This window comes from Ahaetulla prasina, chromosome 2 (assembly GCF_028640845.1).
Source record: "Ahaetulla prasina isolate Xishuangbanna chromosome 2, ASM2864084v1, whole genome shotgun sequence".
Taxonomy (NCBI): domain Eukaryota; kingdom Metazoa; phylum Chordata; class Lepidosauria; order Squamata; family Colubridae; genus Ahaetulla; species Ahaetulla prasina.
In genome coordinates this window covers 11,627,457-11,769,570 of record NC_080540.1, presented here as the reverse complement: position 1 = coordinate 11,769,570, position 142,114 = coordinate 11,627,457, and the positions used below count along the sequence as shown (strand labels likewise).

At 42.1% G+C, this 142,114-nt stretch overlaps 4 protein-coding genes and 2 pseudogenes across 9 annotated transcripts; all 6 read left to right on the top strand.

The window, feature by feature from the left end:
- The first annotated feature begins 21,923 nt into the window (after window positions 1-21,923).
- On the top strand, window positions 21,924-54,853 carry LOC131192518 (zinc finger protein 850-like; annotated as a pseudogene).
- On the top strand, window positions 53,297-80,564 carry LOC131190367 (zinc finger protein 850-like; annotated as a pseudogene).
- Window positions 80,565-82,380: 1,816 nt separating this feature from the next.
- On the top strand, window positions 82,381-96,032 carry LOC131192521 (zinc finger protein 850-like). Its single transcript, XM_058171729.1, has 4 exons — window positions 82,381-82,449; window positions 84,205-86,162; window positions 94,048-94,701; window positions 94,770-96,032. Exons 2-4 carry the CDS (start codon window positions 84,781-84,783, stop codon window positions 95,206-95,208), a joined length of 2,475 nt encoding a protein of 824 aa, XP_058027712.1. The 5' UTR covers window positions 82,381-82,449; window positions 84,205-84,780; the 3' UTR covers window positions 95,209-96,032.
- Window positions 96,033-97,572: 1,540 nt separating this feature from the next.
- LOC131192525 (zinc finger protein 208-like) lies at window positions 97,573-112,502 on the top strand. The gene is given in 3 exon segments (XM_058171731.1): window positions 97,573-98,194; window positions 98,967-101,817; window positions 108,763-112,502. Coding segments are annotated over 2 exon segments (3,336 nt in total). The 5' UTR covers window positions 97,573-98,194; window positions 98,967-99,525; the 3' UTR covers window positions 109,807-112,502.
- On the top strand, window positions 102,930-129,795 carry LOC131192480 (zinc finger protein 271-like). 6 transcript variants are annotated; one of them, XM_058171661.1, is made up of 4 exons: window positions 114,052-114,158; window positions 117,913-118,223; window positions 119,855-124,123; window positions 126,899-129,795. In XM_058171661.1, exon 4 carries the CDS (start codon window positions 127,074-127,076, stop codon window positions 128,877-128,879), a length of 1,806 nt encoding a protein of 601 aa, XP_058027644.1. In that variant the 5' UTR covers window positions 114,052-114,158; window positions 117,913-118,223; window positions 119,855-124,123; window positions 126,899-127,073; the 3' UTR covers window positions 128,880-129,795. The 6 variants fall into 6 exon arrangements, with proteins under 6 accessions (XP_058027648.1, XP_058027644.1, XP_058027643.1 ...); XM_058171660.1 differs by having other exon boundaries at window positions 114,067-114,391; XM_058171665.1 differs by lacking the exons at window positions 114,052-114,158; window positions 119,855-124,123 and adding an exon at window positions 102,930-104,702 and having other exon boundaries at window positions 117,913-119,649; window positions 127,175-129,795.
- A 4,334-nt stretch (window positions 129,796-134,129) lies between these two features.
- Window positions 134,130-141,811, top strand: LOC131190366 (zinc finger protein 850-like). Its single transcript, XM_058167686.1, has 3 exons — window positions 134,130-137,180; window positions 138,194-139,477; window positions 139,800-141,811. Exons 2-3 carry the CDS (start codon window positions 138,367-138,369, stop codon window positions 141,083-141,085), a joined length of 2,397 nt encoding a protein of 798 aa, XP_058023669.1. The 5' UTR covers window positions 134,130-137,180; window positions 138,194-138,366; the 3' UTR covers window positions 141,086-141,811.
- Window positions 141,812-142,114: the final 303 nt, after the last annotated feature.

Here is a 142,114-nt window from a genome sequence, read left to right as displayed (position 1 = left end):
ACACCCAGGGGAAGGGCCTTCTCTGTGGGGGCTCCCACCCTCTGGAACGAACTACCCCCCGGACTTCGTCAGCTTTCGGACCTTCGGACCTTCCGCCGCGGGCTTAAAACATACTTATTTAATTGTGCAGGACTGAGCTAAATTTTAAATTTATGGGTTTTAAATTGGGTTTTATCTTTATATTTTTAATTTTAATTACTGGCTTTAGAATAAGTTTTTAATTGTTTTATATTGTATTTATGTATGCTGTAAACCGCCCTGAGTCCTTCGGGAGATAGGGCGGTATATAAATATGATCAAATAAATAAAAATAAATTGTGGTTGTAAGTTGAAGATGATCTCTAGTAAGAATAGTTGCCTCGCCCCTGCCTGGACTAATATTCTGCAGTAATGTTTCTAAAGATACATTATATAATGAGAGCCATTAATTTTGTCATGATAGGCTGTAATTACCATTCAGCCTGGACTATTTGCTGTAGTTAATTCATGAACTTAGTGACTTGGGACAGTGTGATGGGTGGCATATAAATTTAATAAGTAAATAAATGTGAATATACTTAGGATGCAGACAGACAGATGCACATTAAGTATTATTTTGTGGTTCTTTGGTTGTTTGAAAATATATAATAGTTCATACATTGTACTTTTTTTTTCATTTGCCGCTAAACACTTTTGTCAAAAGAGAGAGAAAGGTAAATTCTACTTGCTCATTACAGACCCGCAGTTCGGAATTGAATCTTCTTAGTTTAAGGCAAATGATGTGCTTCTTGAATCACACCATCCTAGTTCTCAGTTTTGTATAATGAACCTCCTTCAAGTCCTGGAAGTAAAAAAATCTCTATTTGGCTTTTCAAAATGAGAATGGGTTTTCCTGTGAAATATGAAAAAAGATAAAAGAATTCCAGGTGAGTGGTGCGGTAGAGCTCTCACCCAATCAGGAAGCTGTGAGTTTGATCCTAGGTAGAGGCAGATATTTCTCTCTCTGGACACAATGGGACTATATCTGCTGCAAACTCCACATTGGTGACAGGAAGGGCATCCGGCCAGTAAACACTCAGCTTCATTCAGTTGCCCTGACTCCACCCCGCAAGGCATACATTACGGGATCATTAAATGACAGAAAAGAAGATAAAAGAATTCCACATCAATTGACAGATTTTGGAACTCTGATAACTGCAAGCTCAGCATTTTGGGGAACAGAGACTGGACTCTGTCCAATAGCCAGGTTGGTTGGTGTCAGGGAATTATGCAGCTGGTGTCCCAACAGAGACGCTGACAGTAGTTTTATATAAATCTATTTACTATCTATATTTAAAGCAAACAAGGTAGGGACATCATTACATCCTGAGGTAAATCATCAGGTAAATCTCAGATCAGCATACAGAGCACACAGAAGAAAAAGGCGGGAAAAAAGAACGCCCTTACACCCAGCAGCCAATCATAATGTAGACTGCCTCATGCAGGAGCCCACACTCTTCAACCAATCAATGGCCACTGTGTGTTCTGCTCCACTGTGCGCTTTACTGTTCCAGCTTTTAAATTAAATATCCGAACAGCTGGGCTCCAAACAGGCTTGAACTGTTGGCATGAAATGTCGCCTAGAGAGTTTCTGTTTAGAAATCTATCTAGCCAATCTCGCTTCTGGTTATTCCATTTCAACATCTTCCCCTCAAGACCCCAAAACAACTAGACACAAATATATTTCCCCCACCCCGTGCCATCACTCTTACTAAACAGCCAGCTCCCACACTACTGCCTTCTGCCCAAAGACATTTACCCATGTGGTGGGCTGTATTTCTATTATCCTCGTCATCTGATCCTTCACGTTTCCTACTACCTTCTCCTATCTGTATTGATCATGTGATCAATTATTGTATCTTATGATTTATGATTGCCTTATGACTATATGACTATCACTTTGTAGTTATATTTGTATAACTGAAGTGTATGCACCAGAGACCATTTCCTTGTGTGTCCAAAACACACTTGCCCAATAAAGAATTGTATCCTATTCTTTCCAATTTTTGATTATTATTTTTTTCAAATTCCATGTCTGACTACAAGCACCGAATTGCTCAGAGTCTCTTTGCCTTCATTTTTACATCTTTCATTTTCCATAAAAATTTGTCCAATGGCTCGTTGAAATCCAAGTATACCATCTGTACAGTATTTGCTGATCTGGTAATTTAATTGCTTAAATCAAAAAAAGGCAATAAGGTTTGTTTGGCAAAACCTGTTTCTAACAAACCCATGCTGGCTTCTAGTAATCACCTTGCTTGTTTATAGGAGCTCACACATTCTCTGCTTGATTATATTTTTTCCCAGGATTTTACCAGATATTGTCAAATTGATTGGCCTATAATTTAGTTTATTTTCCTCCTTTTTATAGTTTGGAATCACATCAGTTCTTTTCCAGTACTCTAGTATTTCTCCTATGTTACATAAACTTTGAAAAATTAGATTCCATGGTTTCAAATTTGTATTATCTTGAATTCTTGGTAATGCTACAATACAATACAATACAATAATTATACTTATACTAATACTATACTACAGATAGGAAGTTAGTACCTTCTAGTTAGATCTTGTTTAGAAGGAATGTAGGTGGGCACTCCAAGGTTTTGTCTCATTTCATTATTCTATTAATAGGATGAAGCTGGAAATGATTTAAGGCTGTACACATGCCACAGGAAAATCTGGATGGAACAATCTTGGCAGGCCCCAAATGTTGTCCCCAATTCGGGTGTGTGCCAAAGCCAATGATGGACGCCAGACACGAGGTGCAGGTTTTCTGGTTGCTTTTGATCGGAGTACTCCAAGGAAAAGGGCTCCTGGCCAAAATGCTAAGAATGAAGAACAAAGGATTAAGAAAGTTTTATATATTTTCACTAAAAGAGAAGGCAGGACAAGGTGAGATAATTAGAAATATCATCTAATAAAGATTTTAGTAATAATTCTACAATTCGTTCTATTGATCTCTAGCTCTCCTTATTCCTAAGACTTGGCTAATGAATACCTGAGGAGTTATCTAATACAGTGGTCACCAACTGGTGGTCCGTGCGAAAATTTTGGTGGTCCGTTGCGCACCCGGGTGGAGGAGCTGCTCCAGGATGAGCAATGGCCAGTCCTGTGACTAGAGCTCTGGAATATGGGACTGGCCAGGCAGCTCATGGTGGGGCTGTAAATCTCCACCATAGAGGGAGGTTCCTGTAACTTGCAACTTTGTAGCGCAGCCCTCGCTGGCCGGAATGAGGTCATGGTGCAAGGGGGACATGTGGCGGTGCGGTCGGGCCGAAGCAATGGGTGGCGGCAACCCCTACCTGTTTCTTCCCCCTGCTGTAGCTTCCTGTCACTGGCCACCAGGCTGTCCCCACCCTCACCCTCCCTTCCTAGTCACTCCTCCCCTGGCCTGAGAAGGGAAGGGCAGGGGATGGAGATTTGTTCCATATTCCTCTGACTCCAAAGGCGCAGTGGCCTCTGGCTGGGAAATGCCAGATGACCCTGGCTCTATCCCTCTGTCCGAGGCTGAGTATCCATCAGAGCCTTCCCAGGCTCCAGAATTGGCCCAGGTTCTTCCCAACCTCTTCATTGTCTGAGTCTGCCACCAGCTCTGCTGGACAGAAAATTCTTCAGCTCTGACAGGATAGTGGGAATTAAAGGATTTATATTCCTTGCAAGCAGTTGGTCATTTGCATCCTTTTATATATATAAAATAAATATAAATCCTTCCATTCCTTTATATATATATATATAAATCCTTCCATTCCCACTATCCTGTCAGCACTGAAGAAGTTTCTTGATGAGAAGCAAAACATCTTCAAAAGAAAAAACAAGAAAGTCCAGTTGCCTCTTGAAAAAAAGCCCCTTTGGGACAACCATGACCTGGAGGACTGAGAATCTTTACCGACTCTGCATTCTATGTGTTCCCTTTTGCGATTAAAAGAAAACCTTTTTTTCCCCATAAGTTGAGAGGAAACAATAAAATTAAAATTGGGGAAAGTAAAAGCTATTGATACAAATAGGGATCATAGTAGGGATAAAGAAACACAATAGGGATTTAACACATTACTGTTTACCGATAAGGTATTTGTTATCTGACCCTGACTTCCCCTTTCAATCCAGCCTCCCAGTTTAAATCCTACTTTATTTTTTATTTATTTGTATCCCTCCTTTATTATTTCTTCAATTTAGCCATTCTAAAGCCTTCCTCAAAAACATACATTTTTATTATTTATTTATAAATGAAGTTTCTATAGCCTCCCCCCAAAAAAACCAATGCTGGGCGATGTATAACAGATTAAAAACCACAAGCATATAAATGACATATATAAAAATGTAAACATCTATACTAAGAAATAAGTAATATAAAAACAACTCTACAGCCCCCCCAGGCAATAAAATGGATGCAAATGGCTACCTCAGCAATTCAACCATCTGAGCATATCTCAGATTGCCTTAGAGCCAGTGGTGGGATTCAGCCAGTTCGCACCACTTCGGGAGAACCGGTTGTTAACTTTCTGAGCAGTTTGGTGAACTGGTTTTTGGAAGAAATCATTAGGGCAGAGAACCGGTTGTTAAATTATTTGAATCCCACCACTGCTTAGAGCCCCAGGCCTGAGGATTTAGACAGGTCTTGAGAGTCTTCCAGAAGCTCAAGAAGGGTGGAATTAATCTCATTTCAGGGGAAAGGATATTCCGTAAGATGGGGACCACAGAGAGAAGGCACATTTCTGAGAGTCCCCAAATGCATTTTCCCAGCTGATGGTGCCCGCCGCATGTTTTCTTTGCCAGGTGTCATTGGGCAGGCTGAAATAAGCAGGGAATGGCCGTACTTCAACTCAATCCCATGCCAGGAAGGGCTTTCAAAGGCAAAACCAGCACCTCGAATCGGATCTGCCAGGAAGCTGGCAACCAAGGCAGCTCAGGGAGCAGAGGTGTGACATGTGGTGCTTCAGAAACACATATAGCTTATCCAGCCATTGTATTCTCTACCAGCTAAAACTTTTGGATGCTCTTCAAGGGCAGCTGATGCAGAATTTATTGAAGTCATCCAATACAGGTAGTCCTTGACTTACATTAGGAAAATTAGAATATCGTGCAAAAGTTCATTTATTTCAGTAATGCAACTTAAAAGGTGAAACTGATATATGAGATAGACTCATTACATGCAAAGCGAGATAGTTCAAGCCTTGATTTGTCATAATTTTGATGATTATGGCTTACAGCTCATGAAAACCCCAAATTCACAATTTCAGAAAATTAGAATATTGTGAAAAGGTTCAATATTCTAGGCTCAAAGTGTCCCATTCTAATCAGCTAATTAAGCCATAACACCTGCAAAGGGTTCCTGAGCCTTTAAATGGTCTCTCAGTCTGGTTCAGTAGGAATCATGGGAAAGACTGCGGACCTGACAGTTGTGCAGAAAACCATCACTGACACCCTCCATAAGGAGGGAAAGCCTCAAAAGATAATTGCAAAAGAAGTTGGATGTTCCCAAAGTACTGTATCAATAGAAAGTTACGTGGAAGGGAAAAGTGTGGAAGAAAAAGGTGCACAAGCAGCAGGGATGACCGCATCCTGGAGAGGATTGCCAGGAAAGGCCATTCAAAAGTGTTGGCGGCTTTCCAAGGAGTGGACTGAGGCTGGAGTCAGTGCATCAAGAGCAACCACACACAGATGGATCTGGACATGGGCTTCAAATGTCGTACGGGCTAAAGAAAAAAAAGAACTGGTCTGTTGCTCAGTGGTCCAAAGTCCTCTTTTCTGATGAGAGCAACTTTTGCATCTCTTGCAGCCTGAACATTCCAGGGTTTCAGATTGAACGATCAGACAGGATTCCAGAAACATCTGGTGAAAAGAAAGGAGGAGGCTTATGTCTATATATTAATAGAAACTGGTGTCAAGATTTTAAAATAATTTACAAATTCTGTGACAACAATTTAGAGACTCTAATTATCAACTGCAAACCTTACTATTTGCCTCGTGAATTTTCCTCATTTCTTCTAATTGCTGTTTATGTCCCACCACAAGCCTGTGTAAACAAGGCATTACGAACTCTAGCTGACCAAATCATGGAGGCTGAAGCCAAACACCCTGATTCACTGGCCATTGTTTTGGGAGATCTAAACAAGGCAATCTTAAGGAAAGAGCTACCAAAATACTTTCAGCATGTCAATTGTCCCACCAGAGGCAAGAATACTCTAGACCATTGCTACACAACACTAAAAGATGCTTATCGGTCTTTACCACGTGCAACTGTAGGGCACTCTGATCATTGCATGATTCACCTTGTACCTGCTTACAGGCAAAGACTTAAAGTCATAAAACCAATAGTTAAATCAGTGAAGACCTGGACGAAGGAATCAAAATTAAAGCTACAGGCATGTTTTGACTGCATTGATTGGAATATTTTTAAAGGTACCTCTGCAGACCTGGATGAACTCACAGATACTGTAACATCATATGTCAGTTTCTGTGAAGACCTATGTGTACCTACAAGGAACTTGCGACTATACAGTAACAACAAACCTTGGTTTACACCTAAACTTAAGCAGCTACGACATTCCAAAGAGGAAGCCTACAGAAAAGGTGATAAAATGCTATACAATCAGGCCAGAAATGCACTAACAAGGGAGATCAGAGCAGCAAAAAGAAGCTACTCTGAAAAGCTAAAGAATCAGTTTTCAGCAAATGAACCAGCAAACATGTGGAAAACTCTTAAAAATATCACCGCTATGGCAAACCTCCTTCCCAGGCTGAAGGTAATCAACAACTACTGAGGTCAGGAGCCACCTATCTCCACAACCCCATCTCAGACACACCAACAACAGCCTCCTACAACTGACCCTATTTCATTGGGTTCACAACCCTAGTGATGACAGAAAAGGAAGTGCAAGACCTATTTCACAGACAAAAGCCAGGAAAGCTCCAGGCCCAGACAAGATAACTCCTTCTTGCTTAAAAGTCTGGACCAATTGGCCCCCATCTTCACCCATATTTTCAATAAATCACTAGAGATGTGTTATGTTCCTTCTTGCTTCAAACGCTCTACCATCATCCCAGTGCGGAAGCCCACCATCAAGGAACTGAATGACTACAGACCAGTTGCTTTAACATCTGTAGTCATGAAAACCTTTGAAAGGCTAGTGCTTTCCTACTTGAAAACCATCACGGGTCCGCTGTTAGACCCCTTGCAATTTGCATACCGAACAAATTGATCAACAGGTGATGCTGTTAATATGGCTCTGCACTACATCCTACAACATCTTGAGTCTCCAAAGACCTATGCAAGGGTCCTTTTTGTAGACTTTAGTTCAGCATTCAATACCATCATTCCAGATATTCTTCTAACTAAGCTAAACCAGCTACAGGTATCGGAACAGACTTGTGGTGATCACAAGCTTCCTAACAAACAGGAAGCAGCAGGTGAAGCTAAGCAAGATCACATCAAATACCTGTAATTATAATAGGGCCCCCAAGGCTGTGTGCTCTCCCACTTCTCTCTGTATACCAATGACTGCATCTCCAATGATCCATCTGTTAAGCTACTGAAGTTCGCAGATGACACAACAGTGATTGGTCTCATTTGAGACAATTTAATCCATAGACGAGAGGTTGAACGACTAGCCTTGTGGTGCAACCAAAACAATCTGGAACTGAACACACTCAAAACTGTAGAAATGGTGGTAGACTTTAGGAGAAACCCTTCCATACTTCCACCTCACAATACCAGACACAGTATCAACAGTAGAAACCTTCAAATTTCTAGGTTCTATCATATCGCAAGATCTAAAATGGACAGCTAACATCAAAAACATCATTAAAAAAGGACAACAAAGAATGTTCTTTCTGCGCCAACTCAGTAAGCTGAAACTGCCCAAGGAGCTGCTGATTCAGTTCTACAGAGAATTATTGAGTCTGTCATTTGCACCTCTTTAACTGTCTGGTTCGGTTCTGCAACCCAACAAGAAAAACACAGACTTCAGAGGATAATTAGAACTGCAGAAAAAATAATTGCTACCAACCTGCCTTCCATTGAGGACCTGTATACTTTAATCAAGAAGAGGGCCGTGAAAATATTTACAGACCTCTCACATCCTGGACATAAACTGTTTCAACCACTACCCTCAAAACGACGCTATAGAGCACTGCGCACCAGAACAACTAGACACAAGAACAGTTTTTTCCCGAAGGCCATCACTCTGCTAAACAAATAATACCATCAACACTATCAAACTATTTACTGAATCTGCACTACTATTAATCGTCTCATAGTTCCCATCACCAATCTCTTTCCACTTATGACTGTATGACTATAACTTTTTGCTGGCAATCCTTATGATTTATATTGATATATTGACCATCAATTGTGTTGTAAATGTTGTATCTTGATGAACGTATCTTTTCTTTTATGTACACTGCGAGCATATGCATCAAGACAAATTCCTTGTGTGTCCAATCACACTTGGCCAATAAAATTCTATTCTATTCTATTCTATCTCATTTGGAAACCAAGGACCCAGAGTCTGGAGGAAGAATGGAGAGGCACACACTGCAAGATGCTTGAAGTCCAGTGTGAAGTTTCCACAGTCTGTGTTGATTTGGGGAGCCATGTCATCTGCTGGTGTTGGTCCACTGTGCTTCATTAAGTCCAGCGTCAACACAGCCCTCTAACAGGATATTTTGGAGCACTTCATGCTTCCTTCTGCAGACGAGCTTTATGGGGATGCTGACTTCATTTTCCAGCAGGACTTGGCACCTGTCCACACTGCCAAAAGTACCGAAACCTAGTTCAATGCCCATGGATTACTGTGCTTGATTGGCCAGCAAACTCGCCTGACCTGAACCCCATAGAGAATCTATGGGGCATTGCCAAGAGAAAAATAACATAACATAACATAACATAACATCAGAGTTGGAAGGGACCTTGGAGGCCTTCTAGTCCAACCCCCTGCCCAGGCAGGAAACCCTATACCATCTCAGTCAGATGGTTATCCAACATTTTCTTAAAAATTTCCAGTGCTGGAGCATTCACAACTTCTGAAGGCAAGTCGTTCCACTTATTAATTGTTCTAACTGTCAGGAAATTTCTCCTTAGTTCTAAGTTGGTTCTTTCTTTGACCAGTTTCCACCCATTGCTTCTTGTTCTACCCTCAGGTGCTTTGGTGAACAGCCTGACTCCCTCTTCTTTGTGGCAGCCCCTAAGATATTGGAACACAGCTATCATGTCTCCCCTAGTCCTTCTTTTTGTTAAACTAGACATACCCAGTTCCTGCAACCGTTCTTCATATGTTTTATCCTCCAGTCCCCTAATCATCTTTGTTGCTCTTCTCTGCACTCTTTCTAGAGTCTCAACATCTTTTTTACATCGTGGCGACCAAAACTGGATGCAATATTCCAAGTGTGGCCTTACCAAGGCATTATAAAGTGGCACTAACACTTCACGTGATCTTGATTCTAGCCTCTGTTTATGCAGCCCAGAACTGTGTTGGCTTTTTTAACAGCTGCTGCACACTGCTGGCTCATATCTAAATGGTTATCCACTAGGACTCCAAGATCCCTCTCACAGGTACTACTATTGAGCAAGGTACCACATATACGGTACTGGTGCATTTGTTTTGGCCTAAATGTAGAACCTTACTTTTTTCACTGTTGAATTTCATTTTGTTAGATAGCGCCCAATGTTCAAGTCTGTCAAGATCTTTCTGTAACTTGAGCCTATCTTCTGGAGTGTTGGCTATTCCTGCCAGCTTGGTGTCATCTGCAAATTTGATGAGTTCCCCATCTATCCCCTCGTCCAAGTCATTGATGAAGATGTTGAAGAGTACTGGGCCTAAAACAGAGCCTTGGGGTACTCCACTGCATACTTCCCTTCATGTGGATGTAGTTCCGTTGAGGGCTACACGTTGAGTGGTTGGTCAGCCAATTACGAATCCATCTGGTGGTGGTGCTGTCTAACCCACATTTTTCTACTTTATCTAGTAGTAGGTTATGGTCTACTTTATCAAATGCTTTACTGAAGTCCAAGTAAATTATATCGACAGCATTCCTCTGGTCTACTAATTTTGTCATTTGTCAAAGAATGCGATAAGATTAGTCTGGCATGATCTGTTTTGACAAACCCATGTTGGCTTTTGGTTATTACTTTGTTTGCTTCTAGGTGTTCGTGATTCTTGATTGATCTTTTCCATAATTTTCCCGGTATTGAGGTCAGACTGATAGGTCTGTAGTTTCCTGGATCTGTTTTTTTTCCCTTTTTTGAAGATGGGAACTACATCAGCTCTTTTCCAGTCCTCTGGCAGCTCCCCTGTGCTCCAGGATCTTTGAAAGATATAGTTCAGTGGTTCTGAGATCACGTCTGCCAGTTCCTTCAGAACCTTGGGGTGTAATCCATCCGGTCCTGGTGATTTGAACTCGTCTAGGGTAGACAGGTGTTCACTTACCATTTTCTTCCCTATTTTAACTTGTGTTTCTAATCTGTTTTTTGTAGTGCTGTTTTTGATAGGTTGGATTGTTTTTTCCTTTTGTGTAAAGACAGATGCAAAAAATGAGTTAAGTAGATCTGCTTTCTCCCTGTTGCTTGTCATCTTCTTGCCACTTTCTCCCAGCAATGGGCCAATTGTTTCCTTGACTTTTTTCTTGTTTTTAACATGTTGGAAGAAGCTTTTTTTGTTATTTTTTTACTTTTGTCGCTAGCCTTTGTTCATTGTGAGCCTTAGCTTTCCTCACTTCATCTTTACAGGCTGGGCTGTTGCTGATATTCTGCCTTAGTTATTTGCCCTCTTTCCACTTTTATATTTGTTCTTTTTGTCTTTCAATTTGTCAGATAGTTCTTTATGCATCCATGCTGGTTTCTTTTGATATCTACTATTTTTCTTCTTCATTGGTATTGTGTTAGACTGTGCTTTTATAATCTCACTTTTCAAAATTTCCCAAGCTTCTTGAGTTGTTTTCCCCCTGAGGATTCTCATCCATTGAATCCTTCTCAAGCTCTCTCTAAGTTTATTGAAATTAGCTCTCTAAAGTCCAAGACTCTAGTTTGACTTTGTTCTACTACTTGTATTTGTAATGTAATTCCAATATGCGTGGTCACTTGCCCCAAGGTTCCTGTAGCTTCAACACCTTCTATCATTTCATCTCTGTTAGTGAGAATTAAGTCCAATATAGCTGATCCCTTGTCGCCTTCTCTATTTTTGGGAAACAAAGTTGTCTGCTAGGTTTGTTAGGAACCTGTTGGATCTTCCACTTGGTGCAGAGTTTGTTTCCCAGTTAATGTCAGGGTAGTTAAAATCCCCCATTACTACTGTGATGTGCTTCCTACATACCTTAGTTAGCTGACTAGCAAAAAGTTCATCTACTTCCTCTGTTTGGTTGGGTGGCCTATAGTATAGACCTATGGCAATATCGTTTTCACCTTTTATATTGACCCAAATACATTCAAGATGATTTTCATCATTGTTGTGCTCTATTTCTGTAGAGATGTAGTTATTTCTTATATATAGTGCAACCACCTCCTCTTTTATTTGGTCTATTTCTTTTAAATAATTTATATCCTCTAGCTGTATGTTCCATTTGTCAGTTTCATCCACCAAGTTTCCGTAATGGCAACAATATCATATCTACCCTCATTTACTTGGATTTCTAATTCACCCTGTTTATTCCTCATACTCTGTGCATTGGTGTATAGACATTTGAGTCCATTGGATTGATCTTGTGTTTACTATCTACATAACCTGTGTTGACTGCCCTACTTTCTTGCCACCTGTTGGTTTAGTGCACATGATACGGCACTCACTGTTAAATGCTTGGTTTTGCTTGATAGCATGGTTGATAGTCTTACCCATACAGACATCTATGTTACATGCACTGATAACCCTTTAGTTTTTTTCGATTGCTGGGGACAGAATTTTCTATATCAGTTAATTCTCTGTCCCACTGTTCAATTAAATGTTTATCCAGAAAATCTGTGAGTGTATTGCTGAGTAACTCAGTCCCTTTCTTTGATGGATGCAATCCATCTCTTTTGTACAATTTTTCATTGGACCAGTTGCAGACATCATGACTAATAAAACCAAAGCCTTCCCTTTTACACCACTCCTTTAGCCACACATTAAACTCCACTACACGCTGGCCTTTGCCTTTTTGTTCCTTATGTACTGGTAAAAATGAAAGACATGAGACCGAACAATGCAGAAGATAAATGAACTTTTGCACGATATTCTAATTTTCCAAGTTTCACCTGTACAACAATTTGTTTAGTGACCATTCGAAGTTACAACAGCAATGAAAAAAGTGACTTATGACCATTTTTCACACTTATGATTGTATCAGCATCCCCATGGTCATGGGATTTACATTCAGATGCTTGTCCACTGGTTTTTATTTATGACAGTTGCAGTGTCCCAGGGTCATATGATCATCTTTTGTGATCTTTGGACAAGCAAAGCCAATGGGAATGACAGATTCACTTAGCAACCGTGTTACTAACTTATCAACCACAGTCATTCACTTAAGAAATATGAGAAGGGAAGTCGTAAAATGAGAGAAAACTCATTTAACAACTGTTTCACTGAGCAACATAAATTTTGGGCTCAGTCATGGTCATAAGTCAACAACTACCTGTATGCAGGTGACTAGGGCATGATTGAAAACCAGGGTCTGCAGATCCAGGAACAGCCACAACTGGCTCTCAATTGAATCAGTAATAAAAATGTTAGGATGTAGGTTTTTGATCTCCAGTGACAGGCAAACCCTGCTAAAATGCAGGAATCTTTAGATCAGCTTCCAGCGTGCAAACTAGTTTTGCCAAAGCAGCCAATTCTCAAGGCTGAAATCTTAGTACTGTGGAAATTGGGAAGCTGCTCGGGGAGCAGAGAGCATAATAGACAGAAGATGATAGTATAGTATAGATAGTATGATGATAGTATGATAGTATGATAGTATCTCCTATTTAAATGTCATTGGAAACAACACGGGAGACACTTCCAAGTTTTGTCCCGTATTCTATTATTAAGATGAAGATGACAGGAATTTGGGTTAGAAATGTTAAGTTTTCGCAGGCACAGAATTTAAGGGAAAATTTTTATAAAATGTTTTATAGATGGGATTTAGATCCTAAGAAAGTGTCGTGTATGTATCCAGATATGCAAGCAAAATGTTGGAGATGTAACTGTGATGATGCTACATATTTTCATATTTGTTGGACTTGTAGGAATATTAAGGCTTTTTGGATAAGAATTTGGTGGATTTTACAAAATGTTTTGAAAAAGAAGATAAAGTTCCTGCCACAATTTTTTTACTGGGAATTATCACGGACTGTACAGTAATTGAGACTAAATTGATTTTAAATCTAATAACAGCGGCAAGATTACTGATAGGACAATACTGGAAGAAAAAAGAACTACCTACAGTAGAAGAATGGATATTGAAAGTTGCCAATTTGGCTGATGGCAAAAATCTCAGCCTTTTTGAAAGACAATACACAAGAAAGATACTTAAATTGTTATGTATTCATGTTTGTACCTTTAAATATTTGAGCGGGAAATCAGCACGTTGCTGATTGGTCGAAGCCTCCAGCAGAACTGTATAAAAGGAGAGGTTTTTCCCCCAGCCTGTTGCTGGGTTCACCCTATATTAAAGAGCTGTTGTCACTACCCTGGTCTCCAGCCTCGTTACTTCCAGAACTTAACATTGGCGACGAGGGTGGGATCTCGAGGCTGAGGAGAACCAGAACCGAGCTGAAGCACGATAGACCCGAACCCAGCAAACCCAGGGCAGAAAAGCGGAGATGGCCAGTTACACTCCGCCCGCACCGTTTGACCCGGCTAAAGAGAAATGGGGAACGTATATGACCTGTTTCGAAAGCTTTCTAGAAGCCAACGAACTGCACGGAGTTCCAGATAACCGAAAGAGGGCTTATTTCCTAAGCCACTGCGGTCCGGAGGTCATCGACATCGCGGAAGCCCTGGCAGAGCCAACGCCGTTGCAGTCGGTGTCGTGGCCAACTTTACAGACTTTACTAAAACCACCGCACCAACGCCGTCTATCACGGCGGTTTGAATCGGAGGCGAAGGCAGATGGAGGGCGAATCCAGTGACTACATGGCGCGCCTAAGAAGCGTCCAAGGACTGCGGATACCGTGACCTAGCGAGGTGCTTCTCGAGCAACTCATCCGGGGTCAAAGACATCCGATTGCGGCGGCGGCTGCTGGCTAAGAGCAACCTCACGCTAGCCAACGCTCTGAAGCCAGAGCACATGAAATGTCATCAGCGGCAGAGACACTGCAGAAGCCGGCCCCACAAAAGGGGAAGGGGAAGGCAACTCCGGTGCACCAGGAGGAGGTTCAGACCGAATCCGACGGTGAAGACGAGGAAGGGGTCTGCCGCACCGAGAAACGCGACAAAGGGGACCGAGGAATGCGGAAGCTGCGGTCAACACCAGCGCAACGCTGCAAGTTTAAAGGCAGACATGTCGTGGTGTGGGAAGAAAGGGCACCTAGCTCAAGTTTTGTCAGCGCCCAACCTTCCTTGCGAAAATTCAAATCGGCCAATCAGAGCTGCGGAATCGGCAAGGCCCGCGATTGGCTCGAACAAAAAGGCGCGGATTCAACCAAACAACTGTGGTCATAGGCCGCCTCGACCAAAGTGGAGAAGAAGATCTTCACCAAGCCGAAAATAGAGGGAGTACGGTGCGGCTTGAAGTAGACACGGATCAGCGATCACCATCATGTCCTGGGACACTTTGGCGAAATCGCTGCCGTCCGTCGCGCGCCACCTGCAAGCACAAGCTACGAGTGCACGACTACCAGGGAATCGCATCCCTGTTCGAGGGACCACCTCCGTCCGAGTGGCACGGTCCATATAAAAGACCCTGCCCATCACGATCGTCGAGGAACTCTGCCCAGTCTGTTGGGACTAGACTGGTTTCGTGCCCTGGGCATGGGAGTGACTGGCATCTACCAAGTGACTGTAACCTGAAAGACATTCTCTTTAACGAGTTCAAGATGTCTTCAAGGACTGCCTGGGCAAGTACAAGGGGACCCCTATTTCCTTCAATTTAGACCCCAGGTAGCCCCATTAGGCTTAAGGCGAGAGAGTCCCTTTTGCCCTAAAACCAAAATCGATAAGGAGCTGGATAAGCTCATTAATCAGGGATTTTGGTGCCAGTCGACCACGCAAAGTGGGAGACGCCAATCGTCACCCCATAAAACCGGACGGGTCAATTAGAATTTGCGCTGACTACAAGGCGACGCTTAACAAAGCCTTACAGAAAAGCGCTTACCGGTTCCAGTGGTGCAACACTTATTGCACTCTTTGGGGCAAGGGCAAGTCTTTGCAAAGTTAGACTTGGCCCAAGCCTACCAACAACTGCCAGTAGACGCCCGCTGGCGAAGCCCAAACGATTGTGATGCACAGGGGGGCCTTCAAGTGCACCCGATTGCAATTTGGGGTCAGTGTGGCACCAGGGCTGTTCCAAAACCTGATGGAACGACTACTGCAGGGGCTCCCAGGGGTAGTTCCCTACTTCGATGATGTCCTAATTTCAGGGGAAAACATGGAGGAATTGGGGGAGCGGTTAAGAAAGGTCTTGAGCATTTTCCGGACAGCGGATTAAAAGTCAAGACAAACAAATGCCAGATCGGGGAACGAATCCGTTGATTTCTTGGGCTACCGGATAGACAAGAAAGGAATTCACCCTACTGAGAGCAAGGTTAAGGCAATTAGGAAGGCTCCAGCGCCCAAAAACAAAGCAGAGCTGCAGGCATTCCTGGGATTGGTTAATTTTTACGCGGTCTTTTTAAAGAACAAAGCGACCGTTCTATGGAACCGCATAGGCTCTTAGGAAAAATACTGTTTGGTCTTGGGAAAGTCAGAAAATAGGGCTTTTGAAGCAGTAAAGAACCTGCTCTCAAGTGATAGCCTGCTCATCCAATATCACGACTCATTACCCCTAGTGCTGGTTTCGATGCCTCCCCTTATGGGGTGGGGCTGTACCCAGCCATAGACTTCCAAACGGCACAGAAGCCCCCATAGCGTTCTACTCGAGAACGATGTCCTCCCCAGAGAGGAACTACAGCCAATTAGACAAAGAAGCACTAGCCATTGTGTCAGGGGTCAAGAAATTCCACGAGTATGTCTTTGGGCGGAATTTTGAAATCGTGACTGACCACAGACCGCTACTAGGGATACTAGCTGGCGATCACCAACGCCTGTGGCACTTTCGCCACGCTTGACCCGTTGGACTATATTCTTAGCCGCTTACTCCCACAAGCTGCAGCATCGACCAGGAAAAGAAGTGGGGCATGCAGGCCGCGTTAAGCCGATGCCCACTACCAGGGCGATCAAGACCCCACTCCGGGACGCCCATCCTACTTATTGACTCGTTGGACTCTGGCCCAGTCACATCTAAGGAAGTGGCTCGGGCATCATACCGGGACATTGTGTTAAGGACTGTACTCGGTTGGGTACAGAGGGGTGGCCCCTGGCGAGCAGTTCAAAGAATTTGTTAAAAAGAGATGAGCTCTCGGCTCAAGGGGGGTGCCTGTTATGGGGTGATCGTGTAATAATTCCTGATAAGCTAAGGGGAAAGGTATTGGACCTCCTCCACGAGGGTCACCCAGGGATCGTAAGGATGAAGGGGTTAGCTAGAAGCTATGTATGGTGGCCACTCATGGACGGAGATTGCTGAGAGGGTAGGGAAATGCCAAGCTTGCCAAGAGTCCAGACCTCTACCCCCAACGGCCCCAGTCAGAGAATGGGAAAAGCCCCAAGGGCCCTGGTCAAGAATCCACATTGACTTTGCTGGCCCTTTCCACGGCCAAACATTCCTAGTGGTTGTGGATGCATTTTCTAAATGGTTGGAGATCATAATCATGAAATCCACTACGGCCGAAGCAGTAATCGCAACTCTGCGCCACCTATTCGCAACTCACGGGTTGCCGGACACTCTGGTGTCCGACAATGGGCCCCAATTCACGGCAGCCCAGTTTGAAGAATACCTGGCAGAGGAAGGCATCCGACATGCCCTCTCTGCGCCTTTCCACCCTGCGTCGAATGGCCTTGCAGAGCGTTCCGTCCGGAGCGCTAAGGAGGCATTGTCCAGGCTCAAGCCAGGTGACTGGCAAACAAAAATAGACTTTTTCCTAGCCGTCCAGCACAGAACCCCAAGCACGGCCACCGGGAAAAGCCCAGCCGAATTGCTAATGGGACGGAAACTCCGGTGCCCACTTGACCGCTTGAACCCCCATTACACACCCGAGGGTTACAAGGGGGAACTAGAAAAGACAAGGGAAATGAGCATAGGCGACCGGGTGTGGGCCCGAAACTATGGGGACGGCCCTAGTTGGTTCGCAGGACAAATAATAAAGATAACCGGCCCAAAATCGTACGTGGTAGAGCTACCCGACAACCGAGTGTGGAGGCGCCACATAGATCAGTTAAGGAAACGAATAACTGATCAAACCGAACCAAATGGAACAGATCATGACCAATACCAATTTGAATCCACAGCTGACAATGACCCGGGGGAGGCGCAAGACTTAGCTGAGGTCCCAGAGTTCCAGCGACGCCATCAGGTCCCCGAGGGAAGCAGCAGGGAAAGTTCCAAAATTAATCCAAGGCCGGATGGCCAAGAAAAAGAGTCGGCCAATAATCCGGAGCCCGTTGGCCCAGAGAAAGAGCTGGGAGGAGAAAACAGCCCCTCCGACCAGCTCAAAACACCACCCAGAACTGAACCGCGCAGGTCAGAAAGAACTAGGAGACGCCCAGGTTATTTGCGTGACTACGTCGAAAAATAACATGTAAATAAATATGTAAATAGAGGCAAAGTGTTTTCTGGGAGGGGAGGAGTGTTATGTATTCATGTTTGTACCTTTAAATATTTGAGCGGGAAATCAGCACGTTGCTGATTGGTCGAAGCCTCCAGCAGAACTGTATAAAAGGAGAGGTTTTTCCCCCAGCCTGTTGCTGGGTTCACCCTATATTAAAGAGCTGTTGTCACTACCCTGGTCTCCAGCCTCGTTACTTCCAGAACTTAACATAAATGAATGGAAAAAGTGGATTGATTATATTCAAAACAGATATCCGATGAAGAGATATCAGACTGCCTTTGAATGATTAGAATGTATTATTTCTGATTGTATTGGGGGAGGTGAGGATTTGATGAGAAATGCAGGAGTATAATTGAGTTAGGAGGAAAATTTTTTAGCATATGTTTGTTTTATTTTTAACTATACCTTGTGTTTGTTCCTGGAAGTGTGGGGGAGGGGTGTGTGGAAGGGGGGGAGGGGGAAAAGGGGGGGAAAGCTTTTTTTTGTAAAAACTTTTTCAATTAAAAAAAAAAGATGAAGATGATAGGCTGTTAATCATTTAGCGGCCGCGCCCAAAAAAAAGAAATTTTATGAACTTTTAGGAGCCAGGAAACACCCAATAAGACCGATGAAGCTACAGCTCGGACGATCTAGCTATTGCTGGCTAGATGGCGCTCTATGGTTAGGGAATAAGCGCGCAGGTAGCTGAACGGAAAGGAATCGGGACCATAGAGTCGCGGATGGCTAGAGAGACTCTGGAAAGGCGAAGCCCCGAGAAACCTCGTCTTCCGGCTTCCTGATGGAGTCCGGCGGTGGCTGTTGTAGTTTTTCCTGGGTCGAAGCGGCAGCTGGCAGGTGAGTGGAGGGCAGGTGGGAGGAGAGGCCGGGAGCAAGTCGGGCCCTTCGGTTTGCTCCACGTTGTAGTAGCAGAGAAACAACGAGGCTGAAATACGTCGCCTCCTGCGTATCTCCCCCTCCCGCCCAATTTCATTCCACCATAGCTGCAGGTTTTAAGTTGTCTGCAAGTTTCTGTCGATTGGGAAATTTCAGCTCTTCCATCACTTTAGGGTCGATTCTGTGTGTTTCTTATGAGCCCGTTGTATTGTTTGCAAGGGTTAGGGATAATTAATTTCCATTCATTGTTTCTTGTCCTGCCTTCTGGTACTTGGAAAATAATTTGACCCCCTCTTCTTTATGGCAGCCTCTAAAATACTGGAATACTGCTATCATGTCACCCTTAATTCTTTTGTCTAGACTAGCCATACCCAAATCCTTCAACTGTTTTCATATTTTAGCCTCTAGGCCTTTAATCATCTTAGTTGCTGTTCTTTGAACTTTGTTTCCCAAAGTCTGAACATCTTTTATGTCATGTGATGGCCAAAATTGGATGCAGTATTCCAGGTGTGGTCCTACCAAGGCTTTATAAATTGGTATTAATACTTCATATGAGTTTGATGCTATGCCTCTGTTTATACAACCAAGGATTGTGTTAGCTTTTTTGGTTGCTGCCATACTCTGTTGACTCAGGTTTAAGTCATCATCCACTAAGACTTCAAGGTCTCTCTCACAGTTATTGTTTTGGAGCCAGGTTTCACCTAATCTGTATTTGTATCTTTGGTTTTTCCATTAAATTTCATTTTGTTGGATAGGGCTCATTGTTCAAGTCTTTCAAGCTCTTTGGATCCTAAGCTTGTCTTCTGGGGTGTTGGCTGTTCCTTCCCGTTTAGTGTCATCTGCAAATTTGAGGAGTTTTCCTTCTATTTCCTCATCTAAGTCATTTATGAAGATATTGAAGAGTACTGGGCCTAAGACAGAACCTTATCGTACCCCACTGCTTCCTTCCTTCCATGTGGATGTACCATTAAGGACTACTTGTTGAGTATGGTTTTTCAGTCAGTTACAAATGCATCTGGTGGTGATGTTGTCTACTCTACATTTTTCTGGCTTAGGAAGAAGTAGGTTGTGGTCTACCTTGTTGCTGGTCTACTAATTTAGTCACTTTATCAAAAAATGAAATAAGATTGGTTTGGCATGATCTGTTTTTAACAAACCCGTGCTGCCTACTAGTTATAACTTTTAATTGTTTCTAGATGTTCACAGATTTGTTTTTTGATTATTTTTTCCAGTATTTTTCCAGGTATTGATGTTAGATTGATTGGTCTCTTGTTTTCTTGATCTGTTTTTTTCCCTTTTTTTGCATCAGGTGATTTATATTCATCAATGTCAGACAGGGGTTCTCTTATCATTTTCTTATTTATTTTGATTTTTATTTTGAGTCTGTCTTTTACAGTTATATTTTGGTAGGTTGGGAAATACTTTCTTTTTTGGGAAGACTTATGCAAAGAATGCTGCTTTACTTTCTCTCTAGTGCCTGTTACTTCCTTGCTATCTTCACTCTTTAGTGAATTGTTTCCTTAACTTTGTTCATTCTGAGCCTTTCTTTCCTGAGTTCATCTTTGCAGATTCGGGCTATCTGCTGATATTTTCTTAATTATGTGTCTAGCTTTCCATTTCTTGTACTTATCCTTTTTGTCTTTCAATTTATCAGAGAGCTCTTTATGCAACTGTGCTGATGGAACTGGCAAATTCCACCTCTGGCTGTCCCTGTCCCCGCCCACCTGCTCGCCCCGCCCCACCCAGTCACTCCTTATTTCACTCCCCGGCATAGCACACTATGTGGCTCCTTGCTTGTGTTGGCCACACAGTCTCTGCGGCTTACCTGCTTTGCCACGTGATGCCTGCGGTCCAACTGAGCGGCCCTGATCGCCTGCCTGAGTTAGTAAGCCTGTGAGTTGTGGCCTAGCTATCTTCCTCCCCCACCATCCCCGGCTCCCTTCCCTGCTTCCTTTCACATGGCAAGCGTCCCTGCTATGCTTGCCTGCCTTCCCCGTGGTCCCGGAAGCCCAGTGCGCTTGCCTATCTTCCCTTCTGCTTTTCCCGCGGTCCCCGAGAAGGGACAATGGAAACGCTCCAATTTCCACCTCCATTGGGCTGTCTTTGCCACGCTGGATCGGGATGGGGAGGGATGAAAAGCAAAAAGCCTACTGAGCTACTCACCAGAATGATGGCAAATCTCTTTTCCATCTCGCCGGTTCGGGCATTGGGAGCTTCAGGAGTCGATTGTTTGCCCTGAAGTCCGTCTGCTGCTTTTCCAAGCCCTGCTCTGGCTGCAGCCAAACATCGGCCAATTTTCTTCCAACGCTCGTTCAGGGAATCCCGGGAGCGGCAGCATATTGCATGCTTTTCACTCCAAGCAGCCCAGATTGGAAAAGGCATGGCTGGGGTGGAGGAGCGGTCCTTCTTGACTGTTGCTGCTGCTGGAAGTCCAGCTTTGGCTGCTGGCATGCAACTGTGAGGGCAGGCTTTTCCAAGGCGGTGTTGTAACTGAGGCCCAAATAGTGATTACCAAACACAATTCAGTCCTGAACAAACTTATTTTATTAAAACAGCTGAGAATTAATTCATTCCAAAACAAATTCTTCATAAACCGTCCTTAGGCTTTATCACCAACCTTTGTTGTCTTTGGCAACCTGCCAAAGGCTTTTCTTGGCAAACCCCCCACAAAGTTCAAGAGACGCTGACAAGAAGCAATTGAATCAATGTTGCTTTTCCACAAAGAACCCAATGGCTCGTTGCTGGCCTTTTAAGCCTTATGGGAAGGTCCAATCATCTTCTGGCCTGTTACCTATTTTATTTTGTAGACAGAAAATACACATGGATTTTCTGTATTTTTTGTGAATATATGTGTGTCCGTGTTCCTATCCTCAGTATTTCCAAGTGTCTATATGACTATAACAATTTGCGGTCCTGAAATCTGTGATTTGCACAAATCAACAATAGAATTTCATGATTGTGTGATGAAGATTGGAACTTAGTCTTTTATGTGTCATAATGAATGGCAGTGGTTAATCTAGCATTTTGGCATGTTTGCTTTTTCATTGTTATGTATGGTTTTTTTTCTTGTTTTCATATCTTGCAACCAGATTATAAAGAGCAATTAAAGTATCTCTTTTATGTGAATCTTACAGGCAAAGGGAATGCAAAAAAGAGCCTTATGGAGGACAGTGAATCAGAAGCAACTCTAAAAAGGAAAGCTAATCCGGAACATCTGGTAAATGTCTTTTGTCTTTCCTCCAGTAAACGACAAAACTCGTCTCCTTCCCCAGCCAATAAGAGACAAGAGAAAAAAATTGGAAAAGAGTTTTGAACTGATAAACAAGCATGTATGTGGAACTCAAGGAAACATTGTATAAAACATAAAGGTGGAACATTTCCACATTCAGAAAAAGAGGAAATATCTGTGGGGAGGGAAGCGCTCGTTCCAGACAATAATGCAGGCCTCACCCTGTGAGAAAACAAACAGCTTGAACCATTCAAGAAGAGATCACAAATATTTTTGACCTCCTCAAGAATCGAAGGCTATCAGGGGAAGAAAAGCTCCACAGATATGTATATTGTAGGAAAAGCACAGATTGCAAATCAGAGCTGATTATGCATCAGAGGATCCATACTGGTGAAAAACCATACAAATGCTACACTTCCCAACTTATGGAGCATAAAATAACCCATACTGGAGAAAAGCCCTACCAGTGCCCACAGTGTCCCAAAAAGTTTAGTAAGCATGCCAACCTGGTGATACACAAGAGGACACACACTGGAGAGAAACCATTTGAGTGTCCAGAGTGTGGGAAAAGTTTCAGTCAGAATTCCAACCTGGTGATACACCATAGAACTCACACCGGGGAGAAACGATATGTGTGTCAGGATTGTGGGAAAAGTTTCCAGCAGAATTCTGACCTGGTGATACATCAGAGAACTCACACTGGTGAGAAACCATATGAATGTTCGGATTGTGGGAAATGTTTCAGTAGGAATTCCACCCTTGTGATACACCAGAGGACTCACACAGGAGAGAAACCATATGAGTGTCCAGATTGCGGAAAAAGCTTTAGTCATAATTCCTACTTGGTTATACACCAGAGAACTCACACTGGGGAGAAACCATATGAGTGTCCATATTGTGGGAAAAGTTTCAATAATAATTCTAACCTTGTGAAACACCAGAGGACTCACACAGGAGAGAAACCATATGAGTGTCCAGATTGCGGAAAAAGCTTTAGTCATAATTCCTACATGGTTATACACCAGAGGACACACACAGGAGAGAGACCGTATGAGTGTCTATACTGTGGGAAAAGTTTCAAACATAATTATAACCTGGTGAGACACCAGAGGACACACACAGGAGAGAAACCCTTTGATTGTCCTCATTGTGGGAAAAGCTTCAGTGATAATTCTGACCTGGTGATACACCAGAGGACTCACACGGGCGAGAAACCATATGAATGTCTGGATTGTGGGAAATGTTTCAGTAAGAATTCCAACCTGGTGATACACCAGAGGACTCACACAGGAGAGAAACCATATGAGTGTCCAGATTGCGGAAAAAGCTTTAGTCATAATTCCTGCTTGGTGATACACCAGAGAACTCACACTGGGGAGAAACCGTATGAGTGTCCGTATTGTGGGAAAAGTTTCAATAATAATTCTCACCTTGTGAAACACCAGAGGACTCATACAGGAGAGAAACCATCTGAATGTCCGGATTGTGGGAAAAGTTTCAAAAATAATTATAACCTGGTGAGACACCAGAGGACACACACAGGAGAGAAACCCTTTGATTGTCCTCATTGTGGGAAAAGCTTCAGTCAGAATTCTGACCTGGTGATACACCAGAGGACTCACACGGGCAAGAAACCATATGAGTGTCTGGATTGTGGGAAAAGTTTCAAAAATAATTATAGCCTGGTGAGACACCAGAGTACACACACAGGAGAGAAACCCTTTGATTGTCCTCATTGTGGGAAAAGCTTCAGTCGGAATTCTGACCTGGTGATACACCAGAGGACTCACACAGGAGAGAAACCATATGAGTGTCCAGATTGTGGGAAAAGCTTTAGTCGTAATTCCTGCTTGGTTAAACACCAGAGAACTCACACAGGAGAGAAACCATATGAATGTCCAGTTTGTGGGAAAAGTTTCAATCAAAATGGTAACCTTGTGCAACACCAAAGTATTCACACAGGAGAGAAACCATATGAGTGTCCAGATTGTGGGAAAGCTTTCAGTTGGAATTCTGATCTGGTGAGACACCAGAAGACTCACACAGGAGAGAAACCATATGAGTGTCCAGATTGTGGGAAAAGCTTTAGTCGTAATTCCTGCTTGGTTAAACACCAGAGAACTCACACTGGTGAGAAACCATATGAGTGTTCGGAGTGTGGGAAATGTTTCAGTCAGAATTACCACCTGGTGAGACACCAGAGGACACACACAGGACAGAAACCCTTTGATTGTCCTCATTGTGGGAAAAGCTTCAGTCAGAATTCTGACCTGGTGATACACCAGAGGATTCACACAGGAGAGAAACCATATGGGTGCCCAGATTGTGGAATAGGTTTCAGTCAGAATTCCTACTTGGTTATACACCAGAGAACTCACACTGGGAGAAACCATGAGTGTCCATATTGTGGGAAAAGTTTCAATAATAATTCTAACCTTGTGAAACACCAGAGGACTCACACAGGAGAGAAACCATATGAGTGTCCAGATTATGGAAAAGCTTTAGTCATAATTCCTACATGGTTATACACCAGAGGACACACACAGGAGAGAGACCGTATGAGTGTCTATACTGTGGGAAAAGTTTCAAACATAATTATAACCTGGTGAGACACCAGAGGACACACACAGGAGAGAAACCCTTTGATTGTCCTCATTGTGGGAAAAGCTTCAGTGATAATTCTGACCTGGTGATACACCAGAGGACTCACACGGGCGAGAAACCATATGAATGTCTGGATTGTGGGAAATGTTTCAGTAAGAATTCCAACCTGGTGATACACCAGAGGACTCACACAGGAGAGAAACCATATGAGTGTCCAGATTGCGGAAAAAGCTTTAGTTATAATTCCTACTTGGTGATACACCAGAGAACTCACACTGGGGAGAAACCGTATGAGTGTCCGTATTGTGGGAAAAGTTTCAATAGTAATTCTCACCTTGTGAAACACCAGAGGACTCATACAGGAGAGAAACCATCTGAATGTCCGGATTGTGGGAAAAGTTTCAAAAATAATTATAACCTGGTGAGACACCAGAGGACACACACAGGAGAGAAACCCTTTGATTGTCCTCATTGTGGGAAAAGCTTCAGTCAGAATTCTGACCTGGTGATACACCAGAGGACTCACACGGGCAAGAAACCATATGAGTGTCTGGATTGTGGGAAAAGTTTCAAAAATAATTATAGCCTGGTGAGACACCAGAGTACACACACAGGAGAGAAACCCTTTGATTGTCCTCATTGTGGGAAAAGCTTCAGTCGGAATTCTGACCTGGTGATACACCAGAGGACTCACACAGGAGAGAAACCATATGAGTGTCCAGATTGTGGGAAAAGCTTTAGTCGTAATTCCTGCTTGGTTAAACACCAGAGAACTCACACTGGTGAGAAACCATATGAGTGTTCGGAGTGTGGGAAATGTTTCAGTCAAAATGGTAACCTTGTGCAACACCAAAGTATTCACACAGGAGAGAAACCATATGAGTGTCCAGATTGTGGGAAAGCTTTCAGTTGGAATTCTGATCTGGTGAGACACCAGAAGACTCACACAGGAGAGAAACCATATGAGTGTCCAGATTGTGGGAAAAGCTTTAGTCGTAATTCCTGCTTGGTTAAACACCAGAGAACTCACACTGGTGAGAAACCATATGAGTGTTCGGAGTGTGGGAAATGTTTCAGTCAGAATTACCACCTGGTGAGACACCAGAGGACACACACAGGACAGAAACCCTTTGATTGTCCTCATTGTGGGAAAAGCTTCAGTCAGAATTCTGACCTGGTGATACACCAGAGGATTCACACAGGAGAGAACCCCTATTAATGTCCAAATTGTGGGAAAGCTTTCAGTTGAAATTCTGACCTGGTGAGACACCAGAGGATTCACACAGCATGAATGCCTGGATTATGGAAAAATTTTCAGTTGAAATTCCCACCTGGTGGAATAATGGGGAACTGACACAAAAGAGGAGCTGTTTGATGTCCCAATTGTGGGAAAGCTTTCACAAGTAGGTCTAATCTAATAAATCATGTCAGTTTATAGACAAATCAGAAGCCATTCAGATGCCCAAACTGTGGTCAGTGTTTCAGTCACAATTCTAATATTAAAGACAAGAGGACTCATAGAGGACTCGTAGAGGAGAAAGACCATCAGCTTTCTGATTGGAAGGAAAGTTTAATGGGATCTTAGAAAACTTTCAAGACTTCACAAGGATATACATTGCTTGTTTTCACCTTACTGGATTATTTTCAGCCAAAGAGCCAAGTTTATTTAGAGATGAGAGACTCAACCAGAAGAAATGCTCAGACACAAGAGGATTTGCTTGCAAAAATCAATGAATCAGTAAATGAGAATTAGGATTTCAACAAGAGTTTTCTGAAAGCATAGTAAGAAACTAAATGTTACTATGTATAATTAGAATATTCCTCAGGCATCAAACCATTCTTATTGTATCCAATTTGATATATTACAGAAAGATATATCCTGAAGTCCTGGAGGCGCAGTGGTTAGAATGTACTATTGCAAAGGCAGTAATCATTCCAAGATACTGGTAGTCCTTGACTTATAACCATTCATTTAGTGACCATTCAAAGTTACAACATCACTGAAAAAAGTGAATTATGGCCCTTTTTCATACTTAGGACCATTGCAGCGTCAACATTCAGATGCTTAGCAACTGATGGGTGCAATGTCCTGGGCTCATGGGATTCCCTTTTGTGACCTTCTGACAAGCCAATTCAATGGGGTAGCCAGGTTCACTTAACAAATGTGTTACTAATTTAACAGCTGCAGTTATTCAGTTAACAAATGTGGCAAGAAAGGTTGTAAAATGGGACAAATCTCACTTAACAACTGTCTCGCTTAGGAACAGAAATTTTGGGCTCAATTGTGGTTGTAAGTTGAAGATGATCTCTAGTAAGAATAGTTGCCTCGCCCCTGCCTGGACTAATATTCTGCAGTAATGTTTCTAAAGATACATTATATAATGAGAGCCATTAATTTTGTCATGATAGGCTGTAATTACCATTCAGCCTGGACTATTTGCTGTAGTTAATTCATGAACTTAGTGACTTGGGACAGTGTGATGGGTGGCATATAAATTTAATAAGTAAATAAATGTGAATATACTTAGGATGCAGACAGACAGATGCACATTAAGTATTATTTTGTGGTTCTTTGGTTGTTTGAAAATATATAATAGTTCATACATTGTACTTTTTTTTTTATTTGCCACTAAACACTTTTGTCAAAAGAGAGAGAAAGGTAAATTCTACTTGCTCATTACAGACCCGCAGTTCAGAATTGAATCTTCTTAGTTTAAGGCAAATGATGTGCTTCTTGAATCACACCATCCTAGTTCTCAGTTTTGTATAATGAACCTCCTTCAAGTCCTGGAAGTACTTGGCTTTTCAAAAATGAGAATGGGTTTTCCTGTGAAATATGAAAAAAGATAAAAGAATTCCAGGTGAGTGGTGCGGTAGAGCTCTCACCCAATCAGGAAGCTGTGAGTTTGATCCTAGGTAGAGGCAGATATTTCTCTCTCTGGACACAATGGGACTATATCTGCTGCAAACTCCACATTGGTGACAGGAAGGGCATCCGGCCAGTAAACACTCAGCTTCATTCAGTTGCCCTGACTCCACCCCGCAAGGCATACATTACGGGATCATTAAATGACAGAAAAGAAGATAAAAGAATTCCTCGTCAATTGACAGATTTTGGAACTCTGATAACTGCAAGCCCAGCATTTTGGGGAACAGAGACTGGACTCTGTCCAATAGCCAGGTTGGTTGGTGTCAGGGAATTATGCAGCTGGTGTCCCAACAGAGACGCTGACAGTAGTTTTATATAAATCTATTTAGTATCTATATTTAAAGCAAACAAAGTAGGGACATCATTACATCCTGAGGTAAATCGTCAGGTAAATCTCAGATCAGCATACAGAGCACACAGAAGAAAAAGGCGGGAAAAAAGAACGGCCCCCTTTACACCCAGCAGCCAATCATAATGTAGACTGCCTCATGCAGGAGCCCACACTCTTCAACCAATCAATGGCCACTGTGTGTTCTGCTCCACTGTGCGCTTTACTGTTCCAGCTTTTAAATTAAATATCCGAACAGCTGGGCTCCAAACAGGCTTGAACTGTTGGCATGAAATGTCGCCTAGAGAGTTTCTGTTTAGAAATCTATCTAGCCAATCTCGCTTCTGGTTATTCCATTTCAACATCTTCCCCTCAGGACCCCAAAACAACTAGACACAAATATATTTCCCCCACCCCGTGCCATCACTCTACTAAACAGCCAGCTCCCACACTACTACCTTCTGCCCAAAGACATTTACCCATGTGGTGGGCTGTATTTCTATTATCCTCGTCATCTGATCCTTCACGTTTCCTACTACCTTCTCCTATCTGTATTGATCATGTGATCAATTATTGTATCTTATGATTTATGATTGCCTTATGACTATATGACTATCACTTTGTAGTTATATTTGTATAACTGAAGTGTATGCACCAGAGACCATTTCCTTGTGTGTCCAAAACATACTTGCCCAATAAAGAATTGTATCCTATTCTTTCCAATTTTTGATTATAATTTTTTTCAAATTCCATGTCTGACTACAAGCACTGAATTGCTCAGAGTCTCTTTGCCTTCATTTTTACATCTTTCATTTTCCATAAAAATTTGTCCAATGGCTCGTTGAAATCCAAGTATACCATCTGTACAGTATTTGCTGATCTGGTAATTTAATTGCTTAAATCAAAAAAAGGCAATAAGGTTTGTTTGGCAAAACCTGTTTCTAACAAACCCATGCTGGCTTCTAGTAATCACCTTGCTTGTTTATAGGAGCTCACACATTCTCTGCTTGATTATATTTTTTCCCAGGATTTTACCAGATATTGTTGTCAAATTGATTGGCCTATAATTTAGTTTATTTTCCTCCTTTTTATAGTTTGGAATCACATCAGTTCTTTTCCAGTACTCTAGTATTTCTCCTATGTTACATAAACTTTGAAAAATTAGATTCCATGGTTTCAAATTTGTATTATCTTGAATTCTTGGTAATGCTACAATACAATACAATACAATAATTATACTTATACTAATACTATACTACAGATAGGAAGTTAGTACCTTCTAGTTAGATCTTGTTTAGAAGGAATGTAGGTGGGCACTCCAAGGTTTTGTCTCATTTCATTATTCTATTAATAGGATGAAGCTGGAAATGATTTAAGGCTGTACACATGCCACAGGAAAATCTGGATGGAACAATCTTGGCAGGCCCCAAATGTTGTCCCCAATTCGGGTGTGTGCCAAAGCCAATGATGGACGCCAGACACGAGGTGCAGGTTTTCTGGTTGCTTTTGATCGGAGTACTCCAAGGAAAAGGGCTCCTGGCCAAAATGCTAAGAATGAAGAACAAAGGATTAAGAAAGTTTTATATATTTTCACTAAAAGAGAAGGCAGGACAAGGTGAGATAATTAGAAATATCATCTAATAAAGATTTTAGTAATAATTCTACAATTCGTTCTATTGATCTCTAGCTCTCCTTATTCCTAAGACTTGGCTAATGAATACCTGAGGAGTTATCTAATACAGTGGTCACCAACTGGTGGTCCGTGCGAAAATTTTGGTGGTCCGTTGCGCACCCGGGTGGAGGAGCTGCTCCAGGATGAGCAATGGCCAGTCCTGTGACTAGAGCTCTGGAATATGGGACTGGCCAGGCAGCTCATGGTGGGGCTGTAAATCTCCACCATAGAGGGAGGTTCCTGTAACTTGCAACTTTGTAGCGCAGCCCTCGCTGGCCGGAATGAGGTCATGGTGCAAGGGGGACATGTGGCGGTGCGGTCGGGCCGAAGCAATGGGTGGCGGCAACCCCTACCTGTTTCTTCCCCCTGCTGTAGCTTCCTGTCGACCGAAGCCACCAGTAGCTGTCCCCACCCCTCACCCTCCCTTCCTAGTCACTCCTCCCCTGGCCTGAGAAGGGAAGGGCAGGGGATGGAGATTTGTTCCATATTCCTCTGACTCCAAAGGCGCAGTGGCCTCTCTGGCTGGGAAATGCCAGATGACCCTGGCTCTATCCCTCTGTCCGAGGCTGAGTATCCATCAGAGCCTTCCCCAGGCTCCAGAATTGGCCCAGGTTCTTTCCCAACCTCTTCATTGTCTGAGTCTGCCACCAGCTCTGCTGGCCGGCGACAAGAAAAAGCTTCTTCAGCTCTGACAGGATAGTGGGGAATTAAAGGATTTATATTCCTTGCAAGCAGTTGGTCATTTGCATCCTTTTTATATATATAAAATAAATATAAATCCTTCCATTCCTTTATATATATATATATATAAATCCTTCCATTCCCCACTATCCTGTCAGCACTGAAGAAGTTTCTTGGATGAGAAGCAAAACATCTTCAAAAGAAAAAACAAGAAAGTCCAGTTGCCTCTTGAAAAAAAGCCCCTTTGGGACAACCATGACCTGGAGGACTGAGAATCTTTACCAACTCTGCATTCTATGTGTTCCCTTTTGCGATTAAAAGAAAACCTTTTTTCCCCATAAGTTGAGAGGAAACAATAAAATTAAAATTGGGGAAAGTAAAAGCTATTGATACAAATAGGGATCATAGTAGGGATAAAGAAACACAATAGGGATTTAACACATTACTGTTTACCGATAAGGTATTTGTTATCTGACCCTGACTTCCCCTTTCAATCCAGCCTCCCAGTTTAAATCCTACTTTATTTTTTATTTATTTGTATCCCTCCTTTATTATTTCTTCAATTTAGCCATTCTAAAGCCTTCCTCAAAAACATACATTTTTATTATTTATTTATAAATGAAGTTTCTATAGCCTCCCCCCAAAAAAACCAATGCTGGGCGATGTATAACAGATTAAAAACCACAAGCATATAAATGACATATATAAAAATGTAAACATCTATACTAAGAAATAAGTAATATAAAAACAACTCTACAGCCCCCCCAGGCAATAAAATGGATGCAAATGGCTACCTCAGCAATTCAACCATCTGAGCATATCTCAGATTGCCTTAGAGCCAGTGGTGGGATTCAGCCAGTTCGCACCACTTCGGGAGAACCGGTTGTTAACTTTCTGAGCAGTTTGGTGAACTGGTTTTTGGAAGAAATCATTAGGGCAGAGAACCGGTTGTTAAATTATTTGAATCCCACCACTGCTTAGAGCCCCAGGCCTGAGGATTTAGACAGGTCTTCAGAGTCTTCCAGAAGCTCAAGAAGGGTGGAATTAATCTCATTTCAGGGGAAAGGATATTCCGTAAGATGGGGACCACAGAGAGAAGGCACATTTCTGAGAGTCCCCAAATGCATTTTCCCAGCTGATGGTGCCCGCCGCATGTTTTCTTTGCCAGGTGTCATTGGGCAGGCTGAAATAAGCAGGGAATGGCCGTACTTCAACTCAATCCCATGCCAGGAAGGGCTTTCAAAGGCAAAACCAGCACCTCGAATCGGATCTGCCAGGAAGCTGGCAACCAAGGCAGCTCAGGGAGCAGAGGTGTGACATGTGGTGCTTCAGAAACACCTATAGCTTATCCAGCCATTGTATTCTCTACCAGCTAAAACTTTTGGATGCTCTTCAAGGGCAGCTGATGCAGAATTTATTGAAGTCATCCAATACAGGTAGTCCTTGACTTACATTAGGAAAATTAGAATATCGTGCAAAAGTTCATTTATTTCAGTAATGCAACTTAAAAGGTGAAACTGATATATGAGATAGACTCATTACATGCAAAGCGAGATAGTTCAAGCCTTGATTTGTCATAATTTTGATGATTATGGCTTACAGCTCATGAAAACCCCAAATTCACAATCTCAGAAAATTAGAATATTGTGAAAAGGTTCAATATTCTAGGCTCAAAGTGTCCCATTCTAATCAGCTAATTAAGCCATAACACCTGCAAAGGGTTCCTGAGCCTTTAAATGGTCTCTCAGTCTGGTTCAGTAGGAATCATGGGAAAGACTGCGGACCTGACAGTTGTGCAGAAAACCATCACTGACACCCTCCATAAGGAGGGAAAGCCTCAAAAGATAATTGCAAAAGAAGTTGGATGTTCCCAAAGTACTGTATCAAAGCACATTAATAGAAAGTTACGTGGAAGGGAAAAGTGTGGAAGAAAAAGGTGCACAAGCAGCAGGGATGACCGCATCCTGGAGAGGATTGCCAGGAAAGGCCATTCAAAAGTGTTGGCGGCTTTCCAAGGAGTGGACTGAGGCTGGAGTCAGTGCATCAAGAGCAACCACACACAGATGGATCTGGACATGGGCTTCAAATGTCGTACGGGCTAAAGAAAAAAAAGAACTGGTCTGTTGCTCAGTGGTCCAAAGTCCTCTTTTCTGATGAGAGCAACTTTTGCATCTCTTGCAGCCTGAACATTCCAGGGTTTCAGATTGAACGATCAGACAGGATTCCAGAAACATCTGGTGAAAAGAAAGGAGGAGGCTTATGTCTATATATTAATAGAAACTGGTGTCAAGATTTTAAAATAATTTACAAATTCTGTGACAACAATTTAGAGACTCTAATTATCAACTGCAAACCTTACCATTCGCCTCGTGAATTTTCCTCATTTCTTCTAATTGCTGTTTATGTCCCACCACAAGCCTGTGTAAACAAGGCATTACGAACTCTAGCTGACCAAATCATGGAGGCTGAAGCCAAACACCCTGATTCACTGACCATTGTTCTGGGAGATCTAAACAAGGCAATCTTAAGGAAAGAGCTACCAAAATACTTTCAGCATGTCAATTGTCCCACCAGAGGCAAGAATACTCTAGACCATTGCTACACAACACTAAAAGATGCTTATCGGTCTTTACCACGTGCAACTGTAGGGCACTCTGATCATTGCATGATTCACCTTGAACCTGCTTACAGGCAAAGACTTAAAGTCATAAAACCAATAATTAAATCAGTGAAGACCTGGACGAAGGAATCAAAATTAAAGCTACAGGCATGTTTTGACTGCATTGATTGGAATATTTTTAAAGGTACCTCTGCAGACCTGGATGAACTCACAGATACTGTAACATCATATGTCAGTTTCTGTGAAGACCTATGTGTACCTACAAGGAACTTGCGACTATACAGTAACAACAAACCTTGGTTTACACCTAAACTTAAGCAGCTACGACATTCCAAAGAGGAAGCCTACAGAAAAGGTGATAAAATGCTATACAATCAGGCCAGAAATGCACTAACAAGGGAGATCAGAGCAGCAAAAAGAAGCTACTCTGAAAAGCTAAAGAATCAGTTTTCAGCAAATGAACCAGCAAACATGTGGAAAACTCTTAAAAATATCACCGGCTATGGCAAACCTCCTTCCCAGGCTGAAGGTAATCAACAACTGGCAGATGACCTGAATGTGTTTTACTGGAGGTTTGAAAGGAAACTACAGCCACCTATCTCCACAACCCCCATCTCAGACACACCAACAACAGCCAAGCCTCCTACAACTGACCCTATTTCATTGGGTTCACAACCCCTAGTGATGACAGAAAAGGAAGTGCAAGACCTATTTCACAGACAAAAGCCAGGAAAAGCTCCAGGCCCAGACAAGATAACTCCTTCTTGCTTAAAAGTCTGTGCTGACCAATTGGCCCCCATCTTCACCCATATTTTCAATAAATCACTAGAGATGTGTTATGTTCCTTCTTGCTTCAAACGCTCTACCATCATCCCAGTGCCGAAGAAGCCCACCATCAAGGAACTGAATGACTACAGACCAGTTGCTTTAACATCTGTAGTCATGAAAACCTTTGAAAGGCTAGTGCTTTCCTACTTGAAAACCATCACGGATCCGCTGTTAGACCCCTTGCAATTTGCATACCGAACAAATTGATCAACAGATGATGCTGTTAATATGGCTCTGCACTACATCCTACAACATCTTGAGTCTCCAAAGACCTATGCAAGGGTCCTTTTTGTAGACTTTAGTTCAGCATTCAATACCATCATTCCAGATATTCTTCTAACTAAGCTAAACCAGCTACAGGTACCGGAACAGACTTGTAAGTGGATCACAAGCTTCCTAACAAACAGGAAGCAGCAGGTGAAGCTAAGCAAGATCACATCAAATACCTGTACAATTAGCACAGGGGCCCCCCAAGGCTGTGTGCTCTCCCCACTTCTCTTCTCTCTGTATACCAATGACTGCATCTCCAATGATCCATCTGTTAAGCTACTGAAGTTCGCAGATGACACAACAGTGATTGGTCTCATTTGAGACAACGACGAATCCGCATATAGACGAGAGGTTGAACGACTAGCCTTGTGGTGCAACCAAAACAATCTGGAACTGAACACACTCAAAACTGTAGAAATGGTGGTAGACTTTAGGAGAAACCCTTCCATACTTCCACCTCTCACAATACCAGACAACACAGTATCAACAGTAGAAACCTTCAAATTTCTAGGTTCTATCATATCGCAAGATCTAAAATGGACAGCTAACATCAAAAACATCATTAAAAAAGGACAACAAAGAATGTTCTTTCTGCGCCAACTCAGTAAGCTGAAACTGCCCAAGGAGCTGCTGATTCAGTTCTACAGAGAATTATTGAGTCTGTCATTTGCACCTCTTTAACTGTCTGGTTCGGTTCTGCAACCCAACAAGAAAAACACAGACTTCAGAGGATAATTAGAACTGCAGAAAAAATAATTGCTACCAACCTGCCTTCCATTGAGGACCTGTATACTGCACGAATCAAGAAGAGGGCCGTGAAAATATTTACAGACCTCTCACATCCTGGACATAAACTGTTTCAACCACTACCCTCAAAACGACGCTATAGAGCACTGCGCACCAGAACAACTAGACACAAGAACAGTTTTTTCCCGAAGGCCATCACTCTGCTAAACAAATAATACCATCAACACTATCAAACTATTTACTGAATCTGCACTACTATTAATCGTCTCATAGTTCCCATCACCAATCTCTTTCCACTTATGACTGTATGACTATAACTTTTTGCTGGCAATCCTTATGATTTATATTGATATATTGACCATCAATTGTGTTGTAAATGTTGTATCTTGATGAACGTATCTTTTCTTTTATGTACACTGCGAGCATATGCATCAAGACAAATTCCTTGTGTGTCCAATCATACTTGGCCAATAAAATTCTATTCTATCACATTTGGAAACCAAGGACCCAGAGTCTGGAGGAAGAATGGAGAGGCACACACTGCAAGATGCTTGAAGTCCAGTGTGAAGTTTCCACAGTCTGTGTTGATTTGGGGAGCCATGTCATCTGCTGGTGTTGGTCCACTGTGCTTCATTAAGTCCAGCGTCAACACAGCCCTCTAGCAGGATATTTTGGAGCACTTCATGCTTCCTTCTGCAGACGAGCTTTATGGGGATGCTGACTTCATTTTCCAGCAGGACTTGGCACCTGTCCACACTGCCAAAAGTACCAAAACCTAGTTCAATGCCCATGGATTACTGTGCTTGATTGGCCAGCAAACTCGCCTGACCTGAACCCCATAGAGAATCTATGGGGCATTGCCAAGAGAAAAATGAAAGACATGAGACCGAACAATGCAGAAGATAAATGAACTTTTGCACGATATTCTAATTTTCCGAGTTTCACCTGTACAACAATTTGTTTAGTGACCATGCGAAGTTACAACAGCAATGAAAAAAGTGACTTATGACCATTTTTCACACTTATGATTGTATCAGCATCCCCATGGTCATGGGATTTACATTCAGATGCTTGTCCACTGGTTTTTATTTATGACAGTTGCAGTGTCCCAGGGTCATATGATCATCTTTTGTGATCTTTGGACAAGCAAAGCCAATGGGAATGACAGATTCACTTAGCAACCGTGTTACTAACTTATCAACCACAGTCATTCGCTTAAGAAATATGAGAAGGGAAGTCGTAAAATGAGAGAAAACTCATTTAACAACTGTTTCACTGAGCAACATAAATTTTGGGCTCAGTCATGGTCATAAGTCAACAACTACCTGTATGCAGGTGACTAGGGCATGATTGACCGTAACCAGGGTCTGCAGATCCAGGAACAGCCACAACTGGCTCTCAATTGAATCAGTAATAAAAATGTTAGGATGTACCGAGTTTTTTGATCTCCAGTGACAGGCAAACCCTGCTAAAATGCAGGAATCTTTAGATCAGCTTCCAGCGTGCAAACTAGTTTTGCCCAAGCAGCCTGGGAATTCTCAAGGCTGAAATCTTAGTACTGTGGAAATTGGGAAAGCTGTCGAGGAGCAGAGAGCATAATAGACAGAAGATGATAGTATGATAGTATGATAGTATGATAGTATGATAGTATGATAGTATGATAGTATGATAGTATGATAGTATGATAGTATGATAGTATGATAGTATGATAGTATGATAGTATGATAGTATGATAGTATGATAGTATGATAGTATGATAGTATGATAGTATGATAGTATGATAGTATCTCCTATTTAAATGTCATTGGAAACAACACGGGAGACACTTCCAAGTTTTTCCCGAAGGCCATCACTCTGCTAAACAAATAATACCATCAACACTATCAAACTATTTACTGAATCTGCACTACTATTAATCGTCTCATAGTTCCCATCACCAATCTCTTTCCACTTATGACTGTATGACTATAACTTTTTGCTGGCAATCCTTATGATTTATATTGATATATTGACCATCAATTGTGTTGTAAATGTTGTATCTTGATGAACGTATCTTTTCTTTTATGTACACTGCGAGCATATGCATCAAGACAAATTCCTTGTGTGTCCAATCACACTTGGCCAATAAAATTCTATTCTATTCTATTCTATCTCATTTGGAAACCAAGGACCCAGAGTCTGGAGGAAGAATGGAGAGGCACACACTGCAAGATGCTTGAAGTCCAGTGTGAAGTTTCCACAGTCTGTGTTGATTTGGGGAGCCATGTCATCTGCTGGTGTTGGTCCACTGTGCTTCATTAAGTCCAGCGTCAACACAGCCCTCTAGCAGGATATTTTGGAGCACTTCATGCTTCCTTCTGCAGACGAGCTTTATGGGGATGCTGACTTCATTTTCCAGCAGGACTTGGCACCTGTCCACACTGCCAAAAGTACCAAAACCTAGTTCAATGCCCATGGATTACTGTGCTTGATTGGCCAGCAAACTCGCCTGACCTGAACCCCATAGAGAATCTATGGGGCATTGCCAAGAGAAAAATGAAAGACATGAGACCGAACAATGCAGAAGATAAATGAACTTTTGCACGATATTCTAATTTTCCGAGTTTCACCTGTACAACAATTTGTTTAGTGACCATGCGAAGTTACAACAGCAATGAAAAAAGTGACTTATGACCATTTTTCACACTTATGATTGTATCAGCATCCCCATGGTCATGGGATTTACATTCAGATGCTTGTCCACTGGTTTTTATTTATGACAGTTGCAGTGTCCCAGGGTCATATGATCATCTTTTGTGATCTTTGGACAAGCAAAGCCAATGGGAATGACAGATTCACTTAGCAACCGTGTTACTAACTTATCAACCACAGTCATTCGCTTAAGAAATATGAGAAGGGAAGTCGAAATGAGAGAAAACTCATTTAACAACTGTTTCACTGAGCAACATAAATTTTGGGCTCAGTCATGGTCATAAGTCAACAACTACCTGTATGCAGGTGACTAGGGCATGATTGACCGTAACCAGGGTCTGCAGATCCAGGAACAGCCACAACTGGCTCTCAATTGAATCAGTAATAAAAATGTTAGGATGTACCGAGTTTTTTGATCTCCAGTGACAGGCAAACCCTGCTAAAATGCAGGAATCTTTAGATCAGCTTCCAGCGTGCAAACTAGTTTTGCCCAAGCAGCCTGGGAATTCTCAAGGCTGAAATCTTAGTACTGTGGAAATTGGGAAAGCTGCTCGAGGGAGCAGAGAGCATAATAGACAGAAGATGATAGTATCTCCTATTTAAATGTCATTGGAAACAACACGGGAGACACTTCCAAGTTTTGTCCGTATTCTATGAATAAGATGAAGATGACAGGAATTTGGGTTAGAAATGTTAAGTTTTGGCACAGAATTTAAGGGAAAATTTTTAGCATATGTTTGTTTTATTTTAACTATACCTTGTGTTTGTTCCTGTAAGTGTGGTGGAAGGGGAGGGGGAAAAGAAAGCTTTTTGTAAAACTTTTCAATTAAAAAAAAGATGAAGATGATAGTATGATAGTATCTCCTATTTAAATGTCATTGGAAACAACACGGGAGACACTTCCAAGTTTTGTCCGTATTCTATGAATAAGATGAAGATGATAGTATCTCCTATTTAAATGTCATTGGAAACAACACGGGAGACACTTCCAAGTTTTGTCCGTATTCTATGAATAAGATGAAGATGATAGTATCTCCTATTTAAATGTCATTGGAAACAACACGGGAGACACTTCCAAGTTTTGTCCGTATTCTATGAATAAGATGAAGATGATAGTATGATAGTATGATAGTATGATAGTATGATAGTATGATAGTATCTCCTATTTAAATGTCATTGGAAACAACACGGGAGACACTTCCAAGTTTTGTCCGTATTCTATGAATAAGATGAAGATGATAGTATGATAGTATGATAGTATCTCCTATTTAAATGTCATTGGAAACAACACGGGAGACACTTCCAAGTTTTGTCCGTATTCTATGAATAAGATGAAGATGATAGTATGATAGTATCTCCTATTTAAAGTCCAGAATGCAGCTGCCTGGGGATAGAGGAGCCCTCGTGGTTCTGTGTGACACCTATCCGCAGGCTGCACTGGCTACCTGTGGCCTCCGGTGCGCCTTCAAGGTGTTGGTGAACGCCTTCAAAGCGCTCCATGGCATAGGGCGGGCTATTTACGGGACCGCCTGCTGCACCGGATACCTCTCACCGACCCGTGCGCCTCACAGAGAGGGACTCCTCAGTGCCGTCGGCGACAGTGTCGTCTGGCGGCACCAGGAAGGGCCTTCTCTGTGGGGGCTCCGCTCTGAACGAACTCCCCAGGACTCCGTCAACTTCCGGACCTCCAACCTTCACAGCTTAAAACTCACTTATTCATCTGCGCTGGACTGGGTTAGTTTTAAATTTTGGGTTTTAATGGGTTTTTATTCTAAATTTTAATCTTGGCCAATTCAATAAGTTTTTTAACTGTATTTTAATTGTATTTATTGTATCATTGTGTATTTTAATTGGCTGTGAACCGCCCTGAGTCCTTCGGGAGAAGGGCGGTATAAAAATTTAAATAATAATAATAATAAATAATAAAATAAACAAGCTTCCTAACAAACAGGAAGCAGCAGGTGAAGCTAAGCAAGATCACATCAAATACCTGTACAATTAGCACAGGGCCCCCCCAAGGCTGTGTGCTCTCCCCACTTCTCTTCTCTCTGTATACCAATGACTGCATCTCCAATGATCCATCTGTTAAGCTACTGAAGTTCGCAGATGACACAACAGTGATTGGTCTCATTTGAGACAATGACGAATCCGATATATAGACTTAGAGGTTGAACGACTAGCCTTGTGGTGCAACCAAAACAATCTGGAACTGAACACACTCAAAACTGTAGAAATGGTGGTAGACTTTAGGAGAAACCTTCCATACTTCCACCTCTCAATACCAGACAACACAGTATCAACAGTAGAAACCTTCAAATTTCTAGGTTCTATCATATCGCAAGATCTAAAATGGACAGCTAACATCAAAACATCATTAAAAAGGACAACAAAGAATGTTCTTTCTGCTGCCAACTCAGTAAGCTGAAACTGCCCAAGGAGCTGCTGATTCAGTTCTACAGAGAATTATTGAGTCTGTCATTTGCACCTCTTTAACTGTCTGGTCTGGTTCTGCAACCCAACAAGAAAAACACAGACTTCAGAGGATAATTAGAACTGCAGAAAAATAATTGCTACCAACCTGCCTTCCATTGAGGACCTGTATACTGCACTGAATCAAGAAGAGGGCCATGAAATATTTACAGACCTCTCACATCCTGGACATAAACTGTTTCAACCACTACCCTCAAACGACGCTATAGAGCACTGCGCACAGAACAACTAGACACAAGAACAGTTTTTCCTCAAGGCCATCACTCTGCTAAACAAATAATACCATCAACACTATCAAACTATTTACTGAATCTGCACTACTATTAATCGTCTCTATAGTTCCCATCACCAATCTCTTTCCACTTATGACTGTATGACTATAACTTTTGCTGGCAATCCTTATGATTTATATTGATCAATGTCAGACAGGGTTCACTTATCATTTTCTTATTTATTTTGATTTTTATTTTGAGTCTGACTTTTACAGTTATATTTTGGTAGGTTGGGAAATACTTTCTTTTTTGGGAAGACTTATGCAAAGAATGCTGCTTTACTTTCTCTCTAGTGCCTGTTACTTCCTTGCTATCTTCACTCTTTAGTGAATTGTTTTAACAAACCCGTATGCCTACTAGTTATAACTTTTAATTGTTTCTAGATGTTCACATATTTGTTTTTTGATTATTTTTTCCAGTATTTTTCCAGGTATTGATGTTAGATTGATTGGTCTCTTGTTTTCTTGATCTGTTTTTTCCCCTTTTTTTGCATCAGGTGATTTATATTCATCAATGTCAGACAGGGGTTCTCTTATCATTTTCTTATTTATTTTGATTTTTATTTTGAGTCTGTCTTTTACAGTTATATTTTGGTAGGTTGGGAAATACTTTCTTTTTTGGGAAGACTTATGCAAAGAATGCTGCTTTACTTTCTCTCTAGTGCCTGTTACTTCCTTGCTATCTTCACTCTTTAGTGAATTGTTTTAACAAACCCGTATGCCTACTAGTTATAACTTTTAATTGTTTCTAGATGTTCACATATTTGTTTTTGATTATTTTTCCAGTATTTTCCAGGTATTGATGTTAGATTGATTGGTCTCTTGTTTTCTTGATCTGTTTTAACAAACCCGTATGCCTACTAGTTATAACTTTTAATTGTTTCTAGATGTTCACATATTTGTTTTTGATTATTTTTCCAGTATTTTCCAGGTATTGATGTTAGATTGATTGGTCTCTTGTTTTTGATTATTTTTCCAGTATTTTCCAGGTATTGATGTTAGATTGATTGGTCTCTTGTTTTCTTGATCTGTTTTAACAAACCCGTATGCCTACTAGTTATAACTTTTAATTGTTTCTAGATGTTCACATATTTGTTTTTGATTATTTTTCCAGGTATTGATGTTAGATTGATTGGTCTCTTGTTTTCTTGATCTGTTTTAACAAACCCGTATGCCTACTAGTTATAACTTTTAATTGTTTCTAGATGTTCACATATTTGTTTTTGATTATTTTTCCAGTATTTTCCAGGTATTGATGTTAGATTGATTGGTCTCTTGTTTTCTTGATCTGTTTTAACAAACCCGTATGCCTACTAGTTATAACTTTTAATTGTTTCTAGATGTTCACATATTTGTTTTTGATTATTTTTCCAGGTATTGATGTTAGATTGATTGGTCTCTTGTTTTCTTGATCTGTTTTAACAAACCCGTATGCCTACTAGTTATAACTTTTAATTGTTTCTAGATGTTCACATATTTGTTTTTGATTATTTTTCCAGTATTTTCCAGGTATTGATGTTAGATTGATTGGTCTCTTGTTTTCTTGATCTGTTTTAACAAACCCGTATGCCTACTAGTTATAACTTTTAATTGTTTCTAGATGTTCACATATTTGTTTTTGATTATTTTTCCAGTATTTTCCAGGTATTGATGTTAGATTGATTGGTCTCTTGTTTTCTTGATCTGTTTTAACAAACCCGTATGCCTACTAGTTATAACTTTTAATTGTTTCTAGATGTTCACATATTTGTTTTTGATTATTTTTCCAGTATTTTCCAGGTATTGATGTTAGATTGATTGGTCTCTTTTGAGACAACGACGAATCCGCATATAGACGAGAGGTTGAACGACTAGCCTTGTGGTGCAACCAAAACAATCTGGAACTGAACACACTCAAAACTGTAGAAATGGTGGTAGACTTTAGTTCAGCATTCAATACCATCATTCCAGATATTCTTCTAACTAAGCTAAACCAGCTACAGGTACGGAACAGACTTGTAAGTGGATCACAAGCTTCCTAACAAACAGGAAGCAGCAGGTGAAGCTAAGCAAGATCACATCAAATACCTGTACAATTAGCACAGGGCCCCCAAGGCTGTGTGCTCTCCCACTTCTTCTCTCTGTATACCAATGACTGCATCTCCAATGATCCATCTGTTAAGCTACTGAAGTTCGCAGATGACACAACAGTGATTGGTCTCTTGTTTTTGATTATTTTTCCAGTATTTTCCAGGTATTGATGTTAGATTGATTGGTCTCTTGTTTTCTTGATCTGTTTTAACAAACCCGTATGCCTACTAGTTATAACTTTTAATTGTTTCTAGATGTTCACATATTTGTTTTTGATTATTTTTCCAGGTATTGATGTTAGATTGATTGGTCTCATTTGAGACAACGACGAATCCGCATATAGACGAGAGGTTGAACGACTAGCCTTGTGGTGCAACCAAAACAATCTGGAACTGAACACACTCAAAACTGTAGAAATGGTGGTAGACTTTAGTTCAGCATTCAATACCATCATTCCAGATATTCTTCTAACTAAGCTAAACCAGCTACAGGTACGGAACAGACTTGTAAGTGGATCACAAGCTTCCTAACAAACAGGAAGCAGCAGGTGAAGCTAAGCAAGATCACATCAAATACCTGTACAATTAGCACAGGGCCCCCAAGGCTGTGTGCTCTCCCACTTCTTCTCTCTGTATACCAATGACTGCATCTCCAATGATCCATCTGTTAAGCTACTGAAGTTCGCAGATGACACAACAGTGATTGGTCTCTTGTTTTCTTGATCTGTTTTAACAAACCCGTATGCCTACTAGTTATAACTTTTAATTGTTTCTAGATGTTCACATATTTGTTTTTGATTATTTTTCCAGGTATTGATGTTAGATTGATTGGTCTCTTGTTTTCTTGATCTGTTTTAACAAACCCGTATGCCTACTAGTTATAACTTTTAATTGTTTCTAGATGTTCACATATTTGTTTTTGATTATTTTTCCAGTATTTTCCAGGTATTGATGTTAGATTGATTGGTCTCTTGTTTTCTTGATCTGTTTTTCCCCTTTCTTTTATGTACACTGCGAGCATATGCATCAAGACAAATTCCTTGTGTGTCCAATCATACTTGGCCAATAAAATTCTATTCTATTCTATTCTATCTCATTTGGAAACCAAGGACCCAGAGTCTGTAGGAAGAATGGAGAGGCACACACTGCAAGATGCTTGAAGTCCAGTGTGAAGTTTCCACAGTCTGTGTTGATTTGGGGAGCCATGTCATCTGCTGGTGTTGGTCCACTGTGCTTCATTAAGTCCAGCGTCAACACAGCCCTCTAGCAGGATATTTTGGAGCACTTCATGCTTCCTTCTGCAGACGAGCTTTATGGGGATGCTGACTTCATTTTCCAGCAGGACTTGGCACCTGTCCACACTGCCAAAAGTACCAAAACCTAGTTCAATGCCCATGGATTACTGTGCTTGATTGGCCAGCAAACTCGCCTGACCTGAACCCCATAGAGAATCTATGGGGCATTGCCAAGAGAAAAATGAAAGACATGAGACCGAACAATGCAGAAGATAAATGAACTTTTGCACGATATTCTAATTTTCCGAGTTTCACCTGTACAACAATTTGTTTAGTGACCATGCGAAGTTACAACAGCAATGAAAAAAGTGACTTATGACCATTTTTCACACTTATGATTGTATCAGCATCCCCATGGTCATGGGATTTACATTCAGATGCTTGTCCACTGGTTTTTATTTATGACAGTTGCAGTGTCCCAGGGTCATATGATCATCTTTTGTGATCTTTGGACAAGCAAAGCCAATGGGAATGACAGATTCACTTAGCAACCGTGTTACTAACTTATCAACCACAGTCATTCGCTTAAGAAATATGAGAAGGGAAGTCGTAAAATGAGAGAAAACTCATTTAACAACTGTTTCACTGAGCAACATAAATTTTGGGCTCAGTCATGGTCATAAGTCAACAACTACCTGTATGCAGGTGACTAGGGCATGATTGACCGTAACCAGGGTCTGCAGATCCAGGAACAGCCACAACTGGCTCTCAATTGAATCAGTAATAAAAATGTTAGGATGTACCGAGTTTTTTGATCTCCAGTGACAGGCAAACCCTGCTAAAATGCAGGAATCTTTAGATCAGCTTCCAGCGTGCAAACTAGTTTTGCCCAAGCAGCCTGGGAATTCTCAAGGCTGAAATCTTAGTACTGTGGAAATTGGGAAAGCTGCTCGAGGGAGCAGAGAGCATAATAGACAGAAGATGATAGTATAGTATAGATAGTATGATGATAGTATGATAGTATGATAGTATCTCCTATTTAAATGTCATTGGAAACAACACGGGAGACACTTCCAAGTTTTGTCCCGTATTCTATGAATAAGATGAAGATGACAGGAATTTGGGTTAGAAATGTTAAGTTTTCGCAGGCACAGAATTTAAGGGAAAATTTTTATAAAATGTTTTATAGATGGGATTTAGATCCTAAGAAAGTGTCGTGTATGTATCCAGATATGCAAGCAAAATGTTGGAGATGTAACTGTGATGATGCTACATATTTTCATATTTGTTGGACTTGTAGGAATATTAAGGCTTTTTGGATAAGAATTTGGTGGATTTTACAAAATGTTTTGAAAAAGAAGATAAAGTTCCTGCCACAATTTTTTTACTGGGAATTATCACGGACTGTACAGTAATTGAGACTAAATTGATTTTAAATCTAATAACAGCGGCAAGGACAATACTGGAAGAAAAAAGAACTACCTACAGTAGAAGAATGGATATTGAAAGTTGCCAATTTGGCTGATGGCAAAAATCTCAGCCTTTTTGAAAGACAATACACAAGAAAGATACTTAAATGAATGGAAAAAGTGGATTGATTATATTCAAAACAGATATCCGATGAAGAGATATCAGACTGCCTTTGAATGATTAGAATGTATTATTTCTGATTGTATTGGGGGAGGTGAGGATTTGATGAGAAATGCAGGAGTATAATTGAGTTAGGAGGAAAATTTTTTAGCATATGTTTGTTTTATTTTTAACTATACCTTGTGTTTGTTCCTGGAAGTGTGGGGGGGGGTGTGTGTGGAAGGGGGGGAGGGGGAAAAGGGGGGGAAAGCTTTTTTTTGTAAAAACTTTTTCAATTAAAAAAAAAAGATGAAGATGATAGGCTGTTAATCATTTAGGGGCCGCGCCCAAAAAAAAGAACTTTTATGAACTTTTAGGAGCCAGGAAGCACCCAATAAGACCGATGAAGCTACAGCTCGGACGATCTAGCTATTGCTGGCTAGATAGCGCTCTATGGTTAGGGAATAAGCGCGCAGGTAGCTGAACGGAAAGGAATCGGGACCATAGAGTCGCGGATGGCTAGAGAGACTATGGAAAGGCGAAGCCCCGAGAAACCTCGTCTTCCGGCTTCCTGATGGAGTCCGGCGGTGGCTGTTGTAGTTTTTCCTGGGTCGAAGCGGCAGCTGGCAGGTGAGTGGAGGGCAGGTGGGAGGAGAGGCCGGGAGCAAGTCGGGCCCTTCGGTTTGCTCCACGTTGTAGTAGCAGAGAAACAACGAGGCTGAAATACGTCGCCTCCTGCGTATCTCCCCCTCCCGCCCAATTTCATTCCACCATAGCTGCAGGTTTTAAGTTGTCTGCAAGTTTCTGTCGATTGGGAAATTTCAGCTCTTCCATCACTTTAGGGTCGATTCTGTGTGTTTCTTATGAGCCCGTTGTATTGTTTGCAAGGGTTAGGGTTAATTAATTTCCATCCATTGTTTCTTGTCCTGCCCTCTGCTACTTGGAAAATAATTTGACCCCCTCTTCTTTATGGCAGCCTCTAAAATACTGGAATACTGCTATCATGTCACCCTTAATTCTTTTGTCTAGACTAGCCATACCCAAATCCTTCAACTCTTTTCATATTTTAGCCTCTAGGCCTTTAATCATCTTAGTTGCTGTTCTTTGAACTTTGTTTCCCAAAGTCTGAACATCTTTTATGTCATGTGATGGCCAAAATTGGATGCAGTATTCCAGGTGTGGTCCTACCAAGGCTTTATAAATTGGTACTAATACTTCATATGAGTTTGATGCTATGCCTCTGTTTATACAACCAAGGATTGTGTTAGCTTTTTTGGTTGCTGCCATACACTGTTGACTCAGGTTTAAGTCATCATCCACTAAGACTTCAAGGTCTCTCTCACAGTTATTGTTTTGGAGCCAGGTTTCACCTAATCTGTACTTGTATCTTTGGTTTTTCCATTAAATTTCATTTTGTTGGATAGGGCTCATTGTTCAAGTCTTTCAAGCTCTTTGGATCCTAAGCTTGTCTTCTGGGGTGTTGGCTGTTCCTTCCCGTTTAGTGTCATCTGCAAATTTGAGGAGTTTTCCTTCTATTTCCTCATCTAAGTCATTTATGAAGATATTGAAGAGTACTGGGCCTAAGACAGAACCTTATCGTACCCCACTGCTTCCTTCCTTCCATGTGGATGTACCATTAAGGACTACTTGTTGAGTATGGTTTTTCAGTCAGTTACAAATGCATCTGGTGGTGATGTTGTCTACTCTACATTTTTCTGGCTTAGGAAGAAGTAGGTTGTGGTCTACCTTGTTGCTGGTCTACTAATTTAGTCACTTTATCAAAAAATGAAATAAGATTGGTTTGGCATGATCTGTTTTTAACAAACCCGTGCTGCCTACTAGTTATAACTTTTAATTGTTTCTAGATGTTCACATATTTGTTTTTTGATTATTTTTTCCAGTATTTTTCCAGGTATTGATGTTAGATTGATTGGTCTCTTGTTTTCTTGATCTGTTTTTTCCCCTTTTTTTGCATCAGGTGATTTATATTCATCAATGTCAGACAGGGGTTCTCTTATCATTTTCTTATTTATTTTGATTTTTATTTTGAGTCTGTCTTTTACAGTTATATTTTGGTAGGTTGGGAAATACTTTCTTTTTTGGGAAGACTTATGCAAAGAATGCTGCTTTACTTTCTCTCTAGTGCCTGTTACTTCCTTGCTATCTTCACTCTTTAGTGAATTGTTTCCTTAACTTTGTTCATTCTGAGCCTTTCTTTCCTGAGTTCATCTTTGCAGATTCGGGCTATCTGCTGATATTTTCTTAATTATATGTCTAGCTTTCCATTTCTTGTACTTATCTTTTTTGTCTTTCAGTTTATCAGAGAGCTCTTTATGCAACTGTGCTGATGGAACTGGCAAATTCCACCTCTGGCTGTCCCTGTCCCCGCCCACCTGCTCGCCCCGCCCCACCCAGTCACTCCTTATTTCACTCCCCGGCATAGCACACTATGTGGCTCCTTGCTTGTGTTGGCCACACAGTCTCTGCGGCTTACCTGCTTTGCCACGTGATGCCTGCGGTCCAACTGAGCTGCCCTGATCGCCTGCCTGAGTTAGTAAGCCTGTGAGTTGTGGCCTAGCTATCTTCCTCCCCCACCATCCCCGGCTCCCTTCCCTGCTTCCTTTCACATGGCAAGCGTCCCTGCTATGCTTGCCTGCCTGCCTTCCCCGTGGTCCCGGAAGCCCAGTGCGCTTGCCTATCTTCCCTTCTGCTTTTCCCGCGGTCCCCGAGAAGGGCCAATGGAAACGCCCCAATTTCCACCTCCATTGGGCTGTCTGCGCCACACTGGATCGGGATGGGGAGGGATGAAAAGCAAAAAGCCTACTGAGCTACTCACCAGAATGACGGCAAATCTCTTTTCCATCTCGCCGGTTCGGGCATTGGGAGCTTGAGGAGTCGATTGTTTGCCCTGAAGTCTGTCTGCTGCTTTTCCAAGCCCTGCTCTGGCTGCAGCCAAACATCGGCCAATTTTCTTCCAACGCTCGTTCAGGGAATCCCGGGAGCGGCAGCATATTGCATGCTTTTCACTCCAAGCAGCCCAGATTGGAAAAGGCATGGCTGGGGTGGAGGAGCGGTCCTTCTTGACTGTTGCTGCTGCTGGAAGTCCAGCTTTGGCTGCTGGCATGCAACTGTGAGGGCAGGCTTTTCCAAGGCGGTGTTGTAACTGAGGCCCAAATAGTGATTACCAAACACAATTCAGTCCTGAACAAACTTATTTTATTAAAACAGCTGAGAATTAATTCATTCCAAAAGAAATTCTTCATAAACCATCCTTCAGCTTTATCACCAACCTTTGTTGTCTTTGGCAACCTGCCAAAGGCTTTTCTTGGCAAACCCCCCACAAAGTTCAAGAGACACTGACAAGAAGCAATGGAATCAATGTTGCTTTTCCACAAAGAACCCAATGGCTCGTTGCTGGTTTTTTAAGCCTTATGGGAGGGTCCAATCATCTTCTGGCCTTATTCCCATGTCATCCTTTTTGCTTCAGCTGCTCCTTCTTATTTATTTATTTATTTAATTAAACTTTTATACCGCCCTTCTCCCGAAGGACTCGGCGGTGTACAGCCTGCATTAAAACAATTTATATATACACTAAAATAACAATTAAAAAACTTATTCCATAAAGGCTGAAATTAAAACCGTCCAAATTGACCATATAAAATACCCAGTAAAATACAATTAAAATTTAAAATTTAAGAATTTAAAAATTTAGCAATTAAAAAATCAGTCCAGTCCCGCTTGAATGAATAAATAAGTTTTCAGTTCCCGGCGAAAGGTCCAAAGGTCAGGTAATTGGCGTAAACTGGGGGGAAGTTTGTTCCAGAAAGTAGGTGCTCCCACAGAGAAGGCCCTTCCCCTGGGGGCCGCCAGCCAACACTGCTTGGCGGACGGCACCCAGAGAAGACCTTCTCTGTGAGAGCGCACGGGTCGGTGGGAGGCATGTGGTAACAGCAGGCGGTCCCGTAAGTACCCGGGCCCTAAGCCATGGAGCGCTTTGAAGGTGGTGACCAAAACCTTGAAGCGCACCTGGCCGCTCTTCTCATGCGTGCACTAGGAACAGGCTCCTCCTGTTCCTCTGCCTCTTGCTGTCTGCCTCTGGAGGCTCTGGAGTCCGTGCATCGCTTCCAGATGGCCCTGGCCCCATCTCTGCCTCCAATGCAGAGCCCTCGTCCGGGCCTTCCTCTGGCTCCAGAACTGGCCCTTTGTCCTCCCCAGCCTCCTCACTATCTGACTCCACTATCAGGTCCATAGAGGGAAATAGAAATGAGTGCGCCAGAATACTGGACTTCTACTGCTCATGCGGGGAACCCAGGTTTGCAACAAGTTTGGAGCTTGTTAAGGCCTGCTCCTCCACACACGCACACATATCACAGTGCCGGGACCTTCTGCAAGGGAGGTGGCAGGGGGGGGGATCATAAAGGGACAGGCTGCAGTGGCTACCTTCCAAGCAGCTTTGCTGTAAAGGGAGGCAGAAAAGTTTAGCCAAGTCGTCTCCTCCTTCTCGCCCACATGCCGTCTCCTCGCAGAAGGTCCCAGCACCATGAGGTGTGTGCATGTTTGCTCTGTGTGTACGTTTGAGGGTGAGAAGGGGGAGACAACTTGGCCAAACGTTTCTGCCTGCCTTCGCGGCAAAGCTGCTCAGAAGGCCTCCACCGCAGCCTGTCCCTTTATGCTCCCCCCTCCCCCCACCTGATTTCAGCTTATGCCCACTCAGTCACATGACTCCACCAAGCCACACCCACAGCACCAGTAGTAAAAAAATATGAATCCCACCACTGACTATCGTGGTATGTTTTCTATATACATTTGTTAATTGATTAGCAAAGAGTTCATCTATTTCTTCTACTTAATTGGGTGGCCTGTAGTATATTCCTATAGCAATGTCATTTTTCTTCCCTTTTATATTGACCCATATGGATTCTAGGAGGTTTTCATCCTTGGTTTTGCGTATTTCTGTAGAGATGTAGTGATCTTTTATATGTAATGCAACTCCACCTCCTCTTTTTTGGGTATGTTTCTTTTGAATGGTTTATATCCCTCTATCAGGACATTCCAGTCATGAGTTTCATATCAGCAGGTTTCAGTAATCTATATTCTATATTCAGTAATCTATAAACTATATCATATCTGCCTTCTTGTACTAATACTTCAGGTTCACTCTGTTTGTTCCCTAAACTCTCAGCATTAGTGTATAGGCATTTCTTCTGTTAATGCTCACATACTGTTACCTATTTCATTTTGTAGACAGAAAATACACATGGATTTTCTGTATTTTTTGTGAATATATGTGTATCCGTGTTCCTATCCTCAATATTTCCAAGTGTCTATATGACTATAACAATTTGCGGTCCTGAAATCTGTGATTTGCACAAATCAACAATAGAATTTCATGATTGTGTGATGGAGATTGGAACTTAGTCTTTTATGTGTCATAATGAATGGCAGTGGTTAATCTAGCATTTTGGCAAGTTTGCTTTTTCATTGTTATGTATGGTTGTTTTTTTCTTGTTTTCATATCTTGCAACCAGATTATAAAGAGTAATTAAAGTATCTCTTTTATGTGAATCTTACAGGCAAAGGGAATGCAAAAAAGAGCCTTATGGAGGACAGAGAATCAGAAGCAACTCTAAAAAGGAAAGCTAATCCGGAACATCTGGTAAATGTCTTTTGTCTTTCCTCCAGTAAACGACAAAACTCGTCTCCTTCCCCAGCCAATAAGAGACAAGAGAAAAAAATTGGAAAAGAGATTTGAACTGATAAACAAGCATGTATGTGGAACTCAAGGAAACATTGTATAAAACATAAAGGTGGAACATTTCCACATTCAGAAAAAGAGGAAATATCTGTGGGGAGGGAAGCGCTTGTTCCAGACAATAATGCAGGCCTCACCCTGTGAGAAAACAAACACCTTGAACCATTGAAGAAGGGACCAAAAATATTTTTGACCTCCTCAAGAATCAGTGGCAGAAAAGCTCCACAGATATGTATATTGTAGGAAAAGCACAGATTGCAAATCAGAGCTGATTATGCGTCAGAGGATCCATACTGGTGAAAAACCATACAAATGCTACACTTCCCAACTTATTGAGCATAAAATAACACATACTGGAGAAAAGCCCTACCAGTGCCCACAGTGTCCCAAAACGTTTAGTAAGCATGCCAACCTGGTGATGCACAAGAGGACACACACTGGAGAGAAACCATTTGAGTGTCCAGAGTGCGGGAAAAGTTTCAGTCAGAATTCCAACCTGTTTATACACCAGAGAACTCACACCGGGGAGAAACCATATGTGTGTCAGGATTGTGGGAAAAGTTTCCAGCAGAATTCCAACCTGGTGATACATCAGAGAACTCACACTGGTGAGAAACCATATGAATGTTCGGATTGTGGGAAATGTTTCAGTAAGAATTCCAACCTGGTGATACACCAGAGGACTCACACAGGAGAGAAACCATATGAGTGTCCAGATTGCGGAAAAAGTTTTAGTCATAATTCCTACTTGGTTATACACCAGAGAACTCACACTGGGGAGAAACCGTATGAGTGTCCATATTGTGGGAAAAGTTTCAATAATAATTCTAACCTTGTGAAACACCAGAGGACTCACACAGGAGAGAAACCATATGAGTGTCTATACTGTGGGAAAAGCTTCAGTCAGAACTCTTGCCTGGTGATCCACCAGAGGACTCACACGGGTGAGAAACCATATGAATGTCCTGATTGTGGGAAACGTTTCCAGCAGAATTCCAATCTGGTCATACACCAGAGGACACACACAGGAGAGAAACCATATGAATGTCCAGATTGTAGGAAATGTTTCAGTAAGAATTCCAATCTGGTGATACACCAGAGAACTCACACAGGAGAGAAACCATACGAGTGTCCAGATTGTGGGAAAAGTTTCAGTAAGAATTCCAATCTGGTGATACACCAGAGAACTCACACAGGAGAGAAACCATACGAGTGTCCAGATTGTGGGAAAAGTTTCAGTCATAATTCTGACTTTATGAAACACCAGACGACTCACACAGGAGAGAAACTGTATCAGTGTCCAAATTGTGGGAAAACATTCACTCGGAATTCCAAGCTGGTGATACACCAGAGAACTCACACAGGAGAAAAACCATATCAGTGTCCAGTTTGTGGGAAAAGTTTCAGTCAGAATGCCCATCTGGTAATACACCAGAGGATTCACACAGGAGAAAAACCGTATAAGTGTCCGGATTGTGATAAAAGTTTCCAGCAGAATTCCAACCTGGTGGTACACCAGAAGATTCATATGGGACACAAACCATATGAGTGTCCAGACTGTGGGAAAAGCTTCAGTCGAAATTCCAACCTGGTAATACACCAGAGGACTCACACAGGAGAGAAACCATATGAGTGTCCACATTGTCAGAAGAGTTTCAGTCTCAATTCTGCCCTAGTGACACACATGAGGACTCACACAGGAGAGAAACCCTATGAGTGTCCAAATTGTGATAAAAGTTTCAGTCAGACTTCTACCCTAATGATGCACCAGAGGACTCACACAGGAGAGAAACCCTATGAGTGTCCAGTGTGTTGGAAAAGTTTCAGATATAATTCCAGCCTTGTGCAACACCAGAGGACTCACACAGGAGAGAAACCATATGAATGCCCAGTTTGTGGGAAAAGTTTCAATCATAATTGTAACCTTGTGAAACACCAAAGTACTCACACAGGAGAGAAACCCTATGAATGTCCAAATTGTGGGAAACCTTTCAGTTGGAATTCTGACCTGGTGAGACACCAGAGGATTCACACAGGATGAGTTACTGGATTGTGGGAAAACTTTCAATTGGAATTCCCACCTGATGGAATAATAGGGAACTGACACAAAAGAGGAGCCCTTTGAATGATCCAGTTGTGGGAAAGCTTTCACAAGTAGGACTAATCTAATAAATCATGTCAGTTTACAGACAGATCAGAAACCATTCAGATGCCCAAACTGTGGTCAGTGTTTCAGTACAAACTCAACAAACTCTTAAAAATAAGAGGACTCATAGAGCAGAAAAACCAAGAGCTTTCTGATTGGAAGGAAAGCTTGATGGGATCTTAGAAAACTTTCAAGAGTTCACAAGGATATGCATTGCTTATTTTCAGCTTGCTGGATTATTTTCAACCAAGGTGCCAAGTTTATTTAGACATGAGAGACTCAACCAGAAGAAATACTCAGACACAAGAGGATTTGCTTGCAAAAATCAATGAGTAAATGAGAATTAGGATTTCAACAAGAGTTTTCTGAAAGCATAGTAAGAAACTAAATGTAACTATGTATAATTAGAATATTCCTAAGGCATCAAACCATTCTTATTGTATCCAATTTGATATATTACAGAAAGATATATCCTGGAGTCCTGGAGGCGCAGTGGTTAGAATGTACTATTGAAATTGCAGTAACCATTCCAAGATACTGGTAGTCCTTGATTTATAACCATTCATTTAGTGACCATTCAAAATTACAACATCACTGAAAAAAGTGAGTTATGACGCTTTTTCATACTTAGAACCATTGCAGTATCAATATTCAGATGCTTGGCAACTGATGGGTGCAATGTCCTGGGGTCATGGAATTCCCTTTTGTGACCTTCTGACAAGCCAATTCAATGGGGTAGCCAGGTTCACTTAACAAATGTGTTACTAATTTAACAACTGCAGTTATTCAGTTAACAAATGTGGCAAGAAAGATTGGACTATTTGCTGTAGTTAATTCATGAACTTAGTGACTTGGGACAGTGAGAAGGGTGGCATACAAATTTAATAAGTAAATAAATGTGAATATACTTAGGATGCAGACAGACAGATGCACATTAAATATTATTTTGTGGTTCTTTGGTTGTTTAAAAATGTATAACAGGTTTCAATGCCTTCATTTCAGATAAAATATAAATAATATACAGAAATGGGTGTTTTTTAATGATCGTGTTATAAATATTTCTAGAAATGTCTTCCTCAAAGAAAAATCTAAATAATGTTGATTGTCTATCCCACTACAGTATAATTCTTGTTTTCCAGGGTTTTCTCACCTGTGGGTCAAATATTTCAAATGATTTATTTTGCATTTGCTCATCTTCCAGATTTCTTGAACTTTGCATATCTTATTTTCTGGAACAATTTCAGTCATACATTGTACTACTACTTCTTCTTTTTTTTTTAATTCCACGCTAAACACCTTTGTCAAAAGAGAGAGAAAGGTAAATCCTACTTGCTCATTACAGACCCGCAGTTCGGAATTGAATCTTCTTAGTTTAAGGCAAATGATGTGCTTCTTGAATCACACCATCCTGGTTCTCGGTTTTGTCTAATGTACCTCCCTCAAATCCTGGAAATAAAAGATGTCTATCTGGCTTTCCAAAGTGAGAATGGGTTTTCCTGTGAAATATGAAAAAAGATAAAAGAATTCCGGGTGAGTGGTGCGGTGGAGCTCTCACCTCACAATCAGGAGGCTGTGAGTTTGATCCTAGGTAGAGGATTTCTCTCTCTGGACACAATGGGACTATATCTGCTGTAAACTCCACATTGGTGACAGGAATGGCATCTGGCCAGTAAACACTCAGCTCTAGTTGCCCTGACTCCACCCCGCAAGGGATACATTATGGGGTCATTAAATGACAGAAAAGAAGATGAAAGAATTCCATGTCAATTGACAGATTTTGGAACTCTAATAACTGCAAGCCCAGTATTTTGGGGAACAGACTGGACTCTGTCCAATAGCCAGGTTGGTTGGTGTCAGGGAATTATGCAGCTGGTATCCAAATTAAGACACATGCTGACAGTAGTTTTATATAAATCTATTTAGTATCTATATTTAGAGCAAACAAGGTAGGGACATCACTACATCCTGAGGTAAATCGTCAGGTAAATCTCAGATCAGCATACAGAGCACACAGAAGAAAAAGGCGGGAAAAAGGGAACACCCCCTTTACACCCAGCAGCCAATCATAATGTAGACTGCCTCATGCAGGAGCCCACACTCTTCAACCAATCAATGGCCACTGTGTGTTCTGCTCCACTGTGCACTTTACTGTTCCAGCTTTTAAATTAAATATCTGAACAGCTGGGCTCCAAACAGGCTTGAACTGTTGGCATGAAATGTCGCCTAGAGAGTTTAGAAATCTATCTAGCCAATCTCGCTTCTGGTTATTCCATTTCAACATCTTCCCCTCAGGACCCCAGAACAACTAGACACAAATATATTTCCCCCACCCCGTGCCATCACTCTACTAAACAGCCAGCTCCCACACTACTACCTTCTGCCCAAAGACATTTACCCATGTGGTGGGCTGTATTGCTATTATCCTCGTCATCTTATCCTTCACATGTTTCCTACTATCTTCTCCTATCTATATTGATCATATGATCAATTATTGTATCTTATGATTTATGATTGCCTTATGATGTATGACTATCACTTTGTATGTACACTGAAGTGTATGCACCAGAGACCATTTCCTTGTGTTTCCAAAACACACTTGCCCAATAAAGAATTATATTCTATTCTTTCCAATTTTTTATCATAATTTTTTTTAAATTCCATATCTTTCATTTTCCATAAAGATTTGTCCAATGGCTCGTTGAAATCCAAGTATACCATCTGTACAGTATTTGCTGATCTGGTAATTTAATTGCTTAAATCAAAAAAAGGCAATAAGGTTTGTTTGGCAAAACCTGTTTCTAAGAAACCCATGCTGGCTTCTAGTAATCACCTTGCTTGTTTATAGGTGCTCACACATTCTCTGCTTGATTATATTTTTTCCAGGATTTTACCAAGTATTGATGTCAAGCTGATTGGCCTATAATTTCCTTTTTAGAGTTTGGAAACGCATCAGTTCTTTTTCAGGACTCTAGTATTTCTCCTGTGTTACATAAACTTTCAAAAATTACATTCCGTGGTTCCAATAGTGTATTATCTTGAATTCTAGGCAAAGCAATAATACGGATTAATACAATACAATACAATACAATACAATACAATACAATACAATACAATACAATACAATACAATACAATACAATACAATACCAGTAAAAATACAAATACAATACAAAGATGCTATCTTCTACCTAGATCTTTAGAAACAACGTGGGTGGGCACTTCAAGATTTTGCTTCATTTCATTATTTTATTAATAGGATGACGCTGGAAATGATTTAGGGCTGCACACAGGCACACGAAAAACTGGCTGGAACAGGGGTCTTCAATCTTGGTCCCTTTATAAGACTTGTGGACTTCAACTCCCAGAGTTCTTCAGCCAGCTTTGATGGCTGAGGGAGTTGAAGGGACCAAGGTTGGAGACCCCTGGGCTGGAACAATCTTCGCCGACCCCAAAGGAGGTGCACTTTCTCGCTGCCTCTTTGCACGCCGTTCCCCACAAGGGCACGTTTCTTTGGTTTAGTTGCTGCTTATTGCAAACGAAGCTTCGAGTTCAGCTCCGGGGGGGTGGAATGTGTGCAGTCTTGGGGGACCTGAAAGAAAAGGGGTGGGATACATGGCCATGGACAAAAGCTATCGACGTACTCGGATACGACTTGATGGCGCAGAAGGAAGCGCGGAATCATCTTGCAAACGCTTTAGAGTGGAAATGGAACGAGTGTGTTTTTCAGCCTTCTGTCACTAGATGGCGCTCTACAGAGAAGAAAACTGAACATAGTACAGTAGAGGCATTGCTAGTCTACTGGGGGTGTAGAGGCTTGAGCGGGAAGGCGTTGAAACGACAGAGTTGTGGATTGCTAGAGAGGATGCGGAGGAGATGAGACGAAGGACAGAAGAATTTCTTCTTCCGGCTGACCCACGGGAGGGTCATGGCGTCGGTGGAGCTTTTTGTTTCGAGGGGTTGGAGCTGCTCCTGGGAGGTGAGTGGAGGGAAGGTCGGAGGAGAAGCCCGGAGCAAGTCGAGCCTTTTGGGTTCCTCCACGGTGTACGAAGCAGGGGATGCAACGAGGCTGAAACACCTGGGCGGCTGCTGCTGCTGCATCTTCTTTCCCTCCCCAAATGTTTTAATCCTTTTGCTGCATGATTTAAAATTGATGCCTGTGATTTTACCAATGGGGGATTTGGGAGATTTAAAGGAATCTTTATATAATTTTTCATATTTTTAACCACCCATCTCCCTCACCTTCACGTAACACTTGATTCCTTTTATGACATGTTGATTCATTTTATGGACATGTTGTTTTCCTGGCAAGTCAGGCGTTTCATGAGCAAAACGGGTGTTTTCAATCTGCAGAGATTTTGGGCACCATTTCGTCTCTTCACGACCCCACCTTTTTAAAATTAGATCAAAAAATCTGAGCGAATCTACTTCTGGGAGTTTTTGCACAGGGAAATACACATACATTTTCTTCATACATAAATTCATAGATGTGTAAATTTCTGTGTGCACAACCGTATATGATATAATCGTCAGTATTTCAGGTAAATTTTATAGTATCAATGTGCAATGCTAATAATTTTATGATTTACCTAAGCCAAAAATTGAATTTCATTATTATATTATATGAATATATTTGAACTCATATCTTGTTACTTTTCTGTATGCCAAATGAGTTGTAATTAAACTACATTATAGATGTAGTTTAATTATAGATTAAACTAGTTTTTTTTTTCATGTTTTATTTATATAACGTTCAATTTTCATCAAACTCTGTATTCTGGGTAGAATTATTTATTTTTATACATTTTCATTATATTTAGTCATCACCATCATATTTATAATATAATAACATAATAACCTTAATATTTAACATTTAACATCATCATCTATAATGACTCTTCTCTATACCATTTTCTCCCTTTATATCTCCTCCTTTCTAACTTCTGTTTCTGTTAGAATAGAATAGAATAGAATTTTATTGGCCAAGTGTGATTGGACACACAAGGAATTTGTCTTGGTGCATATGCTCTCAGTGTACATAAAAGAAAAGATACGTTCATCAAGGTACAACATTTACAACACAATTGATGGTCAATATATCAATATAAATCATAAGGATTGCCAGCAACAAGTTATAGTCATACAGTCATAAGTGGAAAGAGATTGGTGATGGGAACTATGAGACGATTAATAGTAGTGCAGATTCAGTAAATAGTCTGACAGTGTTGATGGAATTATTTGTTTAGCAGAGTGATGGCCTTCGGGAAAAAACTGTTCTTGTGTCTAGCTGTTCTGGTGTGCAGTGCTCTATAGCGTCGTTTTGAGGGTAGGAGTTGAAACAGTTTATGTCCTGGATGTGAGGGATCTGTAAATATATTCATGGCCCTCTTCTTGATTCGTGCAATATACAGGTCCTCAATGGAAGGCAGGTTGGTAGCAATTATTTTTTCTGCAGTTCTAATTATCCTCTGAAGTCTGTGTTTTTCTTGTTGGGTTGCAGAACCGAACCAGACAGTTATAGAGGTGCAAATGACAGACTCAATAATTCCTCTGTAGAACTGGATCAGCAGCTCCTTGGGCAGTTTGAGCTTACTGAGTTGGCACAGAAAGAACATTCTTTGTTGTCCTTTTTTAATGATGTTTTTGATGTTAGCTGTCCATTTGAGATCTTGCGATATGATAGAACCCAGAAATTTGAAGGTTTCTACTGTTGATACTGTGTTGTCAAGTATTGTGAGAGGTGGAAGTATGGAAGGGTTTCTCCTAAAGTCTACCACCATTTCTACGGTTTTGAGTGTGTTCAGTTCCAGATTGTTTTGGTTGCACCACAAGGCTAGTCGCTCGACCTCTCGCCTATATGGATTCGTCATTGTCTCGAATGAGACCAATCACTGTTGTGTCATCTGCGAACTTCAGTAGCTTAACAGATGGATCATTGGAGATGCAGTCATTGGTATACAGAGAGAAGAGAAGTGGGGAGAGCACACAGCCTTGGGGGGGCCCTGTGCTAATTGTACAGGTATTTGATGTGATCTTGCTTAGCTTCACCTGCTGCTTCCTGTTTGTTAGGAAGCTTGTGATCCACTTACAAGTCTGTTCCGGTATCTGTAGCTGGTTTAGCTTAGTTAGAAGAATGTCTGGAATGATGGTATTGAATGCTGAACTAAAGTCTAGAAAAAGGACCCTTGCATAGGTCTTTGGAGACTCAAGATGTTGTAGGATGTAGTGCAGAGCCATATTAACAGCATCATCTATTGATCTATTTGCTCGGTATGCAAATTGCAAGGGGTCTAACAGCGGACCCGTGATGGTTTTCAGGTAGGAAAGCACTAGCCTTTTTAAGGTTTTCATGACTACAGATGTTAAAGCAACTATCTAGCCATTGATGAAATGTGTCCCATATCAAAAAATATTCAGTTTCTTCTTTATCCTTAATAGCAAGTTTTAATCGATCCATTTCTACACAGTCTAATATTTTTCTAATTACATTCTCCTCAGATCTCATCACTTTTCCATTCTTGTGCAAATACAATTCTAGTTGCTGTTAATATATGCAGAATCAAATATGCAGTCTTTTTATCATATTTTTCTGGTAGAATGCCGAACAAAAATATCTCTGATTTCAGGTCTATATAGTAGTTTTATCATTTTTTCCAGCTATGTGTGTATTTTAGTCCAATATATTGGATATTAAAGTAGCATTTTGATACGTTTGCCTTTTCATGATAATATATGCAGCTGTTTTGTTTTGTTTTTTGCTGTTTTCACAGGTTCTGCAGCTATTTTTTTTAAACCACAATGAAACTAATCCATTAATATCAATCTTATAGACAGAGGATGCCAAGAAGAACACCCTGGATTCAAGAGGGGTTTGAATTAAAGCACCACCAATTAGAGACTAGAAATATTTTTTACCTCCTGAAGAATCCAAGATTATCAGTGTTGATAAAAACCCCACAGTCTGTCTATTGTGAGGAAAAACACAGATTGCCGATCACAGCTGATTACGCAAGAGAGGATCTACACCATAAAAAATACGGAAAAATGCTTGGAATGTGGCAAACGCTTTACTCAGAACAACTTCCTCATGGAAGCACCCACACTGGAGAGAAATTCTACCAGTGCTCCCAATGTGGCAAAAGGTTTAGTACACACACCAACCTGGTGAGACATAAGAAGACTCATACTGGGGAGAAACCCTTTCATTGTCCTGATTGTGGGAAAAGTTTCACTCAGAATTCTGACCTGGTGATACACCAGAGGACTCACACAGGAGAGAAACCGTATGTGTGTCCAGAGTGTGGGAAAAGTTTCAGTAAGAATTTCAATCTGGTGATACACCAGAGGATTCATACAGGAGATAAACCATATGAGTGTCTGTATTGTGGGAAAAAGTTCAGTCAGAACGCCAACCTTGTGATGCACCAGAGGACTCACACAGGAGAGAAACCATATGAGTGTCTGTATTGTGGGAAAAGTTTCAGTCAGAATGCCAACCTTGTGATGCACCAAAGGACTCACACAGGAGAAAAACCATTTGAGTGTCCAGATTGTGGGAAAAGTTTCCAGCAGAATTCCAAGCTGGTGATACACCAGAGGACTCACACAGGTGAGAAACCCTATGAATGTCTGGATTGTGGGAAAAGTTTCAAGGAAAATTCCACCCTACTCTTACACCAGAGGACTCACACGGGAGAAAAACCATATGAGTGTCCAGATTGTGGAAAAGCTTTTAGTAGGAATTCCAACCTGCTGATCCATCAGAAGGCTCATACCGGAGATAAACCATATGAGTGTCCAGATTGTGGGAAAGGTTTCAATTGGAATTCAGATCTGGTGATACACCAGAGGATTCATACGGGAGAAAAACCGTATGAGTGCCTGGATTGTGGGAAAAGTTTCAGTCGGAATTCCCACCTGGTGGAACACCAGAGAACTCACACAGGAGAAAAACCATATGAGTGTCCTGATTGTGGGAAAGGTTTCTATCGTAATTCTAATCTTGTGGTACACCAGAGAACTCACACTGGGAACAAACCATACCAGTGTCTAGAGTGTGGTAAGAGTTTCCATTGGAATTCTGCCCTGGTGATTCACCAGAGAACTCACACAGGAGAAAAACCATTTGAGTGTCTGGAGTGTGGGAAAAGTTTCATTCGGAATTCCGACTTGGTAATACACTGGAGGACTCACACCGGGGAGAAACCATATGAGTGTCCAGATTGTGGGAAAGATTTCAGTACTCAGTCTAGCCTCATAAATCATGTAAGGTTACACACAGGGGAGAAACCATTCAAATGCCCAGATTGCGGACAGTGTTTCACACAAAATTCCTCCTTTATCACACACAAGAAATTCCACACGAGACAAAATTTGATATGTGTAGAGGATTCTTGAATATTATTTCTCATCTCTCATTGAAGCTCAGTTGAGGAATTAACTATTTTAATGTCTTGCCTCATATTGAACATGAGGGGATCTGAGTTGGGAGGTCCAAGCACTTCCTGAGCGTCCTTGCCTCTTGTTCAAGTGAAGGTGCAGAATTGCCTGCCACTTGTGCAGTCCGGTGGTCGGGGACCCCTGTCCTAGGATCAAAATTTCAATCCCCATTGTAGTAGTAAGTCGAAGATTACCTGTATTATATACACCAGAGTTTCAGATTCAACCGCAGTGGAGGAATGGTTTTGTGAAGATGATGGAATTTTCTGAGACAACTTTATTGATTTCCTCAATCAGAGAAAAGACATTCTCTACATTCATTACTGATTGGAAGTTCATTAGACATCTGTGTGAATCAAAAAAATATATGAAGTTATCATTTACAGTTGTGATTATAAAAAAACCCAGGTAATATAAAAGAGAGTTTTTGTAACAGAAGTAAGTTTGTATTTCTAATTATTATTACTGTAAAGGAAGTAATTTCTTTAAAGGAAATATAATTACTGTAAAGGAAGTAACTTCTCTCTATTTTATCTTTTTCTTTTTTACACTTTTAATTTCTTTTTTCTCTTTGGTGTATTCATTCATGTTAGTTTTTAATCATCTTTTTAAAATTATTAATATAAATTATATTAAAAATTCCAGTATAAGAGTCAAAGACACTGGATGGAAACCACAAGTTCCAGTGTTCGGTTAAACAGGAAGGTGGCTGCCAGGTGCTATGACATCCTAATTTAAGATGCCAATTGAGAGGCCGAAAATATGCCCGTGCAGATCGGTTGGCTGGCGGGGGGGGGGGGTTTAAAATGAGAAAAGCTTCTTTCTTAGCTCAGGATGCCAGCCAGGGACTGCTTTATATGCCATCTTGAGTTCCTGGATAAAAAGGGAATCAATAAAATGTATTTATTTTAATTTATTAAATGTATATGCCTCCTATCTAATTATTACAATGTTATAAATAGCAGTATAAAACTATAAGGTTAAAAACATTAAAACATCGGGTGCATATGTTGGGGTTATTTTATTCCAGATTCCTCCATACAGCAGAGCTCAGATCCATACCTTATTAGATCTGCATTGAAAATGGCAATTTAGGGTATCCCTCTTAAAAGGTCAGCCTGGTGAATAGCCAGTCATGTGCTTAGCCGGTCATGTGCTTTGGTGGGATATTCTATTTTGGCCTTTTAGTTTCACTTGATGTACATTTCCACTCCACATTCCTTCCTGGATATACTAAGTTCCCGTGCAACGTCATCCTCACCACCCCCGCCTGTTCTTTCCCTCAATACTTAACAATTTCCTATTTCTGGCTATTGCTTGCTCTCGTGTCTCATCCTTTTGGATATGGATGGTGTCATTTCATTAACTTAAACATCAAGACTGCAGTCATGACTTTTCTGTTAGAAGATACATAAGCCAAACTTGGCGACACCTGTCGTGTCCCACTCCTCCGCTGACGGCCGGGTCAGGGAAATCCGAATCAGGCTTGCCTCTGCAGCTCTGCCCAAAGTCCTAGCAAAGTCCTCAGAGCAGGCAGGAGACCAGTAAGTGACTTCAGCAAGATAAGTTCGACTTTGCCTGACTCAGAGACTGCCAGAAAGCAGATCCTTTATATAGGCCATGGGGTGTGGCTCCATGACTCAGCACTCATTAAGGCCTGCCCCTCCCTCCCTTCTGTTGCCTCCGCCTATCCAATCTTCTGATGTGAGGGTCACTCCAATCAGCAGCTGTTGGAAGTAAACTTTCCTCGGGCTCACATGCTGTGGAGGAAGGGGAGGGGTCTAGCTGCTCCGTTTGCCTGGGCATGGAGCCAGGGCTGGGACCGGGAGGTGCCCCCTCTGCAGCTTGTCTGGGCATGGAGCCAGGACTGGGGCCGGGAGGCATACATTCCTCCGTGTTCGGGAGCAGATAAGCAGACCCCGGCTGCGGTGAGAGCGGGCAAGACACAACAACACCAGTCTCTGGATCTCATCCTGTTCTTGAACTTCTCTCCATATTTGTACTGTTAAAATACATCAGTACAATTCAGAATATACTCTGCATACTATGCACTTCCTTTTGTGATTAAAAGAACACACACACACACACACCGTAAGTTGAGAGGAAAGAATAAAATTAAAATTGGGGAAAGTAAAAGCTGCTGGTACAAATAGGGAACACAGTAGGGGTAAAGAAACACAATAGGGATTTAATACATTATTATTGTTAACTGATAAGGTATTTGTTATCTGACCCTGATCCCCCCCAGTTCAAATCCAACTATTTTTATTTATTTTTTAACCCTCCTTTATGATTTCTCCTTCAATTTAGCTCCTCTAAAGTCAACCTTACATTTTTTACTATTTATTTATAAATGAAATTTCTATAGTCCCTCTTCCCCTCAAAAGCAATGGTGGGTGACGTATAACAATCAGATTCAAAACCACAATCATATCAACGACATAAATAAAAATCTATAGTAAGAAATAAGTAATATAAAAACAATTATACAAACTTCCCTCCACCAGGCAATAAAATGGATGCAAATGGCCACCTCAGCAATGGAACCATCTGAGCATATCTCAGATTGCCTTAGAGCCCCAGGCCTGAGGATGAAGCCAGGTCTTGAGAGCCTCCCAGAAACTCAAAAGGGGTGGAACTGATCTCATTTCAGGGGAAAGGATATTCCTTAATGTGGGAGCCACAACAGAGAAGACATGTCTCCTCAGACCCACCAAATGCATTTTCCCAGCTGATGGTGCTCCGCATATCTTGGTGGCACGTGGAGCCATATCGATGGGCACACGAGCTCAGCTCCACCAGCTGATTTTCGGGCCTTCTGGGCCCACCAGAAGTAGGGAAACAGACTATTTCCTGCCTCCGGAGGGCCTGGGTGGGTGGGTGGGGAAGGCCCATTTTTCTCTCTCCCCTGGCTCCAGAGCCTTTCTAGGAGCCTGGGCAGGTTGAAAATGGCCTTCCCCACCCCCCTGGAGGCCCTCGGGAGGCCGAAAATGGCCTGTTTGCTGTTTGCTGCGACAGCAAAAAACGGGCCTACTGGGCCCACCGTGCCATTGCGTGCCAAAAGCGGGGGGAGTGCAGGGGGGGGCACATAGAATTATGAGTGCGGGCATGCACGTGCATGACCCCCCCCATGTTCCCCCCACTTTTGGCACTCAATGGCAAAACGGTTAGCCATCACTGATGTAAGGTCTTCTGCTTAAGCAAGGGGCTGGACTAGATGACCTGTAAGATCCCTTCCAACTCTGTTAATCTGTTACCCTGGAAATTGGGCAGGCTGCTCTAGCGAGATTTGAACTCCCCAATAATACAAAGAGCATGATAGTACCTCCTATCTAGATGATGTTGGAAACAACGTGGGTGGACAATACCAGGTTTTGTCCCACGCTATTCTATTAATAAGATGAAGATGGCAGGCTGTTAATAAGGGGCGTGCATAAGCGCACCCACGTGCCTGCCTTCCTTGTCCTAACATTCCTTTTTTTTTTACTTACTCTTTTCATGTATCCAGATTATGTTTATACTTTTACCTGTTATCTTATATGTGATTGACAAAACAAATAAATAAAAATAAAAAATAAAATAATCATTTAAGGGCAGGGGTGTCCAAATTTGGCCCTTTGAAGAGTGGTGGATTTAACTCCCAGAATTCCCCAGCCAGCAACTTGCTCATATTTATAGCTCATGCTGGCTGGGGAATTCTGGGAGTTGAAGTCCACCACTCTTCAAAGAGCCAAGTTTGGACATCCCTGATTTATGGGCTGCACATAAAACACAAGAACTCCGTGAACTTTTAAGGATCCAGCCAGCACGGGGCTAATCTTATGAAGCTAGAGATCGGATGGTCTGGCTATAGGTCACTAGATGGCGCTCTAGGATTAGGCGCCTGGATAGTCGCAAATACAGTAGCAAGCGCCTGTAGCCGAACTGAAAGAAATTGAGACCACAGAGTCGTGGATTGCTAGAGGGAATTGGGAGGAGAGAAGCACAGGGAAACTTCCTCTTCCTGCTTCCTAATGAGAAGATACCTCGGGCTGCCCAGTTTTTTTCCCCACTGCTTGAAGTGGCGAAGCGGCTCCTGGAAGGCGAGTCGGAGGAGAAGGCGGGAGCAGGTCGGGCTCGTTTTATCCAGCAAAAGGTAAATTTATTGCAATACGTTTTGGAGAGAGAGGCCTGCAGTTGGGGTGGGCAAGAGTTGGTAGATTCTCTGAGACTCTGCCTAACTAAACTCTTTTATTCCGAGTGATGATTGAAGCTTCCTGAATGGGAAGCAAAACATCTCAGATGAACCATCTTTGGTCCAGTGGCCACGATTTAACCTTTTTATAGATACTTTTGGTTGGATGATTGAGTTTTCATTGACATATTAGACTTATTTACCCCCCAATGATGGAGATAGATAGATAGATAGATAGATAGATAGATAGATAGATAGATAGATAGATAGATAGATAGATAGATAGATAGATAGAGCGAGCATTTAGACTTATATACCGCTTCACAGTGCTGCGGTTTACGGAGTAAGCCTATTGCCCCCAATGATAGATAGAAAGAGATAGATAGATATAACATTTAGACTTATATACCACTTCACAGTGTTTTACAGCCCTCTCTAAGCGATTTACAGAGTCAGCCTATTGCCCCCAATGATATAAGATAGATAGATAGATAGATAGATAGATAGATAGAACAAACATTTAGACTTATATACCACTTCACAGTGCTTTACAGCCCTCTCTAAGCGATTTACAGAGTCAGCCTATTGCCCCCAATGATATAGATAGATAGATAGATAGATAGATAGATAGATAGATAGATAGATAGATAGATAAAACAAACATTTAGACTTATATACCACTTCACAGTGCTTTACAGCCCTCTCTAAGTGGTTTACAGAGTCAGCCTATTGCCCCCAATTATATATATATATAAAGAGAGAGAGAGAGAACATTTAGACTTATATACCGCTTCACAGTGCTTTACAGCCCTCTCTAAGTGGTTTACAGAGTCAGCCTGTTGCCCCCAATTATATATATATATAAAGAGAGAGAGAGAGAACATTTAGACTTATATACCGCTTCACAGTGTTTTACAGCCCTCTTTAAGTGGTTTACAAAGCCAGCCTATTGCCCCCAACAATCTGGGTCCTCATTTTAGAATAGAATAGAATAGGTTTTTTTATTGGCCAAGTGTGATTGGACACACAAGGAATTTGTCTTGGTGCATATGCTCTCAGTGTACGTAAAAGAAAGATACCTTCATCAAGAATTCTAAGGTACAACACTTAATGATAGTCATAGGGTACAATTAGTAATCGGGAAACAATATCAATATAAATCGTAAGGATAGGTACCTTTATATCTTCAGAGGCATTAGTTTAGTAGCCGATTTTGGCCTCTCTGTCCCATGCCTTCCTTGTAGCCCTGCATTGGCTGTGCAGCAGGAGCAGGGGGGCTGAGTGCTTAGCAACAGAGGGACTGGGTGCTTAGCAACAGAGATATTTGCCCGGTGTAATCCTGCCAAACTACGACCTATTCCGTTCCATGGACCGAGGTATACAAGAAAACAAGTTAGATCATTTGCAATTCCAATTCTTAGAAAAGCAATTCTTACAGAACCGAAACAGCAAGTCAAACCAATTCTACTGACTCTACTATTATTATGTCCCTACAGAAGGCTGAGCCAGTCAAAGAATTCCTGGCACTGAGCAGTGATAGCCTTTAATACTTCATTCTAACCGCTGCTCCCCCACAGCCTAAAACCATGGCTTTAAATTTTGCCTTGGGCACCATTTCCTTTGTTAATGCCCACGCATTCTTTGTCCCTATTTCTGACACTTTTCGCAGGCAGAAAATACACGCATATATTCTACACGCGTACGTACATACATACATAGGAGCATACATATATGCTCAAAGAAATACATCTGTATTTCTTTGAGCATATATGTCTATCTGTATAATCCATTCTCAGTATTTCCCGGTATATATGATGATAACAAATTGAAATGCTAACATTTTGAAATTCACCCGAGTCAGTAGGAAAATATCAAAATTGTGGGGATAATTGAACTTGGATCTTGCTATGTGTCATAATGAATGTTAGCAGTTAATGGGTTAATCGAATTTTGGCATGTTTGTTTTTCCATTGTAATATATGCTTTTTTCCCCTTGTTTCTACAACTTGTGCAACAATTTTATAAATAGTAATTAAAATAATCCTTTTATGTCAATCTTATAGACAAAAAGAATGCCAAGAAGAGTCTTCTGGACTACAGAGAATCAGAAGCAGCACGAAGAAGGAAAGCAAATCCTTTCCTGCAGAAAACCACAAAGCTTTTCTTCTTCCCCAGCAAGTGAGCAACAAGTAAGGAAAAAAAAAATACGAAAAGAGTTTTGAGCTGGAAAAAAAATATTTTATGTGGAACTCGAGGAAACATTACGTGAAAAGGTCAAGGGAAAACATTTTCAGATCCACAAAAAAAGGGAAAATATCTAGAACTCTGTGGGGAGGAATCAGTCATTTCAGACAGTAATGCAGGCCTCACCCGATGAGGAAGGACACATCTTGAATCAAAGTACCATCCAAGAAGGGATCGCAAATATTTTTTACCTCCTCAAGAACCCAGGCATATCAGTGGGGGAAAACCTCCACAGATCTGCATATGTTGGGAAAAGCACAGATTGCAAATCAGAGCTGATTATGGATGAGAGGACCCACACTGGTAAAAAACCATACAAATGCTATGAATGTAGCAAAGCCTTTCCCTACAGGTCCCAACTTCTTGAGCATAAAAGAACCCATACTGGAGAAAAGCCCTACCAGTGCCCACAGTGTGACAAAAAGTTTAGTAAGCAGGCCACCCTGGTGATACACAAGAGGACACACACTGGAGAGAAGCCATTTGAATGTCCAGAGTGCGGGAAAAGTTTCAGTCAGAATTCCAACCTGGTGATACACCAGAGGACTCACACTGGGGAGAAACCATATGCATGTCAGGATTGTGGGAAAAGTTTCCGTCAAAATTCCAACCTGGTGATACACCAGAGGACTCACACAGGAGAGAAACCATATGCGTGTCAAGATTGTGGGAAAAGTTTCATTCGAACTTCTGACCTGGTGATACACCGGAAGACTCATACAGGAGACAAATTGTATGGGTGTTCACATTGTGGGAAAAAATTCATTCGGAATTCTGACCTAGTAATACACCAGAGGACTCACACTGGAGAGAAACCGTATAAGTGTCCAAATTGTGGGAAAAGCTTTAATCAGCAGTCCCATCTAGTGATACACCAGAGGACTCACACGGGAAAGAAGCCATATGAGTGTCTGACTTGTGGAAAAAGTTTCAGTCGGAATTCTGACTTGGAGATACACCAGAGGATTCACACTGGGGAGAAACCATATGAGTGTCCAGATTGTGGGAAAAAATTCACTCGAAATTCTGACTTGGTGATCCACCAGAGGACTCACACAGGAGAGAAACCGTATGAATGTCTGTATTGTGAGAAAAGTTTCAGTCAGAACTCTTACCTGATGATACACCAGAGGATTCACACAGGGGAGAAACCGTATGAATGTCCAGATTGTGAGAAAAGTTTCAGTCGGAATTCCAACCTGATTATACACCAGAGGAGGACTCACACGGGTGGCATACAGTATGAGTGTCCAGATTGTGGGAAAAGTTTGAGTCGGAATTCCAATCTGATGATACATCAGAGGACTCACACTGGAGAGAAACCATATGATTGTCCAGAGTGTGGGAAAAGCTTCAATACTAGATCGAATCTGACCAGCCACATGAAATTGCACACAGGAGAAAAACCTTATGAGTGTCCAGACTGTGGGAAAAGTTTTAGTTGGAAGTCTGACTTGCTGATTCATCAGAGGACTCACACAGGGGAGAAGCCATATGAGTGTCCAGATTGTGGGAAAGATTTCAGTACTAGGTCTAGCCTTATAAATCATGTAGGTTTACATACAGGGGAGAAACCATTCAAATGTCCGGAGTGTGGACAATGCTTCTCACAAAATTCTTCCCTTGCTGCACATAAGAAAATTCATTTGGTACAGCAAGTGATGGGTGTAGAGAAGAGCTGAATGTCATATTTGACCTTCATTTTGAAATGCCTCTGAGAAATTTGTTCATGTCTTACCTGCTTTTTATTGCTTTTTATTCGTCATGTATGAGACATGACGGAAGAGGCAAATAATTGGAAAATGTTAGTTTGATGAAAGTTGATGCATATATCTGGCTAGATCAGGATTTATAGATATGTCAGGGAACCACACCACTGGTGTCCAAATGAAGTCATAGACGCCTACACAAATTTGTAATTTTATGTAAATAAATATATTTTACATCTATGTTTACAGCAAACAAGATACTCATGCAAACACTTTAAAACTCTTTCAATAAAAAAAAAAAAGATACTCGTGCAAACAGGAACGTCATGAGTTAAATCACAGAGCACCCAGAAGAAAAAAGGGGGAGGGGAGGGAAACTCCTTCATACCCGCAGCAACCAATCGCAGCGCAGATTGCCTCAAACAGGAGCCAGCACTCTAACCAATCAATTATAACTGTGCGTTCTAGCTCATTATACAACCCCAGTTCAAAGAACTGCAGCTTGCAAAGTTTCAGCTGCCTTCAACCTGGGTGACCACAAGATTTCAAGCTCCATAAATCCCCAGCTAGCAGAAAATAACTGGGCATCATAGGAGGTGGACAGGGGAGATAGGTTTTCCACCTTGAGTTATTTCTGCATGTAATAAAGGCAAAATAAAAATATGCGTGCATCTGTAGGACCAGTACTCTTCAACATCTTCATCAATGACTTGGACGAGGGGATAGATGGGGAACTCATCAAATTAGCAGATGACACCAAGCTGTCAGGAATAGCCAACACTCCAGAAGATAGGCTCAAGGTACAGAAGGATCTTGACAGACTTGAACATTGGGCGCTATCTAACAAAATGAAATTCAACAGTGAAAAAAGTAAGGTTCTACATTTAGGCAAAAAAAAACAAAATGCACAGGTACCATATATGTGGTACCTTGCTCAATAGTAGTACCTGTGAGAGGGATCTTGGGAGTACTAGTGAACAACCATTTAGATATGAGCCAACAGTGTGCAGCAGCTGCTAAAAAAGCCAACACAGTTCTGGGCTGCATAAACAGAGGGATAGAATCAAAATCACGTGCAGTGTTAATACCACTCTATAATGCCTTGGTAAGGCCACACTTGGAATATTGCATTCAGTTTTGGTCACCATGATATAAAAAAGATGCCGAGACTCTAGAAAGAGTACAGAGAAGAGCAACAAAGATGATTAGAGGACTGGAGGCTAAAACATATGAAGAACGGTTGCAGGAACCTGGTATGTCTAGTTTAATAAAAAGAAGGACTAGGGGAGACATAATAGCAGTGTTCCAATATCTCAGGGGTTGCCACAAAGAAGAGGGAATCAAACTATTCTCCAAAGCACCTGAGGATAGAACAAGAAGCAATGGGTGGAAACTAATCAAGGAGAGAAGCAACCTAGAACTAAGGAGAAATTTCCTGACAGAACAATTAATAAGTGCCTGCAGAAGTTGTAAATGCTCCAACACTGGAAATTTTTAAGAAGATGTTGGATAGCCATTTGTCTGAAATGGTGTAGGGTTTCCTGCCTGGGCAGGGGGTTGGACTAGAAGACCTCCAAGGTCCCTTCCAACTCTGTTGTTATTATTATTATATTTATTTAATCAGAAAAGGTAGGTGGCAGCCCACCCTAATGCAGAATATATTGCAAATGGCTGTTGTGACCCAGGCCCAAGTAGGTAGTAGTACACGCAATCAGTCCAAAAACAAACAGACTTTATTAGAATAGCTGAGAATTAACTGATTCTCAGCGTCGTCCAAACTAAATCAAATCAAATTCTTCATAACACAATTCTTCAGTTTTCTCACCAACCTTGGTCTCATTAGGCAAACCGCCAAAGGCTTTTCTTGGCAAAAGTTCAAAAGCAGAAGATGCCGATAAGAAATAAATGCAGCAAGACGAGCAATTCTATCAATGTTGTTTTCCGACAAAGAGCACAATCGCCGTTGCTGGTCTTTTAAGCCTTATGGGTGTGGCCAGTCATCTCTTGGCCCTACTCCTGAGTCGTCCTCTTTGCTTGAGCTGCTCTTGCCTTCTGGCAGCTCTTCTCATGCGTGCACTAGGCTTCTGCCTCACTACTGTCAGCCTCTGGAGGCTCCGGAGTCCACACATCCTGGCCCCACCTCTGCCTCTGACGCAGAGTCCTCATCCGGGCCTTCCCCAGCCTCCAGGACTGGCCCATGTTCTTCCTCAGCCTCATCACTGTCCGACTTCGTTGCCAGCTCCACAGGCTGCTAGCGGACCATAACAATGGCAAAAATGCCGGGCCTCAAAATACAAGCCACAGTTGATGGCATTTTGATGGTCAGGGAATTCCAGAAAGGTAATTCTTGCTTTTGTTTGAATTAGAAGTTAACTAGGCCTTCTGGCCTTACTAACAAGGTTGACGCCCAGTGCCATTCTTGCTTGAAACTAATATTTTTTCTCCTTGCAAGGAGTTGCATTGGGGGAGTTAGCTGTGGGATGAGTGGCATATACATTTGATAAAAGAAATGCATTGTGCCTCAAGTAACTTGCAGATGGGCAGCTTAACAGGACCAGCTTTTGATTCATCTCTGTTGCATTTGATTTATTTAAAACATTTACATAGCCAACTATGTTATGAAAACTCTGGCCAGCTCCCTGTCAAAAATCAACACAAAAACCATACTATTAAAATCATATGCATGAAAACAAAAACCTGGTGCCAAATCCAGCTTCTGATGTGCAGTTGCCTTTTCTTATCCCAGTGCTTTGGGGGTGGGGGGGGAGTTAGGTTTTGATGAGGATTTTACAGAACACTAAAGGCCTGCCCAATGTAGGGAGAAGAGGGTTTATAGGAAGGGGCTGCAATGGAGAAGGCAGACTTCTGAGTTCCCATTGGGTGGCAATATTTAAAGAAAGGGACTAGGAGTATGCGAACCATATCTGACCTGTTAGGACAGTGAGATGCAAAAGTAAGGTAGGTAGGTAAGTAGGTAGATATCCTGTTTCCTCCAAAATAAGACATCCCCTGATAATAAGCCCAATTGGGCTTTTGAGCACATGGCAATGAGGCCAAGCACTTATTTCAGGGTTCAAAAAAATGTAAGGGTATTATTTTCAGGGAAACATGATAGATAGATAGATAGATAGATAGATAGATAGATAGATAGATAGATAGATAGATAGATAAGATAGATTAGACAGATAGACAGACAGACAGACAGACAGATACAAACGCTTAAATGGATTGGATGGATGGATGGAGATAGATAGATAGATAGACAGACAGACGAGCAAGACAGAGTTTTAAAGATGATAAACAGCACTTTGAATTGTTCCTGGAAAAAACGAATCCAAATGAATCTTTGCCTCTGATGCAGAACCCTCTTCTGGCCCATTGTCCTCCCCAGCCTCCTCACTGTCCGACTCTGCTGCCAGGTCTGCAGGCTGCTGGCGGACCACAACACTATCTATCTATCTATCTATCTATCTATCTATCTATCTATCTATCTATCTATCTATCTATCTATCTATCTATCTATCTGTTAAAGGTAATCTGGGTTCACAACCAAGGTTGTGGACTATTGAGCAGAGTACCCTATGCATGAAAACGACTGAGACTGGTTGTATACAATAACAATCACTTGCAGGCAAACTGGGGTTTGATATTCCTTTACTTTTAGGGAAAAAGCAAAGACATAGTCCAAAAACAATCCAGGTCATACACATACACATAGGAGCTGCTGATCCAATTCTACAGAGGAATTATTGAGTCTGTCATCTGCACCTCTATAACTGTCTGGTTCTGTTCTGCAACCCAACAAGACAGACACAGACTTCAGAGGATAATTAGAACTGCAGAAAAAATAATTGCTACCAACCTGCCTTCCATTGAGGACCTGTATACTGCACGAATCAAGAAGAGGGCCGTGAAAATATTTGCAGATCCCTCACATCCTGGACATAAACTGTTTCAACTCCTACCCTCAGAAGGACGCTATAGAGCACTGCACACCAGAACAACTAGACACAAGAACAGTTTTTTCCCGAAGGCCATCACTCTGCTAAACAAATAATTCCCTCAACACTGTCAGACTATTTACTGAATCTGCACTACTATTAATCTTCCCATAGTTCCCATCACCAATCTCTTTCCACTTATGACTGTATGACTATAACTTGTTGCTGGCAATCCTTATGATTTATATTGATATATTGATCATCAATTGTGTTGTAAATGTTGTACCTTGATGAACGTATCTTTTCTTTTATGTACACTGAGAGCATATGCACCAAGACAAATTCCTTGTGTGTCCAATCACACTTGGCCAATAAAAATTCTATTCTATTCTATTCTATATAAAGCCAGTCAGGGATGTTACAAATATCAAGTCTTCTTACCAAATATCAAGTCTTCTTACCAACGTAGACTTGCACAACAAACAAGGTCTTCTTTCAGTTCGGCAAAACACAGTTCAATTCACAACAGTCAGTATCTTGAGGAATCAGTAACTAGCCATGATCAAGCAACGATCATAAAGTTCAGATGTACAGTTGCAGCATGTCATCAGGTTACAATGCTGTAGCGTCCCTGTAGATTCCCCACAAGCCATAATTTAGTAGTCCTTTTATACATTGGCTACAGAGCTCAGCCAATCAGGATACATGCATGATGCCGCACAGCCTTAAAGCAATATCATGCCTTTCTACAAACATACATAGTTAGGTTATATATTGCCTGGCCAACTAGTTAGGCAAATAACAATTTCCTGACACTATCTATCTATCTATGTAATCTCTATTCCATCTATTTCCTATAAAGTCCAATGTGTCTTTTATTTTTTCTCTAATTGCTCTATCAATACCAAAGAGAATCTCCTTGTTCCTCTGCACAGATGAGAGCAAAGTGGAAGGGAAATGTTGGCCTGGATTTCTCTGAAGAATGGACTTCAGGATCCGTTTTTAAGAAGGGTTTTCTTCTGGTTAGCTGAGGAGATACAGTTCTCAAACAGGAATGTGTATAACAATTACTTGATAGAAAGAAGGATGGAGGGAAGGCATAATTGTATAAGGTATTTTTTCCCCAATTTTAGTTTATTGCTTATTTTCTATTGTTTTTGTGTGTTTTGAATATTAGTTAAAATTTCTAATTAGAAAAATAAGTGTCCGGCAGAAACACTTTTGTCTGCGCATGCATACTACTATCCTTTGCACGCCGCTTTCAAAGATTTCTTTGAAAAAGTGTATTAGTTTTGTTTACCAAATATAGATAGCCTATTTCCGATCTCCTCTACGCCTTGGTGTCAGGGTTCCAAGTAACACCCCCAACGAAATCAAACGCCGAGGGTTGCGATTCCTCAAAGCTAACTTTTATTAGAGATGTCATATTGGCACATCAGGGAAAACCCGAATCCAAGAGTTTTCGGGTTTCCCTCACCCAAAAGAAAGTTCAAGACCTTGCCCACTTCTCCCACGTGCCCACCACTGCTCTAATCAATTTCTTCATGTACAGAAGACAACCTCCACTTTCTTCTCAGCACAGCTGTCGGACACCATGGCCTTGAACTTCTCTGCAAAGTTTTGTTATGGCTAATTCTACTTCACTCATGCAATCCCCCTTCCAACTTCCCACAGCAGGATTGTGGCAGGCCTGGATCCTGAAGGCACCACGGTAGTATGGCTTCCAGGCCTGACACCTGGTATGTACTGGTAATCCTCGATGTGCAACAATTCTTTAAGTCACAACGGCACTGGAAAAAAAGTGATTTATGACTATTTTTCACACATAAGACCATTGCAGCATCCCCATGATTACATGATCAAACTTCAGACTCTTGGCAATTAACTCATATTTATGATGGTTGCAATGTCCTGAAGTCACACGATCCCCTTTTGCAGCCTTCTGACAAGTCAACGGGAAACCCAGATTCCCTTAACAACTGTGTGACTAACACAGTTAATGTGACTAACCTAACACCAGTGGTGATTTACAACCAGAGAGGTTGTAAAATGGGGCAAAAGTCACTTAATTAATGCCTCATTTAATAAATGTCTCACTTAACAGCAGAAAGTTTGGGCTCAATTTTGGTCGTAAGTCGAGGACTACCTATATGTGCCTCACTCACTTTGACCTAATGGAAGATTTACAGCCTTAAAAGTTCCTCCTTCAGGAACAAAGCTAGATTGTGGGGAACCTTAGCTTCAAGATCCTTGATGTGCATGAACACAGCCCTGCCCAGGAGTGAGGCTATGTTGTGGTCTGCCAGCAGTCTGCAGAGCTGGCTGCAGAGTCGGACAGTGATGAGGCTGAGGAAGAACATGGGCCAGTCCTGGACGCTGGGGAAGGCCCGGCTGAGGGCTCTGTGTTGGAAGCAGAGATGGGGCCATCAATTGCAGACTCCAGAGCCTCCAGAGACTGACAGTAGTGAGGCAGAGGAACAGGAGGAGCCTGTTCCTAATGCACGCATGAGAAGAGCTGCCAGAAGGCAAGAGGAGCTAAAGCAAAGAGGAAGACTCAGGAGTAGAGCCAAGAGATGATTGGCCACTCCCATAAGGCTTAAAAGACCAGCAACGGCGTTTGTGCTCTTTGTCGGAAAACAACGTTAATAGACTTGCTCCTTGTCTTGCTGCATTTATTTCTTGTCAGCGTCCTCTGCTTTTGAACTTTTGCCAAGAAAAGCCTTTGGCGGTTTGCCTAATGAGATCAAGGTTGGAGACAAGACTGAAGAATTGTGTTATGAAGAATTTGTTTTGAATTTGTTTGGACTAGGCTGAAATTGAGTTAATTCTCAGCTGTTCTAATAAAGTCTGTTTGTTATTGAACTGATTGCGTCTAATACTACCTACTGGGGCCTGGGTCACAACAGGCTAGTTCTCTTGAAGCCTCTGGCCTGCTGGTGGTTCCGTCATAACATTTTGGGATGTAGAGAGGTTTTGAGGATGAGCTGAGCCAACTACCCAGAACTTTAGATCAGTTTTCAACAAACTAGCACCCTCCAAATATTTTACCCAAGTTGGCTGGAAATATTCAATGCTGGCATCTTAAATACTCTGAAAATTGGGAAAGCTGCTCAGCAGTTCTGCCCGCTCAAGTGAGATTTAGGCTCTGTAAGAATGCAGATAGAAAAATAATATCTCCTGTCTAAGATGTGTTTGGAAGCAATGTGAGTAGTCACTTCAAGATTTTATCTTGTATTTCACTCTTCTATTAATGGGATGAAGCTGGCACTTGTTTAGGCCAGTCTCTCGTTTCCTATTTGCACATCATTCCCCCTGTGGGTGCGTTCCTTTGGTTTACTTCCCGCTTCTTCCAAATGACGCTTGCAGCTCAGCTCCAGGGACCATGACTCCCCTCTTGGGGGACCTGAAAGAAAAAGCGTGGGATGGAAGGATGGCCACGGACAAAAAATATGGACGAGCTCCGTGGGAGTCGAATAGGACTTGGTGGCACAGAAGGAAGCAAGGATTCAATGAAAGGACGGGCGTGATTTTCGGTCTTATGTCACTAGATGGCGCCCTACAAATAAGCGTAGAAAGCAGTGAATACAGTACAGCGGCGGCCGAGCTATTCTAGGGAAGAGGCAGAGGCTGAGATTGAACGGATTGGAACGATAGAGTATTGCATTGCTAGAGAGAATTTGGAGGAGGGGAGGTGAAGGGCAAGAGCCACTTCCTTCCGGGTCGCCCACGGAAGGATAATGGCGTCTGCAGATCCTCTTGTGCCGCTTGGAGGGTGGAAGCGGCTCCTGGGAGGTGAGTGGAGGGAAGGTCGGAGGAGAAGCCCGGAGCAAGTCGGGCCGTTTGGGTTCCTCCACGGCCTGGAAGCAGAGCAAGGAGCAAGAATGAAACATGTGGGCTGCTGCTGCTGCTGCATATTCTGTCCCTACCCGAGTTTTATTCCTTTGGGGCTGCAGGAGTTAAAACTGCTACCTGTGGTTTTACCAATGGGAGATTTGGGGGATTTAAAAAGTCTTTATATTGATTTCTGTTTCATATTCCTTAAAAGTTTAACATCTCCCTCGGTCTTCACATAACTCTTGGTTCCTTCTGATTTTATTGACCTGTTTTATTGACCTGTCAAATGTGGCGTTTTCATGGTCGAAACAGGTTTTTTTAAATCTTGCATAGAATTTGGGCATCATTTCATCTGTTAGTGTCCCCACTTTTCTAAAATTAGATCAAAGAATTTGAGCAAATACCCTTCTGGGACATTTTGCAGACTGAAAGAAACATGGAGTTTTTTTACATACACAAATTCATAGATGTGTATTTATATGTATAAATATTTGTATAATCTTCAGTGTTTTCATGAATATTTTATAGTAACAATTTACAATGCTAATAATAATTTACACAATGCAAAAAGAAAATGATTGAGTGGAGATTTGAACTTAGATTTTTTTAATGTGCCAAATGAACCATAATTACTACAGGTTAAAGTACCATTTTGATACTTTTCCATGGTAATATATGTGAGGCTTTTTTTTGGTGTTTCCTTATGTTTCTGCAGCTGTTTCTTTTTAACAGTAATAATACTAACTCATTGATATCGATCTTACAGACAAAGAAGATGCTAAGAAGACAACTGTGGATAACAGAAAATGAGAAGCAGTGTTAAAAAAAAAATCAAGCAAAATCTTTTCCACTTCCTCCAGAAAGTATAAAAACTCTTCTCTTTCCTCAGAAGATGAGAAACAAGGGAAAGAATAACAAGAATAATGTTTTGAGCTGGAAACAATAGTGTTTGTGGAACTCAAAGAAAGATTACATTAAAAGTCAAAGGGGATAATTTCCAAATTCAGAAAAAGTGGAAATAACTGGAAGTCTGTGGGAAGGAAAGGTTCCCTTGGATAGCCAAAATGGGACGGCAATAATGAAAGCCTTTGAGGAAGAAAAGAGCGACTTAATTCAAAGTAGCTGCAGGTAAGAGCTCAGAAGTGGTCCTAATGCAGCAAAAGCTTTACCACCCCACTCTGGTGAGACACAAGAAAACTCACATTGGAGAGAAACCCTTTGAATGTCCTGATTAAGTTTCACTCGGAATTCCCACCTGGTGATACACCAGAGGATTCAAACTGGAGAAAAACCATATGAGTGTCCCGATTGTGGGAAAACGTATACTTGGAAGTCTGATCTGATGAAGCATCACAGGACTCGCATGGGAGAGAGATTGTTTGAGTGTCCACATTGTGCAAAAGGTTTTAGTCAGACTTCCAAACTGATGATACACCAGAGAACTCACACAGGAGAGAAACCATATAGGTGTCTTGAGTGTGGGAAAAAATTCATTCAGAATTCCAAGCTCTTGAGACACCAGAGGTCTCATATGGGAGAGAAACCATATGAGTGTCTTTATTGTGGGAAAAGTTTCACTCAGAATGCCAGCCTAGTGATACACCAGAGGACTCACACAGGGGAGAAACCATATGAGTGTCAGGATTGTGGGAAAAGTTTCACACAGAATTCCAACCTGATGATACACCAGAGGATTCACACAGGAGAGAAACCGTATGAGTGTCTGGATTGTGGGAAAAAATTCAGTCGAAATTCCCACCTTGTGGAACACCAGAGAACTCACACAGGAGAGAAACCATATAAGTGTCCCGATTGTGGGAAAGGTTTCTTTTGGAATTCTAAGCTGGTAGTTCATCAGAGAACTCACACAGGTAACAAACCATATGAGTGTCCCGATTGTGGTAAAAGTTTCAATTGGAATTCCGCTCTGGTGAAACACCAGAGGACTCACACAGGAGAAAAACCATACGAGTGTCTGGAGTGTGGGAAAAGTTTCACTCAGAATTACGACTTGGTTATACACCAGAGGACTCACTCGGGAGAAAATCCATATGAGTGTCCGGATTGTGGGAAAAGTTTCAGTAAGAATTTCAATCTGGTGGTACACCAGAGCACTCACACAGGAGAGAAACCATATGAGTGTCTGGACTGTGGGAAACATTTCAGTCGAAATTCCCACCTGGTGGAACACCAAAGAACTCACACAGGAGAGAAACCGTATACATGTCTGGATTGTGGGAAGAGTTTCAAGCAGAATTCCAATCTTTTGATACACCAGAAGACTCACACAGGAGAAAAACCATATAAGTGTTCTGATTGTGGGAAAGGTTTCTGTCGGAATTCTTACCTGGTACTACACCAGAGAACTCATACAGGCACCAAACCATATGAGTGTCTGGACTGTGGGAAACGTTTCACTCAGAGTTCCAACCTGGTGATACACCAGAGAATTCACAGCAGAGAAAAACCATATGAGTGTCTGGAGTGTGGTAAAAAATTCATTCAGAATTCCAAACTGATGATACACCAGAAGACTCACACAGGAGCGAGACCATAATGAATGTCTGGATTGTGGGAAAGATTTCAGTAGTAGGTCTATCCTTATAAATCATTTAAGGTTACACATAGGGGAGAAACCATTTTAAAGCCTAGATTGCTGACTGTTTCAGCCAAAATTCCTCTCTTATCTTACAGAAGATATTCCACAAGGTGTAATTTGATGTATGTAGAGATATCTTGAATATTATTTTTGATCTCATTGCAAGCTCAGGTGAAAACTAACCATTTTAATTTTTCAGCTGATTCTTTTTAATCAAAAATGTCTTATTATTAAACATGAAGAAGATCTATTAAACATGGTAAATATGATCAGTCGACGAAAGAAACCTGCCCAGCGACAAAATTTAGATAAGCAACAGAGATGAGCACTGCCTCCTGGAATCGTAGATGATCGGACAGAGGAAACCTTTAGGAGGAAAATAGCCTGCCCAATTTTATGGGAAATGGTTCCCATGAAATAGTTTATGAGAAATAGTTCCTGTAGGGCTGGAGCTGCAGTACAAAAGGTTCATTTCCAAGCTCCTATCATCAAAATTTAAAGGAATGGACAAGGAGCATGTCCATCTCCCACCCCCATCTCAACCAGTAGAACAAGTAGATGCAAAAATAATAAAGGTGGGAGAATAATGACAGCTGCCCTATTGACGCAGTGTTTAGAATGCAGTATTGCCAGCTGACTCTGCCCACAGCCTGCAATTTGATCCTGACGGGGCTTGAGGTTGATAGCCTTCCATCCTTCTGAGATCTGTAAAATGAGTACCCAGGTTGTTGAGAACTATGTGCTGACTCCGTAAAGGGAGACTGCTGTAAAACGGGTCTCCAACCTTGGCAACTTTAAGACTTGTGGACTTCAATTCCCAGAGTTCCTCAGCCAGCTTTGCTTAGTTTTGCTGGCTGAGGAATTCTGGGAGTTGAAGTCCACAAGTCTTAAAGTTGCCAAGGTTGGAGACCCCTGCTGTAAAGTATTCAACGGTGCTATATGTGTCTAAATGATATTGCTATAATAAATAGCTTTAAAGGGGATGACCAGTAACTTGAATTGTACCTGTAAAGAAAACAATCCAGTGCAGCTCTCATCACAAACATGTTGCAAAGGCAATCTAGAGACTCTCATTACTTGTGTGCTACTGCGTTCTGGACCATGTGAATTTTCTGGGTGATCCAGATAGGAGGTGACCCATGTGCAAGGCACAATAGGCACACTGCACAGTCCCTACTCCAAGCTATGCCCTACTCAAGCAGGAGCCGTGAGTCCAGAAATACCTCCAAATTATACACCGGCTGAGTCCAGGGAAGGACCAGTCTGTCCTGATTCAAAGATGAAATGTCATCTGGACAGGAAGTAAGAGGAGGGGAGGCAAAAACACATGAGCGCTCTTTCTTGCCAAGTTTGAATCGAACCTTCAGCACTTGGACATTATTTCCAGAGAATCATCCCTGTCTGGATGGAGATATTTAATGGGATATCATAATGGCCACTTCAAGCATTTTCACCTAGATGTTAGAAAGGAGGAGCAAAAGGCTTAGGTTCCAGGCCACCCTGAGTCCTGGGACTCAGCTGCTCCTCTCCTACCCAGGTAGAAGATCCACCATAACCCTTACTGAGTTTATAAAAAGTGACCTCACATGACCCCAGCATTTAATGAGGTCAATTCCAGCAGTTCCACTTCTTGTTATAACTCCAGGAGCATGTGGGTCGTTAAGTGAGCATGCATGTGACTGATGTGGGAAGAAGTAGGAGTCCCAAGCCAGCAGGTAAGAGCTATGGGCAAGCGGGTGGTCCCCAGGCCTGCTCCTTTCTGGCCCTGGGAGAGGAATTGAGAGCCAAGTGCTAAAGCCCAGGACTCTGTAGAACAGCTTTCTACAAACTTGCCCCCTCCAAAGGTTTTGACCAAGCTGCCTGGGAATATTCAATGCCTGCATCTTAACTCCTCTGGAAATTGGGGAGGCTGCTCAGGGGAATTCTGCCCTCTAGCGAGATTTAGGCCTTGTGAGAATGCAGATGGAAAAATAGTGTCTCCCATCTAGATGTGCTTGGAAGCAATGTGGGTGGGCACTTCAGTTTTTTTGTCCCTTGTTTCCTTCTTTTATTAATGGGATGAAGCTGTCAATTGTTTAGTCCAGTCTCTCGTTTCCTATTTGCACATCATTCCCCTTTGTGGGTGCGTTCCTTTGGTTTAGTTCTTCCTTCTTCCAAACGACGCTTGCTTGCAGCTCAGCTCCAGGGGCCATAAATGCCTTCTTGGGGGACCTGAAAGAAAAGGTTTGGGGGTGGATCCTCGGGGAGAAAAGCTGATGAGCTCGGTGGGAGTCGAATAGGATTTGATGGCACTTAAGGAAGGCCGGAATCAATGATCTTGCAAACTCCTTAAGGTAGAACGAGCATGTTCTTCCGCCTTCCGGCACTAGATGGCACTCTCCGTAGAAGCAGGCGCTATATACAGAGAATATAGAAAGCAGGTACTGCGCAACTGCAGCATAGCTATTCAAGGGAGGGGAGAGACGCTGAGCTTGGACGAGTTAAAACGATAGAGTATTGGTTTGCTAGAGAGGATCGCCAACGTCCAATTACGGATATGGCACAACAAGAAGACGACGAGGAGGATGTGGAGGAGAGGAGGCGAATGGTAGAGGGACTTCCTCTTCCGGGTCGCCCACAGGAGCATGATGGCGTCGGCGGAGCCTCCTGTGTTGCTTGGAGGGTGGAAGCGGCTCCTGGGAGGTGAGTGGAGGGAAGGTCAGAGGTCAGAGGAAAATCCCGCAGCAAGTCGGCCCTTTGGGTTCCTCCACGGCCTGGAAGCGGAGGAAGCAACGAGGCTGAAACATCTGGGCTGCTGCTGCATATTCCTTCCCTTCCCAAATTTTATTCCTCTGCGGCTGCACGATTTAAAACTGCTACCTGTGGTTTTACCAATGGGAGATTTGGGGAATTTAAAGTCTTTATATTGATTTGTGTTTCATATTCCTTAAAAGGTTAACATCTCCCTCAGTCTTCACATAACTCTTGGTTCCTCCTGATTATATTGACCTGTCAAATGTGGAGTTTTCATGGTCAAAACCGGTGTTTTAAATCTTGCATAGGATTTGGGCATCATTTCATCTGTTAGTGTCCCCACTTTTCTAAAATTAGATCAAAGAATTTGAGCAAATACCCTTCTGGGACATTTTGCAGACTGAAAGCAACATGGCGTTTTTATAGAATAGAATAGAATAGAATTTTTATTGGCCAAGTGTGATTGGACACACAAGGAAATTGTCTTGGTGCATATGCTCTCAGTGTACATAAAAGAAAAGATACGTTCATCAAGGTACAACATTTACAACACAATTGATGATCAATATATCAATATAAATCATAAGGATTGCCAGCAACAAGTTATAGTCATACAGTCATAAGTGGAAAGAGATTGGTGATGGGAACTATGAAACGATTAATAGTAGTGCAGATTCAGTAAATAGTCTGACAGTGTTGAGGGAATTATTTGTTTAGCAGAGTGATGGCCTTCGGGAAAAAACTGTTCTTGTGTCTAGTTGTTCTGTTGTGCAGTGCTCTATAGCGTCGTTTTGAGGGTAGGAGTTGAAACAGTTTATGTCCAGGATGCAAGGGATCTGCAAATACTTTCACGCCCTCTTCTTGATTCGTGCAGTATACAGGTCCTCAATGGAAGGCAAGTTGGTAGCAATTATTTTTTCTGCAGTTCTAATTATCCTCTGAAGTCTGTGTTTTTCTTGTTGGGTTGCAGAACCGAACCAGACAGTTATAGAGGTGCAAATGACAGACTCAATAATTCCTCTTTAGAATTGGATCAGCAGCTCCTTGGGCAGTTTGAGCTTACTGAGTTGGCGCAGAAAGAACATTCTTTGTTGTCCTTTTTTAATGATGTTTTTGATGTTAGCTGTCCATTTGAGATCTTGCGATATGATAGAACCCAGAAATTTGAAGGTTTCTACTGTTGATACTGTGTTGTCAAGTATTGTGAGAGGTGGAAGTATGGAAGGGTTTTTCCTAAAGTCTACCACCATTTCTACGGTTTTGAGTGTGTTCAGTTCCAGATTGTTTTGGTTGCACCACAAGGCTAGTCGTTCGACCTCTCGTCTATATGCGGATTCGTCATTGTCTCGAATGAGACCAATCACTGTTGTGTCATCTGCGAACTTACATACATACATAAATTCATAGATGTGTATTTATATGTATAAATATTTGTATAATCTTCAGTGTTTTCATGGATATTTTATAGTAACAATTTACAATGCTAATAATAATTTACACAATGCAAAAAGAAAATGATTGAGTGGAGATTTGAACTTAGATTTTTTAATGTGCCAAATGAACCATAATTACTACAGGTTAAATTACCATTTTGATACTTTTCCATGGTAATATATGTGAGGCTTTTTTTGGTGTTTCCTTATGTTTCTGCAGCCGTTTCTTTTTAACAGTAATGATACTAACTCATTGATATGGATCTTACAGACAAAGAAGATACTAAGAAGACGACTGTGGATAACAGAGAATGAGAAGCAGCGTTAAAAAAAAAATCAACCAAAATCTTTTTCACTTCCTCCAGAAAGTATAAAAACTCTTCTCTTTCCTCAGAAGATGAGAAACAAGGGAAAGAATAACAAGAATAATGTTTTGAGCTGGAAACAATAGTGTATGTGGAACTCAAGGAAAGATTACATGAAAAGTCAAAGAGGATAATTTCCAAATTCAGAAAAAGTGGAAATAACTGGAAGTCTGTGGGAAGGAAAAGTTCCCTTGGATAGCCAAAATGGGACGGCATTAATGAAAGCCTTTGAGGAAGAAAAGAGCGACTTAATTCAAAGTAGCTGCAGGTAAGAGCTCAGAAGTGGTCCTAATGCAGCAAAAGCTTTACCACCCCACTCTGGTGAGACACAAGAAAACTCACATTGGAGAGAAACCCTTTGAATGTCCTGATTAAGTTTCACTCAGAATTCCCACCTGGTGATACACCAGAGGATTCAAACTGGAGAAAAACCATATGAGTGTCCCGATTGTGGGAAAACGTATACTTGGAAGTCTGATCTGATGAAGCATCACAGGACTCGCATGGGGGAGAGATTTTATGAGTGTCCACATTGTAGAAAAGGTTTTAGTCAGACTTCCAAACTGATGATACACCAAAGAACTCACACAGGAGAGAAACCATATGGGTGTCTTGAGTGTGGGAAAAAATTCATTCAGAATTCCAAGCTGTTGAGACACCAAAGGACTCATATGGGAGAGAAACCATATGAATGTCTTTATTGTGGGAAAAGTTTCACTCAGAATGCCAGCCCAGTGATACACCAGAGGACTCACACAGAGGAGAAACCATATGAGTGTCAGGATTGTGGGAAAAGTTTCACTCAGAATTCCAACCTTATGATACAGCAAAGGATTCACACAGGAGAAAAACCGTATGAGTGTCTGGATTGTAGGAAAAGTTTCAGTCGAAATTCCCACCTTGTGGAACACCAGAGAACTCACACAGGAGAGAAACCATATAAGTGTCCCGATTGTGGGAAAGGTTTCTTTTGGAATTCTAAGCTGGTAGTTCATCAGAGAACTCACACAGGTAACAAACCATATAAGTGTCCCGATTGTGGTAAAAGTTTCAATTGGAATTCCGTTCTGGTGAAACACCAGAGGACTCACACAGGAGAAAAACCATATGAGTGTCTGGAGTGTGGGAAAAGTTTCACTCAGAATTACGACTTGGTTATATACCAGAGGACTCACTCGGGAGAAAAACCATATGAGTGTCCGGATTGTGGGAAAAGTTTCAGTAAGAATTCCAATCTGGTGGTACACCAGAGCACTCACACAGGAGAGAAACCATATGAGTGTCTGGACTGTGGGAAACATTTCAGTCGAAATTCCCACCTGGTGGAACATCAAAGAACTCATACAGGAGAGAAACCATATAAGTGTTTGGATTGTGGGAAAAGTTTCATGCAGAATTCCCACCTTCTGATACATCACAAGACTCACACAGGAGAAAAACCATATAAGTGTTCTGATTGTGGGAAAGGTTTCCGTCGGAATTCTTACCTGGTGCTACACCAGAGAACTCATACAGGCATCAAACCATATGAGTGTCCGGACTGTGGGAAATGTTTCACTCAGAATTCCAACCTGCTGATACACCAGAGGACTCACTCAGGAGAAAAACCATATGAATGTCCGGATTGTGGGAAAAGTTTCAGTAAGAATTTCAATCTGGTGGTACACCAGAGCACTCACACAGGAGAGAAACCATATGAGTGTCTGGACTGTGGGAAACATTTCAGTCGAAATTCCCACCTGGTGGAACACCAAAGAACTCACACAGGAGAGAAACCGTATAAATGTCTGGATTGTGGGAAGAGTTTCAAGCAGAATTCCAACCTTCTGATACACCAGAAGACTCATACAGGAGAGAAACCATAAAAGTGTTTGGATTGTGGGAAAGGTTTCTGTCGGAATTCTTACCTGGTGCTACACCAGAGAACTCATACAGGCATCAAACCATATGTGTGTCCAGACTGTGGGAAACGTTTCACTCAGAGTTCCAACCTGGTGATACACCAGAGAATTCAAAGCAAAGGAAAACCATATGAGTGTCTGGAGTGTGGTAAAAAATTCATTCAGAATTCCAAACTGGTGATACACCAGAAGACTCACACAGGAACGAGACCATAATGAATGTCTCGATTGTGGGAAAGATTTCAGTAGTAGGTCTACCCTTATAAATCATGTAAGGTTACACATAGGGGAGAAACCATTTTAATGCCTAGATTGGTGACAGTGTTTCAGACAAAATTTCTCTCTTATCGTACAGAAGATATTCCATAAAATTTTAATTTGATGTGTGTAGAGATATCTTGAATATTATTTCTGATCTCTCATTGCAAGCTCAGGTGAAAATTAACCGTTTTAATTTTTCAGCTGATTCTTTTTAATCAAAAATGTCTTATTATTAAACATGAAGATCTACTAAACATGGTAAATATGGTCAGCCGGCGAAAGAAACCTGCCCAGCGACAAAATTTAGCTAAGCAACAGAGATGAGCACTGCCTCCTGGAATCGTAGATGATCGGACAGAGGAAACCTTTAGGAGGAAAATAGCCTGCCCAATTTTATGGGAAATAGTTCCCATGAAATAGTTTATGAGAAATAGTTCCTGTAGGGCTGGAGCTGCAGTACAAAAGGTTCGTTTCCAAGCTCCTATCATCAAAATTTTTAAAAATGGACAAGGAGCATGTCCATCTCCCACCCCCATCTCAACCAGTAGAACAAGTAGATGCAAAAATAATAAAGGTGGGAGAATAATGACAGCTGCCCTATTGACGCAGTACTTAGAATGCAGTATTGCTAGCTGACTCTGCTCACAGCCTACAATTTGATCCTGACAGGGCTTGAGGTTGACAGCCTTCCATCCTTCTGAGATCTGTAAAATGAGTACCCAGGTTATATATGCCGACTCCGTAAAGGGAGACTGCTGTAAAGCAGGGGTCTCCAACTTTGGCAACTTTGGCAACTTTAAGACTTGTGAACTTCAATTCCCAGAGTTCCTCAGCCAGCTTTGCTTAGTTTTGCTGGCTGAAGAATTCTGGGAGTTGAAGTCCACAAGTCTTAAAGTTGCCAAGGTTGGAGACCCCTGCTGTAAAGTATTCAACGGTGGTATATGTGTCTAAATGATATTGCTATAATAAATAGCTTTAAAGGGGATGACCAGTAACTTGAATTGTACCTGTAAAGAAAACAATCCAGTGCAGCTCTCATCACAAACATGTTGCAAAGGCAATCTAGGGACTCTCATTACTGTGTGCTGCTGCGTTCTGGACCATGTGAATTTTCTGGGTGATCCAAATAGGAGATGACCCATGTGCAAGGCTGCCTGGTCCAGAAAAGGGCACAATTGGCACACTGCATAGCCCTTACTCCAAGCTATGGCCTCCTCAAGCAGGAGCCGTGAGTCCAGAAATACCTCCAAATTATACACCGGCTGAGTCCAGGGCAGGACCGGTCTGTCCTGATTCAAAGATGAAATGTCATCTGGACAGGAAGTGGGAGGGGCAAAAACACATGAGCGCTCAATCTTGCCAAGGTTGAATTGAAGCTGGTAGCCTTCAGCACTTGGGCATTATTGCCAGAGATATTTAATGGATTATCATAAAATGGATGGCCGCTTCAAGGGTTTTCCCATAGATGTTAAAAAGGAGGAGCAAAAGGCTTAGGTTCCAGGCCACCCTGTATTGCGGGGCCCTGGGACTCAGCTACTCCTCTCCTACCCAGGTAGAAGAAGATCCACCATAACCCTTACTGAGTTTAAAAAAGTGACCTCACATGACCCCAGCATTTAATGAGGTCAATTCCAGCAGTTCCACTTCTTGTTATAACTCCAGGAGCATGTGGGTCGTTAAGTGAGCATGCATGTGACTCTGATGTGGGAAGAAGTAGGAGTCCCAAGCCAGCAGGTAAGAGCTATGGGCAAGTGGGTGGTCCCCAGGCATCCTGCTTTCTGGCCCTGGGAGAGGAATTGAGAGCCAAGTGCTAAAGCCCAGGAGTCTGTAGAACAGCTTTCTACAAACTTGCACCCTCCAAAGGTTTTGACCAAGCTGCCTGGGAATATTCAATGCCGGCATCTTGAACTCCTCTGGAAATTGGGGAGGCTGCTCAGGGGAATTCTGCCGTCTAGCGAGATTTAGGCCTTGTGAGAATGCAGATGGAAAAATAGTGTCTCCCATCTAGATGTGCTTGGAAGCAATGTGGGTGGGCACTTCAGGTTTTTTTGTCCCTTATTTCCTTCTTTTATTAATGGGATGAAGCTGTCAATTGTTTAGTCCAGTCTCTCATTTCCTATTTGGTTTAATTGCCACTTCTTCCAAATGACGCTTGCAGCTCAGCTCCAGGGATCATGACTCCCCCCTTAGGGGACCTGAAAGAAAAGGTTTGGGGGTGGATCCTCAGGGAGAAAAGCTGATGAGCTCGGCGGGCGTCGAATAGGATTTGATGGCACTTAAGGAAGGCCGGAATCAATGAGAACGTCTTCAAACTCCTTAAGGTAGAACGAGCGTGTTCTTCCGCCTTCAGGCGCTAGATGGCGCTCTCCAGAGAAGCAATTTTGGCGCCTAGAAACAGGTACTGTACAACTGCAGCATAGCTATTCAAGGGAAGGCTCTCTCCCTGAACGAGTTGAAATGATAGAGTATTGGTTTGCTAGAGAGGATCACCAACGTCCAATTACGGATATGGCACAACAAGAAGACGAAGAAGAGGATGTGGAGGAGAGGAGGCGAAGGGCAGAGGAACTTCCTCTTCCGGGTCGCCAACGGGAGCATGATGGCGTCGGCGGAGCCTCCTGTGCTGCTTGGAGGGTGGAAGCGGCTCCTGGGAGGTGAGTGGAGGGAAGGTCGGAGGAAAATCCCGCAGCGTCAGGCCTTTTGGGTTCTTCCACGGCCTAGAAGCAGAGCAAGGAGCAAGAATGAAACATCTGGGCTGCTGCTGCTGCTGCATATTCTTTCCTTACCCGAGTTTTATTCCTCTGGGGCTTCGGGGTTTAAAACTGCTGCCTGTGATTTTCTGCTGGGAGATTTAAAGAAATAGTTATATGTTTTTTATATTTCTTAAACGCCCATCAATTTCATGGGTAATGCGGATGTTTTAAATCTTGCATAGCATTTGGACACCATTTCATCTATTATTGTCTCCGCCTTTGTAAATTGAAATAAAAAGTTTGAGTGAATGCACTTTTGGGACATTTTGCACACTGATACACATACATTGCCTACATACATAAATTCATAGGTTTTTATTTCTGTGTGTATTTGTGTGATCTATCCAAGCCAAAAAAAGACTATTGTAATTGATTCGATATTTGAACTTGGATCTTGCTAGCCTTCTATACGCCAAATGAATCATAATTAATGTTAGAGCTTAAACTATGATTTTAGTGTTTGTTTTTCCATGTTAATATATGTGGCTGCTTTTCCTATTTCACATGTTCTGCAGCCATTTTTTTAGACAATAATAAAATTAACTCATTGATATGAATCTTACAGACAAAGAGGATGCCAAGGAGATTACTGTGGAAAAGAGAAACTGAGAAGCAGCATTAAAAAGAAAAACAAGCTATCAAACATTTTTTTTCACTTCCTCTGGAAAGTTAAAACTCATTCCTTAGCAGATGAGAGACAAGGGAGAGAATAACAAGAACAACCTTTTGAGCTGGAAAAAATAGATTATATGGACGGAGAAAATATTACATGAGAAGGCAAGGAGGATAATTTCCAAATAAAGAAAAAGTGGGAAATATCTGGAAGTCAGTGGAAAGGGAAAGGTCCCTTGGATAGCCAAATTGGGCAGGCATTAATGAAAGCCTTTGAGGAAAGAAAGAGTGGCTTGAATCAAAGAACCTCCAAGTAAGAGATCAGAAATACACTGCTCACAAAAATAAAGGGAACACTTAAACAACACAATGTAACTCCAAGTCAATCACACTTCTGTGAAATCAAACTCTTCACTCAGGTAGCAACACTGATTGACATTCAATTCCACATGCTGTTGTGCACATGGAATAGACAACAGGTGGAAAGCATAGGCAGTTAGCAAGACATCCCCAATAAAGGAGTGGTTTTGCAGGTGGTGACCACAGACCACTTCTCAGTTCCTATGCTTTCTGGCTGTTGGTTTGGTCACTTCTGAATGCTGGCAGTGCTGTCACTCTAGTGGTAGCATGAGACAGAGTCTACAACCCACACAAGTGGCTCAGGTAGTGCAGCTCATCCAGGATGGAACATCAATGCGAGCTGTGGCAAGAAGGTTTGCTGTGTCTGTCAGCGTAATGTCCAGAGCATGGAGGCGCTTCCAGGAGACAGGCCAGTACATCAGGAGACGTGGAGGAGGCCGTAGGAGGGCAACAACCCAGCAGCAGGACCACTACCTCCGCCTTTGTGCAAGGCGGGACAGGAAGAGCACTGCCAGAGCCCTGCAAAATGATCTCCAGCGGGCCACAAATGTGCATGTGACTGCTCAAACAGTCAGAAACAGACTCCATGAGGGTGGTATGAGGGTCCAACGTCCACAGGTGGGGGTTGTGTTTACAGCCCAACACCGTGCAGGACATTTGGCATTTGCCAGAGAACACCAAGATTGGCAACTTCGCCACTGGCGCCCTGTGCTCTTCACAGGTGAAAGCAGATTCACACTGAGCACATGTGACAGACATGGCAGGGTCTGGAGACGCCGTGGAGAACGTTCTGCTGCCTGCAACATCCTCCAGCATGACCAGTTTGGCAGTGGGTCGGTAATGGTGTGGGGTGGCATTTCTTTAGGGGGCCGCACAACCCTCCATGTGCTCACCAGAGGTAGCCTGCCTGCCATTAGGTACCGGGATGAGATCCTCAGACCCCTTGTGAGACCATATGCTGGTGTGGTTGGCCCTGGGTTCCTCCTAATGCAAGACAATGCTAGACCTCATGTGGCTGGAGTGTGTCAGCAGTTCCTGCAAGACAAAGGCATTGATGCTATGGACTGGCCTGCCCGTTCCCCAGACCTGAATCCAATTGAGCACATCTGGGACATCATGTCTCATGCCATCCACCAATGCCACATTGCACCACAGACTGTCCAGGAGTTGGGGGATGCTTTAGTCCAGGTGTGGGAGGAGATCCCTCAGGAGACCATCCGCCACCTCATCAGGAGCATGCCCAGGCATTGTAGGGAGGTCATACAGGCACATGGAGGCCACACACACTACTGAGCCTCATTTTGACTTGTTTTAAGGACATTACATCAAAGTTGGATCAGCCTGTAGTGTTGTTTTCTACTTTAATTTTGAGTGTAACTCCAAATCCAGACCTCCATAGGTTGCTCAATTTGATTTCCATTGATAATTTTTGTATGATTGTGTTGTCAGCATTCAACTATGTAATGAACAAAGTATTTAATAATATTTCATTCATTCAGATCTAGGATGTCTTATTTTTGTGTTCCCTTTATTTTATTTTATTTTTTAAAAATATATTTTATTAAACTTTTTTTACATTAAAAACAGGAAAAAAAAAGTTATATCACTTAACAGCTATTTGTGGTGTTTTTCTTATAACAATAATCCGTGCAATGATTACAAACATTAAATTGTATATATTTATGTTCTTGTTTTATCTATTGTTTATACTTAGTAACTAACTATCCTTGTCTATCTCCTTTCTATCCATTTATATCACTGTTCCCATATATTATGAAATACCGATGTCTCTTTATCTTTTAAACTCAGCGTTAGTTTGTCCATTTCTGTGCAGTTCATGACCTTTTGTATAACAAGTTTCTCTGTAGGTAGAATAGAATAGAATAGAATAGAATTTTATTGGCCAAGTGTGATTGGACACACAAGGAATTTGTCTTGGTGCATATGCTCTCAGTGTACATAAAAGAAAAGATACGTTCATCAAGGTACAACATTTACAACACAATTGATGGTCAATATATCAATATAAATCATAAGGATTGCCAGCAACAAGTTATAGTCATACAGTCATAAGTGGAAAGAGATTGGTGATGGGAACTATGAGACGATTAATAGTAGTGCAGATTCAGTAAATAGTCTGACAGTGTTGAGGGAATTATTTGTTTAGCAGAGTGATGGCCTTCGGGAAAAAACTGTTCTTGTGTCTAGTTGTTCTGTTGTGCAGTGCTCTATAGCGTCGTTTTGAGGGTAGGAGGTATACAATGTTTCCAACATTGAGCGAAGGCCATCCTAGCAGCAGTTAATATGCGTAGTGTTAAATATTTTATACTTTTCACTTTTTTTTTTTTTGAAAATCCCCAATAAAAAGAGTTCCGGTTCTAGATTCAATTGTTCATTCATGATTTCCTGTAGCCACTCTTTATTTTTTAACCAATATTTACGGGATTTGGGGCAGGACCACCACATATGGTAATACGTTCCCTCTTTATTTTCACATTTCCAGCATATGGGGCTCATTTTGGGATACATTTTCGCTAATCTCGAAGGGGGTTGGTGCCACCTGTAGAACATTTTATATTCTTTATATGCTGCTGATTTTGTTAATTTATAATTTCCGTTCCATATGTTCTCCCAGTCTGATAAATTTATATTATGTCCAATATTTTGACCCCATGCAATCATACATCCTTTCACTACTACTTCCAATTCTACTTCCAGCAAATATTTATAAATTTGGGTAATATTTTTTCTGTCTGGCCCTAGTAAAATTTTATCTAATTGTTGTAGTTTAAGATATATTCCATATTCTTTTATATCCTCTTTGTATCAATTTTGTAATTGAAGGTAAGCCCACCAGTCAACTCGTAGTCCTTGTTCTTGGAGGTCCTGTAATGTTTTTAATTTTCCATGAATATCTTAATAAAACTTTGTACTTTAGCATTTTATTCAAATCTAAATTATTTGGGTGAATCATCGCTTCCATTATGGATAGCCAAATTGGGATTTTTATATAGTGTTTCTTTTTAACTTTAATCCAATTGTTTATTAGAGAATCTCTAATCAGATGTCTGTGGAAATACTGTTGTTTCATGTGGCCTGTTTCCCACAGGAAGGCATGCCATCCTCTCTGTAGGTCGTGGCCTTCTATGGCTAGTATTCGTTTATTCTTTAAATTGATCCAATTTTTTAACCAAACTAGTGTTGCTGCACTTAATATAGTTCCCAATTTGGCAATCCAAATCCTTCTCTGCTCTTCATATCTTGTAGAGATTTCATTTTTATTCTAGTTTTTTTCCCCTGCCAAATAAATTGTGCAATTGTTTTATTAAGGTCGTTAAAAAAGGTCTTTTCTAATTTGACTGGGATAGTCTGAAACAAATATAGGAATTTTGGTAGTATAGACATCTTTACAGCTGCTATTCTTCCTAATAGTGACAGGTGCATCTTCATCCACAATTCTAAATCTTTTTTTGTTTCTTGTAATAATTTGTTGTAATTATTCTCCTTTGCTTTGCAATGCGCTGTCAACCATAACTGTGTTCCCTTTATTTTTTTCAGCAGTGTATTTCTGGCCTCTACAAAAATCCAATAACATCAGTGTTGGAAAAACAACACAGAAAGCTTAATGTGGGGGGAAAACATTATAGATTACAGCAGACTTTGCGTAAGAGGATCCACCAAATGAAAAGCCATAGGAATGTTTGGAATGCAGCAAAAGCTTTACTCTGAAAATCTTCCTAGTGATTGATGGAAGAACCCATATCGAAGAGAAGCTTTACCAGTGCACCCAATGTGGCAAAAGATTTACAATGCACACCAATGTGATGAGACAGAAGAGGAGTTGCACTGGCGAGAAACACTTTGAATGTCCTGATTGTGGGAAAAGTTTCACATGGAATTCTGAGCTGATGATACACCAGAGAACTCACACAGGAGAGAAACCATATGGGTGTCTGGAGTGTGGGAAAAAATTCATTCAGAATTCCAAGCTGTCAAGACACCAGAGGACTCATATGGGAGAGAAACCATATGAGTGTCTTTATTGTGGGAAAAGTTTCACTCAGAATGCCAGCCTAGTGATACACCAGAGGACTCACACAGGGGAGAAACCATATGAGTGTCAGGATTGTGGGAAACGTTTCACACAGAATTCCAACCTGATGATACACCAGAGGATTCACACAGGAGAAAAACCGTATGAGTGTCTGGATTGTGGGAAAAGTTTCAGTCGAAATTCCCACCTTGTGGAACACCAGAGAACTCACACAGGAGAGAAACCATATAAGTGTCCCGATTGTGGGAAAGGTTTCTTTTGGAATTCTAAGCTGGTGGTACATCAGAGAACTCACACAGGTAACAAACCATATGAGTGTCCCGATTGTGGTAAAAGTTTCAATTGGAATTCTGCTCTGGTGAAACACCAGAGGACTCACACAGGAGAAAAACCATATGAGTGTCCGGATTGTGGGAAAAGTTTCACTCAGAATTACGACTTGGTTATACACCAGAGGACTCACTCGGGAGAAAAACCATATGAGTGTCCGGATTGTGGGAAAAGTTTCAGTAAGAATTTCAATCTGGTGGTACCAGAGAGAAACCATATGAGTGTCTGGACTGTGGGAAACATTTCAGTCGAAATTCCCACCTGGTGGAACACCAAAGAACTCACACAGGAGAGAAACCGTATAAATGTCTGGATTGTGGGAAGAGTTTCAAGCAGAATTCCAACCTTCTGATACATCAGAAGACTCACACCGGAGAAAAACCATATAAGTGTTCTGATTGTGGGAAAGGTTTCTGTCGGAATTCTTACCTGGTGCTACACCAGAGAACTCATACAGGTATCAAACCATATGTGTGTCCAGACTGTGGGAAACGTTTCACTCAGAGTTCCAACCTGGTGATACATCAGAGAATTCACAGCAGAGAAAAACCATATGAGTGTCTGGAGTGTGGTAAAAAATTCATTCAGAATTCCAAACTGGTGATACACCAGAAGACTCACACAGGAACGAGACCATAATGAATGTCTGGATTGTGGGAAAGATTTCAGTAGTACGTCTACCCTGTAGTTCTCCCATGTAACCAAATCATGTAACACATAGGGGAGAAACCATTTTAAGGCCTAGATTGCTGACAGTGTTTCAGACAAAATTCCTCTCTTATCTTACAGAAGATAGTCCACAAGGTGTATGTAGAGATATCTTGAATATTATTTCTGATCTCTCATTGCAAGCTCAGGTGAAAACTAACCATTTTAATTTTTCAGCTGATTTTTTTTAATCAAAAATCTCTTATTATTAAACATGAAGAAGATCTATTAAACATGGTAAATATGGTCAGCCGGCGAAAGAAACCTGCCCAGCGGCAAAATTTAGTTAAGCAACAGAGATTAGCACTGCCTCCTAGAATCGGAGATGATCGGACAGAGGAAACCTCTAGGAAGAAAATAGCCTGCCCAATTTTATGGGAAATAGTTCCCATGAAACAGTTTATGAGAAATAGTTCCTGTAGGGCTGGAACTGCAGTAGAAAAGGTTCATTTCCAAGCTCCTATCATCAAAATTTAAAGAAATGGACAAGGAGCATGCCCATCTCCCACCCCCATCTCAACCAGTAGAACAAGTAAATGCAAAAATAATAAAGGTGGGAGAATAATGACAGCTGCCCTATTGACGCAATGCTTAGAATGCAGTATTGCCAGCTGACTCTGCCCACAGCCTGCAATTTGATCCTGATGGGGCTTGAGGTTGACAGCCTTCCATCCTTCTGAGATCTGTAAAATGAGTACCCAGGTTGTTGAGAGCTATGTGCCGACTCCGTAAAGGGAGACTGCTGTAAAGCAGGGGTCTCCAACCTTGGCAACTTTAAGACTTGTGGACTTCAATTCCTAGAGTTCCTCAGCCAGCTTTGCTTAGTTTTGCTGGCTGAGGAATTCTGGGAGTTGAAGTCCACAACTCTTAAAGTTGCCAAGGTTGGAGACCCCTGCTGTAAAGTATTCAACGGTGGTATATGTGTCTAAATGATATTGCTATAATAAATAGCTTTAAAGGGGATAACCAGTAACTTGAATTGTACCTGTAAAGAAAACAATCCAGTGCAGCTCTCATCACAAACATGTTGCAAAGGCAGTCTAGGGACTCTCATTATTGTGTGCTGCTGCGTTCTGGACCATGTGAATTTTCTGGGTGATCCAAATAGGAAGTGACCCACGTGCAAGGCCGCCTGGTCCAAAAAAGGGCACAATTGGCACACTGCACAGTCCCTACTCCAAGCTATGCCCTACTCAAGCAGGAGCCGTGAGTCCAGAAATACCTCCAAATTATACACCGTCCGAGTCCAGGGCAGGACCGGTCTGTCCTGATTCAAAGATGAAATGTCAACTGGACAGGAAGTGGGAGGAGGGAAGGCAAAAACATGAGCGCTCTTTCTTGCCAAGATTGAATCGAACCTTCAGCACTTGGGCATTATTTCCAGAGATATTTAATGGATTATCATAATAAGGGTTTTCCCATAGATGTTAAAAAGGAGGAGCAAAAGGCTTAGGTCCCAGGCCATCCCATATTGCGGGGCCCTGGGACTCAGCTGCTCCTCTCCTATCCAGGTAGAAGAAGATCCACCATAACCCTTACTGAGTTTATAAAACGTGACCTCACATGACCCCAGCATTTAATGAGGTCAATTCCAGCAGTTCCACTTCTTGTTATAACTCCAGGAGCATGTGGGTCGTTAAGTGAGCATGCATGTGACTCTGATGTGGGAAGAAGTAGGAGTCCCAAGCCAGCAGGTAGGAGCTATGGGCAAGCGGGTGGTCCCCAGGCCTGCTCCTTTCTGGCCCTGGGAGAGGAATTGAGAGCCAAGTGCTAAAGCCCAGGACTCTGTAGAACAGCTTTCTACAAACTTGCACCCTCCAAAGGTTTTGACCAAGCTGCCTGGGAATATTCAATGCCGGCATCTTAACTCCTCTGGAAATTGGGGAGGCTGCGCAGGTGAATTCTGCCCTCTAGCGAGATTTAGGCCTTGTGAGAATGCAGATGGAAAAATAGTGTCTCCCATCTAGATATGCTTGGAGCAATGTGGGTGGGCACTTCAGTTTTTTTGTCCCTTGTTTCCTTCTTTTATTAATGGGATGAAGCTGGCAATTATTTAGTCCAGTCTCTCGTTTCCTATTTGCACACCATTCCCCTTTGTGGGTGCGTTCCTTTGGTTTAGTTCTTGCTTCTTCCAAACGACGCTTGCTTGCAGGTCAGCTCCAGGGGCCATAAATGCCTTCTTGGGGGACCTGAAAGAAAAGGTTTGAGGGTGGATCCTCAGGGAGAAAAGCTGATGAGCTCGGCGGGCGTCGAATAGGATTTGATGGCACTTAAGAATGGGCCGGATAGCTCAGGCTGGTAATAGCCTGTTATTAAGAACCCAGAAGCCTGCAATTATTGCAGGTTCAAGCCCGGCCCAAGGTTGACTCAGCCTTCCATCCTTTATAAGGTAGGTAAAATGAGGACCCAGATTGTTGGGGGGGCAATAAGTTGACTTTGTAAAAATATACAAATAGAATGAGACTATTGCCTTATACACTGTAAGCCACCCTGAGTCTTCGGAGAAGGGCGGGGTATAAATGTAAAAAAAAAAAAAGGCCGGAATCAATGATCTTGCAAACTCCTTAAGGTAGAACGAGCATGTTCTTCCGCCTTCCGGCACTAGATGGCACTCTCCGGAGAAGCAGGCGCTATATACAGAGAATATAGAAGCAGGTACTGCGCAACTGCAGCATAGCTATTCAAGGGAGGGGAGAGACGCTGAGCTTGGACGAGTTAAAACGATAGAGTATTGGTTTGCTAGAGAGGATCGCCAACGTCCAATTACGGATATGGCACAACAAGAAGACGACGAGGAGGATGTAGAGGAGAGGAGGCGAATGATAGAGGGACTTCCTCTTCCGGGTCGCCCACGGGAGCATGATGGCGTCGGCGGAGCCTCCTGTGCTGCTTGGAGGGTGGAAGCGGCTCCTGGGAGGTGAGTGGAGGGAAGGTCAGAGGAAAATCCCGCAGCAAGTCGGCCCTTTGGGTTCCTCCACGGCCTGGAAGCGGAGGAAGCAACGAGGCTGAAACATCTGGGCTGGTGCTGCATATTCCTTCCCTTCCCAAATTTTATTCCTCTGGGGCTGCACGAGTTAAAACTGCTACCTGTGCTTTTTACCAATGGGAGATTTGGGAAATTTAAAGTCTTTATATTGATTTCTGTTTCATATTCCTTAAAAGGTTAACATCTCCCTCAGTCTTCACATAACTCTTGGTTCCTCCTGATTATATTGACCTGTCAAATGTGGAGTTTTCATGGTCAAAACCGGTGTTTTAAATCTTGCATAGGATTTGGGCATCATTTCATCTATTAGTGTCCCCACTTTTCTAAAATTAGATCAAAGAATTTGAGCAAATACTCTTCTGGGACATTTTGCAGACTGAAAGCAACATGGCGTTTTTATACATACACAAATTCATAGATGTGTATTTATATGTATAAATATTTGTATAAACTTTAGTATTTTCATGAATATTTTATATTAACAATTTACAATGCTAATAATAATTTACACAATGCAAAAAGAATGATTGAGTGGAGATTTGAACTTAGATTTTTTAATGCGGCAAATAAACCATAATTACTACAGGTTAAAGTATCATTTTGATACTTTTCCATGGTAATATATGTTTGGGTGTTTCCTCATGTTTCTGCAGCCGTTTCTTTTTAACAATAATGATACTAACTCATTGATATGGATCTACAGACAAAGAAGATGCTAAGAAGAGGACTGTGGATAACAGAGAATGAGAAGCAACGTTAAAACAAAAAAATCAACCAAAATCTTTTCCACTTCCTCCAGAAAGTATAAAAACTCTTCTCTTTCCTCAGAAGATGAGAAACAAGGGAAAGAATAACAAGAATAATGTTTTGAGCTGGAAACAATAGTGTATGTGGAACTCAAGGAAAGATTACATGAAAAGTCAAAGAGGATAATTTCCAAATTCAGAAAAAGTGGAAATAACTGGAGGTCTGGGGAAAGGAAAAGTTCCCTTGGATAGCCAAAATGGGACGGCATTAATGAAATCCTTTGAGGAAGAAAAGAGTGACTTAATTCAAAGTACCTGCAGGTAAGAGCTCAGAAGTGGTCCTAATGCAGCAAAAGCTTTAGCACACAACCACACTCTGGTGAGACACAAGAAAACTCACATTGGAGAGAAACCCTTTGAATGTCCTGATTAAGTTTCACTCGGAATTCCCACCTGGTGATACGCCAGAAGATACAAACTGGAGAAAAACCTTATGAGTGTCCCGATTGTGGGAAAATGTGTACTTGGAAGTCTGATCTGATGAAGCATCAGAGGACTCGCATGGGAGAGAGATTGTATGAGTGTCCACATTGTAGAAAAGGTTTTAGTCAGACTTCCAAACTGATGATACACCAGAGAACTCACACAGGAGAGAAACCATATGAGTGCCTGGAGTGTGGGAAAAAATTCATTCAGAATTCCAAGCTGTTGAGACATCAAAGGACTCATATGGGAGAGAAACCATATGAGTGTCTTTATTGTGGGAAAAGTTTCACTCAGAATGCCAGTCTAGTGATACAGCAGAGGACTCACACAGGGGAAAAACCATATGAGTTTCAGGATTGTGGGAAAAGTTTCACTCAGAATTCCAACCTGATGACACACCAGAGGATTCACACAGGAGAGAAACCGTATGAGTGTCTGGATTGTGGGAAAAGTTTCAGTCGAAATTCCCACCTTGTGGAACACCAGAGAACTCACACAGGAGAGAAACCATATAAGTGTCCCGATTGTGGGAAAGGTTTCTTTTGGAATTCTAAGCTGGTAGTTCATCAGAGAACTCACACAGGTAACAAACCATATAAGTGTCCCGATTGTGGTAAAAGTTTCAATTGGAATTCCGTTCTGGTGAAACACCAGAGGACTCACACAGGAGAAAAACCATATGAGTGTCTGGAGTGTGGGAAAAGTTTCACTCAGAATTACGACTTGGTTATACACCAGAGGACTCACTCAGGAGAAAAACCATATGAGTGTCCGGATTGTGGGAAAAGTTTCAGTAAGAATTCCAATCTGGTGGTACACCAGAGCACTCACACAGGAGAGAAACCATATGAGTGTCTGGACTGTGGGAAACATTTCAGTCGAAATTCCCAACTGGTGGAACACCAAAGAACTCACACAGGAGAGAAACCATATAAGTGTTTGGATTGTGGGAAAAGTTTCATGCAGAATTCCCACCTTCTGATACATCACAAGACTCACACAGGAGAAAAACCATATAAGTGTTCTGATTGTGGGAAAGGTTTCCGTCGGAATTCTTACCTGGTGCTACACCAGAGAACTCATACAGGCATCAAACCATATGAGTGTCCGGACTGTGGGAAATGTTTCACTCAGAATTCCAACCTGCTGATACACCAGAGGACTCACTCAGGAGAAAAACCATATGAATGTCCGGATTGTGGGAAAAGTTTCAGTAAGAATTTCAATCTGGTGGTACACCAGAGCACTCACACAGGAGAGAAACCATATGAGTGTCTGGACTGTGGGAAACATTTCAGTCGAAATTCCCAACTGGTGGAACACCAAAGAACTCACACAGGAGAGAAACCGTATAAGTGTTTGGATTGTGGGAAAAGTTTCATGCAGAATTCCCACCTTCTGATACATCACAAGACTCACACAGGAGAAAAACCATATAAGTGTTCTGATTGTGGGAAAGGTTTCCGTCGGAATTCTTACCTGGTGCTACACCAGAGAACTCATACAGGCATCAAACCATATGAGTGTCCGGACTGTGGGAAATGTTTCACTCAGAATTCCAACCTGCTGATACACCAGAGGACTCACTCAGGAGAAAAACCATATGAATGTCCGGATTGTGGGAAAAGTTTCAGTAAGAATTTCAATCTGGTGGTACACCAGAGCACTCACACAGGAGAGAAACCATATGAGTGTCTGGACTGTGGGAAACATTTCAGTCGAAATTCCCAACTGGTGGAACACCAAAGAACTCACACAGGAGAGAAACCATATAAGTGTTTGGATTGTGGGAAAAGTTTCAGGCAGAGTTCCCACCTTCTGATACATCACAAGACTCACACAGGAGAAAAACCATATAAGTGTTCTGATTGTGGGAAAGGTTTCCGTCGGAATTCTTACCTGGTGCTACACCAGAGGACTCACACAGGAGAAAAACCATATGAGTGTCTGGAGTGTGGGAAAAGTTTCACTCAGAATTCCGACTTGGTTATACACCAGAGGACTCACTCGGGAGAAAAACCATATGAGTTTCCGGATTGTGGGAAAAGTTTCAGTAAGAATTTCAATCTGGTGGTACACCAGAGCACTCACACAGGAGAGAAACCATATGAGTGTCTGGACTGTGGGAAACATTTCAGTCGAAATTCCCACCTGGTGGAACACCAAAGAACTCACACAGGAGAGAAACCGTATAAATGTCTGGATTGTGGGAAGAGTTTCAAGCAGAATTCCAACCTTCTGATACACCAGAAGACTCATACAGGAGAGAAACCATAAAAGTGTTCTGATTGTGGGAAAGGTTTCCGTCGGAATTCTTACCTGGTGCTACACCAGAGAACTCATACAGGCATCAAACCATATGAGTGTCCAGACTGTGAGAAACGTTTCACTCAGAGTTCCAACCTGGTGATACACCAGAGAATTCACAGCAGAGAAAAACCATATGGGTGTCTGGAGTGTGGTAAAAAATTCATTCAGAATTCCAAACTGGTGATACACCAGAAGACTCACACAGGAACGAGACCATAATGAATGTCTCGATTGTGGGAAAGATTTCAGTACTAGGTCTACCCTTATAAATCATGTAAGGTTACACATAGGGGAGAAACCATTTTAATGCCTAGATTGGTGACAGTGTTTCAGACAAAATTTCTCTCTTATCGTACAGAAGATATTCCACAAGGTGTAATTTGATGTGTGTAGAGATATCTTGAATATTATTTCTAATCTCTCATTGCAAGCTCAGGTGAAAATTAACCGTTTTAATTTTTCAGCTGATTCTTTTTAATCAAAAATCTCTTATTATTAAACATGAAGAAGATCTATTAAACATGGTAAATATGGTCAGCCGGCGAAAGAAACCTGCCCAGCGACAAAATTTAGCTAAGCAACAGAGATGAGCACTGCCTCCTGGAATCGTAGATGATCGGACAGAGGAAACCTTTAGGAGGAAAATAGCTTGCCCAATTTTATGGGAAATAGTTCCCATGAAATAGTTTATGAGAAATAGTTCCTGTAGGGCTGGAGCTGCAGTACAAAAGGTTTGTTTCCAAGCTCCTATCATCAAAATTTAAAGGAATGGACAAGGAGCATGTCCATCTCCCACCCCCATCTCAACCAGTAGAACAAGTAGATGCAAAAATAATAAAGGTGGGAGAATAATGACAGCTGCCCTATTGACGCAGTACTTAGAATGCAGTATTGCCAGCTGACTCTGCCCACAGCCTACAATTTGATCCTGACAGGGCTTGAGGTTGACAGCCTTCCATCCTTCTGAGATCTGTAAAATGAGTACCCAGGTTGTTGAGAGCTATGTGCCGACTCCGTAAAGGGAGACTGCTGTAAAGCAGGGGTCTCCAACCTTGGCAACTTTAAGACTTGTGGACTTCAATTCCCAGAGTTCCTCTGGGAGTTGAAGTCCACAAGTCTTAAAGTTGCCAAGGTTGGAGACCCCTGCTGTAAAGTATTTAACGGTGGTATGTGTCTAAATGATATTGCTATAATAAATAGCTTTAAAGGGGATGACCAGTAACTTGAATTGTACCTGTAAAGAAAACAATCCAGTGCAGCTCTCATCACAAACATGTTGCAAAGGCAATCTAGAGACTCTCATTACTTGTGTGCTGCTGGACCATGTGAATTTTCTGGGTGATCCAAATAGGAGGTGACCCACGTGCAAGGCTGCCTGGTCCAGAAAAGGGCACAATTGGCACACTGCATAGCCCTTACTCCAAGCTATGGCCTCCTCAAGCAGGAGCCGTGAGTCCAGAAATACCTCCAAATTATACACCTGCTGAGTCCAGGGCAGGACCGGTCTGTCCTGATTCAAAGATGAAATGTCATCTGGACAGGAAGTGGGAGGGGGGAGAGGCAAAAACACATGAGCGCTCAATCTTGCCAAGATTGAATTGAAGCTGGTAGCCTTCAGCACTTGGGCATTATTGCCAGAGATATTTAATGGATTATCATAATAAGGGTTTTCCCATAGATGTTAAAAAGGAGGAGCAAAAGGCTTAGGTCCCAGGCCATCCCATATTGCGGGGCCCTGGGACTCAGCTGCTCCTCTCCTATCCAGGTAGAAGAAGATCCACCATAACCCTTACTGAGTTTATAAAACGTGACCTCACATGACCCCAGCATTTAATGAGGTCAATTCCAGCAGTTCCACTTCTTGTTATAACTCCAGGAGCATGTGGGTCGTTAAGTGAGCATGCATGTGACTCTGATGTGGGAAGAAGTAGGAGTCCCAAGCCAGCAGGTAGGAGCTATGGGCAAGCGGGTGGTCCCCAGGCCTGCTCCTTTCTGGCCCTGGGAGAGGAATTGAGAGCCAAGTGCTAAAGCCCAGGACTCTGTAGAACAGCTTTCTACAAACTTGCACCCTCCAAAGGTTTTGACCAAGCTGCCTGGGAATATTCAATGCCGGCATCTTAACTCCTCTGGAAATTGGGGAGGCTGCGCAGGTGAATTCTGCCCTCTAGCGAGATTTAGGCCTTGTGAGAATGCAGATGGAAAAATAGTGTCTCCCATCTAGATGTGCTTGGAAGCAATGTGGGTGGGCACTTCAGTTTTTTTGTCCCTTGTTTCCTTCTTTTATTAATGGGATGAAGCTGGCAATTATTTAGTCCAGTCTCTCGTTTCCTATTTGCACACCATTCCCCTTTGTGGGTGCGTTCCTTTGGTTTAGTTCTTGCTTCTTCCAAACGACGCTTGCTTGCAGCTCAGCTCCAGGGGCCATAAATGCCTTCTTGGGGGACCTGAAAGAAAAGGTTTGAGGGTGGATCCTCAGGGAGAAAAGCTGATGAGCTCGGCGGGCGTCGAATAGGATTTGATGGCACTTAAGGAAGGCCGAAATCAATGAGAACATCTTCAAACTCCTTAAGGTAGAACGAGCGTGTTCTTCCGCCTTCAGGCGCTAGATGGCGCTCTCCAGAAAAGCAATTTTGGCGCCTAGAAACAGGTACTGTACAACTGCAGCATAGCTATTCAAGGGAAGGGAGAGAGGCTGAACGAGTTGAAATGATAGAGTATTGGTTTGCTAGAGAGGATCGCCAACGTCCAATTATGGATATGACGCAAGACGAAGAAGAGGATGTGGAGGAGAGGAGGCGAAGGGCAGAGGAACTTCCTCTTCCGGGTCGCCAACGGGAGCATGATGGCGTCGGCGGAGCCTCCTGTGCTGCTTGGAGGGTGGAAGCGGCTCCTGGGAGGTGAGTGGAGGGAAGGTCAGAGAAGAAGCCCGCAGCAAGTCGGGCCTTTGGGTTCCTCCACGGCCTGGAAGCAGAGCAAGGAGCAAGAATGAAACATCTGGGCTGCTGCTGCTGCATATTCTTTCCTTACCCGAGTTTTATTCCTCTGGGGCTTCGGGGTTTAAAACTGCTGCCTGTGATTTTCTGCTGGGAGATTTAAAGAAATAGTTATATGTTTTTTATATTTCTTAAACGCCCATCAATTTCATGGGTAATGCGGATGTTTTAAATCTTGCATAGCATTTGGACACCATTTCATCTATTATTGTCTCCGCCTTTGTAAATTGAAATAAAAAGTTTGAGTGAATGCACTTTTGGGACATTTTGCACACTGATACACATACATTGCCTACATACATAAATTCATAGGTTTTTATTTCTGTGCGTATTTGTGTGATCTATCCAAGCCAAAAAAAGACTATTGCAATTGATTCGATATTTGAACTTGGATCTTGCTAGCCTTCTATATGCCAAATGAATCATAATTAATGTTAGAGCTTAAACTATGATTTTAGTGTTTGTTTTTCCATGTTAATATATGTGGCTGCTTTTCCTATTTCACATGTTCTACAGCCATTTTTTTAGACAATAATAAAATTAACTCATTGATATGAATCTTACAGACAAAGAGGATGCCAAGGAGATTACTATGGAAAAGAGAAACTGAGAAGCAGCATTAAAAAGAAAAACAAGCTATCAAACATTTTTTTTTCACTTCCTCTGGAAAGTTAAAACTCATTCCTTAGCAGATGAGAGACAAGGGAGAGAATAACAAGAACAACCTTTTGAGCTGGAAAAAATAGATTATATGGACGGAGAAAATATTACATGAGAAGGCAAAGAGGATAGTTTCCAAATAAAGAAAAAGTGGGAAATATCTGGAAGTCAGTGGAAAGGGAAAGGTCCCTTGGATAGCCAAATTGGGCAGGCATTAATGAAAGCCTTTGAGGAAAGAAAGAGTGGCTTGAATCAAAGAACCTCCAAGTAAGAGATCAGAAATACACTGCTCACAAAAATAAAGGGAACACTTAAACAACACAATGTAACTCCAAGTCAGTCACACTTCTGTGAAATCAAACTGTCCACTTAGGTAGCAACACTGATTGACAATCAATTCCACATGCTGTTGTGCACATGGAATAGACAACAGGTGGAAAGCATAGGCAGTTAGCAAGACATCCCCAATAAAGGAGTGGTTTTGCAGGTGGTGACCACAGACCACTTCTCAGTTCCTATGCTTTCTGGCTGTTGGTTTGGTCACTTCTGAATGCTGGCAGTGCTGTCACTCTAGTGGTAGCATGAGACAGAGTCTACAACCCACACAAGTGACTCAGGTAGTGCAGCTCATCCAGGATGGCACATCAATGCGAGCTGTGGCAAGAAGGTTTGCTGTGTCTGTCAGCGTAGTGTCCAGAGTATGGAGGCTATGGAGCATGGAGGCGCTATCAGGAGACAGGCCAGTATATCAGGAGACGTGGAGGAGGCCGTAGGAGGGCAACAACCCAGCAGCAGGACCGCTACCTCCGCCTTTGTGCAAGGAGGGACAGGAGGAGCACTGCCAGAGCCCTGCAAAATGACCTCCAGCAGGCCACGAATGTGCATGTGACTGCTCAAACAGTCAGAAACAGACTCCATGAGGGTGGTATGAGGGTCCAATGTCCACAGGTGGGGGTTGTGCTTACAGCCCAACACCGTGCAGGACATTTGGCATTTGCCAGAGAACACCAAGATTGGCAACTTCGCCACTGGCGCCCTGTGCTCTTCACAGGTGAAAGCAGGTTCACACTGAGCACATGTGACAGACGTGGCAGGGTCTGGAGACGCCGTGGAGAACATTCTGCTGCCTGCAACATCCTCCAGCATGACCAGTTTGGCAGTGGGTCGGTAATGGTGTGGGGTGGCATTTCTTTAGGGGGCCGCACAGCCCTCCATGTGCTCACCAGAGGTAGCCTGACTGCCATTAGGTACCGGGATGAGATCTTCAGACCCCTTGTGAGACCATATGCTGGTGCGGTTGGCCCTGGGTTCCTCCTAATGCAAGACAATGCTAGACCTCATGTGGCTGGAGTGTGTCAGCAGTTCCTACAGGACGAAGGCATTGATGCTATGGACTGGCCTGCCCGTTCCCCAGACCTGAATCCAATTGAGCACATCTGGGACATCATGTCTCATGCCATCCACCAATGCCACATTGCACCACAGACTGTCCAGGAGTTGGGGGATGCTTTAGTCCAGGTGTGGGAGGAGATCCCTCAGGAGACCATCCGCCACCTCATCAGGAGCATGCCCAGGCATTGTAGGGAGGTCATACAGGCACATGGAGGCCACACACACTACTGAGCCTCATTCTGACTTGTTTTAAGGACATTACATCAAAGTTGGATCAGCCTGTAGTGTTGTTTTCCACTTTAATTTTGAGTGTAACTCCAAATCCAGACCTCCATAGGTTGCTCAATTTGATTTCCATTGATAATTTTTGTGTGATTGTGTTGTCAGCATTCAACTATGTAATGAACAAAGTATTTAATAATATTTCATTCATTCAGATCTAGGATGTCTTATTTTTGTGTTCCCTTTATTTTATTTTATTTTTTAAAAATATATTTTATTAAACTTTTTTTACATTAAAAACAGGAAAAAAAAAGTTATATCACTTAACAGCTATTTGTGGTGTTTTTCTTATAACAATAATCCGTGCAATGATTACAAACATTAAATTGTATATATTTATGTTCTTGTTTTATCTATTGTTTATACTTAGTAACTAACTATCCTTGTCTATCTCCTTTCTATCCATTTATATCACTGTTCCCATATATTATGAAATACCGATGTCTCTTAATCTTTTAAACTCAGCGTTAGTTTGTCCATTTCTGTGCAGTTCATGACCTTTTGTATAACAAGTTTCTCTGTAGGTATACATGGTTGTTTCCAACATTGAGCGAAGGCCATCCTAGCAGCAGTTAATATGCGTAGTGTTAAATATTTTATACTTTTCACATTTTTTTTTTTTGAAAATCCCCAATAAAAAGAGTTCCGGTTCTAGATTCAATTGTTCATTCATGATTTCCTGTAGCCACTCTTTATTTTTTAACCAATATTTACGGGATTTGGGGCAGGACCACCACATATGGTAATACTTTCCCTCTTTATTTTCACATTTCCAGCATATGGGGCTCATTTTGGGATACATTTTCGCTAATCTCGAAGGGGGTTGGTGCCACCTGTAGAACATTTTATATTCTTTATATGCTGCTGATTTTGTTAATTTATAATTTCCGTTCCATATGTTCTCCCAGTCTGATAAATTTATATTATGTCCAATATTTTGACCCCATGCAATCATACATCCTTTCACTACTTCTTCTTCCAATTCTACTTCCAGCAAATTTTTATAAATTTGGGTAATATTTTTTCTGTCTGGCCCTAGTAAAATTTTATCTAATTGTTGTAGTTTAAGATATATTCCATATTCTTTTATATCTTGTTTGTATCGATTTTGTAATTGAAGGTAAGCCCACCAGTCAACTCGTAGTCCTTGTTCTTGGAGGTCCTGTAATGTTTTTAATTTTCCATGAATATCTTAATAAAACTTTGTACTTTAGCATTTTATTCAAATCTAAATTATTTGGGTGAATCATCGCTTCCATTATGGATAGCCAAATTGGGATTTTTATATAGTGTTTCTTTTTAACTTTAATCCAATTGTTTATTAGAGAATCTCTAATCAGATGTCTGTGGAAATACTGTTGTTTCATGTGGCCTGTTTCCCACAGGAAGGCATGCCATCCTCTCTGTAGGTCGTGGCCTTCTATGGCTAGTATTCGTTTATTCTTTAAATTGATCCAATTTTTTAACCAAACTAGTGTTGCTGCACTTAATATAGTTCCCAATTTGGCAATCCAAATGTGGCAAAAGATTTACAATGCACACCAATGTGATGAGACAGAAGAGGAGTTGCACTGGCGAGAAACACTTTGAATGTCCTGATTGTGGGAAAAGTTTCACATGGAATTCTGAGCTGATGATACACCAGAGGACTCACACGGGAGAGAAACCATATAAGTGTCCAGATTGTGGGAAAAGTTTCAGTCAGAATTCCAATCTGGTGAGACATCGGAGGACTCACACAGGAGAAAAACCATATGGGTGTTCTGATTGTGGGAAAAGTTTCCAGGATAATTCCAACCTGGTGAAACATCAGAGGACTCACACGGGAGAGAAACCATATGAGTGTCTATATTGTGGGAAATGTTTCTGTCAGAACTCCCACCTGGTAGAACATCAGAGAACTCACACAGGAGAAAAACCATATGAGTGTCAGGATTGTGGGAAAAGTTTCAGATGGAACTCGCATCTGGTGGAACACCAGAGGACTCACACGGGAGAGAAACCATATAAATGTTTAGATTGTGGAAAACGTTTCTATCGGAATTCTCACCTGGTGGTACATCAGAGAACGCATACCGGAGACAAACGGTATCAGTGTCTGGATTGTGGTAAAAATTTCACTCGGAATTCTGGCCTGGTGATACACCAGAAGACTCACACAGGAGAAAAATTATATGAATGTCTGTTTTGTGGGAAAAGGTTTATTCGAAATTCCGACTTGGTCATACATCAGAGGACTCACACAGGAGAAAAACCATATGAGTGTCTCGAATGTGGAAAAAGTTTCAGTCGGAATTCCACTTTGGTGGTACACTGGAGGATTCACACAGGAGAGAAACTGTATGAGTGTCCAGATTGTGGGAAACGTTTCGCTCGGAATTCCAAGCTGGTGATGCACCAGAGGACTCACACAGGAGAAAAACCATATCAATGTCTGGATTGTGGGAAAAGTTTCAGTCAGAATTCCTACCTATTGAAACACCAGAGAACTCACACAGGAGAAAAACCATATCAGTGCCTTGAATGTGGGAAAAATTTCAGTTGGAATTCCAATTTGATGATACACTGGAGGACTTACACAGGAGAGAAACCATATGAATGTCCAGATTGTGGGAAAGATTTCAGTACTAGGTCTAGCCTTATAAATCACGTAAAGTTACACATAGCAGACTAAACATTCAAATATCCAGATTACAGACTGTTTCGCACAAAATTCCCTTCTCGCACACAAGAAATTACACCTGAGGCAAAATTTAATGTGTGTAGAGGAATCTTGAATTTTTTTTTCTCTCATTGGAAGCTCAGCTGAACAATTAACTATTTAATTTCATGCATGATTCCTTTTAGTAAAACATGCCTTAGTATCAAACATGAGAGTGGAATAGAATAGAATAACAGAGTTGGAAGGGACTTTTTTTTTTTTGTTTACATTTATATCCCGCCCTTCTCCGAAGACTCAGGGCGGCTTACAGTGTATAAGGCAATAGTCTCATTCTATTTGAATATTTTTACAAAGTCAACTTCTTGCCCCCCCCAACAATCTGGGTCCTCATTTTACCTACCTTATAAAGGATGGAAGGCTGAGTCAACCTTGGGCCGGGCTTGAACCTGCAGTAATTGCAGGCTACTGTGTTCTAATAACAGGCTCTAACAGCCTGAGCTATTCCGGCCCATTGAGCCGGAATTGAGCCCTTGTATGTCTTCTAGTCCAACTCACTACTCAAGCATGTAATCCTATACCATTTCTGACAAATTGCAGTCACGTCTCTTGAAAGCTGCAGTGATGAAATACTCACAACTTCTGAAGGCGAGTAGCTCCGCCAGTTGATTGTTATCACTGTCTCAAAATGTCTCCTTATTTTTAGATTGAATCTCTCCTTGATCAGTTTCCATCCGTTGTTCCTTGTCTGGCCGTCGGGTGCTTTGGAAAATAGGTTGTCCCCCTCTCTGTGTGACAATCCCTCAAATATCGGAAGACTGTTATTGTGTCACCCCTGGTTCTTCTCTTCACTAGACTGGCCGTGCCCAATTCTTCTAACCATTCTTCATATGTTTTAGCTTGCAGGCCTTTGAGCTTACTTTTTCTTTCTTTGTTCTTTGTTTCTCTTTCCTTTCTCTAACCTTATCTGATTTCCTTTCTCTGGCCAAGTGTGATTGTTCCTTATCACGGAATCAAGGGGAACTGCTATGCTGGGCCAGAGTAAAGACACTTGCATCTCTATTATGTATGTTTGCCGCCCTGAGTTATTTTTACATATAATAAAGGGGGATATAAACATGTATGTATGTATTTTTACTTAGCATGAAAATGTGTATGGGAATCCCACTCATAATGACTCTACATGGTTTACAGCAATAAAACCTTAATACAGAAACCAATAATCCCCATATATTTCAAATGGCAAAATGTGAATCCTATACATTTAACATTTATTTGCCCTGCAAATACAGGGCATGTCTAGCAAGGTTGATGGCATTTGGATGGTCATTCGGATTCCAAAAATGTGATCCCTGCCTTTATTCAATTTATAAGTTAGCCAGGCTTCTTGGCCTTACTAATTACGTTCGTGCCTGATGCCATTCTTGCTCAAATCTGGTTATCTTTCTCTTTGCATGGAGTTAAGTTGGAGAAGTTCACCGTAGGATTAGCGGCATATAAATTTGATAATTAAAGAAATGCATAGACCTTCAGTGCCTCAAGCAACCTGCAGATGGGCAGCTGCAGCAGGGCCATTTTTCCAGATTAATCTTTTTCCTCTCATTTATTTAAAATATTTATGTAGCCACCCATCTTATAACAAACTCTGGCTGGCTCTCAATCAGTAATTAACTTAAAAACCATATTAAAACCAAATGCATAAAACCAAGAGGTAAAGCTTCCCCTCGCACATATGTGCTAGTCATTCCTGACTCTAGGGGGAATCTCCGTTTCAAACCCGAAGAGCCAGCGCTGTCCGAAGATGTCTCTGTGGTCATTTGTCCGGCATGACTAAACGCCAAAGGTGCGCAGAACGCTGTTACCTTCCCCACCAAAGGTGGTCCCTATTTTTCTACTTGCATTTTTTACGGGCTTTCGAAACTGCTAGGTTGGCAGAAGCTGGGACAAGCAACGGGAGCTCACCCCATTACGTGGCACTAGGGATTCGAACCGCTGAACTGCCGACCTTTCGATCGACAAGCTCAGTGTCTTAGCCACTGAGCCACCGCATCCCTTTTAAAAACAAAAACCTGACCCCAAATCAAGCTTCTGATGCGCTGGCACCTCTTCTTATCCCAGTGCTTAGGGGGAAAGCTAGATCATCTTTCCTTTACAGAAGACTAGGAGGATAAAGGCCTTCCAAACATCAGGGGAAAGAGTTGTCAGATAGGGCAGGAGCTGCAAGGGAAAAGATTCACTTCCCCTAGCTCCTATCAGATGATAATATTTAAGGCAGGGGGGCTGGGAATGTGCCCACCCTATCAGACCTGCTAGAACAGGTAGATAGAAAAATAATAAAGGTGGGAAACTAGTGCCATGTGCCCTGATGGCTCAGTGGTTAGAATGCAGTATTGCTGGCTGACACTTCCCACTGCCTGGAGTTCGGTCCTGATGGGGCTCGAGGTTGACTTAGCCTTCCATCCTTCTGAGATCGGTACAATGAGGACCCAGATTGTTGGGGACAATATTCTGACAATACATACCGAGAGAGCTGGGGGGTGATATATAGGTCTAAGTGCTATTGCTATTGTTACAATAAAATAGCTTTAAAGGTGATGACCAGCATCTTCAATTGCACCTTAAAAAACGAATCCAATGCAGCTCGCGTGACAATGTATGTTACATGGGCAACCTAGAGGCCCCCATTATTGTGTGTGCACTACTGCGTTCTGGACCAGTTGAACTTTCTAGTTGGTCCATTGGTCCAGTGCGGTAAGCCAAAACTAGGTGAACAAGGCATTAATGACCTGTGTGCAAGTCCTCTAACTCAGGGGTCTCCAACCTTGGTCCCTTTAAGACTTGTGGACTTCAACTCCCAGAGTTCCTCAGCCAGCTTTGCTGGCTGAGGGACTCTGGGAGTTGAAGTCCACAAGTCTTAAAGGGACCAAGGTTGGAGACCCCTGCTCTAACTCGTTTGAGCACACGACCATGGGCATGCTGCAATGTGAAAAATGGTCATGTCAATTTTCAATGCCCTTGTAACTTCAAACGGTCACTGATTGAAGTGTTGTAAATCAAGGACTACCTGCACACAATTGGGTATCTCAGGATGGATGGCTTCCCCTAGAAGTTTCATGTAGATGTTGAAAAGCAGCAGCAAAAGGCTCCAGACCCGGGGCACCTCAAGTTCAGGGGCCAGGACTCAGTTCCTCTTCTACATGATGATGTTCATCCATTGTGTTCGTAGAGGACCCTGATACCTAACAGGTTGCGGGCTGTCCACAGTGTGTCCGCAGGTGGCTGGTAAGGCCTATACGGGTATGGAATGTTCTGCCACATGTGGGGCAGATATGTGTGGGCACCATTGTTGCAGCATTTGCAGCTCTGGCTTTGCGGAGCACTCGCTCCTCTTGTGCTGTGGTGCGCTTATGCACGCCCCTTACAGACCTCTTAGGAATGGGGTGAGGTCAAAAGTAGACAGTCTTATGGTTAAAGTTTTGGGGATTTGGGGATGAAACCACACAGAGTCAGGTAGTGCATTCCAGGCACTGATCACTCTGTCGAGTTAGTTTAATTTCCAGGCTGCCAACCTTTCATTGGCCTCTTCAGCTGCCCCTTAATCTGCAGCAATGCATTGAATCCCTCCGCCAGGGTGAATTTCTCATGAAATCCATACGATCAGGAAGCAGGGAATCGGTGAAAACGTCTGGCAAACCCCTTAAGGTTGAAGTAAGTGGGACGAGCATGTTCTTCAGCCTTATGCCGCTAGATGGCGCTCTACAAAAGAAGCAACACTGGCGCCTAGGAACCAGGTAGGGTACAGGGGCAACAGGGCTACTCTAGGAAAGCGGGAGAGGCTGGGTTGGAACCAGATGAAACGATAGAGTGTTAAGTCTTCTTCCCAAAGGATTTCTGACGAACCTGGCTGTCCGCAAGGCGTATCAATCCTTCCCATTCCCCACTGTCCACTCAGAGCTGAAGAAGCTTCTCGGATGAGAAGCGAAACATCTTTAAAGAAAAACCAGAAAGTCCAGTTGCCTCCTGAAAAAAAAAGCACGTTTGGGACAACTGTGACCTGGATCAGGGGTCTCCAACCTTGGTCCCTTTAAGACTTGTGGACTTCAACTCCCAGAGACCCTCAGCCAGCAAAGCTGGCTGAGGAACTCTGGGAGTTGAAGTCCACAAGTCTTAAAGGGACCAAGGTTGGAGACCCCTGACCTGGATGACTGAGAATCTCTATAGGGCAGATAGAGTATTGGGTTGCTAGAAGGGATGTGAGGAGAGGAGGCGAAGAGCAGAGGAACTTCCTCTTCCAGGTCATCCAGGAGGAGGATGGCATCGCTGGTTCCTCTTGTTCTGTTTCAAGGGGTCGAAGCAGATCCTGGGAGGTGAGTGGAGGGAAGGTCGGAGGAGAAGCCCGGAGCAAGTCGGGCCTTTTGGGTTCCTCCACGGCCTGGAAGCAGCGAAGGGACAAGGCTGAAACATCTGGGCTGCTGCTGCTGCTGTATATTCTTTCCCTCCCTAAAGTTTTGAAACTGCTGCCTGTGATTTTCTGCTGGGAGATTTAAAAACAATACATATTGTTCATATTTCTTAACCGCCCATCTCCCTCGGCCTTCAGGTAATAGCTTGATTCCATGTGTTGTTATTGACATGTTGCTTTCCTGGCAATCGAGGAGTTTCAAGGGCAAAACGGAGGCTTTCAATCTTGCCCAGGACTTGATTCCTCCCCCATTTCACATGTTATTGGCCCCCACCCTTCTAAAACTAAGATCAGAAAGTTGGAACAAATGCAATTCTGGCACATTTTGCACGCTGAAGCGCACGTAGATTGTCTACATCTATAAATGGATGGTTGTGTATTTCTGTGTTCCTATGTTTTGAATAACAGAAGAACAGAATAGAAAAGGACTTTGGAGGTCTTCTAGTCCAACCCCCTGCTCAGGCAGAAGTCCTATATCATTTCAGACAAATGGTTATGCAATTTTTTCTTAAAACCTTCCAGTGTTTGGAGCATTCACAACTTCTGCAGGCAAGTTGTTCCACTGATGAATTGTTCTAACTGTCAGGAAATTTCTCCTTAGTTCTAAGTTGCTTCTTTCCTTGATTAGTTTCCACCCATTGCTTCTTGTTCTACCCTCAGGTGCTTTGGAGAATAGCTTGACTCCCTCTTCTTTGTGGCAACCCCTGAGATATTGGAACACAGCTATCATGTCTTCCCTAGTCCTTCTTTTCATTAAACTAGACATACTCGGTTCCTGCAATTGTTCTTCATATGGTTATGGCTTAGTCTAGAGCCGGGATCGGCAACCCTTTTGGGCTCTCTGCCGCGGCTTCTTGTCCCATCACTGGTTCGTTCCGCCCCTCTTATTTCTTTTTTGGATTCCAACCCGAAGTGGCAGGAAGCAAAGGCTGCCTTACGCGTAAATGTGGCATGAAGGCAGGTACAGGACAGCTTCGCTCCCGCACTTTCCTCCCCTCTTCCTCTCGTAACCCCCTGGCCGGCTGTGGCTGAGCTGGGAGCGTGCGCACACACAGAAAGACCTTCCGTAAGCGAGTCGCTGTTCGCCCTGCTCACGCCTTTCCCGAGCTTTGGCGCTTACTTGAGGAGGGTCTCCCCACATGTACACATGCTCCCAGCTCAGCCACAGCTGTCTCAGGTGTCCTGAGAGGAGGAGGTGGAAGAGGGTCACTGGAGAGTGTAGGAGCAAAGCTGCCTTTGCACCACCTTTGCACATAAGGCAGCCTTCGCTTCTTGCCACTTTCTGTCGTGTCCCATTCCTCCGCTGATGGCTAGGTCAGGGAAATCCGAATCAGGTGTGCCTCTGCAGCTCTGCCAAAGTCCTAGCAAAGTCCTCAGGGCAGGCAGGAGACCAGAAAGTGACTTCAGCAAGATATGTTTAGACTTTTCCTGACTCAGAGAATGCCAGAAAGCAGATCCTTTATATAGGCCATGGGGTGTGGCTCCATGACTCAGCACTTATCCAGGCCTGCCCCTCCCTTCCTTCTGTTGCCTCTGCCTATCAAGTCTTCTGACGCGAGGGTCACTCCAGTCGGCAGCTGTTGGTAATAGACCTCCCTCAGGCTCACATGCTGTGGAGGAGGGGGAGGGGTCTAGTTGCTCCGTTTGCCTGGGCATGGAGCCAGAGCTGGGGGCTGGAGGTATTTCTTCCTCTTCAGCCTGTCTGGGCATGGAGCCAGGACTGGGGCCGGGAGGCATACTAGAACATTCCTCCGTGTTCGGAAGCAGATAAGAAGACCCCGGCTGAGGTGAGATTGGACAAGACACAACACTTTCAGGCTGGAGTCTCCCTGTGCATACGAACACTCCCGACTCAGCCACAGCTAGCCAGAGAGTTACAAGAGGAGGGGAGGAGGAGGAGGATGGTCACCTGAAGGGAGGGGGAAAGAGAGACACAGAGAGAGAGAGAGAGAGAGAGAGAGAAAGAGACGCATACAGAGTGATAACCGCCCTGAGTCCTTCGGGAGATAGGGCGGTATACAAATGTGATTAAATAAATAAAAAATAAATAAATACATAGAGGGGGGAGAGGGAGAGAGACACAGAGGGGGAGAGAGAGACAGAGAATAGTTTTTTTGCTGGGTAGGTGTGGCTAGGTGGTCATGTGACTGGGTGGGAGTAAGTGACATCGAGTTGGCTATGCTCACCCAGGTTTTATGGCTCCCAGTGTGTTAGGAAACAGGTCCAAGTGGCTCTTCAAGTGTTTAAGGTTGCTGACCCCTGAGAGAAAAGAAAGGGGGCTATCAAGGGGGACCTGATAGCAGTATTCCAGTATTTGAGAGATTGCCACAAAAAGAAGAGGGGCGGTTTATTTTCAAAGCACCGGAAGGCAAGACAAGAAGCAAACCAATCAGCATTCCAGTATTTGAGGATTCTGCCACAAAGAAGGCAGGGGATAAACTTGTTTTCCAAAGCAGCAGAGGGCAGGACAAGAAACAATGGTTGGAAACTAATCAAGGAGGGAAGCAACCTGGAACTGAGGAACAGTGAGGAGAATTAACCAGTGAAACAGCTTTGTCTTAAGATCTTGTGGGTACTTCCTCACTGGAGGTTTTTAAGAAGAGACTGGACAGCCACCTGTTTGAAAAGCTATAGAGGCTCTTGCTTGAGTCGGGGGTTGGGCTAGATCAGGGGTCTCCAACCTTGGCAACTTTAAGCCTGGTGGACTTCAACTCCCAGCAAAGCTGGCTGGGGAATTCTGGGAGTTGAAGTCCACCAGGCTTAAAGTTGCCAAGGTTGGAGACCCCTGGGCTAGAAGACCCACAGGCACCCTTCCAGCTCTATTCTAAATATGAGACGTAGGGGATTTAAAAAAATCTTCACTTTTTTATATTTCATATCTGCCCATCTCCCTCCCTGGGGCCTCTTGTGGCTCAACAGGCTAATGCAGTCTGTTATTAACACAGCTGCCTGCAATTACAATTACTGCAGGTTCGAGTCCCACTAGGCCCAAGGTTGACTCAGCCTTCCATCCTTTATAAGGTAGGTAAAATGAGGACCCAGATTGTTGGGGGGGCAATACAAGTTGACTTTGTATATAATATACAAATGGATGAGACTATTGCGTTACACAATGTAAGCCGCCCTGAGTCTTCGGAGAAGGGCGGGATATAAATTCAAAAAAAAAAAAAGTCTCTTGATTCTTTGACATATTATTGTCATGCTGTTTTCCTGGCAAGTGAGGCGTTGCATAGGTAAAATGGATGGTTGAAATCTTGCATAGGATTTGGGTACCATTTCGTCTGTTAACGTCCCCACCTTTCTAAATTTAGATCAAAATTTTTGAATGCACTTCTAGGACGTTTTGCATACTGAAATCCAGATAGATTTTCTACATAAATGTGTTTTTTTTTTAAATTTAGACATGCATATACTGTGATTTTACCCAAGCCAAGAAAAGAATTTTGTGATTGAGTTGATATTTGAACTAGGATCTGGTAGTCTTCAACATGCCAAATGAATCATAATTAATGTTAGAGCTGAAACTAGAACTTTGACGTTTTTTCTTTCAAAGTAATATATGAGGGTTGGTGGTTTTTTTTTTTTTTTGATGCTTTCACATGTCCTACAGCAAATTTTTAAATAAGAATGAAACTAATCTATTAATATGAATCTTACAGACAAGGAGGATGCCAAGAAGAGCTGGACAACAGACAATGAGAAGCAGCCTTAAAATGCAAAAGAAGCCATCAATCAACATTTTTTCCCATTTCTTCCAGAATGTGTAAAAACTCTTCTCCTTCCTCAGCAGATGAGAGGCAAGGGAGAGAATAACAAGAACAAAATTTTGAGCTAGAAAAAATATGTGTATGTGGAACTGAAGCAAACATTACCTAAGAAGTGAAGGGGGATAATATTGAAATGCTAAATAGTGCAAGTAACTGGACGTCAGTGGGAAGAAAAAGCTTCCTAGGACAGCCAAAATGGACAGGTATTAATGAAAATCTTTGATGAAGGAAAGAATGGCTTGAATCAAAAAACCTCCAAGTAAGAGATCAAAAATATTGTTGGCCTCCTCAAGAGTCCAAGAATATCAGTGTGGGAAAAACCTCACAGACGGCCTATTGTGAGAAAAACATGGCTGATTATGGATGAGAGGATCCACCCAATGAAAACCCATACAAATATTTGGAGTGTGGGAAAAGCTTTACTCAAAAAATCTTCCTCATGACTCATGGAAGGACTCATACTTGACACAAACCTTACCAGTGCTCCCAATGTAACAAAAGATTTAGCATGCAGACCAATCTGGTGAAACACAAGAAAACTCACACTAGGGAGAAACTCTTTGAATGTCCGGATTGTGGGAAAAGTTTCACACGGAATTCTGACCTGGTGATACACCAGAGGACTCACACGGGAGAGAAACCATATGAGTGTCCAGATTGTGGGAAAAGTTTCAGTCAGAATTCCCACCTGGTGGCACATCAGAGGATTCACACAGGAGAAAAACCATATGAATGTCCAGTTTGTGGAAAAAGTTTCTCTCAGAATTCTCCCCTGGTGGATCATCAGAGGACTCACACAGGAGAGAAACCATACAAGTGTCCAGATTGTGGGAAAGGTTTCACTCACAATTCTAGCCTGGTGGTACACAAGAGGATTCACACAGCAGAGAAACTATATAACTGTCTGGATAGTGGGAGACATTTTAGTCAGAATTCCAAGCTAGCGATACACCAGAGGACTCACACAAGGGAGAAACTATACAAGTGTCCGGATTGTGAAAAAAGTTTCACTGGCAATTCCAACCTGGTGATTCACCAGAGGACTCATACGGGAGAGAAACCGTTCGAGTGTTTGGATTGTGGGAAAAGTTTCAGTCGGAATTACCACCTGGTAGAACATCAGAGGACTCACACGGGAGAGAAACCATATGAGTGTCCAGATTGTGGGAAAAGTTTCAGTCAGAATTCCAATTTGGTGAGACATCGGAGGACTCACACGATAGAAAAACCATATGAGTGTTCTGATTGTGGGAAAAGTTTCCAGGATAATTCCAACCTGGTGAAACATCAGAGGACTCACACAGGAGAGAAACCATATGAGTGTCCAGATTGTGGGAAAAGTTTCAGTCAGAATTCCAACCTGGTGATTCACCAGAGGACTCATACAGGAGAAAAACCATATGAGTGTTTGGATTGTGGGAAAAGTTTCAGTCGGAATTGCAACCTGGTGGAACATCAGAGGACTCACACAGGAGAGAAACCATATGAGTGTCTCGAATGTGGGAAACGTTTTAGTCAGAATTCCCATTTGGTGATACACTGGAGGACTCATACAGGAGAGAAACCATATGAATGTCCGGATTGTGGGAAAGATTTCAGTACTAGGTCTAGCCTTATAAATCATGTAAGGTTACACATAGCGGAATAATCATTCAAATACCCAGATTGCAGATAACTATTGTTTTGCACAACATCGCTCCCTTATTACGCACAAGAAAATGCACTTGAGGCAAAACTTGATGTGTGTAGAGGAATCTTGAATTTTGTTGCTTGTCTCTCATTTGTAACCCATTTGAGCAATTTACCATTTAATTTCTTGCATGATTCTTTTTAGTTAAAATCCGCCCTGTAGGACCATATGGCACTGTTGCTGGGCAACAAGGACCAAAAGCTGTCTCCATGCCTTGGAAATGCGAACGCTCTGTTGGATATTGGGCTCCTCCCTTCTTGATCACATTACAAATGATACTATTCGACAACATTTTTTTGTGGCACCAATTATAGAGAAGGTGAGTGAAGGCCAACTCTGCTGGTATGGACATGTCCAGAGGGCAGCACCTTCCATCCAGAGGTGAGTTTCAGCAGGTTCTGACCAGTTCTGGAGAATCGGTAGCGGAAATTTTGAGTAGTTCGAAGAACCGGTAGTAAAAATTCTGACTGGCCCCCACCCCCATCTATTCTTTGCCTCCCGAGTCCCAGCTGATGGGGAGGAAATGGGGATTTTGCAGTAACCTTCCCCTGGAGTGGGGAGGGAATGGACATTTTACAGTATCCTTCCCCTGCCACGCCCACCATGCCACGCCCACCAAGCCATGTCACGCCCACCAAGCCACACCCACAGAACCGGTATGGCTGGTGACCTTTCAGGCATCCAAAACAGAGATGGCAAGATACCATCAACCAAGATATGCAAGCCATTGGCCTGGGCCCTGGAGATGCAGCTGACCATGCAAAATGGTGCTCAATAATGTGAAAAGCGAAAATGCTAGAAACAAGATTCCTTTTACTGAAACGTGTCTTAGTATCAAACCTGAGGAATAGAATAGAATAATAGAATAGAACAGAATAGAATGATCTGTGTTAGTTATATTTGCCACCTTGAGTTATTTCTACATATAATAAAGGGGGATATAAATATATATTTATGTATTTTTATACAGTAACAAAATGTATCTGGCAATCCAACTCGTATAACTCCATATGGTTTACAGCAATGAAACCTTATTACAGAAACCAATAAACCCCCGTATGTAGCAGGTGGCAAAATGCAAAACCTCGGCATTTAAAATGTACTTGTCCTGCAACTACAGGGCACTTTTAGTAAAGTTGATGGCATTCTGATGATCTGGGAATCCCAAAAAGGTGATTCTTGCTTTTGTTCGATTTTGAACTTAACCAAGCCTCTTGGCCTTACTAATTATGTTCATGTCAGGCGCCATTCTTGTTCAAAACAGCAAGGAGTCAAAGTGGAGAATTAGCAGGATTAGCGGCATATAAATTTAATAAATATAAACAAAAACCTGCTTCCAAATCAAGTTTCTTGCGTGGAGGCAACTCTCCTAATCCCAGGGCTTAGAGAACAGCCAGGTCTTCCTTATTTTACAGAGGACCAGGAGGATAAAGGCTTGTCAAACTTCATGGGAAAGACTGTTTCATAGGGCAGGGTCTGCAACGCAAAAGACACACTTCCTAGCTCCTATCAGATGGCAATATTTAACGGAAGGGGCTAGCAACATGTCCACCCTATCTGACCTGGTAGAACAGATAGATACTAAAATAATAAAGGTGGAACAATGATGGCAGCTGTCTAGTGATTAAAGTGCAGCGTTGCTGGCTTACTCTGCCCACAGCTTGGAATTTGATCCTGACGGCGCTCGTGGTTGAGTCAGCCTTCCATCCTTCTGAGGTTAATAAAATGAGGATCCAGCTCATCGGGACAATATGCTGACACTATATACTGAGAGTGCTATAAAGCATTGTGGGGGGGGGGGTTGCTATTGATATAATAAAGAAATGGCTTTAAAGGTAATGATCAGCATCTTCACTTGCACCTTAAAAGAAATGAATCCAGTGCAGCTCCACTACAAAGATGTTATACATGCAACCTAGGGACACTGTTACTATGTGTGCTGCTGCGTTCTGGACCAGTTAACAGTTTCTGGATGGTCCAGGGCAGATAATCCATACAGGAGGTGACCAAGGCAAGAAGGACCCACTGTGCAAATCCTTCCTGGTCCAGAAAAGGCCATAATTGGCTGACGAGATGAATCTATGCAAGGCCCCTCCCCTTTCACGATTTCCTCGAGTGGGAGCCATAAGTCCAGGAAGGCCCCCCAGGTTCTGTACCAGTTCAGTCTCCAAAGGTGATCACATGACCCCAGGACCCCGAAATGGTCACAAATAAGATGCAATTGCCCCATTCCTAAATTTTGATGGTGTGACAATGGGGGTTACTGAAATAGTTGTGAGAAAAAGACTTGGAATCTTCTATTTACACCGGAACTGGCCATGGAGGCAGAAGTAGAACCACTATAATAAAGTGCTCCCTATTTCCAGTCCTGAAAAGCTGGTCTATGGCATTGAAACCTGATGGGAGGTCTAGAAGGGACATAATGGTTGCATCCTGTCTATCTCAAACCCTCCAAAAGTCTATGAGCATTGCAACCAATGGCATTTTGGTGAAGTTCCCTGGCCTGAACTGTCAAGAGTTTTTTGCGAAATCAAATCCAAAAAGCACATACAGGTAAACTGATTCAGCAGGATTCATTAACTTCTTTATATACATAATAACACATGGAAGTAAATTTACAATACCAACAGCAGATTCTTCCAACGTGGTAGAGAGTTACCAGCAGAGGAGAGAATAGTGCTTAGTTTCAATTCAGCAGAGCAGATAAGCCCAGACTTGTTTAGTTCTCAGCACAGATCCAGATCTGCAGAGCCACGCCCAGACTTCTTCCAGTTTCAGTTTCCAATTCCGCTCCCATTGGCTGAAATGTTGCCATGCCTATTCATTGGCTGACCTTATTACTATGTCTTATTCTAGCCAGTCCCCAGTGGCTGACCTGTTGCCATTGTGTTTACCTCAGTTCATGAATATTCTGACATGAACCCAGTCTGAGAAGGGCCCAGGTGCCTTTCTCCTCCTGCACAGCCCTTTCTCTGGGTGTCAAAGTCAAAGAGTGAGTTGAAGTCCCAGGCTGCCAGCCTTTCATTGCCCTCTTCAGCTGCACTTACAAAATATCTTAATCTGCAGAAATGCCTTCAACTCCTCTGGCAGGAAAACCCTTCATGCATAAGAAACTGCTGTTGAAGGAATCAAGCCGGTCATGATGCCAAGTGTCCGGAAGGAGGGAAATGACTCTTCCAGCCCTCTCTTGAGCTTGGAAAAGAAATATGGGTATTTCTTGGGTTGTGACAGCAATTGGTGCCAGAATTTCCATTGCTATGCAATGAGGTTATAAAAAATGACATAATGGGACTACATTGCTTAGTGAGGGCAATCCTGGCAGTTCCAGTGGCTGTGGCTATTCTAGCACTCTGTGGGTCATTAAGTGAGGATCTCATGTGATTTGGATGGGAAGAGGTAGGTGACCCAGGCAAGCAGGCTAGCAGCTGAGAGTTACGGGCAAGTGGGTGGTCCCCAGGCCTACTCCTTCTTGAGCCTGGGAGAGGAATTGAGAGCCAACTATTAAAGCCCAGGACTCTTTAGATCAGCTGCCTACAAACTAGCACCCTCCAAATCTTTTGCCCAAACTGCCTGGGAATATTCAATGCTGGAATCTTGACTCCTCTGGAAATTGACTCCTCAGAGCAATCCTGCCCTCTAGTGAGATTTAGGCCCTGCAAGAATGCAGATGGAAAAGGTAATTACTCCTATCCAGAAGTGTTTGGAAGCAATGGCTGGTTGTGGGAGGGGAATTCAATGTTTTCTCCCATATTTCATTCTTTTATTAATGGGATGAAGCTGGCAATCCTTTAAAGCTGATGCAGCACCTACTTAATCTTGTGAAGCTAAGTAGGATCAAGCTTCACTCTTCAAGCTTCACTCTTCAAGCTTCCCTCAGTTGCAAAGTCAGTTTTGGGGAGTTTTCCTGCACCCCCAGGATGAAGAACTGGCTGGCGTAGTCTTTGCTGATCCTGTAGGGAGGCGATCTTTTTTGTTGTGTGAAGGCACATTGTGTTCCACCCCCACAGATGCTTTCCCTTGGTTTAGTTCTTCCAAAGGAAGCTCCAGGCTCAGTTGAAGTGACAATGAGGACGTCCCTGCGATACCCCAAAGGACAGATTGGGGCTAGATCGTCCTGGAGAAAAATTCATTAAAAAATCTTTAAAACATCAGATAGAGACAGAATGAGCGTATTTTCAGTCTTCTGTCAGTAGATGGAGCTCTAACACTACACTGGAAATCCTCCACTCTAAGAGCTGCATTGGTGGTGGCTGAGCCGACATCTAACGGGAGTGATAGAGTTAAAACCACCGAATATTGCTAGAAAGGCTCTAGACCAGAGGAGATGGGGAGGGGAACTTCCTCTTTCGGCTCCCAGAGGCGATGGGCGGAGTGGAGGGTGGCTTTTCCCAGGGTCCAAGCAGCAGCTGGAAGGTGAGTCGTGGTCAGGTCGGAAAAGTTGGGGCCGCCTAGTTTCCTCCGCTGTGTAAAAGCAGAGTAACAACTAGGCTTCGACATATTCCTTCCCACCCCGGATCTTATTCCGCCGGTGCTGCAGTCCTTAAAACTGATGCCCCCAATTTTCTGCTGGTTGGAAGATTTAAAAAGTCTCCTCCAAATTAAAACAAATTCCTTGGGTATTTTATAGGCATGTTCTTTGCTTGGCAACATTATGGGACTGATCTGCCATTGGTCTCTTCTGGGATTTTACTTTCTTTTACTTCCATGAACAGGAATAGGAATAGAATAGACACTGATCGGAAGTTTCTCTTTAATTCCAGGTTTCTTCTCTCGTTCATTAGTTTCCAACCATTATTTCTTGTCTTGCCTTCAGGTGCTTTGGAGAATAATTTGACTCCCTCTTCTTTGTGGCAGCCCCTCACATACTGAAGTACTGGTATTTTATCAGCCCTAATTCTGCTTTTCTTTAGACTAGCCAGACCCAAAACCTGCATCCGTTCTTCATGTTGTTTAGGCTCCAGGCCTTTGATCATCTTAGTTGCTCTTCTCTGAACTTTTTCTAAAGTCTCAACATCTTTTTTCCCTATCTAAATGTACAGTTTTGCTTTTCTCCACATTAAAATTCATTTTGTTGGATAGTGCCCAGTGTTCAGGTTGGTCAGGATTCCTGGTTTGTCTTCTGGGGTGTTGTCTATTCCTGTCAGTTTAGTATCATCTTCAAATTTGATGAGTTCCCCTTCTATTCCCTCATCTAAGTCATTTATAGAGATAATGCGTACCGGGCCTAAGACTGAGCCATTAAGGACTACTCGGTGAGTACTGTTTGTCAGCCAGCTACAAATCCATCTGGTGGTGAGGTTGTCCATTCCACAGTTTTCTAGCTTACCAAGAAGTGGGTTGTGGTTTACTTTGTCAAATGCCTTACTGAAATCTAATGTCTACACATTTTGCTGGTGTCCTAATTTAGTGACTTTATCAAAGAATGAAATAAAGATTGGTTAGGCATGATCTGTTCTTAACAAACCCGTGCTGGCTACTAGTTGTAACTTTATTTACTTCCAGATTTCTGTGCTAAGCAAAATACAGAAACACACAGCCAAAGGAAACCAGCCATTAAATTTTGGGGTGTAGAGAGGTTTGAAGGGTGACTGAGAGCCAACAACTAAACCCCAGAACTCTTTAGATCAGCTTTCTACAAACTAGCGCCCTCCAGTTGTTTTTCAGAAGCTGCCTGGGACTATTCAATGCTGGAATTGGAACTGCTGTGGGAATTGGGAAGGCTGCTCAGGGGAATTCTGCCCTCTAGTGAGATTTAGGCCTTGCAAAAATGCAGATGGAAAAATAATATCTCCTATCTACCGTGTTTTCCCAAAAATAAGATGGGTCTTTATTAATTTTTGCTACAAAAGACCCATTAGGGCTTATTTTTTTTCACACAAGCAGCTGCGTAGCGTGTCTGGCAGACTGGTGCTGCCACCACGAGGTGAAGCAGTGCCGGGCAGGACTGGCATCACACCGCGATCCCCGCATCCTCACCGCCTCCTGTGTTAAAAAGAAAAACAAAGCAGGTGCAGCACACAGGCAAATCTCACCAGGCTCAAGGTTGACTCAGCCTTCCATCCTTCTGGGGTGAGTAAAATGAGGACCCAAATAGTTGGGGGCAAGATGCTGACTCTGTTAACCACTTAGAGCTGAAAAGCACTGTGAAGCAATATATAAATATTTGCTATTGCTGTTAAGTGCAAAATATGGTAGGGCTTATTTTATGGTTGGGTCTCGTTTTCAGGGAAACACAGTAGATGGAGGGGTGAAATCCAGCAGGTTTTGACAGGTTCTGGAGAACCGGCAGTGGAAATTTTGAGTAGTTCAGAGAACCAGCAAATGCCACCTCTGGTTGGCCCCAGAGTGGGGTGAGAATGGAGATTTTGCAGTATCCTTGCCCTGCCATGTCCACTAAGCCACGCCCACAGAACCGGTAGTAAAAAAAACTGGATTTCGCCACTGACTAGATGTGTTTGGAATCAATGGAGGTGGGCACTTCAAGGTTTTGTTCTGTATTTCATTCCAGGTAATCCACAAAATTTATTTTGCTAAATGAAACATATATTAAGTATGTTTGCCCCATTTTATGACCTTTCCTGTCACACTTCTTAAGAGAATCACTGCAGTAGTTAAATCAATCCAACAGTCGAAATGAATCTGGCTTCCCCATTCAGTTTCCTTGTCAGAAGGTCGAGAAAGGGGGTCAGGTTACGCCAGGGCACTGGGGTATAATATAAATATGAGTCATAAATATGAGTCAATTGCCAAGCGATTGAATTTCCATCACATGATCATGGGGATGCTGCAAGACTCAAAGGTGGGAAAAAACAGGTTATAAATTACTTCTTTAGTGCTCTTAATAATTTCAAACAGTCACTGAAAGAACTGTTGTAAGTGAAGGTTATGAGTGTTTCCTTAGCGAACATTCAAAATTACACGTTAAGCGCCCCCTAGCATTTACGAACAACTCCCAAAATTGAACCTTGCAGCACCATGGCAGTAGTTCACCCTTACAAACATCCGCAAAGGCCCTGCAACATTTGTCCTGCACGTAGCCGGCCAAAATGGAGGCTCAGAGGGGGCTGATTTGCCCCTCCGATGCTCCATTTGGTCCTCCGGAGGCCTTGCCCTGCATGTTTCAGACTGAATTGGAGCTCCTTAGGGGCAGATACTCCAGAAAGTGTAAAAACTCTTCTCCTTCCTCAGCAGGTGAGAGACAAGGGAGAGAACAACAACAACAAAATTTTGAGCTGGAAAAAATGGAGTTTATGGAACTGAAGTAAACATTACCTAAGAAGTAAAGGGGGATAATATCGGAATAAAGAAACAGTTCAAATAACTGGATGTCAGTGGGAAGGAAAAGGTTCCTTGGACAGTCAAAATGGGGAGACACAAGAGCACTTGCACTGGGAAGAAACTCTTTGGATGTCCAGATTGTGGAAAAAGTTTCACTTGGAATTCCCAACTGGTGATTCACCAGAGGACTCACACAGGAGAGAAACCATATGAGTGTCCGGATTGTGGGAAAAGTTTCCAGAAGAATTCCCACCTGGTGCAACATCAGAGGACTCACACAGGAGAGAAACCATATAAGTGCAGTGATTGTGAGAAAAGTTTCAGTCTGAGTTCCATCCTCTTCAAACATCGGAAGACTCACACAGTAGAAAAACCATATGAGTGTTCTGATTGTGGGAAAAGTTTCAGTCAGAATTTCCACCTAGTGAAACACCAGAAAACTCACACAGGAGAGAAACCATATGAGTGTCTAGATTGTGGGAAAACCTTCAGTCAGAATGATAGCCTGGTGAGACACCAGAGGACTCACACAGGAGAGAAACCATATAAGTGTCGTGATTGTGGGAAATGTTTCTCTCAGAATTTTAACCTGGTGATACACCAGAGGACTCACACAGGAGAGAAACCATATAAGTGTTGTGATTGTGGGAAATGTTTCTCTCAGAATTTTAACCTGGTGATACACCAGAGGACTCACACAGGAGAGAAACCATTTGAGTGTCCAGATTGTGGGAAAAGTTTCAGTCTGAATTCCCACCTGGTGAATCATCAGAGGACTCACACAGGAGAGAAACCATATGAGTGCCTGTATTGTGGTAAAAATTTCAGTCAAAATTCCCACCTCGTGAAACACCAGAAAACTCACGCGGGAGAGAAACCATATGAGTGTCTAGATTGTGGGAAAAGTTTCAGTCAGAATGACAACCTGATGAAACATCAGAGGACTCACACAGGAGAGAAACCGTATAAGTGTTTTGATTGTGGAAAATGTTTCTCTCGGAATTCTAGCCTGGTGATACACGAGAGGACTCACACGGGAGAGAAACCATATAAGTGCTTGGATTGTGGGAAAAGTTTCAGTCAGAGTTCCCACCTGGTGAAACACCAGAAAGCTCACACAGGAGAGAAACCATATGAGTGTCCGGATTGTGGGAAAAGTTTCCAGCAGAATTCCCACTTGGTGGATCATCAGAGGACTCACACAGGAGAGAAACCATATGAGTGTCTGTATTGTGGGAAAAGTTTCTCTCAGAGTTCTAGTCTGGTGAGACACAAGAGGATTCACAAACGAGAGAAACCGTATGAATGTCCAGATTGTGGGAAAAGTTTCACTCGAAGTTCCCACTTAGTGAAACACCAGAAAACTCACGCAGGAGAGAAACCATTTGAGTGTCTAGATTGTGGGAAAAGTTTCAGTCAGAATGATAACCTGGTGAAACATCAGAGGACTCACACAGGACAGAAAGCATATAAGTGTTCTGATTGTGGGAAATGTTTCTCTCGGAATTCTAGCCTGGTGATACATGAGAGGACTCACACGGGAGAGAAACCATATAAGTGCTTGGATTGTGGAAAAAGTTTTAGTCAGAGTTCCCACCTGGTGAAACACCAGAAAGCTCACACAGGAGAGAAACCATATGAGTGTCCGGATTGTGGGAAAAGTTTCCAGCAGAATTCCCACCTGGTGGATCATCAGAGGACACACACAGGAGAGAAACCATATGAGTGTCTGTATTGTGGGAAAAGTTTCTCTCAGAGTTCTAGTCTGGTGAGACACAAGAGGATTCACAAACGAGAGAAACCGTATGAATGTCCAGATTGTGGGAAAAGTTTCAGTCAGAATTCCCACCTGGTGAAACACCAGAAAACTCACACAGGAGAGAAACCATGAGTGTCTGGGTTGTCGGAAAAGATTCCAGCAGCTTTCTCACCTGGTGAAACATCGGAAGACTCACACAGGAGAAAAACCATATAAGTGTTGTGATTGTGGGAAAGGGTTCTCTCATATTTCTAGCTAGGTGTACACAAGAGGACTGACATGGGAGAGAAATCCTATGAATGTCCGGATTGTGGGAAAGATTTCAGTACTGGGTCGAGCCTTATAAATCATGTAAGGTTACACATAGTGAAGTAACCATTCAACTACCGAGATTGCAGATAAACATCGTTTTGCACAAAATTCTTCCCTGATCACAGTTGGGGCAAAATTTGATGTGTGTAAAGGAATGTTGAAATTGGTTTCTTGTTTCATTTGAAAGCCAGCTGAGTAATTTAGCATTTAATTTCTTGCATGATTCTTTTAATGAAACATGTCTTATTATCAAACATGAGGGGTGGGGTAGGGTAGGGTGGTCTGTTTTAGGTATGTTTTCCACCTTGAGTTATTTCTACATATAATAAACGGGAATATAAATATGTATGTATTTATGTATTTTTATTCAGTAACAAAATGTATATGGCAGCCCAACTCATATGACTCCATATGGTTTACAGCAATAAAACCTTATTAGAGAAACCAATAAACTCCCGTATGTAGTAGGTGGCAAAATGCAAAGCCTCTGCATTTAAAGTGTATTTGCCCTGCAAATACAGAGCACTTCTAGTAAAGTTGCTGGCCTTTTGATTCTTGCCTTTGTTCAATTTTGAACTTAACCAGGCCTCCTGGCTTTACTAATTATGTTCATGGCAGATGCCATTCTTGCTCAAAACTGGCTATCTTTTCTTTTATGTACACTGAGAGCATATGCACGAAAACAAATTCCTTGTGTGTCCAATCACCCTTGGCCAATAAAAAATTCTGTTCTGTTCTGCTCTGTTCTGTTCTATTCTATCTCCTTGCAAGGAGTCAAATTGGAGAAGTTAACCTCAGGATTAGCAGCATATAAATTTAATAAATATAAAGGAAAACCTGGTTCCAAATCCAGTTTCTTGTGTGAAGGCAACTTTTCTTATCCTAGGCTTAGGGGACAGCTACATCTTCCTTATTTTACAGAGGACCAGCAGGATAGAGGCTTATCAAACTTCATGGGAAGAGTGTTTCATAGGGCAGGGTCTGCAACAGAAAAGGCAAACTTCCTAGCTCCTATCAGCTGGTAATAGGCCTCTTTTTCAGCCTGTAGTTTTCGGTAGATTTCAGCGCAAGAAGCCCGTTGCCGGCTCATTTCTGGCAGGCAAAGAGGTGGGGCTGGAGGCGTCTTGTGCCAAAAAAGAGGCAGTGGCTACAGGCTACAGGCGTCTTGCGTCGAAAACTGAAGAAGTCCTGTAGCTGTCATTGCTGCCCTGTTCTTCACACCTGTCACATACACGCACCCCATTGCCAGACCCGGTCAGGAGAATGACATGCGGAGCTGGAGGGACTTCATCACCGTGGAGTTGCTCGGAAGGCACCTGAACTGTGGTGTCCCTTTAAGATAGTTCAACTTGGGGGAAGGGGGACCATAAAGGGACAGGCTGTGGGAGCTGCCTTTTCTGCAGGTTCTGTGGGCGTGGTTTAGTGGTGGGGTTCATGTGATTGAGTGGGCGTGGCCAACTCAATGTCACTCACACCAAAGTGTCACCCCACCTTGCCGTGAGTGATGTCGAGTTGGCCACATCCACTCAGTCACATGACCCCCGCCAACCGGCCCACAGAACCGGTAGAAAAAAAATTGAATCCCACCATAGTTTAAAGCTGATGCAGCAGCTGGTAAACTTGTGAAGTTAAGTAGGATCAAGCTTCACTCTTCAAGCTTCCCTCAGTTGCAAAGTCAGTTTTGGGGAGTTTTCCTTCTTGTTGCCTGATGGAACATTGTGTCCCCCCCATGGATGGTTTTCCCTTGGTTTAGTTCTTACAAATGAAGCTCCAGGCTCAGTTGAAGTGACAATGAAGACGTCCCTGCGATACCCCGAAGGACAGACTGGGATAGATCGTCCTGGAGAAAAAATCATTAAAAAATCTTTAAAACATCAGATAGAGACAGAATGAGCGTATTTTCAGTCTTCTGTCAGTAGATGGAGCTCTAACACTACACTGGAAATCCTCCACTCTAAGAGCTGCATTGGTGGTGGCTGAGCCGACATCTAACGGGAGTGATAGAGTTAAAACCACCGAATATTGCTAGAAAGGCTCTAGACCAGAAAAGAGGAGATGGGGAGGGGAACTTCCTCTTTCGGCTCCCAGAGGCGATGGGCGGAGTGGAGGGTGGCTTTTCCCAGGGTCCAAGCAGCAGCTGGAAGGTGAGTCGTGGTCAGGTCGGAAAAGTTGGGGCCGCCTGGTTTCCTCCGCTGTGTAAAAGCAGAGTAACAACTAGGCTTCGACATATTCCTTCCCACCCCGGATCTTATTCCGCCGGTGCTGCAGTCCTTAAAACTGATGCCCCCAATTTTCTGCTGGTTGGAAGGTTTAAAAAGTCTCCTCCAAATTAAAATAAATTAATGAATTCCTCGAGTATCTTACAGGCATGTTCTTTGCTTGGTAACATTATGGGACTGATCTGCCATTGGTCTCTTCTGGGATTTTACTTTCTTTTACTTCCATGAACGGGAATAGGAATAGAATAGACACTGATCGGAAGATTCTCTTTAATTCCAGGTTGCTTCTCTCTTTCATTAGTTTCCAATCATTATTTCTTGTCCTGCCTTCAGGTGCTTTGGAGAATAATTTGACTCCCTCTTCTTTGTGGCAGCCCCTCAAATACTGGTATTTTATCACCCCTAATTCTGCTTTTCTTTAGAGTAGCCAGACCCAAAACCTGCATCCGTTCTTTATATGGTTTAGTTTCTAGCTCTTTGATCATCTTAGTTGCTCTTCTTTGAACTTTTTCCAAAGTCTCATCAGCTTTTAAGTAGTACTAGCTGATTACCCGGGTATTTATTTATCCCATCCTTGTATTAGACAGGAAAAGGAATGAATTATATCTTTAGTGTCAAATCAAAGCAATTTTATTCACAGGGTTTTAAAAGTATAAGCACAGTATACAAATTATAAAGTAAAATATTATTCAAATTAAGAATAATATTAATTTAAGAGAAAACTTGATTATAAACAACATTTTTAGTCTCATCTCCAGGAGCAAGAATTCTGTGGTGAACCCACCCTTGAGCAAACAAAATAAAATTATCCGTGAAACATGGTGATCTCAAATCCACTCCACAGTATTTAATAGACTGACCCTGTGACTTATTGATCGTGATTGAGAATGCAAGTGTACCAAGTTTGCTTAAAACTGCTTGAGGTGTTCCAGAGTTATTGTGGAACACACACAGACACACAAGGGTGTTAGGGGTGTGCTACCCCCACGGTATTTGTTTCGAGAGAGTAAGTCATCTATGTACCAAGTTTGGTTGAAATTGCTCGAGCTATTCCAGAGTTATGCTGGATCGTATATACATACATACATACATACATACATACATACATACATACATACATATAAGAAGAAGATGGTGAGCAAAATTGGTAGCAGTGTTCCAGGTGTGGTCTTACTATGGTTTTCTAGAGTGACAGTAATACTTCACGTGATCTTGATTCTATGCCCCTATTTATAAAACTCAGGATTGTACTACCTTTTTTTTTTTTTGCTTCTGCTTTATGTTGTTGGCTCATATTCAAATGATCATCCACTAGGACTCCAAGGTCCCTCTCACAGTTACGGTTTTCTTGCCTCTTTCCCACTGCAGGGCTAAAGCAAACCAAGGGTGTCCCTGCCACAGCTACCAACGATAGAACGGGAGCAGAAGTATGAGGGAAGGGGCTATTCTGGCCATCGCCAGCATCAGGGCACTGCAGGCCTAACCGCAGCCCCAACAGTATCCTTGGCTCCCCAACTGCATACGACCTGCATAGAGATTGGTGGCCTTGCAGGGCCCAAGGGGGGCTGCGGCTGCAGGAAGAATGGAAAGGGCCATGTGGGAGGCAGCGGTTTCCTTCCTGGTAGGGAAGGCTGGGCAAGGCCAGCTGGTGCTCCACAGGGCAGGCTGCCTGTGTGCCCTGCTCTGCGCTCCACCCCAGGAGGAGGAGAAGTACTATTAGTAACCAGGTTTTCTTTCTGTAAATTAAAGCACCTTCCAAGCTGACAATCTTTTTTTTTTTTTGACAATTTTTTTTATTATTTTTTGTAAAACATAAAACAATCATTTTGAACAGAGTATCAGTCAGGTACATCTTTTAACAAATTTCAAGTTTCACCCCCCATTACATAAATCCAATATATTTCTTTTTCCCTTATAAAATTATTTTTGTTTGCACATATTTTCCTAGGATTCTATTCCATCCCCCCATTCTGAAGTCAATATTTAAATCAAGTCTAGTCCCCAAATTGTAAAGCCCTTCTACTCCTTTAATCCAAATATAACAGTAGTTTAATCTCAGTAAAAATATTGTTATTATTATCCAAAAAGAAGAAAAAAGCTACAAGAAAAGAAAGAAGAAGAAAAAACAAATGTAAAATATCTGTTACATAACAATTCAATTTCAATTTCAAATTTAACTTAATTCTCTTAATTCCCCAAAACATCATAAATAATCATACTTTAATTATCTCTTAATTTTCTTAATTTTCACAAATCTCAACTTGTTCTGTAATACTTTTAAGTCAAAAATCAAACATCTAAAGATTAAATTGGGTACATTATATTCAACTATTCCCTCAAAAATTTACTCGTTTCCCTCTTTCCCCATTCTATTTTAGAATAGAATAGAATAGAATTTTATTGGCCAAGTGTGATTGGACACACAAGGAATTTGTCTTGGTGCATATGCTCTCAGTGTACATAAAAGAAAAGATACGTTCATCAAGGTACAACATTTACAACACAATTGATGATCAATATATCAATATAAATCATAAGGATTGCCAGCAACAAGTTATAGTCATACAGTCATAAGTGGAAAGAGATTGGTGATGGGAACTATGAAACGATTAATAGTAGTGCAGATTCAGTAAATAGTCTGACAGTGTTGAGGGAATTATTTGTTTAGCAGAGTGATGGCCTTCGGGGAAAAACTGTTCTTGTGTCTAGTTGTTCTGGTGTGCAGTGCTCTATAGCTGCTTTGAGGGTAGGAGTTGAAACAGTTTATGTCCAGGATGCGAGGGATCTGCAAATATTTTCACGGCCCTTCTTGATTCGCAGTATACAGGTCCTCAATGGAAGGCAGGTTGGTAGCAATTATTTTTTCTGCAGTTCTAATTATCCTCTGAAGTCTGTGTTTTTCTTGTTGGGTTGCAGAACCGAACCAGACAGTTATAGAGGTGCAAATGACAGACTCAATAATTCCTCTGTAGAATTGGATCAGCAGCTCCTTGGGCAGTTTGAGCTTACTGAGTTGGCGCAGAAAGAACATTCTTTGTTGTCCTTTTTTAATGATGTTTTTGATGTTAGCTGTCCATTTGAGATTTTGCGATATGATAGAACCCAGAAATTTGAAGGTTGAATTGAAAGGATTTTATAATCCTTTCCTCCATTCCCCGAAACAACATTAACATTAATAATTTTTCTATCATTAACCCATTATAGTCTTACTTAAATGACACAATTCTCTGCTTAATTTTTAATATGTTTAAATCTAAGGTCAGCCATCCAAAATCCATTCTTGAAACTATCGTGCCATCTAGGGAATAGTTCTGAAATCACAAAAACTATTCCATTCTTAACTATCTTTCTCTGCCTCTAAGTATCCTCTTAATATAGTAAAGTGGCCTTTAATATATTTAAATCTGAGGTCAGCCATCCCAAGCCTTTCTTGAAGCTATCATGCTGTCTGGGGAATAGTTCTGAAATCATAAAAACCATTCCATTCTTAACTATCTTTCTCTACCTCTAAATATCCTCTTAGTATCCTCTGACTATAGTTACAGATCACAAATAACTAAGTGGCCTTTTATATTTAAATCAGAGGTCAGCCATCCAAAGTCCTTTCTTGGAGCTGTTGTGCCATCTGGGGAATAGTTCTGAAATCACAAAAACTATTCCATTCTTAACTATCTTTCTCTGCTTCTAAATATCCTCTTGGTATCCTCTTGGTATAGTTACATAACATAACATAACAACAGAGTTGGAAGGGACCTTGGAGGCCTTCTAGTCCAACCCCCTGCCTAGGCAGGAACCCTACACCATCTCAGTCAGATGGTTATCCAACATTTTCTTAAAAATTTCCAGTGTTGGAGCATTCACAACTTCTGCAGGCAAGTCGTTCCACTTATTAATTGTTCTAACTGTCAGGAAATTTCTCCTTAGTTCTAAGTTGCTTCTTTCTTTGATCAGTTTCCACCCATTGCTTCTTGTTCTACCCTCAGGTGCTTTGGAGAACAGCCCGACTCCCTCTTCTTTGTGGCAATTCACAAATCACGATTCACAAATAGCAAAGTGCCCAGTTTATCTTGTTTGAAAACAATTAAGCTGCTTCTTGTGTAATTTCTTCCTTTGCCATTAGGTGTAGCACATTCTCCATTTTATTTCTATCATGTTAGATCATGCCTTTCCTTTGTCCTCATATATTTCCTTTTTTCCAAGTTTCTTCGCACTTTAATATTTTCTTTGTATTTTGTTTAATTCCAAGTTACAATGGGTGGAGGATTCAAAGTGGTCCAATAAAGTCAATTTAATAGTTTCTTTATATTTCATTTAATTCCAAGTTACAGAGGCTAGAGGGATTCAAAGTGTTCCAGTAAAGTCAAAATAATATTTCTTTAACTCCTTTTTCTTTTCTCCCTTCTTGCATATTCTGCACTGTTAGTCAAAACTTTCAATTTAGTTGAAATAAAATTTCTTTTTCATTTCTTCCTCTGTCATAAAGTATCTCCTTTTTAACAGTCTTTATATTTCATTCAAAGTGTTCCAATAAAGTCAATATAGTATTTCTTTAACTCCTTTCTCCTTTCTTGCATGTTCTAAACAATCAATCAAAACTTCAAGTTTAATTGGAGCACAATTTCTTTTTCATTTCTATAGTAGCCATTTTATTTCTGAAAGCCATGCCTTTCCTTTGTCTTTTTTCAAGTCTCTATTTTTAATTTTGGCTCTAAGCTTCAATTCCAAGCCCTCTTTGTCAAAGTCCAAATATCTTTCCTTCCGCTGCTGCAATATTTAAGAACAGTTTTAATTTTTGGTCACTACCTTTAAAGCGCTCCATGGCTTGGAGCCTGGGTACTTACGGGACCGCCTACTGTTACCCCGTGCCTCCCACCGACCCGTACGCTCACACAGAGAGGGACTTCTCAGGGTGCCGTCCGCCAAGCAATGCCGGCTGGTGGCCCCCAGGGGAAGATCCTTCTCTGTGGGGGCTCCTAACCTCTGGAACGAACTTCCCCCTGGCTTGCGCCAAGTACCTGATCTTCGGACCTTTCGCCGCGAGTTGAAAATGTATTTATTTACTCGTGCGGGGCTGGCTTAAATTTTAAATTTTTAAATTTTAAATTTCTAGATGAATTTTAATGGGTTTTTTAGATTTTAAATGTTTTTAAATTTTCGGCCAATTATATAATAAGTTTTTAAATTTTGTTTTAATTGTATATTGCTTGTGTTCTTATTCTGGCTGTAAACCGCCCTGAGTCCTTCGGGAGAAGGGCGGTATAAAAATCTGATTAATAATAATAATAATTTTAAAAAAGGCTTATTTTTTATCTTTAGTTAGGGCTCCAAACTTCATATTCCTCGTTGTCAAAGTCCAGATATCTTTTACTTTCACATAGCAATTAGCGGCTGTTACAATGTTTCTCTTCTCTTAAGCTTATGTTCATTTCCTCAAAAATGCCTCAGACTCCCGACAATCATTCTATTTTACTTATTTAGGGCTCTAGACTTCAGATCCAAGCCCTTTCTTATAGAATTTAGATATCTTTCAAGTTATTTCTTTCCAATTTCACTTATGCATTCAATTTAGCTGCTAATTCAAAGTTTCTTTAATGCTTGTGACTATTTTTATACAACGCCTCTTTGTGGGTAGCTTTTTCACTCACCCGACTTCAATACTCTGATTCTAATGCTTCTTCCTCCTGTTTGATACTTGTGGCCGTCTCCAACTTTGTGGCAGCTGATGTCGGCTGTCATGCCTCCCCGGTGGGTCGGGGGGAAAAGACCGGAGCTGCAGGGAGTTTGCTGCCTCCCTGATCACTCCGCGGCTCCCCCATTCTTCGCTGCCACTTCGAGGATGCTATAGTCCATGGCAGACCCCCATTCTGGGGGGAATTTCGGTGTTCACCCCGGAGCTGTCAGGGTGAGCGTCTGTTTCGTTGCAACACTGGGCATGCCCCCACCCCCAAGCTGACAATCTTAACAGTGGCTAATTTTTTGGGTAGGGGTTATAGTATGAGTCTCAGCGGTGTTGTGGTTAGAGTGCAGTACTGCAAGCTACTTCTGCTGCTTGCTGGCTGCCTGCAATTTAGCAGTTCAAATCTCACCGGGCTCAATGTTGACTCATCCTTCCATCCTTCCGAGATGAGTAAAATGAAGAGCCAAATTGTTGGGGGGCAACTGGCTTACTCTGTAAACTGCTTCAAGAGGGCTGAAAAGCATTTTGAATTGATATATAACTCTAAGCACTATTGCTATTTGGCGCAAACTATGCTAGGGCTTATTTTCTGGTTGGGCTTCATTTTTGGGGAAATACGGTAGATGTCTTCGGAAGCAACATGTGTGAACACTTCAAGGTTTTGTTCTGTAGTTCATTCCATATAATCCTCAATTTATGATCTCAATAGAACCCAACATTCCTCTTGCTAAGTGAAACATATATTAAGTGAGTTTACCCTGTTTTACGACCTTTCCTGTCACGCTTGTTAAGTGAATCACTGCAGTAGTTAAATCAATCAAACTTTCCAAGTGACTCTGGCTTCCCCATTGAGTTTGCTTGTCAGAAGGTCGAGAAAGGGGGTCACGTTATCCCAGGGCACTGGGCTATAATATAAATATGAGTCATAAATATGAATCAATTGCCAAGCGACTGAATTTCCATCACATGACCATGGGGATGCTGCAAGACTCATAGGTGGGAAAAAATGGGTTATAAGTTACTTTTTTAGTGCTGTTAATAACTTCAAACAGTGACTAAAAGAACCGTTGTAAGTGAAGGACTACCTGTACAGGTAGTCCCTAGGTTACAAGTGTTTCCTTAGCGAATGTTCAGAGTTATACATTAAATGCCCCCTAGTGTTTATGAACAAGTCCTGAAACCACAAATGTTTGAAAATGTTACAAAAAAGTGTAAAAACTCTTCTCCTTCCTCAGCAGGTGAGAGACAAGGGAGAGAACGACAAGAACAAAGTTTTGAGCTGGAAAAAATAAGAGTTTCTGGAACTGAAGCAAACATTATCTAAGAAGTCAAGGGGAATAATATCGGAATAACGAAAAAGTGGAAATAATTGGCAGTCAGCCGGAAGGAAAAGGTTACTTGGACAGCCAAAATGGGGAGACACAAGAGGACTCGCACTGGGGAGAAACTCTTTGGATGTCCGGATTGTGGGAAAAGTTTCTCCTCGAATTCTAGCCTGGTCATCCACAAAAGGACTCACACAGGAGAGAAACCATATGAGTGTCCGAATTGTGGGAAAAGTTTCCAGCAGAATTCCCACCTGGTGGATCATCAGAGGACTCACACAGGAGAGAAACCATATAAGTGCTGTGATTGTGGGAAATGTTTCTCTCGGAATTCTAGCCTGGTGATACACCAGAGGACTCACACAGGAGAGAAACCATATGAGTGTCTGTATTGTGGGAAAACTTTCAGTCACAGTTCCTACCTAGTGAAACACCAGAGGACTCACACGGGAGAGAAACCATATAAGTGTCCAGATTGTGGGAAAAGTTTCCAGCAGAATTCCCATCTGGTGGATCATCAGAGGACTCACACAGGAGAGAAACCATATAAGTGTTGTGATTGTGGGAAAGGTTTCTCTAGGAATTCTAGCCTTGTGATACACCAGAGGACTCACACTGAAGAGAAAACATATGAGTGTCTGTATTGTGGGAAATGTTTCAGTCATAGTTCCTATCTAGTGAAACACAAGAGGATTCACATGGGAGAGAAGCCATATGAGTGTCCAGATTGTGGGAAGAGTTTTCAGCAGAATTCCCACCTGGTGGATCATCGGAGGACTCATACAGGAGAGAAACCATATAAATGTTGTGATTGTGGGAAATGTTTCACTTGGAATTATAGCCTGGTGATACACCAGAGGACTCACACGGGAGAGAAACCATATAAGTGCTTGAATTGTGGGAAGACTTTCAGTCAGAATTCCCACCTGCTGAAACACCACAAAACTCACACGGGAGAGAAACCATATGAGTGTCCGGATTGTGGGAAAACTTTCCGTCAGAATTCCCACCTGGTGAAACATCAGAGGACTCACACAGGAGAAAAACCATATGAATGTCCAGATTGTGGGAAAAGTTTCCAGCAGAATTACAATCTGTTGGAACATCAGAGGACTCACACAGGAGAGAAACCATATAAGTGTTGTGATTGTGGAAAATGTTTCTCTTGGAATTCTAGCCTGGTGATACACCAGAGGACTCACAGGAGAGAAACCATATGAGTGTCTGTATTGTGGGAAAACTTTCAGTCAGAATTCCCACCTGGTGAAACACCAGAGGACTCACACGGAGAGAAACCATATAAGTGTCCAGATTGTGGGAAAAGTTTCAGTCAGAATTCCCATCTGGTGGATCATCAGAGGACTCACACAGGAGAGAAACCATATAAGTGTTGTGATTGTGGGAAAGGTTTCTCAGAATTCTAGCCTGTGATACACCAGAGGACTCACAGGAGAGAAACCATATGAGTGTCTGATTGTGGGAAATGTTTCAGTCATAGTTCCTATCTAGTGAAACACAGAGGATTCACATGGGAGAGAACCATATGAGTGTCCAGATTGTGGGAAGAGTTTTCAGCAGAATTCCCACCTGGTGGATCATCGGAGGACTCATACAGGAGAGAAACCATATAAATGTTGTGATTGTGGGAAATGTTTCACTTGGAATTATAGCCTGGTGATACACCAGAGGACTCACACGGGAGAGAAACCATATAAGTGCTTGAATTGTGGGAAGACTTTCAGTCAGAATTCCCACCTGCTGAAACACCACAAAACTCACACGGGAGAGAAACCATATGAGTGTCCGGATTGTGGGAAAACTTTCCGTCAGAATTCCCACCTGGTGAAACATCAGAGGACTCACACAGGAGAAAAACCATATGAATGTCCAGATTGTGGGAAAAGTTTCCAGCAGAATTACAATCTGTTGGAACATCAGAGGACTCACACAGGAGAGAAACCATATAAGTGTTGTGATTGTGGAAAATGTTTCTCTTGGAATTCTAGCCTATTCATGCACCAGAGGATTCATAAACAACAGAAACTATATGAATGTCCAGATTGTGGGAAAAGTTTCAGTCGGAATTCCAGTTTGGTGATACACCAGAGGACTCACACAGGAGGGAAACTGTATAACTGTCCAGATTGTGGGAAAAGTTTTAGTCAGAATTCCGAGCTGGTGAGTCACCAGAGGATTCACACAGGAAAAAAACCATATCAGTGTCTTGAATGTGGGAAAAGTTTCAGTTGGAATTCCACTTTGGTGATTCACCAGAGGACTCACACAGGAGAGAAACCATATGAGTGTCCAGATTGTGGGAAAAGTTTCAGTCAGAATTCCCACCTGGTGAGACATCGGATAACTCACACAGTAGAAAAACCATATAAGTGTTTGGTTTATGAGAAACGTTTCCAGGACAATTTCAACCTGGTGATTCACCAGAGGATTCATATGGGAGAGAAACCATATGAGTGTCTGTATTGTAGGAAAAGTTTCTCTCAGAGTTCTAGTCTGGTGAGACACGAGAGCATTCACAAAAGAGAGAAACCGTATGAATGTCCAGATTGTGGGGAAAGTTTCAGTCAGAGTTCCCACCTAATGAAACATAAGAAAACTCATGCAGGAGAGAAACCATATAAGTGTCTTGATTGTGGGAAAAGTTTCAGTCAGAATGACAACCTGGTGAAACATCAGAGGATTCACACGGGAGAGAAACCATATAAGTGCTTAGATTGTGGGAACAATTTCAGTCAGTGTTCCCACCTGATGAAACACCAGAAAACTCACACAGGAGAGAAACCATGAGTGTCTGGGTTGTGAGAAAAGTTTCCAGCAGCATTCCCAACTAGTGGAACATCGGAGGACTGACACAGGAGAGAAACCATATGAGTGTCTTGAATGTGAGAAAGGTTCAATCAGAATTCCCATTTGGTGATATACTGGAGGACTCATACAGGAGAGAAATCCTATGAATGTCCGGATTGTGGGAAAGATTTCAGTACTAGGTCTAGCATTACAAATCATGTAAGGTTACACATAGGGGAGTAATCATTCAACTACCCAGATTGCAGACAAACATTGTTTTGCACAAAATTCCTCCCTGATCACAGTTGGGGCAAAATTTGATGTGTGTAAAGGAATGTTGAAATTTGTTTCTTGTTCCGTTTGAAAGCCAGCTGAGTAATTTAGCATTTAATTTCTTGCATGATTCTTTTAATGAAACATGTCTTATTATCAAACATGAGGGGTGGGGTAGGGTAGGGTGGTCTGTATTAGGTATGTTTTGCACCTTTAGTTATTTCTACATATAATAAACGGGATTATAAATATGTATGTATTTATGTATTTTTATTCAGTAACAAAATGTATCTGGCAACCCAACTCATATGACTCCATATGGTTTACAGCAATAAAACCTTATTACAGAAACCAGTAAACTCGTGTATGTATCAGATGGCAAAATGCAAATCCTCTGCATTTAAAGTGTACTTGCTCTGCAAATACAGAGCACTTCTAGTAAAGTTGATGGCATTTTAATGACCTGGGAATCCCAAAAAGGTGATTCTTGCCTTGAATTTAACCAGGCCTCCTGGCCTTTCTAATTATGTTCATGTCAGATGCCATTCTTGCTCAAAACTGGCTATCTTTTATATGTACAGCGAGAGCATATGCACCAAGACAAATTCCTTGTGTGTCCAGTTACACTTGGCCAATAAAAAATTCTATTCTATTCTGTTCTATTCGATTCGATTCGATTCGATTCTACTCTACTCTACTCTACTCTACTCTACCTCCTTGCAAGGAGTCAAATTGGAGAAGTTAACCTCAGGATTA

Coding starts and splice junctions, on each gene's coding strand:
- LOC131192480 (XM_058171665.1), top strand. CDS start 118,529: ATGCAGACCAATCTGGTGAAACACAAGAAAACTCACACTAGGGAGAAA. Junction 119,650..127,174: donor AGCCTTATAAATCATGTAAG/GTTACACATAGC, acceptor GATTCACCAGAG/GACTCACACAGGAGAGAAAC.
- LOC131190366 (XM_058167686.1), top strand. CDS start 138,367: ATGGGGAGACACAAGAGGACTCGCACTGGGGAGAAACTCTTTGGATGT. Junction 139,478..139,799: donor CCTGGTGATACACCAGAGGA/CTCACAGGAGAG, acceptor AGTGAAACACAG/AGGATTCACATGGGAGAGAA.
- LOC131192521 (XM_058171729.1), top strand. CDS start 84,781: ATGAAGCATCACAGGACTCGCATGGGGGAGAGATTTTATGAGTGTCCA. Junction 86,163..94,047: donor CATACAGGAGAGAAACCATA/AAAGTGTTTGGA, acceptor CGAGAAACACTT/TGAATGTCCTGATTGTGGGA. Junction 94,702..94,769: donor GTTATACACCAGAGGACTCA/CTCGGGAGAAAA, acceptor TCAATCTGGTGG/TACCAGAGAGAAACCATATG.